Here is a 144,179-nt window from a genome sequence, read left to right as displayed (position 1 = left end):
GGACCCATGGGGCCATGGATGGGGGACACGGGGCTGAATGGGGGGCTGGATGGACCCATGGGGCCATGGATGGGGGACACGGGGCTGAATGGGGGGGCTGGATGGACCCATGGGGCCATGGATGGGGGACACGGGGCTGAATGGGGGGGCTGGATGGACCCATGGGGCCATGGATGGGGGACACGGGGCTGAATGGGGGGGCTGGATGGACCCATGGGGCCATGGATGGGGGACACGGGGCTGAATGGGGGGGCTGGATGGACCCATGGGGCCATGGATGGGGGACACGGGGCTGAATGGGGGGGCTGGATGGACCCATGGGGCCATGGATGGGGGACACGGGGCTGAATGGGGGGGCTGGATGGACCCATGGGGCCATGGATGGGGGACACGGGCTGAATGGGGGGGCTGGATGGACCCATGGGGCCATGGATGGGGGACACGGGGCTGAATGGGGGGGCTGGATGGACCCATGGGGCCATGGATGGGGGACACGGGGCTGAATGGGGGGGCTGGATGGACCCATGGGGCCATGGATGGGGGACACGGGGCTGAATGGGGGGGCTGGATGGACCCATGGGGCCATGGATGGGGGACACGGGGCTGAATGGGGGGGCTGGATGGACCCATGGGGCCATGGATGGGGGACACGGGGCTGAATGGGGGGGCTGGATGGACCCATGGGGCCATGGATGGGGGACACGGGGCTGAATGGGGGGGCTGGATGGACCCATGGGGCCATGGATGGGGGACACGGGGCTGAATGGGGGGGCTGGATGGACCCATGGGGCCATGGATGGGGGACACGGGGCTGAATGGGGGGCTGGATGGACCCATGGGGCCATGGATGGGGGACACGGGGCTGAATGGGGGGGCTGGATGGACCCATGGGGCCATGGATGGGGGACACGGGGCTGAATGGGGGGGCTGGATGGACCCATGGGGCCATGGATGGGGGACACGGGGCTGAATGGGGGGGCTGGATGGACCCATGGGGCCATGGATGGGGGACACGGGGCTGAATGGGGGGGCTGGATGGACCCATGGGGCCATGGATGGGGGACACGGGGCTGAATGGGGGGGCTGGATGGACCCATGGGGCCATGGATGGGGGACACGGGGCTGAATGGGGGGGCTGGATGGACCCATGGGGCCATGGATGGGGGACACGGGGCTGAATGGGGGGGCTGGATGGACCCATGGGGCCATGGATGGGGGACACGGGGCTGAATGGGGGGGCTGGATGGACCCATGGGGCCATGGATGGGGGACACGGGGGCTGAATGGGGGGCTGGATGGACCAATGGGCCATGGATGGGGGACACGGGGCTGAATGGGGGGGCTGGATGGACCCATGGGGCCATGGATAATGGGGACACGGGGCTGAATGGGGGGGCTGGATGGACCCATGGGGCATGGATGGGGGACACGGGGCTGAATGGGGGGGCTGGATGGACCCATGGGGCCATGGATGGGGGACACGGGGCTGAATGGGGGGTGGTAGGGCAGCATGGCCATGGATGGGGGACACGGGGCTGAATGGGGGGGCTGGATGGACCCTGGGGCCTGGATGGGGGACACGGGGCTGAATGGGGGGGCTGGATGGGACCCATGGGGGCCCATGGATGGGGGACACGGGGCTGAATGGGGGGGCTGGATGGACCCATGGGCCATGGATGGGGGACACGGGGCTGAATGGGGGGGCTGGATGGACCCATGGGGCCATGGATGGGGGACACGGGGCTGAATGGGGGGCTGGATGGACCCATGGGGCCATGGATGGGGGACACGGGGCTGAATGGGGGGGCTGGATGGACCCATGGGGCCATGGATGGGGGACACGGGCTGAATGGGGGGGCTGGATGGACCCATGGGGCCATGGATGGGGACACGGGGCTGAATGGGGGGGCTGGATGGACCCATGGGGCCATGGATGGGGGACACGGGGCTGAATGGGGGGGCTGGATGGACCCATGGGGCCATGGATGGGGACACGGGGCTGAATGGGGGGGCTGGATGGACCCATGGGGGGCCATGGATGGGGGACACGGGGCTGAATGGGGGGCTGGATGGACCCATGGGGCCATGGATGGGGGACACGGGGCTGAATGGGGGGGCTGGATGGACCCATGGGGCCATGGATGGGGGACACGGGCTGAATGGGGGGGCTGGATGGACCCATGGGGCCATGGATGGGGGACACGGGGCTGAATGGGGGGGCTGGATGGACCCATGGGGCCATGGATGGGGGACACGGGGCTGAATGGGGGGGCTGGATGGACCCATGGGGCCATGGATGGGGGACACGGGGCTGAATGGGGGGGCTGGATGGACCCATGGGGCCATGGATGGGGGACACGGGGCTGAATGGGGGGGCTGGATGGACCCATGGGGACCATGGATGGGGGACACGGGGCTGAATGGGGGGCTGGATGGACCCATGGGGCCATGGATGGGGGACACGGGGCTGAATGGGGGGGCTGGATGGACCCATGGGCCATGGATGGGGGACACGGGGCTGAATGGGGGGCTGGATGGACCCATGGGGCCATGGATGGGGGACACGGGGCTGAATGGGGGGGCTGGATGGACCCATGGGGCCATGGATGGGGGACACGGGGCTGAATGGGGGGGCTGGATGGACCCATGGGGCCATGGATGGGGGACACGGGGCTGAATGGGGGGCTGGATGGACCCATGGGGCCATGGATGGGGGACACGGGGCTGAATGGGGGGCTGGATGGACCCATGGGGCCATGGATGGGGGACACGGGGCTGAATGGGGGGGCTGGATGGACCCATGGGGCCATGGATGGGGGACACGGGGCTGAATGGGGGGGCTGGATGGACCCATGGGGCCATGGATGGGGGACACGGGGCTGAATGGGGGGGCTGGATGGACCCATGGGGCCATGGATGGGGGACACGGGGCTGAATGGGGGGGCTGGATGGACCCATGGGGCCATGGATGGGGGACACGGGGCTGAATGGGGGGGCTGGATGGACCCATGGGGACATGGATGGGGGACACGGGGCTGAATGGGGGGGCTGGATGGACCCATGGGGACATGGATGGGGGACACGGGGCTGAATGGGGGGCTGGATGGACCCATGGGGACATGGATGGGGGACACGGGGCTGAATGGGGGGCTGGATGGACCCATGGGGACATGGATGGGGGACACGGGGCTGAATGGGGGGGCTGGATGGACCCATGGGGCCATGGATGGGGGACACGGGGCTGAATGGGGGGGCTGGATGGACCCATGGGGCCATGGATGGGGGACACGGGGCTGAATGGGGGGGCTGGATGGACCCATGGGGCCATGGATGGGGGACACGGGGCTGAATGGGGGGGCTGGATGGACCCATGGGGCCATGGATGGGGGACACGGGGCTGAATGGGGGGGCTGGATGGACCCATGGGGCCATGGATGGGGGACACGGGGCTGAATGGGGGGGCTGGATGGACCCATGGGGACATGGATGGGGGACACGGGGCTGAATGGGGGGCTGGATGGACCCATGGGGCCATGGATGGGGGACACGGGGCTGAATGGGGGGGCTGGATGGACCCATGGGGCCATGGATGGGGGACACGGGGCTGAATGGGGGGCTGGATGGACCCATGGGGCCATGGATGGGGGACACGGGGCTGAATGGGGGGGCTGGATGGACCCATGGGGCCATGGATGGGGGACACGGGGCTGAATGGGGGGGCTGGATGGACCCATGGGGCCATGGATGGGGGACACGGGGCTGAATGGGGGGGCTGGATGGACCCATGGGGCCATGGATGGGGGACACGGGGCTGAATGGGGGGGCTGGATGGACCCATGGGGCCATGGATGGGGGACACGGGGCTGAATGGGGGGGCTGGATGGACCCATGGGGCCATGGATGGGGGACACGGGGCTGAATGGGGGGCTGGATGGACCCATGGGGCCATGGATGGGGGACACGGGGCTGAATGGGGGGGCTGGATGGACCCCATGGATGGGGGACACGGGCTGAATGGGGGGGCTGGATGGACCCATGGGGCCATGGATGGGGGACACGGGCTGAATGGGGGGGCTGGATGGACCCATGGGGCCATGGATGGGGGACACGGGGCTGAATGGGGGGGCTGGATGGACCCATGGGGCCATGGATGGGGACACGGGGCTGAATGGGGGGGCTGGATGGACCCATGGGGCCATGGATGGGGGACACGGGGCTGAATGGGGGGGCTGGATGGACCCATGGGGCCATGGATGGGGACACGGGGCTGAATGGGGGGGCTGGATGGACCCATGGGGCCATGGATGGGGGACACGGGGCTGAATGGGGGGGCTGGATGGACCCATGGGGCCATGGATGGGGGACACGGGGCTGAATGGGGGGGCTGGATGGACCCATGGGGCCATGGATGGGGGACACGGGGCTGAATGGGGGGGCTGGATGGACCCATGGGGCCATGGATGGGGGACACGGGGCTGAATGGGGGGGCTGGATGGACCCATGGGGCCATGGATGGGGGACACGGGGCTGAATGGGGGGGCTGGATGGACCCATGGGGCCATGGATGGGGGACACGGGGCTGAATGGGGGGGCTGGATGGACCCATGGGGCCATGGATGGGGGACACGGGGCTGAATGGGGGGGCTGGATGGACCCATGGGGCCATGGATGGGGGACACGGGGCTGAATGGGGGGCCTGGATGGACCCATGGGGCCATGGATGGGGGACACGGGGCTGAATGGGGGGGCTGGATGGACCCATGGGGACATGGATGGGGGACACGGGGCTGAATGGGGGGCTGGATGGACCCATGGGGACATGGATGGGGGACACGGGGCTGAATGGGGGGGCTGGATGGACCCATGGGGACATGGATGGGGGACACGGGGCTGAATGGGGGGGCTGGATGGACCCATGGGGACATGGATGGGGGACACGGGGCTGAATGGGGGGGCTGGATGGACCCATGGGGACATGGATGGGGGACACGGGGCTGAATGGGGGGGCTGGATGGACCCATGGGGACATGGATGGGGGACACGGGGCTGAATGGGGGGGCTGGATGGACCCATGGGGACATGGATGGGGGACACGGGGCTGAATGGGGGGGCTGGATGGACCCATGGGGACATGGATGGGGGACACGGGGCTGAATGGGGGGGCTGGATGGACCCATGGGGACATGGATGGGGGACACGGGGCTGAATGGGGGGCTGGATGGACCCATGGGGACATGGATGGGGGACACGGGGCTGAATGGGGGGGCTGGATGGACCCATGGGGACATGGATGGGGGACACGGGGCTGAATGGGGGGGCTGGATGGACCCATGGGGACATGGATGGGGGACACGGGGCTGAATGGGGGGGCTGGATGGACCCATGGGGACATGGATGGGGGACACGGGGCTGAATGGGGGGGCTGGATGGACCCATGGGGACATGGATGGGGGACACGGGGCTGAATGGGGGGGCTGGATGGACCCATGGGGACATGGATGGGGGACACGGGGCTGAATGGGGGGGCTGGATGGACCCATGGGGACATGGATGGGGGACACGGGGCTGAATGGGGGGGCTGGATGGACCCATGGGGACATGGATGGGGGACACGGGCTGAATGGGGGGGCTGGATGGACCCATGGGGACATGGATGGGGGACACGGGGCTGAATGGGGGGGCTGGATGGACCCATGGGGACATGGATGGGGGACACGGGGCTGAATGGGGGGGCTGGATGGACCCATGGGGACATGGATGGGGGACACGGGGCTGAATGGGGGGGCTGGATGGACCCATGGGGACATGGATGGGGGACACGGGGCTGAATGGGGGGGCTGGATGGACCCATGGGGACATGGATGGGGGACACGGGGCTGAATGGGGGGGCTGGATGGACCCATGGGGACATGGATGGGGGACACGGGGCTGAATGGGGGGGCTGGATGGACCCATGGGGACATGGATGGGGGACACGGGGCTGAATGGGGGGGCTGGATGGACCCATGGGGACATGGATGGGGGACACGGGGCTGAATGGGGGGGCTGGATGGACCCATGGGGACATGGATGGGGACACGGGGCTGAATGGGGGGGCTGGATGGACCCATGGGGACATGGATGGGGGACACGGGGCTGAATGGGGGGGCTGGATGGACCCATGGGGACATGGATGGGGGACACGGGGCTGAATGGGGGGGCTGGATGGACCCATGGGGACATGGATGGGGACACGGGGCTGAATGGGGGGCTGGATGGACCCATGGGGCATGGAGGTGACATGGGGCTGAAGGGGGGGCTGGATGGACCCATGGATGGACCCATGGGGCTGAAGGGGGGGGCTGGATGGACCCATGGGCTGAAGGGGGGGCTGGATGGACCCACATGGGGACATGGGATGGGGACATGGGGCTGAAGGGGGGGCTGGATGGACCCATGGATGGGGACATGGGGCTGAATGGGGGGCTGGATGGACCCAGGGGGATGGATGGGGGACATGGGGCTGAAGGGGGGGCTGGATGGACCCATGGGGACATGGATGGGGACTTGGGGCTGAATGGGGGGGCTGGATGGACCCATGGGACATGGATGGGACATGGGGCTGAAGGGGGGCTGGATGGACCCATGGATGGGGACATGGGGCTGAAGGGGGGGCTGGATGGACCCATGGATGGGGGACATGGGGCTGAAGGGGGGGCTGGATGGACCCATGGATGGGGACATGGGGCTGAAGGGGGGGCTGGATGGACCCATGGATGGGGACATGGGGCTGAAGGGGGGCTGGATGGACCCATGGATGGGGACATGGGGCTGAAGGGGGGGCTGGATGGACCCATGGATGGGGACATGGGGCTGAAGGGGGGGCTGGATGGACCCATGGGGCTGAAGGGGGGGCTGGATGGGGACATGGGGCTGGAAGGGGGGGCTGGATGGGGACATGGGGCTGAAGGGGGGGCTGGATGGACCCAATGGGACATGGGGCTGGATGGGGACATGGGGCTGGATGGGGACATGGGGCTGGATGGACCCATGGGGACATGGGGCTGGATGGACCCATGGGGCTGGATGGACCCATGGGGACATGGGGCTGGATGGACCCATGGGGCTGAAGGCGGGCTGGATGGACCCATGGGACATGGGGCTGAAGGGGGGGCTGGGTGGACCCATGGGGCTGAAGGGGGGCTGGGTGGACCCATGGGGCTGAAGGGGGGGGGCTGGGTGGACCCATGGGGACATGGGGCTGAATGGGGGGGCTGGCTGGACCCATGGGGACATGGGGCTGAAGGAGGGGCTGGCTGGACCCATGGGGACATGGATGGGGCTGATGGGGGGGCTGGCTGGACCCATGGGGACATGGAGGGGGACATGGGGCAGAAAGGGGGGCTTGCTGGACCCATGGGGACATGGAGGGGGACATGGGGCGAAAAGGGGGGCTGGATGGACCCATGGGGCTGAAGGGGGGGGGGGCTGGCTGGACCCATGGTGACATATGGATGGGGACATGGGGCTGAAGGGGGGGCTGGGTGGACGCATGGGGTGACATATGGATGGAGGCAGGGGGCTGAAGGGGGGCTGGTTGGACGCATGGGGAGACATGGATTGAGGCATGGGGCTGAAGGGGGGGCTGGCTGGACGCATGGGGAGACTTATGGATGGAGGCACGGGGCTGAAGGGGGGGGCTGGCTGGACGCATGATCGGACACATGGAGGTGAAGGTGGCCAAGTTGGGGACCTGGATGGACACATGGAGGTGAAGGGCGGCAAGCTGGACACATGGGGACCTGGATAGATATATGGGGCGGGGTGGGATGCATATATGAGGGGGACAGGATGGATATATGAAGGGGGGCGGGCTGGACACATGGAGGCCCGGATGGTTATATGGGAGGGGCAGGCTGGACACATGGAGACCAGAATGGATATATGGGGGGGGGGGGGGGCGGTCAGGTTGGATAGATGGGTGGCCACGCTGGACAAGGGACTTTATTACTGTTTAGGGGCCAGATTGAGGAACTTTATTAGTTTATGATGGCGAATGGGGAACATTATTACTTTAGAGTCCAATTAGGGACATTATTACTTCTGTAATATAATTTACTTTTTAGGAAACTGTTTTCCATAAGAGGGGACGAAAGGGGGGTCCTGTTACTGTGCAGGGCGCCACTATGTCGCTTTATTTCTTCAACTGGTGTAGTGTAGAATCCTGGGGAAAAGTGGGAATGTGCTCTAAAAGAGATCAGTTATTGATAACTGTGTGTTATTTTCTGCAGAGATGATTCCTGGCTGGAAGAAGTGATGGCGGACTGTGCCAGATGAAGAAAAGCGAAGATGAAGAACTTCACCTAGAGACATCACTGGTGAGTCAGTGTATTACTGTACACTTACACTATATAGTATATACTGAGCTCCTGTGTATGTCACTCGTGATAACTGTATTACCTGTACACTATATACAGAGCTCCTGTGTATAATGTCACCGGTGATCACTGTATTACCTGTACACTGACACTATATACAGAGCTCCTGTGTATAATGTCACTGGTGATCACTGTATTACCTGTACACTGACACTATATACAGAGCTCATATGTATAGTGACAGTGTTGTTAGTATTGTGGTTTGTATTCCTGATCAGTATTGTATTATTTGGTCACTATGTGGTGGTAATATGTGGTCTGGTCATGGTGTGGTGATATTTGTCCCTTTTGTATGTGGTATTATTGGTGTTGTTATAGTGGATTATGTTGTGTATGGCGGTTATTTGTTCTCGCTGAGATTAACTAGGAAAAGATTTTTTTCCATGAGGCCACGGCTTCACTATCAGTATTTGGTCAGTATTTTTTCTCAGTAGTGAGAGGCAAAAGCAGGAGTGGGTGATAAATCCACAATTGGTGACTTGTTTCTATTCTCCCTTTTCTCTGATTGTTCCTCACCTGGTTTTGGCTCCCACTCCTGAGAATAATCCTGACTGAATACTGATAGTGGGGCTGTGGCCTTAGAGATGAAATACTTGGAGCAGAGCGTCAGAGATGCACTTACAGGGGTTCTCCGGTGAAAACAAGTCATCACCTCTCCACAGGATCAGTGATAACTTATTGATTGGTGGGGTCTGACTGCTGGGACCTGCACCGATCGGCAGAATGTGGAGCTTTTCTCCCCATTAGACTGGAGCTCATGTGCGACTCGACCACTGATCCATTCATTCCCTCAGAGGCTGCGAGCGCTGCTCTTTTTTGGAAGCCCCCAAGAGAACGAATGAGGCTGTGGTCAGACGTCCCACCTGTCGCTGCATTGTAAAATGGGGATAAGTGTCCTGTCAGGGATAAAACTTCCCCATTCTTCCAATCGGTGCGGTTTCCAATCAATAAGTGATCACCTATCCTGTGCAGCCCATGAATCTGTGATCACTTGTTTTAACCAAAGAAGCTCTTTCATGCAAACTCCAGAAATTGTCCATCCCTGTTCTAGTCTGTGCACAGTAGATGTGAGGAGCCGCCGGTCACTGCTCCACTATAACAGGGAGAGCAGAGAAAAGAGATCTGCATATTGCTGGAGGTGGCCCCTAGAGTCAATGTCCCCTGTGGCCCCAGACACCCCAGTCCGACCCTGCTGACATCTGATTAAGTCCTAAGGCCCCGTTCACATGTCAGGTTTTAATCAGTGTTTTTTTCTCATTTTCATCTGATTTTGGTCAGTGTGGCAGTTTTTCTCCTCAGTGGGGCATATTTTTTATATGTAAAGTAAAAAGCTAAAGGTTTCCTAGCCTCGCTTGCCCGGCCTATAGACCCTGGAAAACAAGCAGTACAGGCAACATGGTTGGTTCTGGCCATTTTTCTGACAGACTCATTGACTTCAATAGATGATCTTTATCTACAAATCGGATGGAAATCGGACCGGTCTCAGTTCTGATTTACAGATCAATCGTCCACAAAAAATAGAGCTGTAAACCTGTCCCCGGTCTATAACGGAGCATATTCTACCTGTTGGAGAAATAACCAGACGTGAAAAGAGCCGTGTGCTATTCTTACAGGGAAGGGGCCACCATTTTATGTTTTGTATTAATAATTATGTAATCAATTATTTTTAATACAAAATTAAATGTCCCACTTTATTAGTTTTTTATTTATTTATTTTTACATTGGCCACTGGGGGCTGCCATTTTTATTTGGGGGGTGTGTAAGAAGCGCTCTTACACACCTCATTTACGGCAGCCCTGGCCATAAGAGACAGTAGTCTGTCACCGACCCTATCTCTAACATTAGAGGCCGCTCCTCCTGCCTCTAGCTGTGACCTGGGCACGCCCCCTTGGCTGTTCAGGTCGCAGCCGTGGGAGGAGATTGCAGCCATCTTTGTGGAGCCTGCAGTGTAAGCTGTACATTCTCCCTGTCGTCGCACGCACTGCTCAGTCAGAGCGTGCCATGACGGGAGCTGCCGGGGAGGAAATGCCTGGGAGTGGAGGCCCCGAGTGAGTATCTGCAGCGGCGCCGTGCGGTGATCTCAGCTTCTCTGCTGTTATCACTGCCGACATCCTCAGGCACCACAGACACAGCGCTGCGTGGGAACGTGGAAGGTGAGTAGAAGCGTTTATTGTTTTGTTTGTTTTTTCCCTTTGCATTGAATATATGGAGGCATATACCCACCAGGGCGGAGGGGGGGGGGCATATACCCACCAGGATGCATGGAAGGGGCATATACCCACCAGGATGTAGGGAGTGTGCATATACCCACCAATGAAGGGGAGCATTTACCCACCTGGATGGATGAAGGGGGCATATATCCACCAGGATGGAGGGGGGGGCATACACCCACAAGGATGGAGGGGGGGGCATACATCCACAAGGATGAAGGTGGGGCATATACCGACAAGGATGGAGGGGGGCATATACCCATCAGGATGGATGGAGGAGGGCATATACCCACCAGGATGGATGGAGGGGGGCATATACCCACCAGGATGGATGGAGGGGGGGCATATACCCACCAGGATGGATGGAGGGGGGGCATATACCCACCAGGATGGATGGAGGGGGGCATATACCCACCAGGATGGATGGAGGGGGGCATATACCCACCAGGATGGATAGAGGGGGGCATATACCCACCAGGATGGATGGATGGAGGGGAGGCATATACCCACCAGGATGGAGAGGTGGCATATACCCACCAGGATGGAGAGGTGGCATATACCCACCAGGATGGAGAGGTGGCATATACTCACCAGAATAGAGGGCATATACACCTACCCAGGATGGATGGAAGGGCATATACACCTTCCCAGGATGGATGGATGGAGGGGCATATACACCTACCCAGGATAGATGGATGGAGGGGCATATACACCTACCCAAGATGGATGGATGGAAGGGCATATACACCTACCCAGGATGGATGGATGGAGGGGCATATACACCTACCCAGGATGGATGGATGGAGGGGCATATACACCTACCCAGGATGGATGGATGGAGGGGCATATACACCTACCCAGGATGGATGGATGGAGGGGCATATACACCTACCCAGGATGGATGGAGGGACATATACACCTACCCAGGATGGATGGAGGGGCATATACACCTACCCAGGATGGATGGAGGGGCATATACACCTACCCAGGATAGATGGAGGGGCCGATAAACCTACCCAGGATGGATTTATGGATGGAGGGGCATCTACACCTACCTAGGATGGATGGATGGAGGGGCATATACACCTACCCAGGATGGATGGATGGAGATGCATATACACCTACCCAGGAGGGATGGATGGAGGGGCATATACGCCTACCCAGGAGGGATGGATGGAGGGGCATATACGCCTACCCAGGATGGATGGATGGAGGGGAATATACACCTACCCAGGATGGTTGGAGGGGAATATACACCTACGCAGGATGGATGGATGGAGGGGAATATACACAGACCCAGGATGGATGGATGGAGGGGCATCTACACCTACCCAGGGTGGATGGATGGAGGGGCATATACACCTACCCAGGATTGATGGATGGAGAGGCATATTCACCTACCTAGGATTGATGGATGGAGAGGCATATTCACCTACCCAGGATGGATGGATGGAGGGGCATATACACCTTCCCAGGATGGATGGAGGGGCATATACACCTACCCAGGATGGATGGATGGAGGCGCAAATAGACCTACCCAGGATGGATGGATGGAGGGGCATATAGACCTACCCAGGATGGATGGATGGAGGGGCATATACACCTACCCAGGATGGATGGATGGAGGCGCATATACACATACCCAGGATGGATGGATGGAGGGGCATATACACCTACCCAGGATGGATAGATGGAGGGGTATATACACCTACCCAGAATGGATGGATGGAGGGGCATATTCTCCTACCAAGGATGGATGGAGGGGCATATACTCCTACCCAGCATGGATGGAGGAAGGGACATATACTGCTACCCAGGATGGATGGAGGGGCATAAACACATACTAGAATAGACTACCCAGGATGGATGGATGGAGGGTCATCTACGCCTACCCAGAATGGATGGATGGAGGGTCATCTATGCCTACCCAGAATGGATGGATGGAGGGGCATATACACCTACCCATGATGGATGGATGGGCGGATACACCTACCCAGGATGGATTGATGGATGGAGGGGCATCTACAACTACCCAGAATTGATGGATGGAGAGGCATATACACCTACCCAGGATGAATGGATGGAGAGGCATATACACCTACCCAGGTTGGATGGATGGAGAGGCATATACTCCTACCCAGGATGGATGGAGGGGCATATACACCTACCCAGGATGGATGGAGGAAGGGACATATACTGCTACCCAGGATGGATGGATGGAGGGGCATATACACCTACCCAGGATGGATGGACTGGCAAATACACCTACCCAGGATGGATGGAGGTGCCGAAACACCTACCCAGGATGGATTGATGGATGGAGGAGCATCTACAACTACCCAGAATTGATGGATGGAGAGGCATATACACCTACCCAGGATTGATGGATGGAGAGGCATATTCACCTACCCAGGATGGATGGATGGAGGGGCATATACACCTACCCAGGATGGATAGATGGAGGGAGGGACATATACTGCTACCCAGGATGGATGGATGGATGCAGGGGCATTTACACCTACTCAGGAAGGATGGAAGGGTATATACACCAATCCAGGATGGATGGATGGAGGGCCATATACACCTACCCAGGATTGATGGATGAAGAGGTATATTCACCTACCCAGGATGGATGGATGGAGTGGCATATACACCTACCCAGGATGGATGGATGGAGGGGCATATACACCTACCCAGGATTGATGGATGGAGGGGCATATACACCTACCCAGGATTGATGGATGGAGGGGCATATACACCTACCCAGGATGGATGGAGGGGCATATACACCTACCCAGGATGGATGGAGGGGCATATTCCATATACCAGGATGGGGCATATAGAAGGATGAGGGGCATATACTGTAGGGCGTATATTGGGCCATTACGCTTTGGCTCTTTTGATACCTGTGATACGTCTGACCTCATAGTATGTCCCCCCCTTTTTACTCTTTTGAAGGAGGCTGTTTTACACTTGAAGCATATATGTGTTACAATCCATAACTAAATCGTGTATATTTTTTATTTTTCCTCTTTAGTGGTTAACTCCGGAATGAAGCACCGCTTTGTATTCATTTATATGAGATATTTTCATGTGCTGAGTGTCGGCTTATTTGTTACCCCCCCTCTTTTTCTCAGATATGATTGTAATTTGATTTATCATGAGACGATGGATTTTCGTTTTTTATACAGTTCTTCCCATTTTTGTATTGTTTTAGATAAACCTTGATAAAGGCTGAGGCCGAAGTGTTGGTCATACATCTGTCTCATGAACAATTTATTGTCTGAATAAATACCTTGATTTGCATCAATATCCATTGTGCCTAAAGGTTTATATATATATAAAATAAGTATTTTTCCATGTGAGTTTTCTTATAATGATTTTAAATAGAAGACCGTATTGCGATATCATTGAAATATAAATGTTTCTGTTGCGATCCTCAGCTCTACCTGAGAACACAATCTGCGTGGAACTGGGCCGAGTGGGGGGCATCTGGCCAACATATAGCGGCGGGCACTCTGCAGCAACTCAGCACTGTTGACTTTGGAGGTCCTCTTCATTCCCTGGTGGTCAGCGGCTGCATGCATCCCCTAGAACTGGATATGCTAAGATTGTTTGCTGTGGAGCCCCCTAGTTTCGATCAGATAAATGTGGAGGACAGCTCAACATATCTGTCATCATAGACAATCTGTGCCGAATCCGCACCCCTCACTGCTGAGCAGCTACCCTGTCTAGGTGGCAGCACACAGTGCTTTGTGTGTGTCCCATTGTGTTACTAGTGATATAGCAGTATACTAGGGATGCACCAACTCCACATTTTTATTAATATTACTCCAGATATGGACGAAACCCTCCAAGATGCAGGCTTTATTATACTACAGAATTTTGGTGCATCCATAATATATGCTCAAGCACTTTAACAGAAACCTGTTCTACCATGTCCATCCTTCACTGCGTTACTGGTATTTATTTGGAAACACAGGGCTATTCCAGGAAAGCGTGTTTTATGCTTAATAGAAATAAACTGATCACATTTTCAAAGAATTTCCATTGGTATTTATCTCCTTTTTTGTAATTTACCTGTCTGGTTAATTCACACTTTTCATGTTTTTTCTACAACCAGTTAATGGGGTGGTCTCAGTTTCTTAAAGGGAGTCTGTCACCCCAATACTCAAATCATTTATGGATTTGTATAGGAATCTTGGCCCCTATAAAAAAAATATACTTTAGGTACAGATATTTTTATGCAAAAACAGCATTTACACCCCACGCTTAATTACCATCCTCTGCCCCTCCCCTTACGATGATTGACCGCACTGCCTATATTGAATCCTCAGCCCTGCACACACTGACACTGCAGGAGCTGAAAACTCAGTGTCCGAGCTTGCGGGCATCCTCTGATCCCCTTGTCCAGTCTACAGTTGTCTCGTTCAGTGGGCAGAAAAAAGCTTTTACTTAAAAATTGTAAGTCTCGATTTGAGTTTGCCAAAAGACATGTGGGAGACTCCCAAAATATATGGAGGAATGTGCTGTGGTCAGATGAGACCAAAATTGAACTTTTTGGCCACCAAGGTAAATGCTATGTCTGGCACCAAACCAGCAGCTCATCACCCCAAGAACACCATCCCCACAGTGAAACATGGTGGTTGCAGTATCATGCTGTGGGTATGTTTTTCTGCAGCAGCCACCTCCATTATCTGAATGCAAGGAAGATTGTGAACTTGTGCTACTTGTGCAGTAACACTTTGTCATTTCTGCTCCATTCTGTCTTCAAGCACAGGGTTAACAATGCTCTGACTCCATATCCGGCTTCATGGCTTGATCATAGATGCTGGATCCTGATTCCCAAGAAAATCCCACCAACCCAAGATTGTGAAAGAAATGCACAAAACACTTTTAGTGAATGTTAAATAGACCAAATTTTATTACAAATCATATTATTTCATTCAGTGTCTGAAATTTAGAATCAGCCAATTGCTATGAAAAAGACACTGAAAATGGCAAACCTCCGACTCACGAAGAATCATCCGTCAGCACTCAGGAGAGGAAAACCCCCTGTGGAGGAAACCTCTAGGGAACCATGGCTGGAGGACTTGCCCATCCCTCGGGCTTAGAAGGATAGTGCCAACAAGTAACAGCAAATTGTACTAGAATTTGTACATTGTATCATATTTACAGTGAGACATAATATACATCCACTATAGATATGATAGCAGTGACATCACATAGTCACACAAGTTACACATTACATCATCAGAAAACAGACAGTAATGGAGAAGGTCAAAGTAGGTGCCCTGTGCGAGCACCATATGGAGAAGTCTAATGCGACATCTCCAGGCCGTACACATAAAGGTGAAGGCAACTAGTACCGGACGTGAGGGAGATCTGGCTGCAACATCTGTCACCCCATTGATCGCTAGGGTTAGTTTGATCTGGCTGGCTAGGCGGTATGGCTGATCTGGCTGGCTAGGCGGTATGGCTGATCTGGCTGGCTAGGCGGTATGGCTGATCTGGCTGGCTAGGCCGTATCCCCTTCCTCCCTTACAGGTTATGGAGTGATGAAGCTCCAGGTCTCCAGACACATCAAGTACGGTGCTTCATACGGCTGAATGACCTGTGGTTCCGGAATCATCTTCTATATCATAGATGTATGTGTTTATGACATCAGCACAGTTGCCGTAGTTACCACAGGTGTTCATTACTGGTGCTTCACTGGCTAGAAAGTCTCTCTCAGTGTTCCAGAGAATTAACCCTTGAATGACTGGCATTGTACATTTGTCCAGAATCCTGTAACATAATCTTGTCACTATGCAGGACCGTTATCAATATTATACTTTAAAATTGCCCTAAACAAAGTCTAATTAGTGAGCGCATCTACAGATTTGATGGGTAACAAGCACAATAATCCCCTTAAGCCCTACTAAATGCATAAATGTCCAATATGAGTACAGAGCAGTCCATACAGAATGGATGATATAGAGGGCAATACAGTTAGATAAAGAAGTAGAAAGCCAAACCAAGTAAATGTCTCCTGAGATCTCGGCTACTGAGGTCTCAATTGCGCATCTGCTGCCTCAGGCGGCCATTTGTGTAACACAAGCGATCGGAAGATCACAGCTTCTAGTCTGCTAAGGAGACTATTGAAGCATGTAAAAAGTAAAAAAAAAATATTTAAAAGTTCAAATCACCCCCCTTTTACCCCATTCAAAATAAAACAATCAAAAACACACGTTTGGTATCGCTGCATTTAGAATCGCCCGATCTATCAATATATAAAAAGAATGACTTCCATCAGTAAACCGTATAACGAGAAAAAAAACAAAACTCCAGAATTAAGTTGTTTTGGTCGCCGCAACATTGCATTAAAATGTAATAACAGGCGATCATAACATCATATCTACACCAAAACGGTATCAATAAAAATGTCAGCTCAGTGCGCAAAAAATAACCCCTGACCCGGCTCTAGATCACGAAAAATGGAGACGCTACGGGTCTCGGAAAAATGATTATTTTTTTTTACAAGCTTTGAATTTTGATTTCACCACTTAAATAAAATAGAAGCTCCACATGTTTGGTAACTACGAACTCGTAATGACCTGGAGAATCATAATGGCCGGTCAGTGTTAGCATTTACTGAACATGGTAAAAAAAACCTTTTGTGGAATTGCACTTTTTTTGCCATTTCACTGCACTTGGATATTTTTCCCATTTTCCAGTACACAATATGGTAAAATCAATGGTGGTGTTCAAAAGAATAACTCATCCCACAATAAAACAAGCCCTCACATGGCCATATTGACGGAAAAATAAAAAAGTTATGGCTCTAGGAAGAAGGGAGCAAAAAATGAAAACGGAAAAACCTGAGGTGATAAAGGGGTTAACTGGAATTTTCTGCCATGGACTCATTGGCAAATCTGAAATAGATATTTCTCGCTCCCTTATCAGTGTGGAAACATATATCTTTGGCCTCATTCAGACGTCTGTTTTTCATGTTTGTGTCCTCTCCATATTTGTTACGGATAGATCACATACACAATATAATCTGTGGAGTCGTCCACATGTCATTTTTTTTTGAAAACCGCGTAGTGTCCGTTTTTTATCCTAGTGGTTGATGAAAATTCTCCAGTCAGATCTATGGGTCCATGACATCGCTGACAGCTGGCATTGCCATCCATGTGCTGTCTGTGATAACACTGTCACCAGAGGAGAAGCTTCTCAATTTATGGATTTATTTTGCATACAAGAAAAGCTGATGAAACGCTGAAGATAAAACTGACCACTTTCAGACATTTTTTGCATATACGATAAGTCACTGACATCTGATTAAGGCCTAAGGCCCCGTTCACATGTCAGGTTTTAATCAGTGTTTTTTTCTCATTTTCATCTGATTTTGGTCAGTGTGGCAGTTTTTCTCCTCAGTGGGGCATATTTTTTATATCTAAAGTAAAAAGCTAAAGGTTTCCTCGCCTCGCTTGCCCGGCCTATAGACACTGGAGAACAAGCAGTACAGGCAACATGGTTGGTTCTGGCCATTTTTCTGACAGACTCATTGACTTCAATAGATGATCTTTATCTACAAATCGGATGGAAATCGGACCGGTCTCAGTTCTGATTTACAGATCAATCGTCCACAAAAAATAGAGCTGTAAACCTGTCCCCGGTCTATAACGGAGCATATTCTACCTGTTAGAGAAATAACCAGACGTGAAAAGAGCCATGTGCTATTCTTACAGGGAAGGGGCCACCATTTTATGTTTTGTATTAATAATTATGTAATCAATTATTTTTAATACAAAATTAAATGTCCCACTTTATTAGTTTTTTATTTATTTATTTTTACATTGGCCACTGGGGGCTGCCATTTTTATTTGGGGGGTGTGTAAGAAGCGCTCTTACACACCTAATTTACGGCAGCCCTGGCCATAAGAGACAGTAGTTTGTCACCGACTCTATCTCTAACATTACAGGCCGCTCCTCCTGCCTCTAGCTGTGACCTGGGCACGCCCCCTTGGCTGTTCAGGTCGCAGCCGTGGGAGGAGATTGCAGCCATCTTTGTGGAGCCTGCAGTGTAAGCTGTACATTCCCCCTGTCGTCACACGCACTGCTCAGTCAGAGCGTGCCATGACAGGAGCTGCCGGGGAGGAAATGCCTGGGAGTGGACGTCCCGAGTGAGTATCTGCGGCGGCGCCGTGCGGTGATCTCAGCTTCTCTGCTGTTATCACTGCCAACATCTTCAGGCAACACAGACACAGCGCTGCCTGGGAACATGGAAGGTGAGTAGAAGCGTTTATTGTTTTGTTTTTTTTTTTCCTTTGCATTGAATATATGGGGGCATAAACCCACCAGGATGGAGGAGGAGGCATAAACCCACCAGGATGGAGGAGGAGGCATAAACCCACCAGGATGGAGGAGGGGGCATATACCCACCGGGATGGATGGGGGGGGCATATACCCACTAGTATGGAGGGGGGGCATATACCCACCAGGATGGATGGAGGGGGGGCATATACCCACCATGATGGATGTAGGGGGGGGCATATACAAGCCAGGATGGAGGGGGGCATATACCCACCAGTATGGAGTGGGGGATATACCCACCAGGATGGATGGATGGAGGGGGGCATATACACCTAACCAGGATAGATGGAGGTACATATACACCTACTCAGGATGGATGGATGGAGGGGCATATACACTTGCCCAGGATGGATGGATGGAGGGGCATATACACCTACCCAGAATGGATGGATGGAGAGGCATATACACCTAACCAGGATGGATTGAGGGGCATATACACATACCCAGGATGGATGGATGGAGGGGCATTAACACCTACGCAGGATGGATGGATGCAGGGGCATTTACACCTACCCAGGAAGGATGGATGGAGGGGCATTTACACCTACCAAGGATGGATGGAGGGATGGAGGGGCATTTACACCTACACAGGATGGATGGATGGAGGGGCATATACACCTACCCAGGAAAGATGGAGGGGCAGATAATCCTACCCAGGATGGATGGAGGGGCATATACACCTATCCAGGATGGATGGAGGGGCATATACACCTACCCAGAATGGATGTATGGAGAGGCATATACACCTACCCAGGATAGATGGATGGAGGAGGGGCATGTACACCTACCCAGGATGGATGGAGGGGCATATACACCTACCCAGGATGGATGGATGGAGGGGCATATACACCTATCCAGGATGAATGGATGGAGGGGCATTTACACCTACCCAGGATGGATGGATGGAGGGGCATTTACACCTACCCAGGATGGATGGATGGATGGAGGGGCATTTACACCTACCATGGATGGATGTATGGATGGAGGGGCATGTACACCTACCCAGGATAGATGGATGGATGAAGGGGCATGTACACCTACCCAGGATGGATGGATGGATGGATGGAGGGGCATTTTACACCTACCCAGGATGGATGGATGGAGGGGCATTTACACCTACCCAGGAGGGATGGATGGATGGAGGGGCATTTACACCTACCCAGGAGGGATGGATGGATGGAGGGGCATTTACTCCTACCCAGGAGGGATGGATGGATGGAGGAGCATTTACACCTACCCAGGATGGATGGATGGATGGAGGGGCATTTACACCTACCCTGGATGGATGGATGGATGGATGGATGGATGGATGGAGGGGCATATACACCTACCCAGGATGAATGGATGGATGGAGGGGCATTCACACCTACCCTGGATGGATGGACGGGCATTTACACCTACCCAGGATGGATGGATGGAGGGGCATTTACACCTACCCAAGATGGATGGGTGGAGGGGCATTTACACCTACCATGGATGGATGGATGGATTTAGAGGCATGTACACCTACCCAGGATGGATGGATGGATGGATGGAGGGGCATTTACACCTACCCAGGATGGATGGATGGAGGGGCATTTACACCTACCCAGGATGGATGGATGGATGGAGGGACATTTACACCTACCCAGGATGGATGGATGGAGGGTCATTTACACCTACCCAGGATGGATGGATGGAGGGGCATTTACACCTACCCAGGATGGATGGAGGGGCATTTACACCTACCCAGGAGGGATGGATGGATGGAGGGGCATTTACTCCTACCCAGGATGGATGGATGGATGGATAGAGGGGCATTTACTCCTACCCAGGATGGATGGATGGATGAAGGGGCATATGCATTTATCCAGGATGGATGGATGGAGGGGCATATACACCTACCCAGGATGGATGGAGGGGCATCTACACCTGTCCAGGATGGATGGATGGAGGGGCATCTACGCCTACTCAGAATGGATGGATCGATGGAGGGACATATACGCCTACTCAGAATGGATGGATCGATGGAGGGGCATATACATCTACCCAGGATGGATGGATGGGGTGACATATAAACCTACCCAGCATGGATGGATGGAGGGGCATTTACACCTACCCAGGATTGATGGATGGATGAAGGGGCTTATACACCTACCCAGGATGAATGGATGGAGGCGCATCTACACCTAACCAGGATGGATGAATGGAGGGGCATCTACACCTAACCAGGATGGATGGAGGGGCATATACACCTATCCAGGATGGATGGATGGAGGGGCATTTACACCTACCCAGGATGGATGGATGGAGGGGCATTTACACCTACCCAGGATGGATGGATGGATGGAGGGGCATTTACACCTACCATGTATGGATGGAGGGGCATGTACACCTACCCAGGATAGATGGATGGATGGAGGGGCATGTACACCTACCCAGGATGGATGGATGGATGGAGGGGCATTTACACCTACCCAGGATGGATGGATGGAGGGGCATTTACACCTACCCAGGATGGATGGAGGGGCATATACACCTACCAGAATAGACTATCCAGGATGGATAGATGGATGGAGGGGCATCTACGCCTACCCAGAATGGATGAAGGGGCATATACACCTACCCAGGATGGATGGATGGCTGGAGGGGCATATACAGCTACCCAGGATGGATGGATGGAGGGGCCGATACACCTACCTAAGATGGATGGAGGGGCATATACACCTACCTAGGATGGATGGAGGGGCATATACACCTACCCAGGATGGATGGAGGGGCATATACACCTACCCAGGATGGATGGAGGGGCATTTACATCTACGCAGGATGGATGGAGGGGCACATACACCTACCCAGGATGGATGGAGGGGCACATACACCTACCTAGGATGGATGGAGGGGCACATACACCTACCTAGGATGGATGGAGGGGCATATACACCTACCCAGGATGGATGGAGGGGCATATACACCTACCCAGGATGGATGGAGGGGCATTTACATCTACGCAGGATGGATGGAGGGGCACATACACCTACGCAGGATGGATGGAGGGGCATATACTGCTACCCAGGATGGATGGAGGGGCATATACAGCTACCCAGGATCGGTGAATGAAGGGGCATATACAGTACAGACCAAAAGTTTGGACACACCTTCTCATTTAAAGATTTTTATGTATTTTCATGACTATGAAAATTGTATATTCACACTGAAGGCATCAAAACTATGAATTAACACATGTGGAATTATATACTTAACAAAAAAGTGTGAAACAACTGAAAATATGTCTTATATTCTAGGTCCTTCAAAGTAGCCACCTTTTGCTTTGATGACTGCTTTGCACACTTTTGGCATTCTCTTGATGAGCTTCAAGTGGTAGTCACCGGAAATGGTTTTCACTTCACAGGTGTGCCCTGTCAGGTTTAATAAGTGGGATTTCTTGCCTTATAAATGGGGTTGGGACCATCAGCTGTGTTGTGCAGAAGTCTGGTGGATACACAGCTGATAGTCCTACTGAAAAGACTGTTAGAATTTGTATTGTGGCAAGAAAAAAGGAGCTAAGTAAAGAAAAACGAGTGGCCATCATTACTTTAAGAAATGAAGGTCAGTCAGTCCAAAAAATTGGGAAAACTTTGAAAGTGTCCCCAAGTGCAGTTGCAAAAACCATCAAGAACTACAAAGAAACTGGCTCACATGAGGACCACCCCAGGAAAGGAAGACCAAGAGTCACCTCTGCTTCTGAGGATAAGTTTATCCGAGTCACCAGCCTCAGAAATCGCAGGTTAACAGCAGCTCAGATTAGAGACCAGGTCAATGCCACACAGAGTTCTAGCAGCAGACACATCTCTTCAACAAATGTTATGAGGAGACTTTGTGCAGCAGGCCTTCATGGTAAAATAACTGCTAGGAAACCACTGCTAAGGACAGGCAACAAGCAAAAGAGACTTGTTTGGGCTAAAGAACACAAGGAATGGATATTAGACCAGTGGAAATCTGTGCTTTGGTCTGATGAGTCCAAATTTGAGATCTTTGGTTCCAACCACTGTGTCTTTGAGCGATGCAGAAAAGGTGAACGGATGGACTCTGCATGCCTGGTTCCCACTGTGAAGCATGGAGGAGGAGGTGTGATGGTGTGGGGGTGCTTTGCTGGTGACACTGTTGGGGATTTATTCAAAATTGAAGGCATACTGTACCAGCATGGCTACCACAGCAGCGGCATGCTATTCCATCCGGTTTGCGTTTAGTTGGACCATCATTTATTTTTCAACAGGACAATGACCCCAAACACACCTCCAGACTGTGTAAGGGATATTTGACCAAGAAGGGGAGTGATGGGGTGCTACGCCAGATGACCTGGCCTCCACAGTCACCAGAACTGAACCCAATCGAGATGGTTTGGGGTGAGCTGGACCGCAGAGTGAAGGCAAAAGGGCCAACAAGTGCTAAGCATCTCTGGGAACTCCTTCAAGATTGTTGGAAGACCATTTCTGGTGATTACCTCTTGAAACTCACCAAGAGTGTGCAAAGCAGTCATCAAAGCAAAAGGTGGCTACTTTGAAGAACCTAGAATATAAGACATATGTTCAGTTGTTTCACACTTTTTTGTTAAGTATATAATTCCACATGTGTTAATTCATAGTTTTGATGCCTTCAGTGTGAATGTACAATTTTCATAGTCCTGAAAATACAGAAAAATCTTTAAATGAGAAGGTGTGTCCAAACTTTTGGTCTGTACTGTACACCTGCCCATTATGGATGAAGGGGCATATTCTCCTACCAAGGATGGATGGATGGAGGGGCATAAACACCTACCCAGGATGGATGGATGGAGGGGCATATACACCTACCCAGGATGGATGGAGGAGCATATACACCTACCCAGGATGGATGGATGGAGGGGGATATACACCTACCCAGGATGGATGGATGGAGGGGGATATACACCTACCCAGGATGGATGGATGGAGGGGGATATACACCTACCCAGGATGGATGGATGGAGGGGGATATACACCTACCCAGGATGCATGGATGGAAGGGTATATACACCTACCCAGGATGGATGGATGGAAGGGTATATACACCTGCCCAGGATGGATGGAGGGGCAAATACTGCTACCCAAGATGGATGGATGGATGGAGGGGCATATACACCTACCCATAATGGATGGAAGGATGGATGGAGGGGTATCCACATCCATCATGGATGGATGGAGGGGCATCTACACCGACTAAGGATGGATGAATGGAGGGGCATCTACACCTACCTAGAATGGATGGATGGAGAGGCATATACACCTACCCAGGATGGATGGATGGAGGGGCATATACACCTACCCAGGATGGATGGATGGAGGGGCATATACACCTACCCAGGATGGATGGATGGAGGGGCATTTACACCTACCCAGGATGGATGAATGGAGGGGCATCTACACCTACCTAGAATGGATGGATGGAGAGGCATATACACCTACCCAGGATGGATGGATGGAGGGGCATATACACCTACCCAGGATGGATGGATGGAGGGGCATTTACACCTACCCAGGATGGATGGATGGAGGGGCATATACACCTACTCAGGATGGAAGGATGGAGAGGCTTATACACCTACTCAAGATGGATGGATGGAGGGGCATATACACCTACTTAGGATGGATGGATGGAGGGGCATTTACAGCTACCCAGGATGGATGGAGGGGCATATACACCTACCCTGGATGGATGGGGGGGGTGTATACACCTACCCAGGATGGATGTAGGGGAATAAACACCTATCCAGGATGGATGGATGGAGGGGCATATACACCTACCCAGGATGGATGGATGGAGGGGCATATACACCTTCCCAGGATCGATGGATGGAGGGGCATATACACCTACCCAGGATGGATGGAAGGAGGGGCATATACACCTACCCAGGATGGATGAATGGAGGGGCATATTCTCCTACCAAGGATGGATAGAGGGGCATATACTCCTACCCTGCATGGATGGATGGAGGGGCATATACTCCTACCAAGCATAGATGTATGGAGGGTCATCTACACCTAACCAGGATGGATGGAGGGGCATAAACACATACTAGAATAAACTACCCAGGATGGATGGATGGAGGGTCATCTACGCCTACCCAGAAAGGATGGATGGAGGGGCATATACACCTACCCAGGATGGATGGAGGGGCATATACACCTACCCAGGATGGATGGAGGGGCCAATACATCTACCCAGGATGGATTGATGGATGGAGGGGTATCTACAACTACCCAGAATTGATGGATGGAGAGGCATATACACCTACCCAGGATGGATGGATGGAGAGGCATATACACCTACCCAGGATGGATGGATGGCGGGGCATATACACATACCCAGGATGGATGGTTGGGGCATATACACCTACCCAGGATGGATGGATAGAGGGGAATATACACCTACCGAGGATGGATGGATGGATGAATGGAAAAGAATATACATCTATCCAGGATGGATGGCTGGAGGGGCATTTACACCTAGCTAGGATGCATGGATGGATGGATGGAGGTGCATATACACCCACCCAAGATGGGGACCATATTCCATATACCAGGATGGGGCATATACAAGGATGAGGGGCATATACTGTAGGGCGTATATTGGGCCATTACGCTGTAATGCAATATATAGGGCCATTGCTCTGTGGCTCACCATATGGTGTCATTACGCTTTGGCTCTTTTGATACCTGTGATACGTCTGACCTCATAGTATGTCCCCCCCTTTTTACTCTTTTGAAGGAGGCTGTTTTACACTTGAAGCATATATGTGTTACAATCCATAACTAAATCGTGTATATTTTTTATTTTTCCTCTTTAGTGGTTAACTCTGGAATGAAGCACCGCTTTGTATTCATTTATATGAGATATTTTCATGTGCTGAGTGTCGGCTTATTTGTTATCCCCCCTCTTTTTCTCAGATATGATTGTAATTTGATTTATCATGAGACGATGGATTTTCGTTTTTTATACAGTTCTTCCCATTTTTGTATTGTTTTAGATAAACCTTGATAAAGGCTGAGGCTGAAGTGTTGGTCATACATCTGTATCATGAACAATTTATTGTCTGAATAAATACCTTGATTTGCATCAATATCCATTGTGCTTAAAGGTTTATATATATATATAAAATAAGTATTTTTGCTTGTGAGTTTTCTTATAATGTTTTTAAATAGAAGACCGTATTGCGATATCATTGAGATACAAATGTTTCTGTTGCGATCCTCAGCTCTACCTGAGAACACCATCTGCGTGGGACTGGGCCGAGTGGGGGGCATCTGGCCAACATATAGCGGCGGGCACTCTGCAGCAACTCAGCACTGTTGACTTTGGAGGTCCTCTTCATTCCCTGGTGATCAGCGGCTGCATGCATCCCCTAGAACTGGATATGCGAAGACTGTTTGCTGTGGAGCCCTCTAGTTTCGATCAGATAAATGTGGAGGACAGCTCAACATATCTGTCATCATAGACAATCTGTGCCGAATCCGCACCCCTCACTGCTGAGCAGCTACCCTGTCTAGTTGGCAGCACACAGTGCTTTGTGTGTGTCCCATTGTGTTACTAGTGATATAGCAGTATACTAGGGATGCACCAACTCCACATTTTTATTAATATTACTCCAGATATGGACGAAACCCTCCAAGATGCAGGCTTTATTATACTACAGAATTTTGGTGCATCCATAATATATGCTCAAGCACTTTAATAGAAACCTGTTCCACCATGTCCATCCTTCACTGCGTTACTGGTATTTATTTGGAAACACAGGGATATTCCAGGAAAACGTGTTTTATGCTTAATAAAAATAAACTGATCACATTTTCAAAAAATTTCCATTCGTGTTTATCTCCTTTTTTGTAATTTACCTGTCTGGTTAATTCACACCTTTCATGTTTTTTCTACAACCAGTTAATGGGGTGGTCTCAGTTTCTAAAAGGGAGTCTGTCACCCCCAATACTCAAATCATTTATGGATTTGTATAGGAATCTTGGCCCCTATAAAAAAAATTCTACTTTAGGTACAGATTATATTTTTATGCAAACAAACCATTTACACCCCTCCCTTACTTTCCATCCTCTGCCCCGCCCCTTATGGTGATTGACAGCACTGCCTATATTGAATCCTCAGCCCTGCACACACTGACACTACAGGAGCTGAAAACTCAGTGTCCGAGCTTGCGGGCATCCTCTGATCCCCTTGTCCAGTCTATAGTTGTCTCTTTCAGTGGGCAGAAAAAAAGCTTCTGCTTAAAAATTGTAAGGCTCGATTTGAGTTTGCCAAAAGACATGTTGGAGACTCCCAAAATATATGGAGGAATGTGCTGTGGTCAGATGAGACCAAAATTGAAGTTTTTGGCCACCAAGGTAAATGCTATGTCTGGCACCAAACCAACAGCTCATCACCCCAAGAACACCATCCCCACAGTGAAACGTGGTTGCAGTATCATGCTGTGGGTATGTTTTTCTGCAGCAGCCACCTCCATTATCTGAATGCAAGGAAGATTGTGAACTTGTGCTACTTGTGCAGTAACACTTTTTCATTTCTGCTCCATTCTGTCTTCAAGCAGAGGGTTAAAAATGCTCTGACTCCATATCCGGCTTCATGGCTTGATCATAGATGCTGGATCCTGATTCCCAAGAGAATCCCACCAACCCAAGATTGTGAAAGAAATGCACAAAACACTTTTAGTGAATGTTAAGTAGACCAAATTTTATTACAAATCATATTATTTCATTCAGTGTCTGAAATTTAGAATAAGCCAATTGCTATGAAAAAGACACTGAAAATGGCAAACCTCCGACTCACGAAGAATCATCCGTCAGCACTCAGGAGAGGAAAACCCCCTGTGGAGGAAACCTCTAGGGAACCATGGCTGGAGGACTTGCCCATCCCTCGGGCTTAGAAGGATAGTGCCAACAAGTAACAGCAAATTGTACTAGAATTTGTACATTGTATCATATTTACAGTGAGACATAATATACATCCACTATAGATATGATAGCAGTGACATCACATAGTCACACAAGTTACACATTACATCATCAGAAAACAGACAGTAATGGAGAAGGTCAAAGTAGGTGCCCTGTGCGAGCACCATATGGAGAAGTCTAATGCGACATCTCCAGGCCGTACACATAAAGGTGAAGGCAACTAGTACTGGACGTGAGGGAGATCTGGCTGCAACATCTGTCACCCCATTGATCGCTAGGGTTAGTTTGATCTGGCTGGCTAGGCGATATGGCTGATCTGGCTGGCTAGGCGATATGGCTGATCTGGCTGGCTAGGCGGTATGGCTGATCTGGCTGGCTAGGCGGTATGGCTGATCTGGCTGGCTAGGCGGTATGGTTGATCTGGCTGGCTAGGCCGTATCCCCTTCCTCCCTTACAGGTTATGGAGTGATGAAGCTCCAGGTCTCCAGACACATCAAGTATGGCGCTTCATACGGCTGAATGACCTGTGGTTCCGGAATCATCTTCTATATCATAGATGTATGTGTTTATGACATCAGCACAGTTGCCGTAGTTACCACAGGTGTTCATTACTGGTGCTTCACTGGCTAGAAAGTCTCTCTCAGTGTTCCAAAGAATTAACCCTTGAATGACTGGCATTGTACATTTGTCCAGAATCCTGTAACATAATCTTGTCACTGTGCAGGACCGTTATCAATATTATACTTTAAAATTGCCCTAAACAAAGTCTAATTAGTGAGCGCATCTACAGATTTGATGGGTAACAAGCACAATAATCCCCTTAAGCCCTACTAAATGCATAAATGTCCAATATGAGTACAGAGCAGTCCATACAGAATGGATGATATAGAGGGCAATACAGTTAGATAAAGAAGTAGAAAGACAAACCAAGTAAATGTCTCCTGAGATCTCGGCTACTGAGGTCTCAATTGCGCATCTGCTGCCTCAGGTGGCCATTTGTGTAACACAAGCGATCGGAAGATCACAGCTTCTAGTCTGCTAAGTAGACTATTGAAGCATGTAAAAAGTAAAAAAAAATATTTAAAAGTTCAAATCACCCCCCTTTTACCCCATTCAAAATAAAACAATCAAAAATACACGTTTGGTATCGCCGCATTTAGAATCGCCCGATCTATCAATATATAAAAAGAATGACTTCCATCAGTAAACTGTATAACGAGAAAGAAACAAAACTCCAAAATTAAGTTGTTTTGGTCGCCGCAACATTGCATTAAAATGTAATAACAGGCGATGATAACATCATATCTACACCAAAACGGTATCAATAAAAATGTCAGCTCAGTGCGCAAAAAATAACCCCTGACCCGGCTCTAGATCACGAAATATGGAGACGCTACGGGTCTCGGAAAAATGATTATTTTTTTTACAAGCTTTGAATTTTGATTTCACCACTTAAATAAAATAGAAGCTACACATTTTTGGTAACTACGCCATATTGACGGAAAAATAAAAAAGTTATGGCTCTGGGAAGAAGGGGAGCAAAAAATGAAAGCGCAAAAACGGAAAAACCTGAGGTGATAAAGGGGTTAACTGGAATTTTCTGCCATGGACTCATTGGCAAATCTGAAATAGATATTTCTCGCTCCCTTATCAGTGTGGAAACATATATCTTTGGCCTCATTCAGACGTCTGTTTTTCATGTTTGTGTCCTCTCCATATTTGTTACGGATAGATCACATACACAATATAATCTGTGGAGTCGTCCACAGGTCATTTTTTTTTGAAAACCGCGTAGTGTCCGTTTTTTATCCTAGTGGTTGATGAAAATTCTCCAGTCAGATCTATGGGTCCATGACATCGCTGACAGCTGGCATTGCCATCCATGTGCTGTCTGTGATAACACTGTGACCAGAGGAGAAGCTTCTCAATTTATGGATTTATTTTGCATACAAGAAAAGCTGATGAAACGCTGAAGATAAAAACTGACCACTTTCAGACATTTTTTGCATATACGATAAGTCACTGACATCTGATTAAGGCCTAAGGCCCCGTTCACATGTCAGGTTTTAATCAGTGTTTTTTTCTCATTTTCATCTGATTTTGGTCAGTGTGGCAGTTTTTCTCCTCAGTGGGGCATATTTTTTTATATGTAAAGTAAAAAGCTAAAGGTTTCCTCGCCTCGCTTGCCCGGCCTATAGACACTGGAAAACAATCAGTACAGGCAACATGGTTGGTTCTGGCCATTTTTCTGACAGACTCATTGACTTCAATAGATGATCTTTATCTACAAATCAGATGGAAATCGGACCGGTCTCAGTTCTGATTTACAGATCAATCGTCCACAAAAAATAGATCTGTAAACCTGTCCCCGGTCTATAACGGAGCATATTCTACCTGTTAGAGAAATAACCAGACGTGAAAAGAGCCATGTGCTATTCTTACAGGGAAGGGGCCACCATTTTATGTTTTGTATTAATAATTATGTAATCAATTATTTTTAATGCAAAATTAAATGTCCCACTTTATTAGTTTTTTATTTATTTATTTTTTCATTGGCCACTAGGGGCTGCCATTTTTATTTGGGGGGGGGGTGTAAGAAGCGCTCTTACACACCTCATTTACGGCAGCCCTGGCCATAAGAGACAGTAGTCTGTCACCAACCCTATCTCTAACATTAGAGGCAGCTCCTCCTGCCTCTAGCTGTGACCTGGGCACGCCCCCTTGGCTGTCCAGGTCGCAGCCATGGGAGGAGATTGCAGCCATCTTTGTGGAGCCTGCAGTGTAAGCTGTACATTCCCCCTGTCGTCGCACGCACTGCTCAGTCAGAGCGTGCCATGACAGGAGCTGCCGGGGAGGAAATGCCTGGGAGTGGACGCCCCGAGTGAGTATCTGTGGCGGCGCCGTGCGGTGATCTCAGCTTCTCTGCTGTTATCACTGCCGACATCTTCAGGCAACACAGACACAGCGCTGCGTGGGAACGTGGAAGGTGAGTAGAAGCGTTTATTGTTTTGTTTTTTTTTCCTTTGCATTGAATATATGGGGGCATAAACCCACCAGGATGGAGGAGGAGGCATAAACCCACCAGGATGGAGGAGGAGGCATAAACCCACCAGGATGGAGGAGGAGGCATAAACCCACCAGGATGGAGGAGGAGGCATAAACCCACCAGGATGGAGGAGGAGGCATAAACCCACCAGGATGGAGGAGGAGGCATATACCCACCAGGATGGAGGGTGCATATACCCACCAGGATGGATGGAGGGGGGGCATATACCCACCAGTATGGAAGGGGGGCATATACCCACCAGGATGGATGGAGGGGGGGCATATACCCACCAGTATGGAGGGGGGGATATACCCACCAGGATGGATGGATGGAGGGGGGCATATACTGACCGGGATGGATGGAGTGGCATATACACCTAACCAGGATGGATGAAGGTACATACGTTCCTCTCCCAGAACTCCAACTATTGGTCTCCTCATTACCCGGAGGTTTACTGACTGCTGTACAAAGAAGAGGAGATGCCACACAGTGGTAGACATGACCATGAGCTTATTTTGAGTTGTGTTGCTGCCGTCAATTTCTACATTAGGTAAGTTTTTCAAATGAAATGGAAAATGTCTGATGTTCACCCTCTGATCTGTGATCTATGTTCTGTTGTGAATAAAATGTGGCTATAAGAGATTTCCCAATCATTGCATTCTTGTTTTCTTTCCATTTTTACACACGGCCCCAACTTTTTGGGAATTGGGGCTGTAATTTATGGTCATGTTCACAATGTCCACAAAGATAAAACATGGATATATCCATTTTCCATCGGATTTGCAGATAAAACTCGCCCCTTCGAGTGAAAGTTTGTAAGGAAAATGCACAGCACTCGGATGCTATCCACGTCATTTGAGCGATGTTTGTCTTTTAGGGTTTAATGGGCAGGAGACGCTTGGAAATGCTAAAGGGACGTCACATAAATGTGTCACATACATTGACATGATGCAGATTTTAATTCTACATTGCAAACAATTTCTGCATGAAATCAGCAGAGACATTTATTTTCAGCGTGCAGATTACATTTTGTAAACTTCCATCCGCTTTCCTGGTGCTATAATACGCTGCAGCTTTTCCACAGAGAGAGGACCCTGGTCCACAACATTTTGCTTATTTTGTTGGGAATTGGGCCCTCCGGAGTATGGGAGCTGACACTGATATGGGAGGTTTTATGCTGTTTGTGCAGTATTTGGGACATTAATTTATCAATTATTCGGCCAGGGTATAACAGTATTTTTAGGTAATGATTTGTATTGTAGTAATATTTAAAACTTGAATACAATAAACTTTACGGTGTGATGTCAGGACTATGGCACAGTTATTTGGCCGGTGTATTTCAGTATTGTACAGCACTATTATTTGGGGACTTTCTGACTTGTATTTATGGACTGTGGGGTAGAATTATTTTGTGCACTGTATTGCACTATTTTCCATAGAACTGTGTGGCTATATTATTTGGCCAGCATATGGCAGTAGTTTTTGGCACTATGGATACTATTATTCTGAAACTTTGTGTCATCATTTTATGGACTGTACAATTCTGTTCATACTAATGTAATTGCTTCTATTTTTATAGTCTATGTAACATTTTGAACACCGTACGGTATTATTTTATGACAGAATTATTTGACCACTTTATGGAATTATTTTCTTATGGACTGTATGGCGCCATTATTTAGTTATTGTATCGTCGTTTTTAGTAATTATGTGTTACTATTCTTTAGAGTTTCATATGGTGGGTATTTAGGGATTGTTTGGTGGAATTAATTTGACCACTGTATGGCAGTATTATTGAGGCATTATAATAGGCCCACAAGGAGTCTCACATGTAGACCCAGGTGAAGTGTTTGACCTGAGAAAAATACCTCCACTAGCTTTGGGGGGGAGGGTGAGAGCAGTTCTGTCCATTCAGAGGGCTGATCCCAGTGAAGGAGAAAAGAAGCCACATGGTTAGAGTTGGTGGAATGTCGTTGAAGGGATAGTATCTAGTCTGAGGATCTGGACCATGGATGAATCGATGGCTTATGGCGTAGAGATCAGCTACCACCTGAGCTGAATAAATGTGCTACAGTTGTGGGATCCGGGATCCATTGTCTGGATTTGATACATTTTCTTAAAGGACTGTTGCTACTGGGCACCTTTGCTTCTATGGTTTTATGTGTCATATGGAGGATCGTGGACTGTGACTACAGACTATAGTTGCTGGAGATACGAAATATGTGGGCCAACCAAAAGTTGGGGGATAGTGAGTATCGCTTGGCACAAAGGCAGTGGAATTACCTCCCCGGGGAGGGGATCTTGTGGACTGAGACAATTGTATTTTGGACATTTACCTGGAATTGCTGTATTACCATGGATGTAAGGAATAAAATAGTGTTGCTTGTAGATGGTAAGCTTAGGAGCAGGGACCTCACTCCTCATGTAACAGTTTAAACTGTCTTACCTTGTATTGAACTTATTGTATGTACATGTCCCCGCTTAATTGTAAAGTGCTGCGGAATATGTTGGCGCTATATAAATAAAAATCATTATTATTATTAACCTGCCTAAGTAATTATTGAAATGCACCATCTCAGATCTTCACAGTATGGACCCCAAAATAGTAAGGATAAAAACTACAGCAAACACTGCAAATAAAAAAAATAAGAAAGTTGGAAAGCAAAGAGGAAGCAATAGGACTATGTGACCCAGGACCTGGTGCAGCCATCTACTAACGTGCAGGACACCCTGGGGACAATGTCTTCCCCATCCATTAGAACTACAAGGTCCAGCAGACAAGCAACAGAGCTCCTTCCCTCCATGTTCCGCTGCAAGTCCAGCGCCGACATTACCGCACATGGCCGCTAGATGGCGGGGCACCTCTGCTGTTGCAGCCAATACTAGCGTGCAGGTGAAGTCGCTGGCCACTAGGTGGAGGGGCATCTCTGCTGTTGCTTCCATTACAATTGCTGGGTGCAGTCGCTGGCCACTAGGTGGCGGCAGACTTTTCCAGGCTGGAATGTTGCTCTCCTCTGCTCTTGCAGTCTGATATAACGCTGGAGATTGTGGGCAGCAGAGATCACAGCCGCCTTGTCTCCTCCACACTCCGCGGAGAGATCCTGTCAGTGAGCCGCCCCTCCTGTCAGGGAGCCGGGGAGAGCCTGACCGCTGCCTCCATCCATCACCGGCCGCTGCTGCGGGCTCAGGTAAGTAGCAGCCCCGTGCCCGCAGCCCATGTCCCGGGCTGAGAAGCCTCCGGCTGCTGATTGCTGCTGGCAGAGGCGATGGCATCCGGGACTGGCAGCAGGTGATGGGTCCTGTGTGATGTGGGCACATACTGGTCAGATGGGGACGCAGCAGTGCCAGGGAAGCTGGCAGGAGGAGATGCCCATAGTGTGTGGTGTCTGGGGTGATGGGGTGAGACTGGCACCTGCCCTGGTAACGCTGCCAGTGCCCGGGAGACTTGTGCCGCTCACTGTGCCCTGGGAGACTCGATCACCTGCTGATCTGCCAGTATTCTACAGCTGGGATTGGCTGTAAGAAGCGGATTGTAACCAAGTCCTAGTGATTAGCTGCAGCGTCGCTATGTTCCATTGTGATCATTATATACCAGGGATTAGCTGCAGCATCGCTATGTGCCATTGTGATCGTTATATACCAGGGATTAGCTGCAGCGTCGCTATGTGCCATTGTGATCGTTATATACCAGGGATTAGCTGCAGTGTCGCTGTGTGCCATTGTGATGTTATATACCAGGGATTATCTGCAGCGTCGCTCTGTGCCATTGTGATCGTTATATACCAGGGATTAGCTGCAGTGTCGCTCTGTGCCATTGTGATAGTTATATACCAGGGATTAGCTGCAGCGTCGCTCTGTGCCATTGCGATCGTTATATACCAGGGATTAGCTGCAGCGTTGCTCTGTGCCATTGTGATCGTTATATACCAGGGATTAGCTGCAGTGTCGCTATGTGCCATTGTGATCGTTATATACCAGGGATTAGCTGCAGCGTCGCTCTATGCCATTGTGATCGTTATATACCAGGGATTAGCTGCAGCGTCGCTCTGTGCCATTGTGATCGTTATATACCAGGGATTAGCTGCAGCGTCGCTCTGTGCCATTGTGATCCTAATATTCCGGGTTACAATGTGACCCTATAAGATGTGAGTAGCCCCTGAGTAATAGACACGAGGAGGTGAAGGACCCTCCTGCTGTTCCTCCTGGCCCGGTGGCCGTGGCACATAAGGACGTCCACTCCAGTGATGGGTATCAATGTTATTATATTATTTTCTGATAACTGAATATTTTATCAACGGTATTTTCTGCCGTTAATGTTAGTGTTGGTGAGGTCCCAGTGTGCTATGAGATATTCCCCATCGCCTTCTCTCCTGCTGATCCCCCCCCTCCACAGTCCTCCGTGCTGCTGATCTCCCTCCCCTCAGTCCTCCGCCCTGCTGATATCCCCCTTCCATTCCTCCGTGCTGCTGATATCCCCCCCTCCATTCCTCCGTGCTGCTTCTATCCCCCCCCTCCATTCCTCCGTGCTGCTGCTATCCCCCCCTCCATTCCTCCGTGCTGCTGCTATCCCCCCCTCCATTCCTCCGTGCTGCTGCTATCCCCCCTCCATTCCTCCGTGCTGCTGCTATCCCCCCCTCCATTCCTCCTTGCTGCTGCTATCCCCCCTCCATTCCTCCGTGCTGCTGATACCCCCCCTCCATTCCTCCGTGCTGCTGCTATCCCCCCTTCCATTCCTCCGTGCTGCTGCTATCCCCCCTCTATTCCTTCGTGCTGCTGCTGATATCTCCCCCTCCATTCCTCCGTGCTGCTGCTGATATCCCCCCTCCATTCCTCCGTGCTGCTGCTGATATTCCCCCCTCCATTCCTCCGTGCTGCTGCTGATATCCCCCCTCCATTCCTCCGTGCTGCTGATATCCCCCCTCCATTCCTCCGTGCTGCTGATATCCCCCCTCCATTCCTCCGTGCTGCTGATACCCCCCCTCCATTCCTCCGTGCTGCTGCTGATATACCCCCTCCATTCCTCCGTGCTGCTGATATCCACCCCCCCTCCATTCCTCCGTCCTGCTGATCGGGTCCCCGCTACTTTCTTCTCTTCTTCCATTGTTGGCTCGTGCCTTTCCCATTCAAGTAGTGGTGGTAGCAGGTATGGCCACTGAATTGGCTGCAGCAGTCACATGCCAACAGTACTGGGAAAGGAGCCTGGTGGGACCCGACCAGCAGCATGGAGGACTAGGGGGGGATCAGCAGGGGCTGTTCAGTATTTCCATCCCACACTCAGCCCATACCTACATATAGAATGTGATGTCTGCAGCCGATCTATAGCTACTGATTGTCTGCAGCGTTCCTCGGTGCACTTCACTATTGAGGGCGCTGTCCGGGATCGTCCTCACCCACTGGGATTCTGGCAATAATGAGAAGCGATAAATGACGGGTGAGGAAAATCCTGGAGAAAAGCCGCAAAGAGAAACCTTCAGGGTGTTTCCTACTGATTCTATAGAAATCCTTTTCTCCGCCAGTAACATAGTCCATTAGCCCCCATAGTGACCGCCTGGTGGTCAGGGGGTCCGGGGTGTTGTGCCCTGGTGGTCAGGGTGTCCGGGGTGTTGTGGTCAGGGGGTCTGGTGTGTTGCACCTGTGGCCTCTGTACATTTATAAGGGTGGAGTCGCTGATATCAGCCACAATATAGTGAGACATAAAGATGGAGAAATGCTGGAGATCTCCGGATCCACTGTGATCTCCTAGAAGAGATCTGCCGGTGACGCCCCAGAAACGATGACTGTTCGGAGCTCCGCACCTTGGATACGAGTGGGGTCTCATTCACACCTCCGTGATCTTCACGTGTGCAAGAAAAATGCTCCCGTGGTCCTCATGTTCTGGATATAAGTATAAGGGTCTGTGCGCACCACGTCTTGTAGGTGGCGGCGACCCGCTCAGCTTTACTACAGGAAGAAGCTGCAGAAACCGAGACAGGGAGAACTCCGAGCAGAAACCGCCTGGAGAACGGAGCGGTCACTTCTAACCGTGTGGCCTCTTCATAAACGTGAAACGGTTAAAGGACTGACCATGTGCACAGCGAGGCGGATTACATTGCAGGGTATATGGTCATTCTATCTATTTATTGGGTGGTTGTTCTTCAGACGGGTTGTGGAGCGTACCGGCCTGATAAAGGCGCTGTGTGCACAGAGCCTAAACCTGCAGCGGGAATCATAGGGTCAGCCATGAATCTCTGCTCGTAGATCACATTGCAAATGCACAAGGGATTTATTAGTGTGAACTCCCGGTAACAATGCTCACACTCACTGGGTGGATGTGGACCAAGCCTGCTCATATTCACCACCTAACATGTATGGTGTTTCTTCATATCTGCGAAGGAAAGATCAGGCATATTGGATAGCAGCATGCCCAATCCTTTTCTTCTGAGAGAAGCTGTCATCAGTAAATATATTTCTAAAGGTGCTATTGCCATGAAATTCTCACCAGATGTCGATAACAGCCCATCCAATCCACATAGGCATAGAAATCACCATAGATGTCCATAAATGAAGTTTTGTGTAATGAGAAATGACAATTTCTCAGCTGGAGGACTACGAGGCATCGAGTGATATCATTGCTACTAATGGAGACAAGTGTAGAGAATTCTGCTACTTCTGGGCTTAGGACCATTACGTGCAAAAAGTGTATGGTGTGTGTTACCAAAATAGGAATACCTCTTTAAAGGGGTTGTCCGAGCCTTTATACTTTTCAATGTGTGTGTCTAAGTTGCAGAATGCTGCCCCCTTGTAATATACTCACTGTCAGCATTCTGCCCTGTTGCCTACATACTATACTTCAGCATGTGACCAGCCTCACTCCTGATTTTGGAGGACCTGGTCACATCCTGACTAGTCTTTTCGTGTTCTGTTCGGAGACTAGTCATGAAGTCACAACTAACACCACACCCAGTTTCTGCCAGACCCTCCTCCTTCAGCCTCCTGTGCCTGCACATAGTGCAAGGCGGCAGTGGCATGTCACAGCTGGTGGCACTAACCAGTCCAATCAGCTGTTAGCAGAGACATACGGGTGAACTGAATGGTGGAACAAGGAGCTGAAAGCTTCTTCCTCCACTGATCAATCTCAGGAAAGGCTGGAGGTCCTGTCACTGATGATGATGGTGAAACAGTGCTGCTGTAGGTGCAGCGCAAAATCACATTTTGCAAATGGTAAAGTAATCAGACCTAGGTATTTCTAATAGCTGCAGAGCAGGTGACATTACTTTGACCGATGTCTTAATAGACCTTCCTTCAGTCAAGGTCTAATAGGAGCAGTAAGATGTCAGTCATGGGGGTCACTGTTAGGACCCCAACTTCTATAGAAACTCATCTGCACCGTAATCGTATCTCCCTCTCCTTCTGTCCAAACCATCTAGATGCTGTGGTTGCTACTGACGGTGGGGTATAAGGGGTTAACCTGCCAGGATCAGGAATAGCTCCTCCAGCAGCGGGACTGTGTAATACAGCTGTACGACTGCTGCAGATCTCGTAGGTGCCCTGACGACACCTGCCTGATGAAAATGTGCACTATTGAGCGGGTGCTGGATCCTGACTGTGAAGTAGATTTTTGATGCTTCTCGGGAACCAGTTATTCTTAATTTTTCAGCAGGTTAAGGGTAGAGAGTCTGATTCCAGTGATGTGTCAATTACTGGGTGTGTTTTGCTGTTTTAATACAATCAGTATTTTATCAGCAGGACGTTATCACTACAAGACTAGGTGTCTCGTGTCTCCTAGTCCAACCACACCGCCATCACTGGTTAGCGGCTTTCTGTCAATATACAGTGTACATAGAAAGCTGCCAATCAATGGTGTGTTCAGGGTTATACAGGGCTCAACATCTGAGCTCTGCTACAGAGAAAAGTGTGATTCTATCACAATTGCTGCACCCAGTAAGTGGCACATCGCTGGAATCAGGGTCTCTGTCCCTACATCATGCTGCTGTCAGATTACATAGCAAAAACCTGCTGACAGATTCCCGTTAAGGCCCAGCTATAATATCACTGTAACACTATCATTAGATACCTGTATACCTGCTGCTGTGGTGCTGCACAAAAAGTTATTCACAAAACGAGTGTATACATGTATATCTATATCTCCTGAATGGTATTACTGCTAGATTTACTATAGATATACAGTACAGACCAAAATCTGAAGCTCATCAAGAGAATGCCAAGAGTGTGCAAAGCAGTCATCAAAGCAAAAGGTGGCTACTTTGAAGAACCTAGAATATAAGACATATTTTCAGTTGTTTCACACTTTTTTGTTAAGTATATAATTCCACATGTGTTAATTCATAGTTTTGATGCCTTCAGAGTGAATGTACAATTTTCATAGTCATGAAAATACAGAAAAATCTTTAAATGAGAAGGTGTGTCCAAACTTTTGGTCTGTACTTTATATGATTGTGAACTAAAAGTAAACGACACAAAGTGAATAACAATTGATCATACTTTCCATACACTAATGAAAGTGCTACAGTGCATATATGAACAATAAAAAATGTGTATATAATTTCTCTAAAACAATAATAAATATATAAGGATTGAGAGGAACCACTAATTTTAAAAACCTCTATATCAAAAAAGCTCTTGTATTAATATCCAGCAGCCTGTCACTGGTATTTATTCAGATAAGTATGATGAACATAACCTGGAATGTGAAGACCAATTCCTCGTTGGCGAAATATCATCAATTCAGATGCATTTTTATTGTGTAAAAGCGCCAAAACATAAAAAAACTATATAGATGTAGTATAGCAGTAAATGTACTGACCCGAAGAATAAAGCTGCCTTATCAATTTTACCACACGTGGAACAGCGTAAAAAAACAATTCCTGAATTGTTGATTTTTGTTTCTTCTGCCTCCCAAAAATAGGAGTAGAAAGCGATCAAAAAATGTCACGTGCCCGAAAATGATACCAATAACACCGTCAACTTGTCCCGCAAAAAACAAGCCCTTACATGACTCTCTCGGCCGAAATATGGAAAAATTATAGCTATCAAAATATGGGATGCAAAAACTAGTTTTTGCAAAAAAAGCGTCTTTTATGAATATGAATCTGGTATCGTTGTAATCGCACCAACCCGAAGAATAAAGTCGTCTAATCACTTATACCACACGAGGAACAGCGTAGAAAATAAGCTCTAGCATTAGAGTTACGGTTAGACCACGGCCTCATTATCAGTATTCGGTCAGTATTTTTTCTCAGGAGTGGGAACCAAAACCAGGAGTGGGTGATAAATGCAGAGTTGGTGACTTGTTTCTATTCTACCTTTTCTCTGATTGTTCCTCTCCTGGTTTTGTCTCCCACTCCTGAGAAACAATACTGACCCAATACTGATAATGGGGCCCTGGCCTTAGGGTTGTTTTAGGGTTAGGGTTGTGTTGAGGTTGGGATTTTTTCAAAAGTAAAGAAAAAAAAAATGATGACGATATGGTGACTAGTCTTGAGCGCAATTGCTCGCTACTTGAGTATGCATCGGGTGCCGGGTATGCACTGAGTATCGCAGGTGCTCAAGTGACATGCTCGAGTCTCTGCCCCATATGTTTCACGGCTGTTATACAGCCAAAAGAAAAAAACACATGGGGATTGCCTGCTATGCATCGGCAATCCCTGCATGTTTTTTTTTGTTGTTTTTTTGAGTGTCTAAAAACCGTGAAACATGCGAGGCGGGGACTCGAGCATGTCACTCGAGCCCCCGCGATACTTGTTTCATACCTGAGTACCTGATGCAAACTCAAGTAGCGAGCACTTGCGCTTAAGACTAATGACAACATATTCAATATGATAACATAATGTTATCAAACTGTGTGTTCTGTGTCGTACCTCTGGGTTCCAAATGTTCACTATACCCTGTGACAAAGTCACTGGCAAAGTACTGGAGGGAAGATGTGTAGCACTGAGATTAGGAGCTCCAGTAATTAAATATAGGAAAAAGGTTCCAGCACACGAAGGGGTTACTCAGCCATCTTTAGTTCAAAGGTGGTTAAACACCTGTAGAAAGGAAGGAGGTCAGAGGATAAAATCCCAGCCTTTTAGAGCATTTGTGTGTAGGGTGGGTTTGGAGGTAAAAGCTCTGAGCTGTTTTGTCATGTGAAGGAAAGACAAACCTTGAGTTGTTTGTTCCTGAAGCGGACGGTTACTCGTAGCAACAAGGACTGTGCCATACGTTATGTTTTGTTTTTCCTGATAGCATAAACAAACACGGCATTCCTGGCCTATCTGTGCTGTGGTTTATGCTGCATTCTTAATAAACCCAGCAGAAGATTTAAAGAGACAATGTTCCTGAGTACTGCTATATGCAACCAAGTGAGCCGATCTACAACAACCCCTTGATAAAATCCTTGGGGGGTCTAGTTTCCAAAATGGGGTCACTTGTGGGGGATGTCCACTGTTTAGGTGCATCAGGGGCACTCCAAATGCGACATGGTGTCCGCTCTCGATTCCAGCCAATTTTGCGTTCAAAAAGTCACACAGTGCTCCTTCCCTTCTGAACCCTGCCGTGCACGCAAACAGTGGTTTTTCCCCACATATCAGGTATCGGCGTACTCAGGAGAAATTGCACAATAAGTTTTGGGGTCCATTTTCTCCTCTTACCCTTGTGAAAATAAAAAATTTGGGGCTAAAAGATCATTTTTGTGAAAAATGTTAAATGTTCATTTTTTTCTTCCACATTCCAAAAATTCCTGTGAAGCACCTGAAGGGTTAATAAATTTCTTGAATGCTGTTTTTAGCACCTTGAGGGGTGCAGTTTTTAGAATGCTGTCACTGTTGGGTATTTCTGTCATATAGTCACTTCCACCTCCTATCCACGATCTGTCACAAACTCTCGCAACCCTTCTAACCTTATTCCCATCCACCCAGCCCCCGCCTCCCCAGTCCCACTAACAGGAGCTCTATGCAATGCTCGCTCCGTGTGCAACAAACTTTCCTACATCCATGATCTTTTCATTACTAACAAACTCTCCTTCATCGGCATCACCGATACCTGGCTCACCACCTCTGACACGCCGTCCCCAGCTGCACTTTCGTACGGTGGATTCCATCTTTCTCACACACCCCGCTCCAATTTCAAGCATGGTGGAGGAGTAGGTTTTCTCCTGTCAGGCAACTGCTCCTTCACCCATATCCCACTGCCACTCTCCATTACTCTCCCCTCCTTTGAAGTACACTGTGTGCTCATCTACTCCCCCCTCCAACTGGCTGTCTTGTACCGCTCCCCAGGATTAGCCACCACCTTCTTTGACCACTTCAACACCTGGCTGCTTAATTTCCTTTCCGATGACATCCCCACTATCATCATGGGTGACTTCAACATCCCCATTGACACTTCCCACTCATCTGTCTCGAAGCTTCTATTCCTCACTTCGTCCTTCAGCCTTGCTCAATGGTCTTCAGCCCCCACTCACAAAGATGGCCACACACTGGACCTCATCTTCACCCTCCTCTGTTCCCTATCTAACCTCTCAAGCTCACCTCTCCCTCTTTCTGACCACAACTTACATTCTCTTACCTCTCCTCTCCAGGTACACAAGCCACACTCCACAAACTTGCACACCCTCACAGAAATCTCAAACACCTTGACCTACACTCAATCTCTGAATCCGTTCTCCCTCTCACAGGAATAAGTTCATTACACAATGCCAATGCTGCTGCCACTTTATATAACACCTCAATAGCTGCAGCTCTCAAATCGGTCGCCCCCTCACACTTATCACAGCTCGCCCATTCAACCGGCAACCCTGGCACACCAACCTGACTAAAGAACTGCGAAGGGCCTCCAGGGTTGCTGAGTGGAAATGGAAAAGGTCACACTCCAACGAGCACTTCATTGCATTCTAACAGTCCCTCACTACCTTCAAGTCCACACTCACTGCAGCAAAACAAACATACTTCTCATCTCTCATATCCTCCCTGTCTCACAACCCTAAACAGCTATTCAAAACTTTCAATTCTCTCCTCCGTCCCCCAGCGCCTCCTTCATCTCCTCTCATCTCAGCCGAAGACTTTGCCACATTCTTCAAGCAGAAGGTTGACACTATCAGACAAATCTTTTGACTAAAGTCCCCACAGCCCCTCCTCACACCTACTCAACCATCCTCCTCCAAAACCAGCTTCTCCACCATTACAGACAATCAACTCTCCTCTTTACTCTCCAAGTCACACCTCACCACCTGCAAACTTGACCCAGTCCCGTCCCACCTCATCCCTAACCTTAACACTATTCTCATCCCAACCCTAACCCACCTTTTCAACCTGTCACTAACAACTGGTGTCTTCCCCTCATGCTTCAAACATGCCTCAATCACACCCATCCTCAAAAAGCCATCCCTTGACCCATCCTCTCTGTCTAGCTATCGCCGCATATCACTTCTCCCCTATGGCTCAAAACTACTGGAACAACACGTCCATTCTGAACTGTCCTCCCACCTCTCCTCTTTGACCGCCTCCAATCTGGCTTCCGACCGCACCACTCCACTGAAACTTCCCTGACTAAAGTCACCAATGACCTACTAACTGTCAAATCCAAGCAACACTACTCTGTCCTCCTCCTCCTGGACCTGTCATCTGCCTTTGACACAGTCGACCATTCCCTCTTACTACAGACTCTCATCTCTTGGCATCACGGACTTGGCCCTATCTTGGATCTCTTCATACCTAACTGACCGGACATTCAGTGTCTGCCACTCACACACCACCTCCTCATCTCGCCCCCTATCTGTCAGTGTCCCCCAAGGTTCAGTCCTAGGACCCCTGCTCTTCTCCGTCTACACCATCGGCCTGGGACAGCTCATAGGGTCCCATGGCTTTCAGTATCACCTCTATGCTGATGACACACAGATCTACCTCTCTGGATCCGATTTCTCCTCCCTACTAACCAAAATCCCACAATGTCTGTCCGCTATTTTATCCTTCTTCTCTGAAGTTTCTAAAACTTAACATAGACAAAACTGAATTCATCATTTTTCCACCGTCTCACTAACCCCCCCCCCCAACTGACCTATCCATTAAAGTCAATGGCTGCCCAATCTCCCTAGTCCCACAAGCCCGCTGCCTCAGGGTAACCCTGGACTCTAACCTCTCCTTTAAACCACATATCCAAGCGCTTTCCACTTCCTTCCGACTCCAACTCAAAAAATATCTCCCGGATCCGCACATTCCTCAACCACGAATCTGCAAAAACACTAGTGCATGCCCTCATCATCTCCTGCCTTGACTACTGCAACCTCTTGCTCTGTGGTCTCCCTTCTACCACTCGCACACCTCCAATCTATCCTAAACTCTGCTGCCCGACTAATCCACGTGTCCCCCGCCTCTCCTCTCTGTCAATCCCTTCACTGGCCCCCCATTGCCCAGAGACTCCAGTGTAGGGCCAGCAATGGCAGCCCTGGGAGCAGCAGTACAGTATATCACTATAACCATAGTGAGCATCCAGGAGATGTGTGGCTGGCATGGCCGTGCTGTTTCTGTGGCAGAAGCCACATGATATAAAGACAAAGTAGCACTTTGTAGTGCTAAAGCATGGAAACATGAAATACATGGAATTTGAATGTCATTACTGCTTTAGATAATAAGAAAAAATGGAGATGTTTAGCACATAATTTGGCCAATTCATGCAAACCCAGCAGCCAACGACAAGGCACTTTCCGTTTGCTGGGAACTGATCTAATGTGAATCCTCTGCTAGGCTAAAGCCTGCATTTATGGGTAGCTAGGATCCTGCTGCAATTAAATCCACCACAGGCTGGAGGGTGGAGCGCTCGATCAGAGAGACAATATACAAATAGCAAAAAACTGACTGTCACTTCCAAATCAGAAAACTGGTGTGTACAAGTCCCCTCTGGAGCAGAGCTGCGCCCACTAGTCGGGTTCTGCCCGGGAGTATGTATAATGCATATATCCCCGCCGTCCCCGGGTCAGAAACCAGCGACTCCGCACAGTGCACAGTCTCTGCGCTGGAGGGTTTATAAGTCTGCAGTTACACACTGACCCCACAACCCCTTACAGCAGCCAACCATTAGCTTTGTGTGTAATACCAGGGTGAACCCAAGGTTATGGAATGATTTGTACTCACAGAACTATAATAAAATAATATATTTGTCACTTAGTTGATTTCCTTATAGAATGATCAGACTCGCAGAATTGCAAGAAATCAGTTCTGCAGTTTTGGAGGAAAGACTTTGCCCATAAATCCAAAAGACTTTGCTAAACCATCTGAAAAGACTTCTGCCACCATCCCTTTCTTTTAGGAAGGATAATGGCCGTTCTCTTTCTTCCCTTTCAGAAGGCGTTTAATGTGTCCAGCGACTGCTCTGCACTTATACCGCTGGCAAACACCGCAATGAGGAGCGACGTCCAGGAAAGTCAGGCGCGCTGCTTACTACGTCTGGGGAGGCGCAAAGAAGCGCTGGAGAGCGCAGAACTGCTGGGAATGGAATTGGAGACATTATAGGAAACATTATTTCTCCAACTTGAGAAGAAAAAGTTGCTTTATTATGTTTAAAAGTAAAAATGGATGAAACTTACCTTTTTTTTTTTTAACTAGAGCATAATAGTATGGAAAAGTTGTCATATTTGCATTGGTCCAGGATCTCCTTCTGCCAGTGCCACCTATGTGAGAATGGAGCTGCCAACACCTGGGACCAGCGCTGATATAGTGTTGTGGGAAAACGCTGCAAAGTCAGAATGCTTTACAAAATAAGTGTTGTGTAGGGGGGCATGTCTGGCAGCCATTGGGTGCGTATGTTTCCAAGGGGGCTCCGAGCTACACAGAGGGCTCATCCCGGCATGGAGAGCCATCAGTGTGACTCCTCTTGGTTACAAGAAGCTTATGGGCCATTTTCAGATGAGTTTGGCTGTGCTCCATTAGCATGGCCTACGCGATGCTCAGAGTTGCGGCCTCACTTGAGCTGAGGTGGGAGACCAGAGGACCTTGTCTGCCATTGTCCTGTTACGAATGGGCCCCAGACTGTGAGACCCGACTCAGAAACACATGGCCCCTTAGCAGCGCTTCACTAATTGGTACTGTCCGTTACCACAAGATGGCGTAGTTGGCCCAGACCAAGGGTGCAGTTCTAGGTAGACATTGTTCCCCCTGATACCATCACCTATTTACCAGCGCTCAGAGGGAGAGCGAGAGGAGACTGAGGAACAGGGCACAGATACACCCTCACAGACATTATCGGGCGCGCGTACAGTCTGATGTCAGCCATACCAGTGCAAGTGGCAGTATCTTTCATTAGTCAGCACATGTAATATGCAGGTACTGTTATGTCTGACCTTATTCTGAGCATAGTACTCTGCTGCCCTCATGTGGTGAATGTGAAAACTGAAACATCTCTGCACATATAAATAAAAATGATTATTCTATCATAGCACCAACATATTCTGCAGCACTTTCCAATTAAGTAAGGACCTGTACAGACAATAAAAACAATACAATGTAAGACGTTTTATCCGTTACAGGAGGAGTGAGGGCCCTGCTCGCAAGCTTACAATTTATATACTGAACTCTCTCAGCATCTTAAAGAAGGAAGGGGGAGGAGCTAGCGGAAGGGGGAGGAGCTAGCGGAAGGCACAGACCTTCTGCTGCAAGTTCTCCTGAAACCACAGTTACTTCTCCATGGAAGATTGCAGCTGGTGTTTATACATAGAATCCTAGAACATTAGAATTGGAGGAACCTCCAGGGTCCTAGTGTCCAACCCCTGCTCAATGCAGGATTCACTAAACCATCTCAGACAAATGTCTGTCCAGCCTCTGTTTGAAGACTTCCATTGAAGGAGAATTCACCACCTCTCGTGGCAGCCTGTTCCATTGAAAAACGCACCAAATCTGCAGCGTGTGCACACAGCCTTGTTGTTCTTTTGGTCACAGGCAGGTCTTTGCACAGTCCTGAATGATAAGTACAGCACATACACGCTAAGGCTATGTGCCCACGTAGCAGATTTACATGCATTTTTTCTGCCAGAGAGAAGTGTTTTTTCAGCATTTTTTCAGCGTTTTTTCAAGCACTTTTCCAAGTGATTTTGAGCATCACTTGGGAAAGTGCTTGACAAGTTGGTCACACAATATAAATCCATGCAACCGGCAACCGGTATGGATTTATATTGTGTGGCCAACTTAGATGCTTTAAATGCTGCATCTATAGTAAAAAAAAAAAAAGAATTAAAAAGTTAAAAATAAAATAAACCCTGTATACTCACCTCTCCAGTCTCCTCCCGGCAGCGTTCTCTCTCTTCAGCGTCCCGCGGTATACTGGCTGGACCTGCGGTGATGTCATCTAGTCAGCTGATGGTCACGCGACCATCACCTGACCTCTGACGTCAGCGGTCAGGTGACCATCAGCTGACTAGATGACGTCACCGCAGGTCCTGCCAGTACACCACTGGACGCCGAGGAGAGAGGATCGCCGCCGGGAGCAGACCGGAGAGGGGAGTATACAGGTTTTTTTATTTTTAACTTATTTATTTCTTTTTTTCACCGCTTGGTAGCCGGGATGAAGAGGAGTTGTAGTCTCTTCTTCATCCTGGGTACCACACGCACCCCAATTACGCTGCAAATTCTCGGTCATTGAATTTAATTGAAACGCAGCAAATCCACATATACCTGCGGGTTTGCTGCTTTTCAATGGCCACGTAATCGCGGTAGAAATGGTCATGCTGCATGTTGCAACGCAATGCGGATTCGGCGCTCTAATTAGCGCATCATGTGCACAGCACATCCCAATTCACATTGCTTTGCATGGCAGACGGTTTTACATGGGCACATAGCCTAAGAGCGGGGAGCGGCTCTAGTGTCACCTGCTGGGATGGCACAATCACTGTCAGCAGGATACAGGGGACATTATCAGAAAGGAGGAGATGACGTCTCTTCCCTCTCGCCTATCAGAGAATAGATGGCTGTATACGGGGGCCTTATCCTCCTCTATTACACAGCACTCAGCTCCTAAAGGGAATGATTTGACCATAATACAATATATTTGAGTGGGACCAGTGCTCCAGTTTTACCTTCATAATGTTGAATGGAGATTGATCAGTTCCAGTGTGTCTGAACAGGGTCCGAGCCCACATCTCCTGAGCTCAGGCTTTACACTGAGCATCACTGTCACGGAGGTCAGATTAGAAGGGCATGGAGCACGATGTGGATGGTTGCCTCCGTATCCGCCATTACCTGGACTGCTAGCTTTACCTGGACACTCTGGATCAGCTCCTCCGTCTTGTCGAGACCTCTAAGGGCCTGTTCACACAAGCAGATAAAATACCATTCAGAGTTTCATCCAGAAAAGTGGGAGAATTCTTTCCTCACTTGTCGTCCATGTGCAGTCCAGATCTAATCTGGCTTTTTAACCATTTACAGTTTCCAGGGCTACAGGATTGCAATGTATCTGTAAAAAGCTGATTTTTTTTCTGTACCCATAGACTTGAATGGGTGAATCTTGTCTGACGGATGAAACGAGGACATGCTGCCATTTTCTTTCTTTATTTTTTGTTCACACACAGATTCGATCAGTGACAAAAAAGAAAAATGACTCCTCTGCACTTTCCCATTGAATCCCATTGGTCTGAGTGCCGTCCATTTGTTCCACAGACAACTTTCCTACTGAAAATACATTCGTGTGAACGAGTCCTAAGAAAGACCTTGTAATTGGTTATTAGATGTTGACTGAAGTTTGGCTCTGAAAATGCAGGGCTCTTAAAGACGTTCTCTAATACTTTAATGCAGATGATTTATGCATAAAATAGGTGGTCTATATCAGATCGTTGTAGGTCTGACTCTTGGCTCCCCACCAATAAGCTGTTTATAGCTCTGGCAACGGCCGGATGTAACTTGTGAACAGAGCGCACCCCAGTGGCCACTGCCTGGTGCTGCAGATCACCTCCGGTACTCCTCAATAGCTGGTCTGCACCCGGCAGCGGCCGCAGTGTACGGAGCGGTTTTGTTCCACTTTGAACATTGCCTGCATCTTGCCAGAGGTGATGACAGCTGATCATCGGGGGGCCGATGGTTGGACCCCCACCTATCTTATATTAATGACCTATCCAGTGGAGTATAAAAGTGTTTGATAACTCCTTTTAAAATCTTGTTTCCATCCCATTGTCTTATACAGCGTGTATCTGTGTTCTTTCTGTAACCAGATGGGCCTGACCTCTGATGGTTCTTCTAGGCTTCTATTACAGCTCTTACAGCCCCAGCATGCATCATTTGTGCTGGAGAGGAATATGAAGACGCAGGAGCAAATAGAAGAACAATTAGGAAAGCTTGGATTATTAGAAGAGCAAAAAATGCTCATAGTGGAGGTGAGACTATTATTTATTTTTATTTTTTTAACTTTCATTTTTACATTTTTTTATTTTTAGGACATTTATTTCCTCTCCTCAGAAAATAACAGTAGATAAGATTGATTAAAGCTTCTGGAAAGGTTTTCAATAACGTCTGATCAGGTGGCTGGTTTGTAATGGTTGTCCCATCTTACCAATCCCTCTCTTCTACCATGAATGTCACATTGCGGGATGAATATATATATATATATATGTATATGTGTATGTGTGAAAAGTTGTTTGCCCCTTCCTGATTTCTCATTCTTTTGCATGTTTGTCATACTTAAATATTTCAGATCTCAAAACAAATTTTAATATTAGACAAAGATAACACAAGTAACCACAAAATGCAGTTTTTAAATGAAGACCCTAATTATTAAGGGAAAAAGAAATCCAAACCTACAGGGCCCTGTGTGAAAAAGTGATTGCCCTCTAAACCTAATAACTGGTTGAAGCACCCTCAGCAACAACAACTACAATCAAGTGTTTGGGATAATTGGCAATGAGTCTTTTACAACACTCTGGAGGAATTTTTGCCCACTCATCTTTGCAAAATTGTTGTAATTTAGCCACATTGGAGGGTTTCCGAGCATGAACCGCTTTCTTAAGGTCAGGACTTTGACTAAGCCACTGCAAAGTCTTAATTTTGTTTTCCTTAAGCCAATCAGAGGTGGACTTAATAGTGTGTTTTGGATCATTGTCCTGCTGCATAACCCAAGTGCACTTCAGCTTGAGGTCATGAACAGATGGCCGGACATTCTCTTTCAGGATTTTTTGGTTAACCAGCAGAATTCATGGTTCCATTTACCACAGCAAGTCTTCCAGGTCCTGAAGCAGCATAACAGTCCCAGACCATCACGCTACCGCCACCATATTTTACTGTTGGTATGATGTTCCTTTTTTGAAATGCAGTGTTACTTCTACGCCAGATGTAATGGGACATACACCTTCCAAAAAGTTCAACTTTTGTCTTGTCAGTCCACAGAGTATTCTCCCAAAAGTCTTGGCGATCATCAAGATGTTTTCTGCCAAAACTGAGATGAGCCTTTGTTCTTATTGCTCAGCAGTGGTTTTTGTCTTGGAACTCTGCTATGCGTGTCATTTTTGCCCAGTCTCTTTCTTATGGTGGAGTCATGAACACTGTCCTTAACTGAGGCAAGTGAGACCTGCAGTTCTCTGGATGTTGTTGTGGGGTCTTTTGTGACCTCTTGGATGAGTCGTTGCTGCGCTCTTGGGGTAATTTTGATCAGCCGGCCACGCCTAGGAAAGTTCACCATTGTTCCATATTTTCGCCTATTGTGGATAATGACTCCCACTGTGGTTTGCTGGAGTCCCAAATCTTTAGAAATGGCTTTAGACCTTTTTCCAGACTGATAGATCTCAATTACTTTGTTTCTCATTTTGTCCTGAATTTCTTTGGATCGCAGCATGATGTCTAGCTTTAGAGGATCTTTTGTTCTAGGGTTAAGATAATTGTGTAAATTCGCGCTAATGGTAGTGGGTTTGGAGAAAGAAAACCAGAGGTGGATAACTTAATTTGCTTGAAGCTTTTATTAAGATATAAAATATAAAATATATGGGGGTGGGAAAAAAAAAAGTTTTAAAAGGGTGATATGTATCACCAGGATTAGTGTACAAATTTCTTTAAAAATGCACCAGGCTAATATGATAAAAACATAAAACATAGAAAGAAATCTGATGATTGAAATTAATCTTCCTTCTCAGGTGCGACGGGTAGGTTAGATCGGCTGGGCCTGTTATTGAGTACTTGTAGAATGTGGATAGGGACTCTCGTAGGAGAGGATTAGATACACAGCTCAGCAGACTGTATCACACAGGATAAGATTAGATACACAGCTCAGCAGACAGTATCACATAGGAAAGGATTAGATACACGGCTCAGCAGACTGTATCACACAGGATAAGATTAGATACACAGCTCAGCAGACAGTATCACATAGGAAAGGATTAGATACACGGCTCAGCAGACAGTATCAAAAAGGAGTGGATTAGATACACAGCTCAGCAGACAGTATCACACAGGAGAGGATTAGATACACAGTTCATCAGACAGTATCACATAGGAAAGGATTAGATACACGGCTCAGCAGACAGCATCACACAGCATAGGATTAGATACACAGCTCAGCAGACAGTATCACACAGCATAGGATTAGATACACAGCTCAGCAGACAGTAGAACACAGGAGAGGATTAGATACACAGTTCATCAGACAGTATCACATAGGAGAGGATTAGATACACGGCTCAGCAGACAGTATCACACAGCATAGGATTAGATACACAGCTCAGCAGACAGTATCACACAGCATAGGATTAGATACACAGCTCATCAGACAGTATCACACAGGATGGGATTAGATACACAGCTCAGCAGATGGTATCACACAGGATAGGATTAGATACACAGCTCAATAGACAGTATCACACAGGATAGTGTTATAGCAGAAGATGGAGTCCCTCAAGTTTAAAGGCCCAATCTATGCTATATAAGTCTGACAGTTATTTTAGGTGAAAACAACAGCTATGAATGTTCCTTCTTGTATCATTGTGAGAAGATAAAGTATACTCCCTGGCCAGATGTTTCTTCTTGTAGCAATAATGTGTTCTTGCAGAAAGATGAAATGACCTTGCTAACTAGATAAGTCTAATTAAATATTTTAAAGCATACAGAAACTAGCTTTTTTTCGCTTGTTCAGCTAAACTGTATAATCGAACCATATATGGCAAATCTGTTTCCTGCCTTTTAGGGTGTATATTAGCCCTGTGTTTTGTAATAAAGTTTTTAGAGTATGTTTAGACACAAACATCCTGTCCTGTGTCTTCATTCTCTCCGAGCTCGTAATCCAAAGGATAGAAGACCCAAAATTCAGTGACGACAATAGGATTAGATACACAGCTCAGCAGACAGTATCACACAGGAGAGGATTAGATACACAGCTCAGCAGACAGTATCACACAGGAGGAGATTAGATACACAGCTCAGGAGACAGTATCACACAGTATAAATTAGATACACTGCTCAGCAGACAGTATCACACAGGAGAGGATTAGATACACAGCTCAGCAGACAGTATCTCACAGGAGAGGATTAGATACACTGCTCAGCAGACGGTATCGCACAGGAGAGGATTAGATACATGGCTCCGCAGACAGTATCACACAGGGTAGGATTAGAGATACAACTCACCAGACAGTATCACACAGGAAAGGATTAGATACATAGCTCAGCAGACGGTATCACACAGGACAGGATTAGATGCATAGCTCAGCAGACAGTATCACACAGGATAGGATTAGATACACAGCTCAGCAGACAGTATCACACAGGAGAGGATTAGATACACGGCTCAGCAGACAGTATCACACAGGAGAGGATTAGATACACGGCTCAGCAGACAGTATCACACAGGAGAGGATTAGATACACAGCTCAGCAGACAGTATCACACAGGAGAGAATTAGATACATGGCTCATCAGAAAGTATCACACAGGAGAGGATTAGATACACAGCTCAGCACACCAGTATCACACAGGAGAGGATTAGATACACGGCTCAGCAGACAGTATCACACAGGAGAGGATTAGATACACAGCTCAGCAGACAGTATCACACAGGATAGAATTAGATACACTGCTCAGCAGATGGTATTACACTGGATAGGATTAGATACACAGCTCAGCAGACAGTATCACACAGGATAGGATTAGATACACGGCTCCGCAGACAGTATCACACAGGAGAGGATTAGATACATGGCTCAGCAGACATTATCACACAGGAGAGGATTAGATACACAGCATAGGATTAGATACATAGCTCAGCAGACAGTATCACACAGCATAGGGTTAGATACACGGCTCAGCGGACAGTATCACACAGCAGGGGATTAGAGACACTGCTCAGCAGACAATATCGCACAGGAGAGGATTAGATACATGGCTTAGCAGACAGTATCACACAGCATAGGGTTAGATACACGGCTCAGCAGACAGTATCACACAGGAGAGGATTAGATACACAGGAGAGGATTAGATACACAGCATAGGATTAGATACACAGCTCAGCAGACGGTATCACACATCATAGGATTAGATACATGACTCAGCAGACAGAATCACACAGGAGGGGATTGGAGACACAGCTCAGCTGACAGTATCACACAGGAGGGGATTAGATACACAGCTCAGCAGACAGTATCACACAGGAGAGGATTAGATACACTGCTCTGCAGACAGTATCACACAGGAGAGTATTAGATACACAGCTCAGCAGACAGTATCACACAGGAGAGGATTAGATACACAGCTCAACACACAGTATTACACAGGAGAGGATTAGATACACAGCTCAGCACACAGTATCACACAGGAGAGGATTAGATACACATCTCAGCAGACAGTATCACACAGGAGAGGATTAGATACACAGCTCAACTCACAGTATTACACAGGAGAGGATTAGATACACGGCTCAGCAGACAGTATCACACAGGAGAGGATTAGATACACAGCTCAGCTGACAGTATCACACAGGAGAGGATTAGATACATGGCTCAGCAGACAGTATCACACAGGAGAGGATTAGATAGACACCTCAGCAGACAGTATCACACAGGAGAGGATTAGATACACGGCTCAGCAGACAGTATCACACAGGGTAGGATTAGAGATACAGCTCAGCAGACAGTATCACACAGGAGAGGATGAGATACACGGCTCAGTAGACAGTATCACACAGGAGAGGATTAGATACACAGCTCAGCAGACAGTATCACACAGGGTAGTATTAGAGATACAGCTCAGCAGACAGTATCACACAGGGTAGGATTAGATACACGGCTCAGCAGACAGTATCACACAGGAGGGGATTAGATACACAGCTCAGCAGACAGTATCATACAGGAGGGGATTAGATACACAGCTCAGCAGACAGTATCACACAGGATAAGATTAGATACACAGCTCAGCAGACAGTATCACACAGGAGAGGATTAGATACACGACTCAGCAGACAGTATCACACAGGAGAGGATTAGCTACACAGCTCAGTAGACAGTATCACACAGGAGATGATTAGATACACTGCTCAGCAGACAGTATCACACAGGATAGGATTAGATGCACAGCTCAGCAGACAGTATCGCACAGGACAGGATTGGATTCACAGCTCAGCAGACAGTATCACACAGAAGAGGATTAGAGATACAGCTCAGCAGACAGTATCACACAGCATAGGATTAGATACACAGCTCAGCAGACAGTATCACACAGCATAGGATTAGATACACAGCTCATCAGACAGTATCACACAGGATGGGATTAGATACACAGCTCAGCAGATGGTATCACACAGGATAGGATTAGATACACAGCTCAATAGACAGTATCACACAGGATAGTGTTATAGCAGAAGATGGAGTCCCTCAAGTTTAAAGGCCCAATCTATGCTATATAAGTCTGACAGTTATTTTAGGTGAAAACAACAGCTATGAATGTTCCTTCTTGTATCATTGTGAGAAGATAAAGTATACTCCCTGGCCAGATGTTTCTTCTTGTAGCAATAATGTGTTCTTGCAGAAAGATGAAATGACCTTGCTAACTAGATAAGTCTAATTAAATATTTTAAAGCATACAGAAACTAGCTTTTTTTCGCTTGTTCAGCTAAACTGTATAATCGAACCATATATGGCAAATCTGTTTCCTGCCTTTTAGGGTGTATATTAGCCCTGTGTTTTGTAATAAAGTTTTTAGAGTATGTTTAGACACAAACATCCTGTCCTGTGTCTTCATTCTCTCCGAGCTCGTAATCCAAAGGATAGAAGACCCAAAATTCAGTGACGACAATAGGATTAGATACACAGCTCAGCAGACAGTATCACACAGGAGAGGATTAGATACACAGCTCAGCAGACAGTATCACACAGGAGGAGATTAGATACACAGCTCAGGAGACAGTATCACACAGTATAAGATTAGATACACTGCTCAGCAGACAGTATCACACAGGAGAGGATTAGATACACAGCTCAGCAGACAGTATCTCACAGGAGAGGATTAGATACACTGCTCAGCAGACGGTATCGCACAGGAGAGGATTAGATACATGGCTCCGCAGACAGTATCACACAGGGTAGGATTAGAGATACAACTCACCAGACAGTATCACACAGGAAAGGATTAGATACATAGCTCAGCAGACGGTATCACACAGGACAGGATTAGATGCATAGCTCAGCAGACAGTATCACACAGGATAGGATTAGATACACAGCTCAGCAGACAGTATCACACAGGAGAGGATTAGATACACGGCTCAGCAGACAGTATCACACAGGAGAGGATTAGATACACGGCTCAGCAGACAGTATCACACAGGAGAGGATTAGATACACAGCTCAGCAGACAGTATCACACAGGAGAGAATTAGATACATGGCTCATCAGAAAGTATCACACAGGAGAGGATTAGATACACAGCTCAGCACACCAGTATCACACAGGAGAGGATTAGATACACGGCTCAGCAGACAGTATCACACAGGAGAGGATTAGATACACAGCTCAGCAGACAGTATCACACAGGATAGAATTAGATACACTGCTCAGCAGATGGTATTACACTGGATAGGATTAGATACACAGCTCAGCAGACAGTATCACACAGGATAGGATTAGATACACGGCTCCGCAGACAGTATCACACAGGAGAGGATTAGATACATGGCTCAGCAGACATTATCACACAGGAGAGGATTAGATACACAGCATAGGATTAGATACATAGCTCAGCAGACAGTATCACACAGCATAGGGTTAGATACACGGCTCAGCGGACAGTATCACACAGCAGGGGATTAGAGACACTGCTCAGCAGACAATATCGCACAGGAGAGGATTAGATACATGGCTTAGCAGACAGTATCACACAGCATAGGGTTAGATACACGGCTCAGCAGACAGTATCACACAGGAGAGGATTAGATACACAGGAGAGGATTAGATACACAGCATAGGATTAGATACACAGCTCAGCAGACGGTATCACACATCATAGGATTAGATACATGACTCAGCAGACAGAATCACACAGGAGGGGATTGGAGACACAGCTCAGCTGACAGTATCACACAGGAGGGGATTAGATACACAGCTCAGCAGACAGTATCACACAGGAGAGGATTAGATACACTGCTCTGCAGACAGTATCACACAGGAGAGTATTAGATACACAGCTCAGCAGACAGTATCACACAGGAGAGGATTAGATACACAGCTCAACACACAGTATTACACAGGAGAGGATTAGATACACAGCTCAGCACACAGTATCACACAGGAGAGGATTAGATACACATCTCAGCAGACAGTATCACACAGGAGAGGATTAGATACACAGCTCAACTCACAGTATTACACAGGAGAGGATTAGATACACGGCTCAGCAGACAGTATCACACAGGAGAGGATTAGATACACAGCTCAGCTGACAGTATCACACAGGAGAGGATTAGATACATGGCTCAGCAGACAGTATCACACAGGAGAGGATTAGATAGACACCTCAGCAGACAGTATCACACAGGAGAGGATTAGATACACGGCTCAGCAGACAGTATCACACAGGGTAGGATTAGAGATACAGCTCAGCAGACAGTATCACACAGGAGAGGATGAGATACACGGCTCAGTAGACAGTATCACACAGGAGAGGATTAGATACACAGCTCAGCAGACAGTATCACACAGGGTAGTATTAGAGATACAGCTCAGCAGACAGTATCACACAGGGTAGGATTAGATACACGGCTCAGCAGACAGTATCACACAGGAGGGGATTAGATACACAGCTCAGCAGACAGTATCATACAGGAGGGGATTAGATACACAGCTCAGCAGACAGTATCACACAGGATAAGATTAGATACACAGCTCAGCAGACAGTATCACACAGGAGAGGATTAGATACACGGCTCAGCAGACAGTATCACACAGGAGAGGATTAGCTACACAGCTCAGTAGACAGTATCACACAGGAGATGATTAGATACACTGCTCAGCAGACAGTATCACACAGGATAGGATTAGATGCACAGCTCAGCAGACAGTATCGCACAGGACAGGATTGGATTCACAGCTCAGCAGACAGTATCACACAGAAGAGGATTAGAGATACAGCTCAGCAGACAGTATCGCACAGGGCGGGATTAGATACACGGCTCAGCAGACAGTATCACACAGGATAGGATTAGATACACAATTCACCATCACTCAGTCATAATAGCTCAGCGGTATGTGGTGAGGGACTACTACTCCCAGCAAGTGACAGCGCAGGCACCGATCATGTAACTAAACCATCACTGCGTCATAATAGCACTGCAGTATGTGGTGAGGGACTACAACTCCCAGCAAGTGACAGCACAGGCACCGATCATGTAACTAAACCATCACTGCATCATAATAGCACTGCAGTATGTGGTGAGGGACTACAACTCCCAGCAAGTGACAGCGCAGGCACCGATCATGTAACTAAACCATCACTGCATCATAATAGCCCTGCAGTGTGTGGTGAGGGACTACAACTCCCAGCAAGTGACAGCGCAGGCACCGATCATGTAAATAAACCATCACTGCGTCATAATAGCACTGCAGTATGTGGTGAGGGACTACAACTCCCAGCAAGTGACAGCGCAGGTACCGGTCATGTAACTAAACCATAACTTCGTCATAATAGCACTGCAGTATGTGGTGAGGGACTACAACTCCCAGTAAGTGACAGCGCAGGCACCGATCATGTAACTAAACCATCACTGCGTCATAATAGCACTGCAGTATGTGGTGAGGGACTACAACTCCCAGCAAGTGACAGCGCAGGCACCGATCATGTAACTAAACCATCACTGCATCATAATAGCACTGCAGTATGTGGTGAGGGACTACAACTCCCAGCAAGTGACAGCACAGGCACCGATCATGTAACTAAATCATCACTGCATCATAATAGCATTGCAGTTTGTGGTGAGGGACTACAACTCCCAGCAAGTGACAGCGCAGGCACCGATCATGTAACTAAACCATCACTGCATCATAATAGCACTGCAGTATGTGGTGAGGGACTACAACTCCCAGCAAGTGACAGTGCAGGCACCGATCATGTAACTAAACCATCACTGCATCATATAGCACTGCAGTATGTGGTGAGGGACTACAACTCCCAGCAAGTGACAGAACAGGCACCGGTCATGTAACTAAACCATCACTGCATCATAATAGCACTGCAGTATGTGGTGAGGGACTACAACTCCCAGCAAGTGACAGCGCAGGCACCGATCATGTAACTAAACCATCACTGCATCATAATAGCCCTGCAGTATGTGGTGAGGGACTACAACTCCCAGCAAGTGACAGCGCAGGCACCGATCATGTAACTAAACCATCACTGCATCATAATAGCACTGCAGTATGTGGTGAGGGACTACAACTCCCAGCAAGTGACAGCGCAGGCTCCGATCATGTAACTAAACCATCACTGCATCATAATAGCACTGCAGTATGTGGTGAGGGACTACAACTCCCAGCAAGTGACAGCACAGGCACCGATCATGTAACTAAACCATCACTGCGTCATAATAGCACTGCAGTATGTGGTGAGGGACTACAACTCCCAGCAAGTGACAGCGCAGGCACCGGTCATGTAACTAAACCATCACTGCGTCATGATAACACTGCAGTATGTGGTGAGGGACTACAACTCCCAGCAAGTGACAGCGCAGGCACCACTCGTGTAACTAAACCATCTCTGCGTCATAATAGCACTGCAGTATGTGGTAAGGGACTACAACTCCCAGCAAGTGACAGCGCAGGCACCGGTCATGTAACTAAACCATCACTGCGTCATGATAACACTGCAGTATGTGGTGAGGGACTACAACTCCCAGCAAGTTTATTTCTTTTTATTTTACACGCTGCTGTTTTCCACAGTGAATTACCAGAAAGATCTGCACCAAAATCATGAAGTGCAAATTTGCTGTTGTGGATTTTCTTGTGGATTTTTGCTAATTTGCTCTGATTTTCTATGGAAATCCTCCAGGAACAATCTGCCACATTTGAACAGATCTTCAGGCCTCATTCAGACATCTGTAGTTTTCTGGTACATTAAAAAAAAAGCAAAAAAAAACAAAACTGATTTTCATCAAAGGGATCGATCCGAATTGTATCAATGTTTGTTACTATATGCAAATAAAAATATATATATATATATGGATATGTGAACTGCCCCATAGATGATAAAGGTGCGTATTATGTCTGTCAATAACATGGATGTAAAAAAACAGACGTCTGAATGAGACGTTCACCCACAAGATCATCCAGCAATAGTGCAGCTCTGACCTGACACATAGCATTCACAGAAAGGCTCCTGATCAGCACATATGATGTCTGTGATCTATAAAGAGTCCTCCACATTGTACCCACTACATATACATTCACAATAAAGCTGCCCCCGTAACATCAACTGCCCCACACCTACCACATATAGCCAGGTCCCCGCTCCCCCACACACAGTATACAGCCAGGTCCCCGCTCCCCCACACAAAGTATATAGCCAGGTCCCCGCTCCCCCACACAAAGTATATAGCCAAGATCCCCGCTCCCCCACACAAAGTATATAGACAAGATCCCCTCCTCCATGTATAGCATATTTATCCAGGTCCCCGCTCCCCTACACAAAGTATATAGACAAGGTCCCCGCTCCCCTACACAAAGTATAAAGCCAGGTCCCCGCTCCCCCACACACAGTATATAGCCAGGTCCCCGCTCCCCCACACAGCATACGGTATATAGACAAGTCCCCCACACACAGCATACGGTATATAGACAAGACCCCCACACACAGCATACAGTATATAGACAAGACCCCCACACACAGCATACGGTATATAGACAAGACCCCCACACACAGCATACGGTATATAGACAAGTCCCCCCCACACAGCATACGGTATATAGACAAGTCCCCCCCACACAGCATACGGTATATAGACAAGTCCCCCACACACAGCATACGGTATATAGACAAGTCCCCCACACACAGCATACAGTATATAGACAAGTCCCCCACACACAGCATACGGTATATTGACAAGTCCCCCACACACAGCATACGGTATATAGACAAGTCCCCCATACACAGCACACAGTATATAGACAAGTCCCCCACACACAGCATACGGTATATAGACAAGTCCCCCACACACAGCATACGGTATATAGACAAGTCCCCCACACACAGCATACGGTATATAGACAAGTCCCCCACACACAGCATACGGTATATAGACAAGACCCCCACACACAGCATACGGTATATAGACAAGTCCCCCCCACACAGCATACGGTATATAGACAAGTCCCCCCCACACAGCATACGGTATATAGACAAGTCCCCCACACACAGCATACGGTATATAGACAAGTCCCCCACACACAGCATACAGTATATAGACAAGTCCCCCACACACAGCATACGGTATATAGACAAGTCCCCCATACACAGCATACAGTATATAAACAAGTCCCCCATACACAGCATACGGTATATAGACAAGTCCCCCATACACAGCATACAGTATATAGACAAGTCCCCCACACACAGCATACAGTATATAGACAAGTCCCCCACACACAGCATACGGTATATAGACAAGACCCCCACACACAGCATACAGTATAAAGACAAGTCCCCCATACACAGCATACAGTATATAGACAAGTCCCCCACACACAGCATACAGTATATAGACAAGTCCCCCACACACAGCATACAGTATATAGACAAGTCCCCCACCACACAGCATACGGTATATAGACAAGTACCCCACACAGCATACGGTATATAGACAAGACCCCCCCACACAGCATACGGTATATAGACAAGTCCCCCACACACAGCATACGGTATATAGACAAGTCCCCCACACACATCATACGGTATATAGACAAGACCCCCACACACAGCATACAGTATAAAGACAAGACCCCCACACACAGCATACAGTATATAGACAAGTCCCCCACACACAGCATACAGTATATAGACAAGTCCCCCACACACAGCATACAGTATATAGACAAGTCCCCCACACACAGCATACAGTATATAGACAAGTCCCCACACACAGCATACAGTATATAGACAAGTCCAGCATACAGTATATAGACAAGTCCCCCACACACAGCATACGGTATATAGACAAGACCCCCACACACAGCATACGGTATATAGACAAGTCCCCCCCACACAGCATACGGTATATAGACAAGTACCCTACACACAGCATACGGTATATAGACAAGTACCCCACACACAGCATACGGTATATAGACAAGTCCCCCACACACAGCATACGGTATATAGACAAGTCCCCCACACACAGCATACGGTATATAGACAAGTCCCCCACACACAGCATACGGTATATAGACAAGTCCCCCACACACAGCATACGGTATATAGACAAGTCCCCCACACACAGCATACGGTATATAGACAAGTCCCCCACACAGCATACGGTATATAGACAAGTCCCCCAGACACAGCATACAGTATATAGACAATACCCCACACAGCATACGGTATATAGACAAGTCCCCCACACAGCATACGGTATATAGACAAGTCCCTCCCACACAGCATACGGTATATAGACAAGTCCCCCCCACACACAGCATACGGTAAATAGACAAGTCCCCCATACACAGCATACAGTATATAGACAAGTCCCCCACACACAGCATACAGTATATAGACAAGTCCCCCACACACAGCATACAGTATATAGACAAGACCCCCACACAGCATACGGTATATAGACAAGTCCTCTACACATACAGTATATAGACAAGTCCCCCACACACAGTATACGGTATATAGACAACTCCCCCACACACACAGCATATGGTATATAGACAAGTCCCCCACACACAGCATACAGTATATAGACAAGTCCCCCCCACACAGCATACAGTATATAGACAAGTCACCCACACACAGCATACAGTATATAGACAAGTCCCCCACACACAGCATACGGTATATAGACAAGTCCCCCATACACAGCATACAGTATATAGACAAGTCCCCCACACACAGCATACGGTATATAGACAAGTCCCCCCCACACACAGCATACGGTATATAGACAAGTCCCCCCCACACAGCATACAGTATATAGACAAGTCACCCACACACAGCATACAGTATATAGACAAGTCACCCACACACAGCATACAGTATATAGACAAGTTCCCCACACACAGCATACAGTATATAGACAAGTCCCCCTCACAGCATACGGTATATAGACAAGCCCCCACACACAGCATACGGTATATAGACAAGTCCCCCACACACAGCATACAGTATATAGACAAGACCCACACACAGTATATAGACAAGTCCCCCACACACAGCATACGGTATATAGACAAGTCCCCCACACACAGCATACAGTATATAGACAAGTCTCCCACCACACAGCATACGGTATATAGACAAGTACCCCACACAGCATACGGTATATAGACAAGTCCCCCCCACACAGCATACGGTATATAGACAAGTCCCCCACACACAGCATACAGTATATAGACAAGTCCCCCCCACACAGCATACAGTATATAGACAAGACCCCCACACACATCATACGGTATATAGACAAGACCCCCACACACAGCATACAGTATAAAGACAAGACCCCCACACACAGCATACAGTATATAGACAAGTCCCCCACACACAGCATACAGTATATAGACAAGTCCCCCACACACAGCATACAGTATATAGACAAGTCCCCCACACACAGCATACAGTATATAGACAAGTCCCCCATACACAGCATACAGTATATAGACAAGTCCCCCACACACAGCATACGGTATATAGACAAGACCCCCACACACAGCATACGGTATATAGACAAGTCCCCCCCACACAGCATACGGTATATAGACAAGTACCCTACACACAGCATACGGTATATAGACAAGTACCCCACACACAGCATACGGTATATAGACAAGTACCCCACACACACCATACAGTATATAGACAAGTCCCCCACACACAGCATACAGTATATAGACAAGTCCCCCACACACAGCATACAGTATATAGACAAGTTCCCCACACAGAGCATACAGTATATAGACAAGTCCCCCACACACAGCATACAGTATATAGACAAGTTCCCCACACAGAGCATACGGTATATAGACAAGTCCCCCACACACAGCATACAGTATATAGACAAGTCCCCCACACACAGCATACAGTATATAGACAAGTCCCCCATACACAGCATACAGTATATAGACAAGTCCCCCATACACAGCATACAGTATATAGATAAGTCCCCCATACACAGCATACGGTATATAGACAAGTCCCCCACACACAGCATACGGTATATAGACAAGTCCCCCACACACAGCATACAGTATATAGACAAGACCCCCACATAGCATACAGTATATAGACAAGTCCCCCACACACAGCATACAGTATATAGACAAGTCCCCCATGCACAGCATACAGTATATAGACAAGTCCCCCACACACAGCATACGGTATATAGACAAGTCCCCTACACACAGCATACGGTATATAGACAAGTCCCCCACACACAGCATACGGTATATAGACAAGTCCCCCACACAGCATACGATATATAGACAAGTCCCCCACACACAGCATACGGTATATAGACAAGTCCCCCACACACAGCATACGGTATATAGACAAGTTCCCCACACACAGCATACAGTATATAGACAAGTCCCCCACACAGCATACAGTATATAGACAAGTCCCCCACACACAGCATACAGTATATAGACAAGTCCCCCATACACAGCATACAGTATATAGACAAGTTCCCCACACACAGCATACGGTATATAGACAAGTCCCGCACACACAGCATACGGTATATAGACAAGTTCCCCACACAGAGCATACAGTATATAGACAAGTCCCCCACACAGCATACAGTATATAGACAAGTTCCCCACACACAGCATACGGTATATAGACAAGTCCCCCATACACAGCATACAGTATATAGACAAGTCCCCCATACAAAGCATACGGTATATAGACAAGTCCCCCATACAAAGCATACGGTATATAGACAAGTCCCCCACACAGCATACAGTATATAGACAAGTCCCCCAAACAGCATACAGTATATAGACAAGTCCCCCACACAGCATACAGTATATAGACAAGTCCCCCACACACAGCATACAGTATATAGACAAGTTCCCCACACAGAGCATACAGTATATAGACAAGTCTCCCACACACAGCATACAGTATATAGACAAGTTCCCCACACACAGCATACAGTATATAGACAAGTCCCCCTCACAGCAAACGGTATATAGACAAGTCCCCCATACACAGCATACGGTATATAGACAAGTCCCCCACACACAGCATACGGTATATAGACAAGTCCCCCACACACAGCATACAGTATATAGACAAGTCCCCCACACACAGCATACAGTATATAGACAAGTCCCCCACACACAGCATACAGTATATAGACAAGTTCCCCACACAGAGCATACAGTATATAGACAAGTCCCCCACACACAGCATACGGTATATAGACAAGTCCCCCACACACAGCATACAGTATATAGACAAGTCCCCCACACACAGCATACAGTATATAGACAAGTCCCCCACACACAGCATACAGTATATAGACAAGTCCCGCACACACAGCATACAGTATATAGACAAGTTCCCCACACAGAGCATACGGTATATAGACAAGTCCCCCACACACAGCATACAGTATATAGACAAGTCCCCCACACACAGCATACAGTATATAGACAAGTTCCCCACACAGAGCATACAGTATATAGACAAGTCCCCCACACACAGCATACGGTATATAGACAAGTCCCCCACACACAGCATACAGTATATAGACAAGTCCCCCACACACAGCATACAGTATATAGACAAGTTCCCCACACAGAGCATACAGTATATAGACAAGTCCCCCACACACAGCATACAGTATATAGACAAGTCCCCCACACACAGCATACAGTATATAGACAAGTTCCCCACACAGAGCATACGGTATATAGACAAGTCCCCCACACACAGCATACAGTATATAGACAAGTCCCCCACACACAGCATACAGTATATAGACAAGTCCCCCATACACAGCATACAGTATATAGACAAGTCCCCCATATACAGCATACAGTATATAGATAAGTCCCCCATACACAGCATACGGTATATAGACAAGTCCCCCACACACAGCATACGGTATATAGACAAGTCCCCCACACACAGCATACAGTATATAGACAAGACCCCCACATAGCATACAGTATATAGACAAGTCCCCCACACACAGCATACAGTATATAGACAAGTCCCCCATGCACAGCATACAGTATATAGACAAGTCCCCCACACACAGCATACGGTATATAGACAAGTCCCCCACACACAGCATACAGTATATAGACAAGACCCCCACACAGCATACAGTATATAGACAAGTCCCCCCCACACAGCATACGGTATATAGACAAGTCCCCCACACACAGCATACGGTATATAGACAAGTCCCCCACACACAGCATACGATATATAGACAAGTCCCCCACACACAGCATACGGTATATAGACAAGTCCCCCACACACAGCATACGGTATATAGACAAGTCCCCCATACACAGCATACGGTATATAGACAAGTCCCCCACACACAGCATACAGTATATAGACAAGTTCCCCACACACAGCATACAGTATATAGACAAGTCCCCCACCCCCTCCCCCTCCACACACAGCATACGGTATATAGACAAGTCCCCCACACAGCATACAGTATACAGACAAGTTCCCCACACACAGCATAAGGTATATAGACAAGTCCCCCACACAGCATACGGTATATAGACAAGTCCCCCACCCCCTCCCCCCCCACACACAGCATACAGTATATAGACAAGTCCCCCACACACAGCATACAGTATATAGACAAGTCCCCCACACAGCATACGGTATATAGACAAGTCCCCCATACACAGCATACAGTATATAGACAAGTCCTCCACACACAGCATACGGTATATAGACAAGTCCCCACCACACAGCGAACAGTATATAGACAAGTCCCCCCCACACAGCATACGGTATATAGACAAGTCCCCCACACACAGCATACAGTACATAGACAAGTCCCCCACACACAGCATACAGTATATAGACAAGTCGCCCACACACAGCATACAGTATATAGACAAGTCCCCCACACAGCATACGGTATATAGACAAGTCCCCACCACACAGCAAACAGTATATAGACAAGTCCCCCCCCCACAGCATACAGTATATAGACAAGTCCCCCACACACAGCATACAGTACATAGACAAGTCCCCCACACACAGCATACAGTATATAGACAAGTCGCCCACACACAGCATACAGTATATAGACAAGTCCCCCACACAGCATACGGTATATAGACAAGTTCCCCACACAGAGCATACAGTATATAGACAAGTCCCCCACACACAGCATACGGTATATAGACAAGTCCCCCACACACAGCATACGGTATATAGACAAGTCCCCCACACACAGCATACAGTACATAGACAAGTCCCCCACACACAGCATACAGTATATAGACAAGTCGCCCACACACAGCATACAGTATATAGACAAGTCCCCCACACAGCATACAGTATATAGACAAGTCGCCCACACACAGCATACAGTATATAGACAAGTCCCCCACACAGCATACAGTATATAGACAAGTCCCCCACACACAGCATACAGTATATAGACAAGTTCCCCACACAGAGCATACAGTATATAGACAAGTCCCCCACACACAGCATACGGTATATAGACAAGTCCCCCCACACACAGCATACAGTATATAGACAAGTCCCCCACACACAGCATACAGTATATAGACAAGTCCCCCACACAGTATACAGTATATAGACAAGTCCCCCACACACAGCATACGGTATATAGACAAGTCCCCCACCTCCCACACACGGTATACAGACAAGTCCCCCCCACACACAGCATACGGTATATAGACAAGTCCCCCACCTCCCACACACGGTATACAGACAAGTCCCCCCCACACACAGCATACAGTATACAGACAAGTCCCCCCCACACACACACAGCATACAGTATATAGACAAGTCAAACCACACACCCCCACACACACAGCATACGGTATATGGACAAGTGCATAGCTGTGCTAGGGTAGGAGTGGGAGGAGCCTTCCTTCTCTTGTCAGTGCTGGCCCTGCAGTGGGGCCCACCAGGGAATTCCCCAGCAGGCCAGTCCGTGCCTGGTCACATGCTGACTAGAGTCTCAGACACCTCTCTGAGTAGCCCACTGATAGAAGTGGATGAGAATCTAGTCGGCATTTGACCTCAACTATTACATCATAACACCGGCTTTATCTTTTTAAAGCTTTGTAACCTTTACTCACTTTATGAATCAGCCACAGATAAAACTCAATAAGGATGGGTTGCTACTGTGTGCAATTTGCCAGCCAGCCCAGAACAGCGGTGACCTGAGCCGACAGCAGCGACTTGAGTAGACTGTGGCCACCTGAGCCAACAGCAGCATTTAAATTGAGCTATCGCCAGGAAATGGATGACAATGGCAGTCAGGGGAATGGTGAAGGCCTGCATGGCGGCCATCTTGGTACTCCTGTGAAGTTCATCCACAGTCTGGACTTAATCTTATAAACTGTATACTGCATTACTAGAGGATTACTGTATATAGAATAAGCAGTCAAGAGATTGCAGGTTCAAGTGCCCTAAGGGGACATAAAAAAATAAAGTAAAAATGGAAAAAAAAGAAAAAAGTTTTACAAAGGAAAAAAAATAAACAAAAATGTTAAATCACCCCTATTTTCCAAGGTAACAAAAAAAGAAATTAAAAAAGAAACATTTTATATTGTCATGTCTGTAAAAGTCCGACCTATCAAAGCCCAAATTATTTAAACCGCACGTTAAATAGCGGAAAAATAAATTAAGAAGCCAGAATTGCCGTATTATGGTGTCACCAAACAGTAATAAATAACCCGGTATTGTGTCACCATTTTGTGGGACCCGGCATTTGTTCCATGCTTCTGCTGATGAATCTGGGCGAGGTTCGCTTTCTGCTCGCCGACCTGCGGGGGTTATTGATGCCATTCTCTGCTGTCTACAAACTTTTCATCTCTTTTTGATGCATTTTTTGGGAGGTAAAATTACCCAAAAAGAAAAAAAAATTGGGTGTTTAGATTATCTTTGCTGTTGGGCATTTGCTGTAGGGGTTAATATATTTATGATTTGATAGATCGGACTTTTTGTCAGTGTGTCAATACTAAATAAATAAATATATATATATATAATCGTTTAGTCTTGCTTTGTATTGACAAATGGAGGTAGGAAATTTAAAAGGATTTTTTTTATATATATAAATTTCAATTTTAATACTTTTCTATCACATTATTTTTTGGTCCCGTTGGGCAACTTGAACCAAAAATCCACAACTCATTGGAATTGCGACACTTAAATTCTGTGGATGTCGGGAAGGGGATAAAGAGAATAAAGTAACTTTGCAGAATGCTTCCGTTTTGTGTACACAGCTCCTGTGCTGACTTAATGTTCTCTTTGGTTACACCACACACCCATTCTGTGTCCGGCCCCCACAGATCGCCATCTCCATATATATGGGGGGATTTCCTCATGTGACGACCCCTCTGCCGATGTATACAGATCACATGTGGCTTCACCTTCAGCTTTGATCTCCGCAGTCTTCAGTTCCGGATCCTCCAGGATGAGGGATAAATCTTTCTTGCTCTTCATTCCCCTCCGTGGCTGATACAGCAGCTCCACCGCGCCGACGTTCCCCTCATAGGGAGGAATCGCTCCGCAAAGACTGTTCTCAGCCACAGGACGATCCGCCGGATACAGGAGGAAAGTTCTCATCTCTGCAATGAAGGATTATTCCACTTTTCTGCCATTTGTAAGATCTCTGCTTGTTGTCTGAGAATATAATCATTCTTGTTAATATCCAGAACCGGAAAAAAATCTAATCCTGACAGCAGCGGAGCATTTATTACAATGGTATTCAGTCTAGACGATCCCCCTCCTGTCCTGACCGTTTGCTACAATGTATCAGTGCAGGGAAAATCTATCAGTTTGGACTTGGTTTCCCTTACAGAGGATTGTCCAGGCCAGACACCATTGTACCCAGTGGCGTCCCGCCAATGGCGGCAGGCCACGCGACTGCTATGGGGCCCGTGAGCTGGGGGGGCCCCATAGCAGTCGCCTGCACTGTGTACCCCCGCATCGGGTCCCCCTCCTGCACCCAGGCAAGCGGCGGGGCCCTGAGCAGGCGGGGGGCTTACTCGCCATCGGGCATCCCAGCGTACTATGGGCCCCCCGCCTGCTCAGGGCCCCGGCCGGCACAATACTTACCTCTTCCGGTGCCCTAGACGCTAGAATGTATGGGATCCTTCCAGGTATGATGTCATTTCCGGGGGCGTGTTCTAGTTCAGCACCAGACTCCGGAGTCTCATGCAGAGACAGAGCTGCCGGTGAAGCTGCAGGAGGAGGTCAGTATCCTAAGCTGAGAAACAGGAGATTGTTCTATTAATTGCTGGTCTGATGTCTTTTCTTCTTGTTGTTTTTGGGGTGAGGGGGCTTGATACTTGCGAGTGAGGGATTTGGGGGGGTTAATGCTGGAGGGCAGTCTGGTGGGGTTAATTAATGCTTGTGGAGATCTTAGGGGGCTCTGGGGAATAATGCAGGGATAATGTGTGCTTGTGGGGGCCCTAAGGGGATGCTGTGGGCTTGTGAGGGCTCTGGGGGGGATGCTGCGGGCTTGTGGGGGCCCTAAGGGGGATTTTGCGGTCTTGTGGGGGCTCTGGGGGGGATGCTGCGAGCTTGTGGGGCCCTGGGGGAGATGCTGCGGGCTTGTGGGGCCTTGGGGGGGATGCTGTGGGCTTGTGGGTGCTCTGGGGGGGATGCTGCGGGCTTGTGGGGCCCTGAAGGGGTGCTGTGGGCTTGTGGGGGCCCTGGGGGGATGCTGTGGGCTTCTGGGGCCCTGGGGGGGATGCTGTGGGTTTGTGGGGGCCCTTGGGGGGATACTGTGGGCTTGTGGGTGCTCTGTGGGGGATGCTGCTTGCTTGTGGGGCCCTGGGCGGGGATGCTGTGGGCTTGTGGGTGCTCTCGGGGGGATGCTGCAGGCTTGTGGGTGCTCTGGGGGGGATGCTGTGGGCTTGTGGGGGTTCTGGGGGTATGCTGCAGGCTTCTGGGTCCTCTGCGGGGGGGGTGCTGCAGGCTTGTGGGGGCCCCGGGGGGAAGCAGAAGGCTTGTGGGGGCCCCGGGTGGGATGCAGCGGGCTTGTGGGGCCTCTGTATGGGGTCCAGCCTGCATATGGCATTACATGGGGACCAGGCAGTATTTTCTACGGTGAATTATATGGGATCCAGTATTTTGTATGGAGCATTATATAGGGCTCATAATACTGTATGGAGGACTATGTGGTGCCATAACACTGTATGGAGGACTATACTGTACGGTCTGCACTGTGCGCTGTGAGGATTCACCGGTTTCTGAGCTATTGTAGAACTTACAAAAGATATCACTCATGAAATGTAAGAAGTCAGTGAAATGTTTGGCATTGTACTATGTCTATATCTATAATTTCTCTGCTGTATCTGTGCATCATGAATGGTTGGATGTGTTAAAGGGGCCACTGAGACTCTTTCGCCCGGGGCCCACGAAAACCTGGAGGAGGGAGCATCATGTGACACTCACTCTCCCATCATTCCTCCTCTGCGTCTGACGCAGCATCATGATGACGCGCCACGCTGTGTCAGACAGTGGAGCTGGCAGCTGCTGAGGTGATCAGCTGCAGAGACTGAAGCAGCGGGGAACGAGGAGCGGTAAGTATGTATTTATTTTTTAAATCATTGTGTACTGATAATACTGGAGGACTGGAGCTGCATTTTACCCTACGGGTGGGGGGGGGCTGCATTTTACCCTATGGGGGGCTGCATTATACTGCGTACAGGACCATGGGGGAATGCATTATACTGAGTGGAGAACCATGGCGAGTGTCTTAAGGCCCCGTCACACTAAGCGATGCAGCAGCGATCCCGACAACGATACGACCTGTCAGGGATCGTTGCTGCATCGCTAATACATCGCTGGTGAGCTGTCAAACAGGCAGGCTCACCAGCGATCAGGGGAGCAGCGATATCGTGGAAAGAATCGTTCCACGATGTCCTGCTCCTGTTACCAGCCTGCTGCTTAAGCAGGAGCAGGCTGGTAACCATGGTAAACATCGGGTTACTAAGTGCGCGTGTGCCCCTAGTAACCCGCTGTTTATCATGGATACCACTCTGCTAAGGTGAACGGTGGCCTCCGCGCACCGTAGCAGAGTGGTATCCATGGTAAACAGCGGGTTACTAAGTGCGCGCGTGCCCCTAGTAACCCGCTGTTTATCATGGATATCACTCTGCTAAGGTGAACGGTAGCCTCCGCGCACCGTAGCAGAGTGGTATCCATGGTAAACAGCGGGTTACTAAGTGCGCGCGTGCCCCTAGTAACCCGATGTTTACCATGGTTACCAGCCAGATCGTTGGTCCCGCTGGTCACACACAGCGATGTGTGCTGGCCAGCGGGAGGCCAACGACCAAAAAATGGTCCAGGACACTTTGCAGCGATCAGCGACCTCACAGCAGGGGCCTGATCGTTGCAAAGTGTCACACATAGCGACATCTCTGGTGAGGTCGCTGGTGAGTCACCAAAACCGTGACACAGCAGCGATCTCGCTAGCGATATCGCTATGTGAGACGGGGGCTTTATACTGTGTGGAGGACCATGGGGGAGTACATTGTACAGTGTGGAGGACCATGGGGGAGTGCATTGTACTGTGTGGAGGACCATGGGGGAGTGCATTATACTGTGTGGAGGACCATGGGGGAGTGCATGGTACTGTGTGGAGGACCATGGGGGAGTGCATTATACTGTGTGGAGGACCACGGGGAGTGCATTGTACTGTGTGGAGGACCACGAGGGAGTGCATTATACTGCGTGGAGGACCACGTGGGAGTGCATAATACTGCGTGGAGGACCACGAGGGAGTGCATTATACTGCGTGGAGGACCATGGCGAGTGCCTTATACTGTGTGGAGAACCATGGCGAGAGTCTTATACTGAGTGCATTATACTCTATGGAGTGTGGAGAGGTGTGGGGCAGTTGGGGGATCATACTTTACCCTGGGAGTTGAGGTCGGGTACAGTAGGGTCATTATACTGCGCATATGGAGGAATTCACCATGGGGGTATCATACCGTGTTTGGGGGGCACTTTTGTTGGCACCACACTTTATGGGCAATGAAAAAGGGATCTAGGACTTCAGCAGGAGGAAAATTACTATGTAAAGGCTGGAAGGTTGTGAGATCTGATCTTCTGCGACCCCCGACAATTATTTACATTTTTGTTGCTGGGGGGGGGGGCCCAATTAGAACTTCTGCGTCCTATGTACGCCCCTGATTATACCAAATCCTCAGCTGTGCTGGTACTAAGGATATGGACACTCAGACATTTTGGGCTAAATATATACATACAAATATTTTTTCAATAACGTTTCATAAACAATTTGGCTTTTTTATTTCCTTTGCATTGCTAGTTGCAGATTGAGCTCACTGAGAATTTATCAGTGAGCTCATTCTGACCTTCTCTGTGCTGATTATGTTCACAGACCAGCATGAAAGTTGGGCTGATCTCTGATGCAGTCATAAATCATCGCAGAAATAAAAGAGCTGGAAACTCCACATCATAAGGAGCTCACTGACTGAATCTCAAGTTAACTCATTCTGCAGCCATCAATGTGCTGCTGGGAAACTAAAGGCTGGTAAAGGCCGAACAGAGCAAATATTACATGAAGAGAAATAGTAAAAAGTATTTTTAGACCAATATACATGTATTTAAAGGGATTGTCCGGTGTGAAGCTGAAGGCTGCAGTCATCTGTGTGACTCTCTGTGACTGCAGACTTGTAATCCTCACATCATGTAGACTGCGCGCTGCCAGCATTATTCTCAGCCCAGAGATGGCAGAAGCCCCTGTATCATGTGTACAGGAATTGTGCCCCCTCTCCCCGAGGAGCAGCAGTGCCTCGTCCTCCAGATACATGAGGGTCCCATCGGGGAGATCCGCATGTACCGGCCATGATGTCATCTCCATGGATACGGCATCAGTGTGCAGAGCAGAAGACCCCTGTAAGGGAGAGCTCAGACGTGGGGGGATTGATGTGGATGTGAGGAGCAGATCCCCCCCATATTCACAGATTATCGCACAATACATGTGGCCTTGCACAGGAAAAACTGTGAGGAAAGAAGAAATCAGATTTCTTACAATATAGAATAATGTCCTCCTGCCCTCGCTCATGTCCAGTATTATTTATCCCCTGACCTTTAGGGTGGGGAACCCCTCCTGAGCCCCCTACATTATATAGCAGCCATATATCTGCTCCATTACTGGCAGAAGGTAAGGAGCCAATCACACTGCACGGCTTCTACTTCCTGCTCTAAGCCCCGCCCACCTGCCTTCCCTTGAGATCTCCATGACAACCCTTGTGTGACTACAGTGACAGGCCACGCCCCCAAGGATTCTGATCAGTGCGGATGTCTCCATATTGCTGAGGACTGTGAGCGGCTGATGGGCGGAGCCAGCAGCGATGTGAGGGGCGGAGCCAGCAGCGATATGAGGGGCGGAGCCAGCAGCGATATGAGGGGCGCTCACAGCACTGACAGGAGCAGGTGTGTGTGCAGCCAGTTCCTCTGCTGTGGGTGTTGTGGTGTGTGAGCTTCGCCGTGTATATATTATACACATATATATATATATACACAGGTGAAATCAGAAGTTTCCATACACTGTATAAATAGACACATCTGCAGGTTTTTCTCAATATCTGACATGAAATCAGAATAAACCTTTCCCTTTTTAGGTCAATTAGGATTACCATCATTTTTAATATTTGCCAAATGCCAGAATAATGAGAGAGAGAGAATGTTTTAGGACATTTTTATTACTTACTGCTAAGTCAATAGTTTACCTCTTTCCCTCATTCATTGGGAGTGGGGCGCGGAGGATGCTGGGTGGGACGCTCGGGGTAACCCCCGCCCACAGCCCAGCATCCACCGCGGGGTCCGCGACACTAATGTCACCCCTCATTTGACGTGACATCAGCGGAAGAAAGAGCCGGCTGCAGCCGGGGGGTCACGTGATGCCTGTGAGGGGCGCTATCGCCAGTCCCTCCTACAGGAAATCAACCCCACATGATGCTGCCACCCCCATGTTTCACAGTTGGGATGGTGTTCTTAGGCTTCCAAGCTTCTCCTTTTTTCTTCCAAAAGTAACGATGGTCACTATGCCCAAAAAGTAAAATTTTAGTTTCATCAGACCACGGGACATGTCTCCAAAAATTAAGGTCTTTGTTCCTGTGTGCATTTGCAAACATTAATCTGGCTTTTTTATCTTTCTTTTGGAGTAATGGCTTCTTCCTGGCACAGTGGCCTTTCAGCCTATATTGATACAGTACTCATTTCACTGTGGATATTGACACAATCTTATCAGCTTCCCCTATCATCTTCACAAGACCTTTTGCTTTTGTCCTTGATATGCACATATCGGACCAAAGCACGTTCATGTCTGGGACACAGAACCCGTCTCCTTCCTGAGCGGTGTGATGGCTGGACAGTCCCATCTTGTTTGTACTTGCATATAATTGTTTGTACAGATTAACGAGACACCTTCAGGTATCTTGAAATAGTACCCAAGGATGCGCCAGACTTGTGCAAGTCCACAATTCTCTTCCTGATATCTTGGTTGATTTCTTTAGACTTTCCCATGATGCTACACAAAGAAGCAGTGTGTTTCAGGTGTGCATTAAAATACATCCACAGGTGTGTCTCTAATTAACTGAGATGTTGCCAAAAAACCGATCAGAAGTTTCCAAACACATGACATCATCATATGGGCAGTCCAGAATTTTTTAAAGGTATAGCAATATTAGTGTATGTAAACTTATGACTTTGCAGTAAGTAATAAAAATGCTTTAAAACATTCTCTCTCTCTCTTATTATTCTGGCATTTGGCAAATCTTAAAAATTATGGTAATACTAATTGACCTAAAACGTGAAGGTTTATTCTGATTTCATGTCAGATATTTAGAAAAACATGCAGATGTGTCTTTTTATTGTTATGATCTGCAACAAGTACTAAGGAAAGAAAGGAGAAAGCTATCCCTACAGTAAGACTAAGCTGAATCCCTACGATGTAGCGGGCTGCCTGTTCCTAGCGAACAGACCCGCCTTAGTCCTCGGCTAGTCTGAACGAAGACCTATAGCATAAAGGAGAGGGGTCCCTAAAAGAACTAAGGACTGGAACAAAAATGGGACATCTCCTAAACAGAGAAGTTGTTACAGAACACAAAAAGATAAACTGACAAAAAGGTACTAGAGGTCACAGAAGGACCAAGCGAACTGACAGAGAAAAGCACAGAAGCACCTGGCTAGCAAAGCAGTCAAACAACACTGAAGTCCAACACAGCCAAAAGGGCGGAGCTGGAATATAAAGGCAGATGGTCTTGTGACCGCAAAACACAAGATGGAAAAAACAAACAGGAGGGTTCTAACATTTATATAGTGTATGTAAATTTCTGGTTTCAACTGTGTATACAGGTGACAGGAGCAGGTGTGTGTGCAGCCAGGTCCGCTCTTTTTGTGGCGCCGCAGCGGAGCGTGTTGTGGTGTGTGAGCTCTGTCGTGTATATAGTACAGAGGAGTATATATATATGTGTGTATATACACGGGGCATGCAGGAGTTTTTAGTTTACCAGTTTGGGTCCATGCGGAGCAGCTATAGGATTCACTGGTAACATTTTGGGGAACAGACAAAGTTTTTATAATTTTTATTCCATTTTTCTTTTGCGTGAGATTAATAAAAAAACAATTCTGCTGATGTTTTTTTATTTTTTCCAGCATTCAATGGCAAAACCCCAGGAATGGTTCTTATATTTTTTCTTTCCAGCGTTTATCGTGCAGTATAGAGACAAAATGAACAAAAGCTACAATTTTGCCATTAATTCTTACTATTTTATTCTTATGCTGTTTTTTGTGCTGGATAAATCATGTGATCGTTGTACAGTTTGGATTGTTGTTCTCTGCGATGTTAATCAGGTTTAGTTTTTTTGTTCTTGTTTTTTGGGGGTTTATTTTAATAAAATCTAGTTTTAATGTAAGAAAAAAAATTATATTTGAGTTTTTACTTTGTATATTTCCAAATATTTTATTGAAACGGAGTAAAGGAAAGAAGGATGAACTAGTGGGAGAGCAACTGTAAAGGACCCCTGCCAGTCCCTAAAACTAAAGGGGCCTGTGACGACACAGCATTTAATCGTAATTATCCAGATGTAAATTCCATAGGCCCAGAATGATAGACTATTGCCTGAATTATTAACTATTGAATTTATGTGTTTCTTTCTTCGGTTGGTTAACGCACATGATCTTTTGTCATGAGTCTGAATGTTGACTCATCTTGTAGGTTGAGGTGATATTTGTTAATTGATAAATGGTTATTTACCTCTTATATCAACTCTTCTGGTTTATTGTACTGTTATCTTTGCAATACAGGGACGCAGGCTCTTTGAACAATGGATGTTTGCTAAATATGTTGATTACCATTTTATAAGTCCATGCAATTTGTTGACTTGCATTGTTTCGGAATTTATAGTTTATCCTTCAATGTTTGCAATGTTTGCAAGTCAACATTGGGGGATGAACTGTGGATGCTCCAGTAATGAGAATTAGTAACACCACCCCTTTCTCTTGACCTATGGATGAAGTCTTGAAGAAGGACAGTTGTGAACTACATAAAGGAGTCTTTTTACAAAACCACTGCCAGGAACACTCTATGGGACAGCTCCACAGAACACCATGAATCCATTAAGAGGGACACAGATTTGGTTTCTACAGGATGCCAGCTTAAGGGACCACAGTCCTGGCTGGAGGAATACAGATCTGCTCCATTGACTACTATAGAACCCATGGATACATCTGGGAAAACCAGGTTGGGACCACCAGTCGCCTGGTCCCATGGAGATGTTTGGAGTAGCCAGGTTGGGACACTCCGGCCACCTGGAACTCGTGAATATGCTCGGAAAAAGCCAAGTCGGGACCTTCCGGTCACCTAGTTCCATGGATATGTTCGGAGAAGCCAGGTTGGAACTTTCTGGTCTCCTGGCCACGTACCTCAATGGACTGTCAGCTTTCTAAGCTTGTTGTTACCTCCTCTTTGTGGGTGCTCTTTGGTGGGGGTGCCATTGGTGGGGGTAGTCAGCCCCAGAAGCCCCTCGGATTGGCAGCTGCTTTAATCCCAGCGAGTGAGCGGGAGGGTGAGACTCTGTAATTTGCACCATATTAGGTATTTGCTGGGACTGTTCGATATGTTTATTGTGTGTTTGGTGGCTCAATAAAATATTACCTCACTGTTTTACAATCATCCTGTGTTGTTGTTTATGTATCTTCTATCAGTGATGGATTATAATGAGTGTGATCTGCTCCACCATGAGGGGCCCGATCCTCCCGGGGGCCCACGTTCAAAGATCCCAGCACGGCTCAGGACGGATTCTTGTAGTGCTGATGTTTGATAAATAGGATAATAGAGCGCTCATAGAAAATAAATGTCTGACCTCTTCTTTCTGATGGGCATTTTAGAGCGAGGAGCTGCGCTCTGGACTCACCGCTGCACTCCCCATGCCATTGCGGTGGCCATCTTAATATCGATCTGTGCGGAGGAGACTGTGGGAGTCAGACGGAGGTGTCAAATGTACGGACCCTTTTAATCACAGGATGGAGGGTCACTGTAAATATTAATTCATGAACCACTGTGCATAGTGACTCGCCCCCAGGGCCGTGGGGCACTCGGCAGCCGGGCCTCTGGTTGCCGGGTGGCTGGCCCAGTCCGTGGCCCAGGACGGTCACTCAAAGGGGGGGGGAATGCTTATAGGGGAAATTGTTGTGACGCCACCTGTGGATTCTGGTAAGAGGTTACCAGCGCTGCGACAGTCCACTGAGGCTGATGTTAGGGGCAGCTATGGTGGGACGGCTCCCCACAGGTAGAGCAGGCCTCAGGGCAGTGTAGAGGTGTAGAAAGATGGTGGAAGCAGGAGGGAGACGGCAGGACGATTCCAGAGGAAGTACAGGCACACACACAAGGGTAAACTTCAATACCTTTACTGGTGGTGATGCAGGTACGGTCCAGGGCTTGTGGGGGCCCCGGGGGGATGCTGCGGGCTTGTGGGGGCCCTAAGGGGATGCTGCGGGCTTGTGGGGCCCTGGGGGGGATTCTGCGGGCTTGTGGGGCCCTGGAGGGGATGCTGTGGGCTTGTGGGTGCTCTGGGGGGGATGCTGCAGGCTTGTGGGGTCTATGGGGGGGATGCTGCAGGCATGTGGGGGCACTGGGGGGGGTGATGCAGGCTTGAGGGGGGCCCTGGGGGGATGCAGCCGGCTTGTGGGGGCCCCGGGGAGGATGCAGCGGGCTTGTGGGGCCTCTGTATGGGGTCCAGCCTGCATATGGCATTACATGGGGACCAGGCAGTATTCTCTATGGTGAATTATATGGGATCCAGTATTTTGTATGGAGCATTATATAGGGCTCATAATACTGTATGGAGGACTATGTGGTGCCCATAATATTGTATGGAGGACTTAGTGGTGCCATAACACTGTATGGAGGACTATACTGTCCGGTCTGCACTGTGCGCTGTGAGGATTCACCGGTTTCTGAGCTATTGTAGAATTTACAAAAGATATCACTCATGAAATGTAAGAAGTCAGTGAAATTTTTGGCATTGTACTATATCTATAATTTCTCTGCTGTATCTGTGCATCATGAATGGTTGGATGTGTTAAAGGGGCCACTGAGACTCTTTCGCCCGGGGCCCACGAAAACCTGGAGGAGGGAGCATCATGTGACACTCCCTCTCCCATCATTCCTCCTCTGCGTCTGACGCAGCATCATGATGACGCGCCACGCTGTGTCAGACAGTGGAGCTGGCAGCTGCTGAGGTGATCAGCTGCAGAGACTGAAGCAGAGGGGAACGAGGAGCGGTAAGTATGTATTTATTTTTTAAATCATTGTGTACTGATAATACTGGAGGACTGGGGCTGCATTTTACCCTACGGGTGGGGGGGGCTGCATTTTACCCTATGGGGGGCTGCATTATACTGCGTACAGGACCATGGGGGAATGCATTATACTGAGTGGAGAACCATGGCGAGTGTCTTAAGGCCCCGTCACACTAAGCGATGCAGCAGCGATCCCGACAACGATACGACCTGTCAGGGATCGTTGCTGCATCGCTAATACATCGCTGGGGAGCTGTCAAACAGGCAGGCTCACCAGCGATCAGGGGAGCAGCGATATCGTGGAAAGAATCGTTCCACGATGTCCTGCTCCTGTTACCAGCCTACTGCTTAAGCACGAGCAGGCTGGTAACCATGGTAAACATCGGGTTACTAAGTGCGCGTGTGCCCCTAGTAACCCGCTGTTTATCATGGATACCACTCTGCTAAGGTGAACGGTAGCCTCCGCGCACCGTAGCAGAGTGGTATCCATGGTAAACAGCGGGTTACTAAGTGCGCGCATGCCCCTAGTAACCCGATGTTTACCATGGTTACCAGCCAGATCGTTGGTCCTGCTGGTCACACACAGCGATGTGTGCTGACCAGCGGGAGGCCAACGAACAAAAAATGGTCCAGGACACTTTGCAGCGATCAGCGACCTCACAGCAGGGGCCTGATCGTTGCAAAGTGTCACACATAGCGACATCTCTGGTGAGGTCGCTGGTGAGTCACCAAAACCGTGACTCAGCAGCGATCTCGCTAGCGATATCGCTATGTGAGACGGGGGCTTTATACTGTGTGGAGGACCATGGGGGAGTACATTGTACTGTGTGGAGGACCATGGGGGAGTGCATTGTACTGTGTGGAGGACCATGGGGGAGTGCATTATACTGTGTGGAGGACCATGGGGGAGTGCATGGTACTGTGTGGAGGACCATGGGGGAGTGCATTATACTGTGTGGAGGACCACGGGGAGTGCATTGTACTGTGTGGAGGACCACGAGGGAGTGCATTATACTGCGTGGAGGACCACGTGGGAGTGCATTATACTGCGTGGAGGACCACGAGGGAGTGCATTATACTGCGTGGAGGACCATGGCGAGTGCCTTATACTGTGTGGAGAACCATGGCGAGAGTCTTATACTGAGTGCATTATACTCTATGGAGTGTGGAGAGGTGTGGGGCAGTTGGGGGATCATACTTTACCCTGGGAGTTGAGGTCGGGTACAGTAGGGTCATTATACTGCGCATATGGAGGAATTCACCATGGGGGTATCATACCGTGTTTGGGGGGCACTTTTGTTGGCACCACACTTTATGGGCAATGAAAAAGGGATCTAGGACTTCAGCAGGAGGAAAATTACTATGTAAAGGCTGGAAGGTTGTGAGATCTGATCTTCTGCGACCCCCGACAATTATTTACATTTTTGTTGCTGGGGGGGGGCCCAATTAGAACTTCTGCGTCCTATGTACGCCCCTGATTATACCAAATCCTCAGCTGTGCTGGTACTAAGGATATGGACACTCAGACATTTTGGGCTAAATATATACATACAAATATTTTTTCAATAACGTTTCATAAACAATTTGGCTTTTTTATTTCCTTTGCATTGCTAGTTGCAGAATGAGCTCACTGAGAATTTATCAGTGAGCTCATTCTGACCTTCTCTGTGCTGATTATGTTCACAGACCAGCATGAAAGTTGGGCTGATCTCTGATGCAGTCATAAATCATCGCAGAAATAAAAGAGCTGGAAACTCCACATCATAAGGAGCTCACTGACTGAATCTCAAGTTAACTCATTCTGCAGCCATCAATGTGCTGCTGGGAAACTAAAGGCTGGTAAAGGCCGAACAGAGCAAATGTTACATGAAGAGAAATAGTAAAAAGTATTTTTAGAGAAATATACATGTATTTAAAGGGATTGTCCGGTGTGAAGCTGAAGGCTGCAGTCATCTGTGTGACTCTCTGTGACTGCAGACTTGTAATCCTCACATCATGTAGACTGCGCGCTGCCAGCATTATTCTCAGCCCAGAGATGGCAGAAGCCCCTGTATCATGTGTACAGGAATTGTGCCCCCTCTCCCCGAGGAGCAGCAGCGCCTCGTCCTCCAGATACATGAGGGTCCCATCGGGGAGATCCGCATGTACCGGCCATGATGTCATCTCCATGGATACGGCATCAATGTGCAGAGCAGAAGACCCCTGTAAGGGAGAGCTCAGACGTGGGGGGATTGATGTGGATGTGAGGAGCAGATCCCCCCATATTCACAGATTATCGCACAATACATGTGGCCTTGCACAGGAAAAACTGTGAGGAAAGAAGAAATCAGATTTCTTACAATATAGAATAATGTCCTCCTGCCCTCGTTCATGTCCAGTATTATTTATCCCCTGACCTTTTGGGTGGGGAACCCCTCCTGAGCCCCCTCCAGTATATAGGAGCCATATATCTGCTCCATTACTGGCAGAAGGTAAGGAGCCAATCACACTGCACGGCTTCTACTTCCTGCTCTAAGCCCCGCCCACCTGCCTTCCCTTGAGATCTCCATGACAACCCTTGTGTGACTACAGTGACAGGCCACGCCCCCGAGGATTCTGATCAGTGCGGATGTCTCCATATTGCTGAGGACTGTGAGCGGCTGATGGGCGGAGCCAGCAGCGATGTGAGGGGCGGAGCCAGCAGCGATATGAGGGGCGGAGCCAGCAGCGACATGAGGGGCGGAGCCAGCAGCGATATGAGGAGCGCTCTCAGCACTGACAGGAGCAGGTGTGTGTGCAGCCAGTTCCTCTGCTGTGGGTGTTGTGTTGTGTGAGCTTCGCCGTGTATATAATATACATACACATATATATATATATATATACAGAGTTGAAATCAGAAGTTTCCATACACTGTATAAATAGACACATCTGCAGGTTTTTCTCAATATCTGACATGAAATCAGAATAAACCTTTCCCATTTTAGGTCAATTAGGATTACCATCATTTTTAATATTTGCCAAATGCCAGAATAATGAGAGAGAGAGAATGTTTTAGGACATTTTTATTACTTACTGCTAAGTCAATAGTTTACCTCTTTCCCTCTCCTCATTCATTGGGAGTGGGGCGCGGAGGATGCTGGGTGGGACGCGCGGGGTAACCCCCGCCCACAGCCCAGCATCCACCGCGGGGTCCGCGACACTAATGTCACCCCTCATTTGACGTGACATCAGCGGAAGAAAGAGCCGGCTGCAGCCGGGGGGTCACGTGATGCCTGTGAGTGGCGCTATCGCCAGTCCCTCCTACAGGAAATCAACCCCACATGATGCTGCCACCCCCATGTTTCACAGTTGGGATGGTGTTCTTAGGCTTCCAAGCTTCTCCTTTTTTCTTCCAAAAGTAACGATGGTCACTATGACCAAAAAGTAAAATTTTAGTTTCATCAGACCACGGGACATGTCTCCAAAAATTAAGGTCTTTGTTCCTGTGTGCATTTGCAAACATTAATCTGGCTTTTTTATCTTTCTTTTGGAGTAATGGCTTCTTCCTGGCACAGTGGCCTTTCAGCCTATATTGATACAGTACTCATTTCACTGTGGATATTGACACAATCTTATCAGCTTTCCCTATCATCTTCACAAGATCTTTTGCTTTTGTCCTTGATATGCACATATCGGACCAAAGCACGTTCATCTCTGGGACACAGAACCCGTCTCCTTCCTGAGCGGTATGATGGCTGGACATTCCCATCTTGTTTGTACTTGCATATAATTGTTTGTACAGATTAACGAGACACCTTCAGGTATCTTGAAATTGTACCCAAGGATGAGCCAGACTTGTGCAAGTCCACAATTCTCTTCCTGATATCTTGGTTGATTTCTTTAGACTTTCCCATGATGCTACACAAAGAAGCAGTGTGTTTCAGGTGTGCATTAAAATACATCCACAGGTGTGTCTCTAATTAACTGAGATGTTGCCAAAAAAGCTATCAGAAGTTTCCAAACACATGACATCATCATATGGGCAGTCCAGAATTTTTTAAAGGTATAGCAATATTAGTGTATGTAAACTTATGACTTTGCAGTAAGTAATAAAAATGCTTTAAAACATTCTCTCTCTCTTATTATTCTGGCATTTGGCAAATCTTAAAAATTATGGTAATCCTAATTGACCTAAAACGTGAAGGTTTATTCTGATTTCATGTCAGATATTTAGAAAAACATGCAGATGTGTCTTTTTATTGTTATGATCTGCAACAAGTACTAAGGAAAGAAAGGAGAAAGCTATCCCTACAGTAAGACTAAGCTGAATCCCTACGATGTAGCGGGCTGCCTGTTCCTAGCGAACAGACCCGCCTTAGTCCTCGGCTAGTCTGAACGAAGACCTATAGCATAAAGGAGAGGGGTCCCTAAAAGAACTAAGGACTGGAACAAAAATGGGACATCTCCTAAACAGAGAAGTTGTTACAGAACACAAAAAGATAAACTGACAAAAAGGTACTAGAGGTCCCAGAAGGACCAAGCGAACTGACAGAGAATGGCACAGAAGCACCTGGCTAGCAAAGCAGTCAAACAACACTGAAGTCCAACACAGCCAAAAGGGCGGAGCTGGAATATAAAGGCAGATGGTCTTGTGACCGCAAAACACAAGATGGAAAAAACAAACAGGAGGGTTCTAACATTTATATAGTGTATGTAAATTTCTGGTTTCAACTGTGTATACAGGTGACAGGAGCAGGTGTGTGTGCAGCCAGGTCCGCTCTTTTTGTGGCGCCGCAGCGGAGCGTGTTGTGGTGTGTGAGCTCTGCCGTGCATATAGTACAGAGGAGTATATATATATGTGTATGTATATATATATACATACACACACACGGGGCATGCAGGAGTTTTTAGTTTACCAGTTTGGGTCCATGCGGAGCAGCTATAGGATTCACTGGTAACATTTTGGGGAACAGACAACGTTTTTATAATTTTTATTCCATTTTTCTTTTGCGTGAGATTAATAAAAAAAACAATTCTGCTGATGTTTTTTTATTTTTTCCAGCATTCAATGGCAAAACCCCAGGAATGGTTCTTATATTTTTTCTTTCCAGCGTTTATCGTGCAGTATAGAGACAAAATGAACAAAAGCTACAATTTTGCCATTAATTATTACTATTTTATTCTTGATGCTGTTTTTCGTGCCGGATAAATCATGTGATCGTTGTACAGTTTGGATTGTTGTTCTCTGCGATGTTAATCAGGTTTAGTTTTTTTGTTCTTGTTTTTTGGGGGTTTATTTTAATAAAATCAAATTTTAATGTAAGAAAAAAAATTATATTTGAGTTTTTACTTTGTATATTTCCAAATATTTTATTGAAACGGAGTAAAGGAAAGAAGGATGAACTAGTGGGAGAGCAACTGTAAAGGACCCCTGCCAGTCCCTAAAACTAAAGGGGCCTGTGACGACACAGCATTTAATCGTAATTATCCAGATGTAAATTCCATAGGCCCAGAATGATAGACTATTGCCTGAATTATTAACTATTGAATTTATGTGTTTCTTTCTTCGGTTGGTCAACGCACATGATCTTTTGTCATGAGTCTGAATGTTGACTCATCTTGTAGGTTGAGGTGATATTTGTTCATTGATAAATGGTTATTTACCTCTTATATCAACTCTTCTGGTTTATTGTACTGTTATCTTTGCAATACAGGGACGCAGGCTCTTTGAACAATGGATGTTTGCTAAATATGTTGATTACCATTTTATAAGTCCATGCAATTTGTTGACTTGCATTGTTTCGGAATTTATAGTTTATCCTTCAATGTTTGCAATGTTTGCAAGTCAACATTTGGGGGATGAACTGTGGATGCTCCAGGGGCGGAACTACCGCCCGTGCAGCCCGTTCATTGAACGGGGGCCCCGAGGGAGAGGGGGCCCCTCCAGGCTCCAGCAGGGCCGCCATCAGGGCATGTCTGCCCTGACTCCAGTGTGGGGCCCAGCCGGTAGGGGCCCCCTTGGAGCCCCGTTGGGGGCCCCCTCTTGTGAGTCTCTCTCCTCATGGGGCCCCCGGCCCCATGCTAAGCGCCGGTCCGGGACATCTCAGCGCTGCGCCTTCATGATTCCCCTGACTTCCGGTCATGTGACGGTGCCATCACATGGCCGGAAGTCAGGAGAACCTGGTGTCAGCGATTTGGACGAGTGCCAGGATTCTGCAGGGATCGCATGGGGGTAAGTATAACAAGTTTTGTTTTTTTCAAAATACAATTTACTAGGAGTGGGGGGAATGGGAGGTGTGTGTGTGTGTGTGTGAGATAAGAGATGCACATGGGGGGGGGGGGAGATGATAAAAGATGCACATGGGGTGGGGGGGATGAGAGAGGTGCACATGTGGGGGGAGGGGGATGAGAGAGGTGCACATGTGGGGGGAGGGGGATGAGAGAGGTGCACGTGGGGGGAGGGGGATGAGAGAGGTGCACGTGGGGGGGGAGATGATAAAAGATGCACATGGGGTGGGGGGGATGAGAGAGGTGCACATGTGGGGGGGGATAAGAGATGCACATGGGGGGGAGATAAGAGATGCACATGGGGGGGTAGATAAGAGATGCACATGTGGGGGGGATAAGAGATGCACATGGGGGGGAGATAAGAGATGCACATGGGGGAGGGGGATAAGAGATGCACATGGGGGAGGGGGATAAGAGATGCACATGGGGGAGGGGGATAAGAGATGCACATGGGGAGGGGGATAAGAGATGCACATGGGGGGAGGGGGATAAGAGATGCACATGGGGGAGGGGGATAAGAGATGCACATGGGGGAGGGGGATAAGAGATGCACATGGGGGAGAGATAAGAGATGCACATGGGGGAGGGGGATAAGAGATGCACATGGGGGAGAGATAAGAGATGCACATGGGGAGGGGGATAAGAGATGCACATGGGGGGGAGATAAGAGATGCATGTGGGGGAGGGGGATGAGAGATGTGCACATGTGGGGGGGATGAGAGATGCACATGGGGGGGATGAGAGAGGGGCACATGTGGGGGAGGGGGATGAGAGAGGGGCACATGTGGGGGAGGGGGATGAGGATGAGAGAGGGGCACATGTGGGGGAGGGGGATGAGAGATGTGCACATGGGGGGTGGTGAGAGCTGCTCATGGGGGGGTGAGAGCTGCACATGGGGGAATTGGGAGAAAATGAGCTGCACATCGGGCAATTAGGAGTAGGGGGATAATGAGCTGCACATAATGAATGTGGGGTGGGGGAGAGTAAATGATAAATGACGATGGGGTGGGGAGAGCACGGACATGATATAATGAATTGGGGCAGGGGGTGCATGTAAATAATGAATGCGGGGAGCAGGAAGTATAGAGTAGAAGTTCTAATTAAATTATATATTAAGTGCCTATTTACAGTTAATGGGGGCACCGTGGTGGATTACAATTTATATTTGGAATGGTAGGTTGCATAATAACTAACCATATATTGATGGTGGATGCACGTCTGTATTCAGCTGCGTAATGTAGAAGTTGGGGAATGTGCTCTAGATAACTGTGTTATTTTATGCAGAGACGAGTCCTGGCTGGAAGACGTGATGGCGGTCTGTGCTGGATGAAGGAGAAAAGCGTAGCTGAAGGACTTCACCTAGAGACGTCACCAGTGAGTCAGTGCATTACATGTACACTTACACTATATACTATGTACTGGGCTCCTGTGTATAATGTCACTGGTGATCACTGTATTACCTGTACACTATATACAGAGCTCCTGTGTATAATGTCACTGGTGATCACTGTATTACCTGTACACTGACACTATATACAGAGCTCCTGTGTATAATGTCACTGGTGATCACTAGATTACCTGGACACTTACATTATACATACCATGTATAGAGCTCCCGTGTATAATGACACTTATGGTAATATTAGTAATGTGGGGGTAATATTAGTAATGTGGTGGTAATATGTGGTCTGGTCATGGTGTGGCAGTTTTTCTCCCTTCTGTGTGGTATTATTCGGTCACTATGTTGTGGTAATATGTGGTCTGGTGATGGTGTGGCGGTATTCCCTGTATGTGGTATTATTGGTCATTTTAAAAAAAAATGTATATGACACATTCCCTTAAAGAAAACTAAATAAAAATATATCTAAAAAGAGTATTGGATATTTTAAGAAAATTTTAATAGGTTAGAGTAGGGCCCGGCCAGAAGAGTCTACCTTATCGTGGTGGCGGCTTTAAAAATCTTTTGGCCAAAACAAAAGCTGTTGGCTATGTATGTGGCACCGTCACATGGCCGAACGTCAGGAGAACCTGGTGGCAGCGACATGGACGAGTGCCAGGATTCTGCAGGGATCGCATGGGGGTAAGTATAACAAGTTTTATTTTTCTTAAATACAATTAATTAACTAGGAGTGGGGGGGGATGAGAGATGCACATGGGGGGATGAGAGATGCACATGGGGGGGATGAGAGATGCACATGGGGGGGATGAGAGATGCACATGGGGGGGGATGAGAGATGCACATGGGGGGGATGAGAGATGCACATGGGGGGGATGAGAGATGCACATGGGGGGGATGAGAGATGCACATGGGGGGGGATGAGAGATGCACATGGGGGGGGATGAGAGATGCACATGGGGGGGGATGAGAGATGCACATGGGGGGGGTGAGAGATGCACATGGGGGGGATGAGAGATGCACATGGGGGGGATGAGAGATGCACATGGGGGGGATGAGAGATGCACATGGGGGGATGAGAGATGCACGTGGGGGGATGAGAGATGCACATGGGGGGGTGAGAGATGCACATGGGGGGGGGTGAGAGATGCACATGGGGGGGTGAGAGATGCACATGGGGGGGTGAGAGATGCACATGGGGGGGATGAGAGATGCACGGGGGGGATGAGAGATGCATGGGGGGGGTGAGCTGCACATGGGGGGGGTGAGAGCTGCACATGGGGGGGTTATGTTTACATAACTTTGTTGCCTTATGAAGCGCAGGGGGGGGCCCCCAAAAAATTTCTTGCACAGGGGCCCACTACAGTCTGTGTCCGCCCCTGGGATGCTCCAGTAATGGGAATTAGTAACACCACCCCTTTCTCTTGACCTGTGAATGAAGTCTTGAAGAAGGACAGTTGTGAACTACATAAAGGAGTCTTTTTACAAAACCACTGCCAGGAACACTCTATGGGACAGCTCCACAGAACACCATGAATCCATTAAGAGGGACACAGATTTGGTTTCTACAGGATGCCAGCTTAAGGGACCACAGCCCTGGCTGGAGGAATACAGATCTGCTCCATTGACTACTATAGAACCCATGGATACATCTCGGAAAACCAGGTTGGGACCACCAGTCACCTGGTCCCATGGAGATGTTTGGAGTAGCCAGGTTGGGACACTCCGGCCACCTGGAACTCGTGAATATGCTCGGAAAAAGCCAAGTCGGGACCTTCCGGTCACCTAGTTCCATGGATATGTTCGGAGAAGCCAGGTTGGAACTTTCTGGTCTCCTGGCCACGTACCTCAATGGACTGTCAGCTTTCTAAGCTTGTTGTTACCTCCTCTTTGTGGGTGCTCTTTGGTGGGGGTGCCATTGGTGGGGGTAGTCAGCCCCAGAAGCCCCTCGGATTGGCAGCTGCTTTAATCCCAGCGAGTCAGCGGAAGGGTGAGACTCTGTAATTTGCACCATATTAGGTATTTGCTGGGACTGTTCGATATGTTTATTGTGTGTTTGGTGGCTCAATAAAATATTACCTCACTGTTTTACAATCATCCTGTGTTGTTGTTTATGTATCTTCTATCAGTGATGGATTATAATGAGTGTGATCTGCTCCACCATGAGGGGCCCGATCCTCCCGGGGGCCCACGTTCAAAGATCCCAGCACGGCTCAGGACGGATTCTTGTAGTGCTGATGTTTGATAAATAGGATAATAGAGCGCTCATAGAAAATAAATGACTGACCTCTTCTTTCTGATGGGCATTTTAGAGCGAGGAGCTGCGCTCTGGACTCACCGCTGCACTCCCCATGCCATTGCGGTGGCCATCTTAATATCGATCTGTGCGGAGGAGACTGTGGGAGTCAGACGGAGGTGTCAAATGTACGGACCCTTTTAATCACAGGATGGAGGGTCACTGTGAATATTAATTCATGAACCACTGTTCATAGTGACTCGCCCCCAGGGCCGTGGGGCACTCGGCAGCCGGGCCTCTGGTTGCCGGGGGATATCACGGTGGCTGGCCCGGTCCGTGGCTCAGGGCGGTCACTCAAAAGGGGGGGAATGCTTATAGGGGAATTTGTCGTGACGCCACCTGTGGATTCTGGTAAGAGGTTACCAGCGCTGCGACAGTCCACTGAGGCTGATGTTAGGGGCAGCTATGATAGGACGGCTCCCCACAGGTGGAGCAGGCCTCAGGGCAGTGTAGAGGTGTAGAAAGATGGTGGAAGCAGGAGGGAGACGGCAGGACGGTCCCAGAGGAAGTACAGGCACACACACAAGGGTAAACTTCAATACATTTACTGGAGGTGATGCAGGTACGGTCCAGGGCTTCTGGGGGCCCCGGGGAGATGCTGCAGGATTTTGGGGGCCCTAAGGGGATGCTGCGGGCTTGTTGGGCCCTGGGGGGGATTCTGCGGGCTTGTGGGTGCTCTAGGGGGGAATGCTGCGGGCTTGTGGGTGCTCTGGGGGGGATGCTGCAGGCTTGTGGGGTCTCTGGGGGGGATGCTGCAGGCTTGTGGGGGCTCTGGGGGGGGTGCTGCAGGCTTGTGGGGGCCCCGGGGGTATGCAGCCGGCTTGTGGGGGCCCCGGAGAGGATGCAGCGGGCTTGTGGGGCCTCTGTATGTGGTCCAGCCTGCATATGGCATTACATGGGGACCAGGCAGTATTCTCTATGGTGAATTATATGGGATCCAGTATTTTGTATGGAGCATTATATGGGGCTCATAATACTGTATGGAGGACTATGTGGTGCCCATAATACTGTATGGAGGACTTAGTGGTGCCATAACACTGTATGGAGGACTATACTGTCCGGTCTGCACTGTGCGCTGTGAGGATTCACCGGTTTCTGAGCTATTGTAGAATTTACAGTAGATATCACTCATGAAATGTAAGAAGTCAGTGAAATGTTTGGCATTGTACTATATCTATATCTATAATTTCTCTGCTGTATCTGTGTATCATGAATGGTTGGATGTGTTAAAGGGGCCACTGAGACTCTTTCGCCCGGGGCCCACGAAAACCTGGAGGAGGGAGCATCATGTGACACTCCCTCTCCCATCATTCCTCCTCTTCGTCTGACGCAGCGGCATGATGACGCGCCACGCTGTGTCAGACAGTGGAGCTGGCAGCTGCTGAGGTGATCAGCTGCAGAGACTGAAGCAGCAGGGAACGAGGAGCGGTAAGTATGTATTTATTTATAAATCAGTGTATACTGATAATACTGGAGGACTGGGGCTGCATTTTACCCTACGGGGGGGGGGGGGGGCTGCATTTTACCCTACGGGTGGGGGGGGGCTGCATTTTACCCTATGGGGGACTGCATTGTACTGCGTACAGGACCATGGAGGAGTGCATTATACTGTGTGGAGGACCATGGGGGAGTGCATTGTACTGTGTGGAGGACCATGGGGGAGTGCATTGTACTGTGTGGAGGACCACGTGAGAGTGCATTATACTGCGTGGAGGACCACGAGGGAGTGCATTTTACTGCGTGGAGGACCACGAGGGAGTGCATTATACTGCGTGGAGAACCATGGCGAGAGTCTTATACTGTGTGGAGGACCATGGCGAATGCATTATACTCTATGGAGTGTGGAGAGGTGTGGGGCAGTTGGGGGATCATACTTTACCCTGGGAGTTGAGGTGGGGTACAGTAGGGTCATTATACTGTGCATATGGAGGAATTCACCATGGGGGTATCATACCGTGTTTGGGGGGCACTTTTGTTGGCACCACACTTTATGGGCAATGAAAAAGGGATCTAGGACTTCAGCAGGAGGAAAATTACTATGTAAAGGTTGGAAGGTTGTGAGATCTGCTCTTCTGTGACTCCGACAATTATTTACATTTTTAAAAAAAATTTTTGGGGGGGGGGGGCCCAATTAGAACTTCTGCTATGGGGCCCCATGATTCCTATGTACGCCCCTGATTGTACCAAATCCTCAGCTGTGCTGGTACTAAGGATATGGACACTCAGACATTTTGGGCTAAATATATACATACAAATATTTTTTCAATAACGTTTCATAAACAATTTGGCTTTTTTATTTCCTTTGCATTGCTAGTTGCAGAATGAGCTCACTGAGAATTTATCAGTGAGCTCATTCTGACCTTCTCTGTGCTGATTATGTTCACAGACCAGCATGAAAGTTGGGCTGATCTCTGATTCAGTCATAAATCATGGCAGAAATAAAAGAGCTGGAAACTCCACATCATAAGGAGCTCACTGACTGAATCTCAAGTTAACTCATTCTGCAGCCATCAATGTGCTGCTGGGAAACAAAAAGCTGGTAAAGGCCGAACAGAGCAAATATTACATGAAGCAAAATAGTAAAAAGTCTTTTTAGACCAATATACATGTATTTAAAGGGATTGTCCGGTGTGAAGCTGAAGGCCTGCAGTCATCTGTGTGACTCTCTGTGACTGCAGACTTGTAATCCTCACATCATGTAGACTGCGCGCTGCCAGCATTATTCTCAGCCCAGAGATGGCAGAAGCCCCTGTATCATGTGTACAGGAATTGTGCCCCCTCTCCCCGAGGAGCAGCAGTGCCTCGTCCTCCAGATACATGAGGGTCCCATCGGGGAGATCCGCATGTACCGGCCATGATGTCATCTCCATGGATACGGCATCAGTGTGCAGAGCAGAAGACCCCTGTAAGGGAGTGCTCAGACATGGGGGGATTGATGTGGATGTGAGGAGCAGATCCCCCCATATTCACAGATTATCGCACAATACATGTGGCCTTGCACAGGAAAAACTGTGAGGAAAGAAGAAATCAGATTTCTTACAATATAGAATAATGTCCTCCTGCCCTCGCTCATGTCCAGTATTATTTATCCCCTGACCTTTTGGGTGGGGAACCCCTCCTGAGCCCCCTCCATTATATAGGAGCCATATATCTGCTCCATTACTGGCAGAAGGTAAGGAGCCAATCACACTGCACGGCTTCTACTTCCTGCTCTAAGCCCCGCCCTCCTGCCTTCCCTTGAGATCTCCATGACAACCCTTGTGTGACTACAGTGACAGGCCACGCCCCCGAGGATTCTGATCAGTGCGGATGTCTCCATATTGCTGAGGACTGTGAGCGGCTGATGGGCGGAGCCAGCAGCGATGTGAGGGGCGGAGCCAGCAGCGATATGAGGGGCGGAGCCAGCAGCGATGTGAGGGGCGGAGCCAGCAGCGATATGAGGGGCTGAGCCAGCAGCGATATAAGAGGCGGGGCCAGCAGCGACATGAGGGGCGGAGCCAGCAGCGATATGAGGGGCGGGGCCAGCAGCGACATGAGGGGCGGATCCAGCAGCAATGTGAGGGGCGGAGCCAGCAGCGACATGAGGGGCGGAGCCATCAGCGACATGAGGGGCGGAGCCAGCAGCGATATGAGGGGCGGAGCCAACAGCGACGTGAGGGGCGGAGCCAGCAGCGATATGAGAGGCGGAGCCAGCAGCGATGTGAGGGGCAGAGCCAGCAGCGATATGAGGGGCTGAGCCAACAGCGACACGAGGGGCGGAGCCAGCAGCGATGTGAGGGGCAGAGCCAGCAGCGACATGAGGGGCGGAGCCAGCAGCGATATGAGGGGCGGAGCCAGCAGCGACATGAGGGGCGGAGCCAGCAGCGATATGAGGGGCAGAGCCAGCAGCGATATGAGGGGCGGAGCCAGCAGCGATATGAGGGGCAGAGCCAGCAGCGATATGAGAGGCAGAGCCAGCAGCGATATGAGGGGCGGAGCCAGCAGCGAAATGAGGAGCGCTCTCAGCACTGACAGGAGCAGGTGTGTGTGCAGCCCGTTCCTCTGCTGTGGGTGTTGTGGTGTGTGAGCTTCGCCGTGTATATATTATATATATATATATATATATATATACAGTTGAAATCAGAAGTTTCCATACACTGTATAAATAGACACATCTGCATGTTTTTCTCAACATCTGACATGAAATCAGAATAAACCTTTCCCATTTTAGGTCAATTAGGATTACCATAATTTTTAATATTTGCCAAATGCCAGAATAATGAGCGTCTCTTGTAAGGGGCATTAAAAGCGTCTTGCTATACCACTCTGACCTCCGCGTCTCTTCTGAGGGCCATTAAAAGAGTCTTGTTATACCACTCTGACCTCCACGTCTCTTGTAAGGGGCATTAAAACCGTCTTGTTATACCACTCTGACCTCCACGTGTCTTGTAAGGGGCATTAAAACCATCTTGTTATACCACTCTGACCTCCACGTCTCTTCTGAGGGGCATTAAAACCATCTTGTTATACCACTCTGACCTCCACGTCTCTTGTAAGGGGCATTAAAACCGTCTTGTTATACCACTCTGACCTCCACGTCTCTTCTGAGGGGCATTAAAAGCGTCTTGTTATACCACTCTGACCTCCAGTTGTCTTGTAAGGGGCATTAAAAGCGTCTTGTTATACCACTCTGACCTCCACGTGTCTTGTAAGGGGCATTAAAAGCGTCTTGTTATACCACTCTGTCATCCACATCTCTTCTGAGGGGCATTAAAAGCATCTTGTTAAGCTACTGGGACCTCCACGACTCTTCGAACGGGCATTGCATTTCCTCATAATTTTTGGAAGCTTTTGCTTGGAAGGCATAAGCAAATACTATGGGAGACCCACTCCCCAATAATGGGAATAATGTTTTTAAGATGCTGTACTGTATGGCTCTTGTAAGGGGCATTAAAACCATCTTGTTAAGCTACTGTGACCTCCACGTCTCTTCAAAGGGGCATTAAAAGCGTCTTCTTAAGCCACTCTGAACTCCACAGCTCTTCCAAGGGGCATTGAAATGTTGTTTTTAATTACCTTACCTCTAATCTCCACGACTCTTCCAACGGGCATTGCATTTCCTCCTAATTTTAGTCAGCTTTTGCTTTTCAATGCAAAGGTGAAAACTAAGGGAAACACACTCCCCAATAATGGGTAGAAGGTTTTTAGTACGCTGTAATCCACGTCTGTTTCAAGGGGCATTGCAGTTCCTCATAATTTTTGGAAAGCCTTCCATTCACTGCTTAGGCCAACAGTGTACAGGAGACCCAGTTGCTATAAATGGAAAAACGGTTTAGTTTAGGCCCTCTGATCTCCATGTCATTTCCAAGGGGCATTGCAGTTCCTCATAATTTTGGAAAGCCTTCCATTCACTGCTTAGGCCAACAGTGCACAGGAGACCCAGTTGCTATAAATGGAAAAAAAGGTTTAGTTAAGGCCATCTGACTTCCATGTCATTTCCAAGGGGCATTGGAGTGCCTCAAAAGTTTTGGTAGGCATTGCACTCACTGTATGCCCTATAACTGTGTAGCCGAACCGCTCTTTTTATTACAGAAACATATCGTACAAGACATATGTGGTTGACTGGCCTGATATTGATGTGAATGGTCCCTGTTCCCCCTGCTCTTTCTCCTTTGCCACTACCTCATCCATCATTTATCACTTGAAGCTTTGTTTTAACGAGAGTCATAGAACTTGGATAGTAGCAGGAAAACATCCAGCAATCCTCAGAGGAAGTAGGATATGCACCAAAACGCTAACCACCTCAGGCCTAGCCACTACTACATACATGCGCTTGCATTCCTTGAAAACAAAGCAGATGCTAACTTCTATCATCCTCATCATGCTCCTCACCTTGGCACTCTCAACTCCCCTGATAGAGAAGCCGGGGCCCACCGGAGAAGTCGGGTTCTCTGGTGGGCTCGTCCAATGCTGCCCTAAAGCAGGCCAGTCTAAGAAAAGTGTGTGGGGATGTTCCGCGGTGAAATCGGGGCGGCTGGGGACCGTTTATGGACACCTGGCCGCGGGGCGGCTGGGGACCGAGTGTGGACACCCGGCCGCCCCCTGGCGACTGGGGACCGTGCGTGGACACCCAGCCGCCGGGCGGCTGGGGACTGAGTATGGATACCTCGCTGCCGCAGCAGCCATGAGGTAGTGGCCAGCTTCGGCCTCCACATGCCTAAAAGGCCCAATTTCAAGTGCACGCAAGCTAGCAGTATGGTATTGCAGCCTGGGGGTGTGTTGGTGGCAGGTTGCACACTTATGCTTGCATTCCAACAAAACAATGCAGATGCTAACTTCTATCATCATCATGCTCCTCACCTTGACACTCTCACCTCCCCTGATGGAGTCGGGTTCTCTAGTGGGCTCGTCCAATGCTGCCCTAAAGCAGGCCAGTCTAAGAAAAGTGTGTGGGGATGTTCCGCGGAGAAAATCGGGGTGGCTGGGGACTGTCTATGGACACCCCGCTGCCCCGGGGCGGCTGGGGACCGAGTGTGGACACCCGGCTGCCGGGCGGCTGGGGACTGAGTATGGATACCTCGCTGCCGAAGCAGCCATGAGGTAGAGGCCAGCTTCGGCCTCCTCAAAACTAAAAGGCCCCATTTCAAGTGCAAGCTAGCAGTATGGTATTGCAGCCTGGGGGTGGGTGGTTGGCTGCATATTTGCGCTTGCATTGCAAGGAATGGGGGAGGTACAATTGAACACTGCCCTGGGACAAGGACTTGCACGGGGATAGTTGCAAGTCTGCATCTTCTGATGCGGCAAGGATCACATCTGATGGGCACACTTTTAGGCAGTGACCTGGGAGTCAGAGATGCTTCCCCATGCTGTTCCCATGTCTTTTCAGCACTGTATGCATGTGTCACACAGCACATGGCCAGATAAGGTTGTAAAATGTTAAAATGACATTTCCCAGTGAATGCATTTGTCACAGTTGAAAGCAATACAAAAGTGCAAAAACGCATAAAAATGCTACTTGTGAACATAGCCCAAGGTGTGGAGGAGTATTTTTGTTTTTGGTTATTTATTTTACCTTATACACAAGTCTTTACCCTGGAAAGGATGTTCCTTAACATATTTCACAGGAAAAAAGTTTCACTTTCGTTTTTGAACGTTTTCTTATGAGCCTGTAAAAGTGGCTTAATACCTCTGAACACATAGTTGACAACAGTGACCTGGGGGTCATAAATGCTTCCTGGGGCGATCCCCATGCTGTCCCCATGTCATCTGAGCACTGTCACTATCATTTTGGGCACTTTTTAGGCTTTCTACAGACTGCCGGGGGTGCCGCCGCAAAAATGCTCGGGTCTCCCATAGACTAACATGGGCTCGTTGCTCAGGTCGAGCACCCGAGTATCACGGCGAGCTCGGGCCGAGCTTCGAGCACCCGAGCATTTTAGTGCTCGATCAACACTATTTATAACGGGGGCACAAGCTAGTGACTGATTTATATTCTCAGTGGAGCAGGATTCATTGTGGTGAATGATATACTCATGGGCACAGTGTGGCACATATTTGCATTTGGTGGCACAGTGGGTGGCATTATTTATTTAAGTCGCTTATATTTGTAACATTTTTGTTTTTCAGGAGTGCGGTGATCTGCTGAAAAGTGCGGAGCAGCCGAAACCTGGACAGCAAACTGCAAAGACGAATCATGGCGGGAAGTCGTCACGAAAGACTGGACTAGGTAAAGAAGAGAAGAAAGAGAGCAACGGCAGTGTATAAACTGGAGGGTTAGGTGGGGCCCATTATATTATAATAAATCTATGTGGGGCCCATTATATTATAATAAATCTATGTGGGGTCTATAATATTAAAGGGACGGATATGTGGGGCCCATTATATAATAATAAAATCTATGTGGTGCCCATTATATTAAAGGGAAAGCTATGTGGGGCCAATTATATTAAGGGGAAAGCTATGTGGGGCCCAATATATTAAAGATAAAGCTATGTGGGGCCCATTATATTAAAGGGAAAGCTATGTGGGGCCCATTATATTAAAGAGAAAGCTATGTGGGGCCCATTATATTAAAGAGAAAGCTATGTGGGGCCCATTATATTAAAGGGAAAGCTATGTGGGGCCCATTATGTTAAAGAGAAAGCTATGTGGGGCCCATTATATTAAAGAGAAAGCTATGTGGGGCCCATTATATTAAAGAGAAAGCTATGTGGGGCCCATTATATTAAAGAGAAAGCTATGTGGGGCCCATTATATTAAAGGGATAGCTATGTGGGGCCCATTATATTAAAGAGAAAGCTATGTGGGGCCCATTATATTAAAGGGAAAGCTATGTGGGGCCCATTATATTAAAGGGATAGCTATGTGGGGCCCATTATATTAAAGAGAAAGCTATGTGGGGCCCATTATATTAAAGAGAAAGCTGTGTGGGGCCCATTATATTAAAGTAAAAGCTATGTGGGGCCCATTATATTAAAGGGATAGCTATGTGGGGCCCATTATATTAAAGGGATAGCTATGTGGGGCCCATTATATTAAAGGGAAAGCTATGTGCGGCCCATTATATTAAAGAGAAAGCTATGTGGGGCCCATTATATTAAAGGGAAAGCTATGTGGGGCCCATTATATAATAATAAAATCTATGTGGTGCCCATTATATTAAAGGGAAAGCTATGTGGGGCCCATTATATTAAAGAGAAAGCTATGTGGGGCCCATTATATTAAAGGGAAAGCTATGTGGGGCCCATTATATTAAAGAGAAAGCTATGTGGGGCCAATTATATTAAAGGGAAAGCTATGTGGGGCCCATTATATTAAAGAGAAAGCTATGTGGGCCCATTATATTAAAGGGAAAGCTATGTGGGGCCCATTATATTAAAGAGAAATCTATGTGGGGCCTATTATATTAAAGGGAAAGCTATGTGGGGCCCATTATATTAAAGGGAAAGCTATGTGGGGCCCGTTATCTTAAAGGGACATCTACGTAGGGCCCATTATATTAAATGGATGGCTATGTGGGGCCCATTATATTAAAGAGAGAGCTACGTATGGCCCATTATAATAAATGTATGACTATATGGGGCCCATTATATTAAATGGATGACTATGTGTGTTCCATTATATTTAATGGAAGGCTATGCGGGGCCCATTTAATTATGATAAATTCTATGTGGGGCACATGATATTAAATGGAAGGCTATGTGGAGCCCATTATATTTAATAGAGGGCTATGTGGGGACCAATACATTAAAAAGAAAGCTATATTGGGGCCCACTATGTTATCTGGAAGGTTTTGTGGGGCCCTCTGTATTAAATTGAGGGCTATGTGAGGCCTATTAAATTAAATGGAAAGCGTTGCGGGGCCCATAATATTATATGGAGGGCTATGTGAGGCACATTTATCAAATAAAGGGCTATGTAGCGCCAATTATATTAAATGGAAGCCTATGTTTTGTCCATTATATTAAATAGAGATGTATCTTGCCTCCATTATAATAAATGGAAGGCAATGTGGGGACCATTATATTAAATGGAGGGTTATGTGGGGCCCATTATATTAAATGGAAGCCTATATGGAGCCCAGTAAATTAAATGTAAAGCTATGTGGGGCCCAATATTTTAAATGGAAGGTTAAGTGGGGCCAATTGTATTAAATAGAGGGCTATGTGGTGCCCAATATAAAACATGGAAGGCTTTTTGGTGCCCATTATATTAAATAGAGGGATATTTTGGCCCCATTTTATTAAATGGAAGGCTATGTCAGGTCCAATATATTAAATGGAGTCCAGTGCGGCCTATTATATTAAATTGAAGGTTATATGGGGTTCAATAAATTAAATGAAAAGCTATGTGGAGCCCAATAAATTAAATTATAGTACATGGAAGGCAATATGCGGCTCATTATACTATATAGAGGGCTATGTGGGGGCCATTATACTTTATAGAATTCTATGTGGGGGTCCATTATACTTTTGCCAATGGCAAATTGTGTGTTCCGGTGGCACTCCAAAGGTAAAGGGTGTGCTCCGGTGGCACTCCAACGTCATAGGGTGTGCTCTGGTGGCACACCAATGGCAAAAAGGCCAAAGAGTAGACCCTGGTGGCAGACTGAGCAGCCCTAGAATGCGCCCCAGTGGTAAGCAATAAGGCCAAAAAGTGCACTCCGGTAGCAGGCTAAAAAAGCCTAAGAGTGCCCCGGTGGTAAGCAAAAGGGTCAGAGTGTACCGCGGTCGCAGTTAAAAAGCCCAAGATGGGTGCCCCGGTGGTAAGCTAAAAGGCCAAAGAGTGCACCCCGGTGGAAGCTAAAAAGCTCAAGATGGGTGCCCCAGTGGTAAGCAAAAAAGGTCACATATTGGGCCCCTCTGGTAGGCCTACGGGAAATAGAGTTCTCCGATGGCACGCCAACGGTAAAGGGTGTGCCCGATGGTACTCCAATGGTAAAGGGTGTGCTTCAGTGGCATGCCAGTGGCAAAAAGTGTACTCCGGTGGCATGCTAATGTTGAAAGGTATGCTCTGTTGGCACCCCAACTGTAAAGAGTGTGTTCCAGTGGCACCCCAGCAGCCAATGGTGTACTTCGGTGGCAGACCATCGGGAAATGGTGTGATATGTAAGGCTCATGATAACAAAAGGGAGGGCTATGTGGGACCCATTATTTTATATGGAAAGCAAGGTGGGGCCCATTATATTAATTAGGGGCTTATGTGGGGCTCTTTATATTAAATAAAAACATATGTGGGCCCCATTAAATTAAATGGAAGGCTATGTGGACCCCATTAAATTAAATGGAAGGCTATGTGGACCCCATTAAATTAAATGGAAGGCTATGTGGGGCCCATTATATTAAATGGAAGGCTATGTGGGGCCCATTATATTAAATGGAAGCCTATATGGGGCCCAATAAATTAAATGAAAAGCTACAGTATGTACAGCAATAATAAAAATGGTAATAATACAGGGTGGGCTATTTATATGGATACACCTAAATTAAATGGGAATGGTTGGTGATGTCAACTTCCTGTTTATGACACATTAGTATATGGGAGGGGGAAACTTTTCCAGATGGGTGGTGACTATGGCGGCCATTTTGAAGTCGGCCATTTTGGATCTAACTTTATTTTTTTCAATGGGAAGAGGGTCATGTGACACATCAAACTCATTGAGAATTTCATAAGAAAATACAATGGTGTGCTTGGTTTTAACATAACTTTATTCTTTCATGAATTTTTTACAAGTTTATGACCACTTATAAAATGTGTTCAAAGTACTGCGCATTGTGTTGGATTGTCAATGCAACCCTCTTCTCCCACTCTTGACACACTGATAGCAACACCGCAGAAGAAATGCTAGCACAGGCTTTCAGTATCCGTTGTTTCAGATGCTGAAAGGTTATATGGGGCCTATTAAAATAAATGGAAGACTATGCAGGACCTCTTGTAATAACTAGAAGGCAATTTGTGGCCCATTATATTAAACTAGATGGTGGCCCGATTCTAACTCATCGGTTATTCTAGAATATGTATGCGGCCGGCCGCGACCAATCAGCGAACCGTGTTAGTGAGGACCGGAGAGCATGTTTAAATTTGGCGCCAAAACCGGTGATTGGTCACGGACGGCGGCCGCGACCAATCAACGAATCGTATTAATGAGAACCGGGGAGCGGGTACTTCCACTGTGAGCAGCCGGGAGATGACCGGCTGCTCGCAGCAGAAGTATCCCAACCGGCGGCGCCGCTCCCCGGTCCTCCCTTTACACTTGCCGTCGGGAGATAAGCGGCCCTAGCCACTGATCTAGCGACGGTAGCCGCATGGAGGTCAGCGGCGCCGCCGGTCGGGGTACTTCTGCTGCGAGCAGCTGGGAGATGACCGGCTGCATCGCCACTGACCTCTGTGCAGAGCGGTGTTTAAATTAGGAGCCAATATCGCTGATTGGTCGCGGCCGCCGAATCGTATTAGTGAGGACAGGGGAGCGGCGCTGCCTGTGCGGGTACTTCCGCTGCGAGCAGCCGGGAGATGACCGGCTGCTCGCAGCAGAAGTATCCCGACCGGTGGCGCCGCTCCCCGATCCTCCCTTCACACTTGCCGTCGGAAGATCAGCAGCCCTAACCGCTGATTTCCCGATGGTAGCCGCATGGAGGTCAGCGGCGCCGCCGGTCGGGGTACTTCTGCTGCGAGCCGGAAGTTGACCGCTAGCGCCGGTCATCTCCCGGCTGCATCGCCGCTGACCTCCGTGCGGCAGATGAGCCGCTAATGGCCGCCATCTTTTTCTGAAATCCCACGTCGCGGATTGACCACGGTCAATCATTTTATTAAATGGATGATGGTGTGCTCCGGTGGCAAGCCAGCGGGAAAGTGGCGTGCTCCGGTGGCAAGCCAACGGGAGAGTGGCGTGCTCCAGTGGCAAGCCAACGGGAAAGTGGCGTGCTCCGGTGGCAAGCCAACGGGAAAGTGGCGTGCTCCGGTGGCAAGCCAATGGGAAAGTGGCGTGCTCCGGTGGCAAGCCAACGGGAAAGTGGCGTGCTGCGGTGGCAAGCCAACGGGAAAGTGGCGTGCTGCGGTGGCAAGCCAACGGGAAACTGGCGTGCTGCGGTGGCAAGCCAACGGGAAAGTGGCGTGCTGCGGTGGCAAGCCAACGGGAAAGTGGCGTGCTGCGGTGGCAAGCCAACGGGAAAGTGGCGTGCTCCGGTGGCAAGAAAACGGGAAAGTGGCATGCTCCGGTGGCAAGCCAACGGGAAAGTGGCGTGCTCCGGTGGCAAGCCAACGGGAAAGTGGCGTGCTCCGGTGGCAAGCCAACGGGAAAGTGGCGTGCTCCGGTGGCAAGCCAACGGGACTGTGGCGTGCTCCGGTGGCAAGCCAACGGGAAAGTGGCGTGCTCCGGTGGCAAGCCAACGGGAAAGTGGCGTGCTCCGGTGGCAAGCCAACGGGACTGTGGAGTTCTCCGGTGGCAAGCCAACGGGACTGTGGCGTGCTCCGGTGGCAAGCCAACGGGACTGTGGCGTGCTCTGGTGGCAAGCCAACGGGAAAGTGGCGTGCTCCGGTGGCAAGCCAACGGGAAAGTGGCGTGCTCCGGTGGCAAGCCAACGGGAGAGTGGCGTGCACCGGTGGCAAGCCAACGGGAAAGTGGCGTGCTCCGGTGGCAAGCCAACGGGAAAGTGGCGTGCTCCGGTGGCAAGCCAACGGGAAAGTGGCGTGCTCCGGTGGCAAGCCAACGGGAAAGTGGCGTGCTCCGGTGGCAAGCCAACGGGAAAGTGGCGTGCTCCGGTGGCAAGCCAACGGGAAAGTGGCGTGCTCCGGTGGCAAGCCAACGGGACTGTGGCGTGCTCCGGTGGCAAGCCAATGGGGAAGTGGCGTGCTCCGGTGGCAAGCCAACGGGGAAGTGGCGTGCTCCGGTGGCAAGCCAACGGGGAAGTGGCGTGCTCCGGTGGCAAGCCAACGGGGAAGTGGCGTGCTCCGGTGGCAAGCCAACGGGGAAGTGGCGTGCTCTGGTGGCAAGCCAACGGGAAAGTGGCGTGCTCCGGTGGCAAGCCAACGGGAAAGTGGCGTGCTCCGGTGGCAAGCCAACGGGAAAGTGGCGTGCTCCGGTGGCAAGCCAACGGGAAAGTGGCGTGCTCCGGTGGCAAGCCAACGGGAAAGTGGCGTGCTCCGGTGGCAAGCCAACGGGACTGTGGCGTGCTCCGGTGGCAAGCCAACGGGACTGTGGCGTGCTCCGGTGGCAAGCCAACGGGACTGTGGCGTGCTCCGGTGGCAAGCCAACGGGACTGTGGCGTGCTCCGGTGGCAAGACAACGGGAAAGTGGCGTGCTCCGGTGGCAAGCCAACGGTAAAGTGGCGTGCTCCGGTGGCAAGCCAACGGGAGAGTGGCGTGCTCCGGTGGCAAGCCAACGGGAGAGTGGCGTGCTCCGGTGGCAAGCCAACGGGAAAGTGGCGTGCTCCGGTGGCAAGCCAACGGGAAAGTGGCGTGCTCCGGTGGCAAGCCAACGGGAAAGTGGCGTGCTCCGGTGGCAAGCCAACGGGAAAGAGGCGTGCTCCGGTGGCAAGCCAACGGGAAAGTGGCGTGCTGCGGTGGCAAGCCAACGGGAAAGTGGCGTGCTGCGGTGGCAAGCCAACGGGAAAGTGGCGTGCTCCGGTGGCAAGCCAACGGGACTGTGGCGTGCTCCGGTGGCAAGCCAACGGGACTGTGGCGTGCTCCGGTGGCAAGCCAACGGGACTGTGGCGTGCTCCTGTGGCAAGCCAACGGGACTGTGGCGTGCTCCGGTGGCAAGCCAACGGGAGAGTGGCGTGCTCCGGTGGCAAGCCAACGGGAGAGTGGCGTGCTCCGGTGGCAAGCCAACGGGAGAGTGGCGTGCTCCGGTGGCAAGCCAACGGGAGAGTGGCGTGCTCCGGTGGCAAGCCAACGGGAAAGTGGCGTGCTCCGGTGGCAAGCCAACGGGAAAGTGGCGTGCTCCGGTGGCAAGCCAACGGGAAAGTGGCGTGCTCCGGTGGCAAGCCAACGGGAAAGTGGCGTGCTGCGGTGGCAAGCCAACGGGAAAGTGGCGTGCTGCGGTGGCAAGCCAACGGGAAAGTGGCGTGCTGCGGTGGCAAGCCAACGGGAAAGTGGCGTGCTGCGGTGGCAAGCCAACGGGAAAGTGGCGTGCTCCGGTGGCAAGCCAACGGGAAAGAGGCGTGCTCCGGTGGCAAGCCAACGGGAAAGTGGCGTGCTCCGGTGGCAAGCCAACGGGACTGTGGCGTGCTCCGGTGGCAAGCCAACGGGAAAGTGGCGTGCTCCGGTGGCAAGCCAACGGGAAAGTGGCGTGCTCCGGTGGCAAGCCAAGGGGAAAGTGGCGTGCTCCGGTGGCAAGCCAACGGGACTGTGGAGTGCTCCGGTGGCAAGCCAACGGGACTGTGGCGTGCTCCGGTGGCAAGCCAACGGGACTGTGGCGTGCTCCGGTGGCAAGCCAACGGGAAAGTGGCGTGCTCCGGTGGCAAGCCAACGGGAAAGTGGCGTGCTCCGGTGGCAAGCCAACGGGAGAGTGGCGTGCTCCAGTGGCAAGCCAACGGGAAAGTGGCGTGCTCCGGTGGCAAGCCAACGGGAAAGTGGCGTGCTCCGGTGGCAAGCCAACGGGAAAGTGGCGTGCTCCGGTGGCAAGCCAACGGGACTGTGGCGTGCTCCGGTGGCAAGCCAACGGGAAAGTGGCGTGCTCCGGTGGCAAGCCAACGGGAAAGTGGCGTGCTCCGGTGGCAAGCCAACGGGAAAGTGGCGTGCTCCGGTGGCAAGCCAACGGGAAAGTGGCGTGCTCCGGTGTCAAGCCAACGGGGAAGTGCCGTGCTCCGGTGGCAAGCCAACGGGGAAGTGGCGTGCTCCGGTGGCAAGCCAAAGGGGAAGTGGCGTGCTCCGGTGGCAAGCCAACGGGAAAGTGGCGTGCTCCGGTGGCAAGCCAACGGGAAAGTGGCGTGCTCCGGTGGCAAGCCAACGGGAAAGTGGCGTGCTCCGGTGGCAAGCCAACGGGAAAGTGGCGTGCTCCGGTGGCAAGCCAACGGGACTGTGGCGTGCTCCGGTGGCAAGCCAACGGGACTGTGGCGTGCTCCGGTGGCAAGCCAACGGGACTGTGGCGTGCTCCGGTGGCAAGCCAACGGGAGAGTGGCGTGCTCCGGTGGCAAGCCAACGGGAGAGTGGCGTGCTCCGGTGGCAAGCCAACGGGAGAGTGGCGTGCTCCGGTGGCAAGCCAACGGGAGAGTGGCGTGCTCCGGTGGCAAGCCAACGGGAAAGTGGCGTGCTCCGGTGGCAAGCCAACGGGAAAGTGGCGTGCTCCGGTGGCAAGCCAACGGGAAAGTGGCGTGCTCCGGTGGCAAGCCAACGGGAAAGTGGCGTGCTGCGGTGGCAAGCCAACGGGAAAGTGGCTTGCTGCGGTGGCAAGCTAACGGGTAAGTGGCGTGCTGCGGTGGCAAGCCAACGGGAAAGTGGCGTGCTGCGGTGGCAAGCCAACGGGAAAGTGGCGTGCTCCGGTGGCAAGCCAACGGGAAAGTGGCGTGCTCCGGTGGCAAGCCAACGGGAAAGTGGCATGCTCCGGTGGCAAGCCAACAGGAAAGTGGCGTGCTCCGGTGGCAAGCCAACGGGAAAGTGGCGTGCTCCGGTGGCAAGCCAACGGGACTGTGGAGTGCTCCGGTGGCAAGCCAACGGGACTGTGGCGTGCTCCGGTGGCAAGCCAACGGGACTGTGGCGTGCTCCGGTGGCAAGCCAACGGGAAAGTGGCGTGCTCCGGTGGCAAGCCAACGGGAAAGTGGCGTGCTCCGGTGGCAAGCCAACGGGAGAGTGGCGTGCTCCGGTGGCAAGCCAACGGGAAAGTGGCGTGCTCCGGTGGCAAGCCAACGGGAAAGTGGCGTGCTCCGGTGGCAAGCCAACGGGAAAGTGGCGTGCTCCGGTGGCAAGCCAACGGGACTGTGGCGTGCTCCGGTGGCAAGCCAACGGGAAAGTGGCGTGCTCCGGTGGCAAGCCAACGGGAAAGTGGCGTGCTCCGGTGGCAAGCCAACGGGAGAGTGGCGTGCTCCGGTGGCAAGCCAACGGGAAAGTGGCGTGCTCCGGTGGCAAGCCAACGGGAAAGTGGCGTGCTCCGGTGGCAAGCCAACGGGAAAGTGGCGTGCTCCGGTGGCAAGCCAACGGGAAAGTGGCGTGCTCCGGTGGCAAGCCAACGGGAAAGTGGCGTGCTCCGGTGGCAAGCCAACGGGAAAGTGGCGTGCTCCGGTGGCAAGCCAACGGGGAAGTGGCGTACTCCGGTGGCAAGCCAACGGGGAAGTGGCGTGCTCCGGTGGCAAGCCAACGGGGAAGTGGCGTGCTCCGGTGGCAAGCCAACGGGGAAGTGGCGTGCTCCGGTGGCAAGCCAACGGGAAAGTGGCGTGCTCCGGTGGCAAGCCAACGGGAAAGTGGCGTGCTCCGGTGGCAAGCCAACGGGAAAGTGGCGTGCTGCGGTGGCAAGCCAACGGGAAAGTGGCGTGCTGCGGTGGCAAGCCAACGGGAAAGTGGCGTGCTGCGGTGGCAAGCCAACGGGAAAGTGGCGTGCTGCGGTGGCAAGCCAACGGGAAAGTGGCGTGCTCCGGTGGCAAGCCAACGGGAAAGTGGCGTGCTCCGGTGGCAAGCCAACGGGAAAGTGGCGTGCTCCGGTGGCAAGCCAACGGGAAAGAGGGGTGCTCCGGTGGCAAGCCAACGGGAAAGTGGCGTGCTCCGGTGGCAAGCCAACGGGACTGTGGCGTGCTCCGGTGGCAAGCCAACGGGAAAGTGGCGTGCTCCGGTGGCAAGCCAACGGGAAAGTGGCGTGCTCCGGTGGCAAGCCAACGGGAAAGTGGCGTGCTCCGGTGGCAAGCCAACGGGACTGTGGAGTGCTCCGGTGGCAAGCCAACGGGACTGTGGCGTGCTCCGGTGGCAAGCCAACGGGAAAGTGGCGTGCTCCGGTGGCAAGCCAACGGGAAAGTGGCGTGCTCCGGTGGCAAGCCAACGGGAAAGTGGCGTGCTCCGGTGGCAAGCCAACGGGAGAGTGGCGTGCTCCGGTGGCAAGCCAACGGGAAAGTGGCGTGCTCCGGTGGCAAGCCAACGGGAAAGTGGCGTGCTCCGGTGGCAAGCCAACGGGAAAGTGGCGTGCTCCGGTGGCAAGCCAACGGGACTGTGGCGTGCTCCGGTGGCAAGCCAACGGGAAAGTGGCGTGCTCCGGTGGCAAGCCAACGGGAAAGTGGCGTGCTCCGGTGGCAAGCCAACGGGAAAGTGGCGTGCTCCGGTGTCAAGCCAACGGGGAAGTGCCGTGCTCCGGTGGCAAGCCAACGGGGAAGTGGCGTGCTCCGGTGGCAAGCCAAAGGGGAAGTGGCGTGCTCCGGTGGCAAGCCAACGGGAAAGTGGCGTGCTCCGGTGGCAAGCCAACGGGAAAGTGGCGTGCTCCGGTGGCAAGCCAACGGGAAAGTGGCGTGCTCCGGTGGCAAGCCAACGGGAAAGTGGCGTGCTCCGGTGGCAAGCCAACGGGAAAGTGGCGTGCTCCGGTGGCAAGCCAACGGGACTGTGGCGTGCTCCGGTGGCAAGCCAACGGGACTGTGGCGTGCTCCGGTGGCAAGCCAACGGGACTGTGGCGTGCTCCGGTGGCAAGCCAACGGGAAAGTGGCGTGCTCCGGTGGCAATCCAACGGGAGAGTGGCGTGCTCCGGTGGCAAGCCAACGGGAGAGTGGCGTGCTCCGGTGGCAAACCAACGGGAGAGTGGCGTGCTCCGGTGGCAAGCCAACGGGAAAGTGGCGTGCTCCGGTGGCAAGCCAACGGGAAAGTGGCGTGCTCCGGTGGCAAGCCAACGGGAAAGTGGCGTGCTGCGGTGGCAAGCCAACGGGAAAGTGGCGTGCTGCGGTGGCAAGCTAACGGGAAAGTGGCGTGCTGCGGTGGCAAGCCAACGGGAAAGTGGCGTGCTGCGGTGGCAAGCCAACGGGAAAGTGGCGTGCTCCGGTGGCAAGCCAACGGGAAAGTGGCGTGCTCCGGTGGCAAGCCAACGGGAAAGTGGCGTGCTCCGGTGGCAAGCCAACGGGAAAGTGGCGTGCTCCGGTGGCAAGCCAACGGGACTGTGGCGTGCTCCGGTGGCAAGCCAACGGGAAAGTGGCGTGCTCCGGTGGCAAGCCAACGGGAAAGTGGCGTGCTCCGGTGGCAAGCCAACGGGAAAGTGGCGTGCTCCGGTGGCAAGCCAACGGGACTGTGGAGTGCTCCGGTGGCAAGCCAACGGGACTGTGGCGTGCTCCGGTGGCAAGCCAACGGGAAAGTGGCGTGCTCCGGTGGCAAGCCAACGGGAGAGTGGCGTGCTCCGGTGGCAAGCCAACGGGAAAGTGGCGTGCTCCGGTGGCAAGCCAACGGGAAAGTGGCGTGCTCCGGTGGCAAGCCAACGGGAAAGTGGCGTGCTCCGGTGGCAAGCCAACGGGAAAGTGGCGTGCTCCGGTGGCAAGCCAACGGGAAAGTGGCGTGCTCCGGTGGCAAGCCAACGGGAAAGTGGCGTGCTCCGGTGGCAAGCCAACGGGACTGTGGCGTGCTCCGGTGGCAAGCCAACGGGAAAGTGGCGTGCTCCGGTGGCAAGCCAACGGGAAAGTGGCGTGCTCCGGTGGCAAGCCAACGGGGAAGTGGCGTGCTCCGGTGGCAAGCCAACGGGGAAGTGGCGTGCTCCGGTGGCAAGCCAACGGGGAAGTGGCGTGCTCCGGTGGCAAGCCAACGGGAAAGTGGCGTGCTCTGGTGGCAAGCCAACGGGAAAGTGGCGTGCTCCGGTGGCAAGCCAACGGGAAAGTGGCGTGCTCCGGTGGCAAGCCAACGGGAAAGTGGCGTGCTCCGGTGGCAAGCCAACGGGAAAGTGGCGTGCTCCGGTGGCAAGCCAACGGGACTGTGGCGTGCTCCGGTGGCAAGCCAACGGGACTGTGGCGTGCTCCGGTGGCAAGCCAACGGGACTGTGGCGTGCTCCGGTGGCAAGCCAACGGGACTGTGGCGTGCTCCGGTGGCAAGCCAACGGGAAAGTGGCGTGCTCCGGTGGCAAGCCAACGGTAAAGTGGCGTGCTCCGGTGGCAAGCCAACGGGAGAGTGGCGTGCTCCGGTGGCAAGCCAACGGGAGAGTGGCGTGCTCCGGTGGCAAGCCAACGGGAAAGTGGCGTGCTCCGGTGGCAAGCCAACGGGAAAGTGGCATGCTCCGGTGGCAAGCCAACGGGAAAGTGGCGTGCTCCGGTGGCAAGCCAACGGGAAAGTGGCGTGCTCCGGTGGCAAGCCAACGGGAAAGTGGCGTGCTGCGGTGGCAAGCCAACGGGAAAGTGGCGTGCTGCGGTGGCAAGCCAACGGGAAAGTGGCGTGCTCCGGTGGCAAGCCAACGGGACTGTGGCGTGCTCCGGTGGCAAGCCAACGGGACTGTGGCGTGCTCCGGTGGCAAGCCAACGGGACTGTGGCGTGCTCCTGTGGCAAGCCAACGGGACTGTGGCGTGCTCCGGTGGCAAGCCAACGGTAGAGTGGCGTGCTCCGGTGGCAAGCCAACGGGAGAGTGGCGTGCTCCGGTGGCAAGCCAACGGGAGAGTGGCGTGCTCCGGTGGCAAGCCAACGGGAGAGTGGCGTGCTCCGGTGGCAAGCCAACGGGAAAGTGGCGTGCTCCGGTGGCAAGCCAACGGGAAAGTGGCGTGCTCCGGTGGCAAGCCAACGGGAAAGTGGCGTGCTGCGGTGGCAAGCCAACGGGAAAGTGGCGTGCTGCGGTGGCAAGCCAACGGGAAAGTGGCGTGCTGCGGTGGCAAGCCAACGGGAAAGTGGCGTGCTGCGGTGGCAAGCCAACGGGAAAGTGGCGTGCTGCGGTGGCAAGCCAACGGGAAAGTGGCGTGCTCCGGTGGCAAGCCAACGGGAAAGTGGCGTGCTCCGGTGGCAAGCCAACGGGAAAGAGGCGTGCTCCAGTGGCAAGCCAACGGGAAAGTGGCGTGCTCCGGTGGCAAGCCAACGGGACTGTGGCGTGCTCCGGTGGCAAGCCAACGGGAAAGTGGCGTGCTCCGGTGGCAAGCCAACGGGAAAGTGGCGTGCTCCGGTGGCAAGCCAACGGGAAAGTGGCGTGCTCCGGTGGCAAGCCAACGGGAAAGTGGCGTGCTCCGGTGGCAAGCCAACGGGACTGTGGCGTGCTCCGGTGGCAAGCCAACGGGAAAGTGGCGTGCTCCGGTGGCAAGCCAACGGGAAAGTGGCGTGCTCCGGTGGCAAGCCAACGGGAAAGTGGCGTGCTCCGGTGGCAAGCCAACGGGACTGTGGAGTGCTCCGGTGGCAAGCCAACGGGACTGTGGCGTGCTCCGGTGGCAAGCCAACGGGAAAGTGGCGTGCTCCGGTGGCAAGCCAACGGGAGAGTGGCGTGCTCCGGTGGCAAGCCAACGGGAAAGTGGCGTGCTCCGGTGGCAAGGCAACGGGAAAGTGGCGTGCTCCGGTGGCAAGCCAACGGGAAAGTGGCGTGCTCCGGTGGCAAGCCAACGGGAAAGTGGCGTGCTCCGGTGGCAAGCCAACGGGAAAGTGGCGTGCTCCGGTGGCAAGCCAACGGGAAAGTGGCGTGCTCCGGTGGCAAGCCAACGGGACTGTGGCGTGCTCCGGTGGCAAGCCAACGGGAAAGTGGCGTGCTCCGGTGGCAAGCCAACGGGAAAGTGGCGTGCTCCGGTGGCAAGCCAACGGGGAAGTGGCGTGCTCCGGTGGCAAGCCAACGGGGAAGTGGCGTGCTCCGGTGGCAAGCCAACGGGGAAGTGGCGTGCTCCGGTGGCAAGCCAACGGGAAAGTGGCGTGCTCTGGTGGCAAGCCAACGGGAAAGTGGCGTGCTCCGGTGGCAAGCCAACGGGAAAGTGGCGTGCTCCGGTGGCAAGCCAACAGGAAAGTGGCGTGCTCCGGTGGCAAGCCAACGGGAAAGTGGCGTGCTCCGGTGGCAAGCCAACGGGAAAGTGGCGTGCTCCGGTGGCAAGCCAACGGGAAAGTGGCGTGCTGCGGTGGCAAGCCAACGGGAAAGTGGCGTGCTGCGGTGGCAAGCCAACGGGAAAGTGGCGTGCTCCGGTGGCAAGCCAACGGGACTGTGGCGTGCTCCGGTGGCAAGCCAACGGGACTGTGGCGTGCTCCGGTGGCAAGCCAACGGGACTGTGGCGTGCTCCTGTGGCAAGCCAACGGGACTGTGGCGTGCTCCGGTGGCAAGCCAACGGTAGAGTGGCGTGCTCCGGTGGCAAGCCAACGGGAGAGTGGCGTGCTCCGGTGGCAAGCCAACGGGAGAGTGGCGTGCTCCGGTGGCAAGCCAACGGGAGAGTGGCGTGCTCCGGTGGCAAGCCAACGGGAAAGTGGCGTGCTCCGGTGGCAAGCCAACGGGAAAGTGGCGTGCTCCGGTGGCAAGCCAACGGGAAAGTGGCGTGCTCCGGTGGCAAGCCAACGGGAAAGTGGCGTGCTGCGGTGGCAAGCCAACGGGAAAGTGGCGTGCTGCGGTGGCAAGCCAACGGGAAAGTGGCGTGCTGCGGTGGCAAGCCAACGGGAAAGTGGCGTGCTGCGGTGGCAAGCCAACGGGAAAGTGGCGTGCTCCGGTGGCAAGCCAACGGGAAATTGGCGTGCTCCGGTGGCAAGCCAACGGGAAAGTGGCGTGCTCCGGTGGCAAGCCAACGGGAAAGAGGCGTGCTCCGGTGGCAAGCCAACGGGAAAGTGGCGTGCTCCGGTGGCAAGCCAACGGGACTGTGGCGTGCTCCGGTGGCAAGCCAACGGGAAAGTGGCGTGCTCCGGTGGCAAGCCAACGGGAAAGTGGCGTGCTCCGGTGGCAAGCCAACGGGAAAGTGGCGTGCTCCGGTGGCAAGCCAACGGGAAAGTGGCGTGCTCCGGTGGCAAGCCAACGGGACTGTGGCGTGCTCCGGTGGCAAGCCAACGGGAAAGTGGCGTGCTCCGGTGGCAAGCCAACGGGAAAGTGGCGTGCTCCGGTGGCAAGCCAACGGGAAAGTGGCGTGCTCCGGTGGCAAGCCAACGGGACTGTGGAGTGCTCCGGTGGCAAGCCAACGGGACTGTGGCGTGCTCCGGTGGCAAGCCAACGGGAAAGTGGCGTGCTCCGGTGGCAAGCCAACGGGAGAGTGGCGTGCTCCGGTGGCAAGCCAACGGGAAAGTGGCGTGCTCCGGTGGCAAGGCAACGGGAAAGTGGCGTGCTCCGGTGGCAAGCCAACGGGAAAGTGGCGTGCTCCGGTGGCAAGCCAACGGGAAAGTGGCGTGCTCCGGTGGCAAGCCAACGGGAAAGTGGCGTGCTCCGGTGGCAAGCCAACGGGAAAGTGGCGTGCTCCGGTGGCAAGCCAACGGGACTGTGGCGTGCTCCGGTGGCAAGCCAACGGGAAAGTGGCGTGCTCCGGTGGCAAGCCAACGGGAAAGTGGCGTGCTCCGGTGGCAAGCCAACGGGGAAGTGGCGTGCTCCGGTGGCAAGCCAACGGGGAAGTGGCGTTCTCCGGTGGCAAGCCAACGGGGAAGTGGCGTGCTCCGGTGGCAAGCCAACGGGAAAGTGGCGTGCTCTGGTGGCAAGCCAACGGGAAAGTGGCGTGCTCCGGTGGCAAGCCAACGGGAAAGTGGCGTGCTCCGGTGGCAAGCCAACAGGAAAGTGGCGTGCTCCGGTGGCAAGCCAACGGGAAAGTGGCGTGCTCCGGTGGCAAGCCAACGGGACTGTGGCGTGCTCCGGTGGCAAGCCAACAGGACTGTGGCGTGCTCCGGTGGCAAGCCAACGGGACTGTGGCGTGCTCCGGTGGCAAGCCAACGGGACTGTGGCGTGCTCCGGTGGCAAGCCAACGGGAAAGTGGCGTGCTCCGGTGGCAAGCCAACGGGAAAGTGGCGTGCTCCGGTGGCAAGCCAACGGGAAAGTGGCGTGCTCCGGTGGCAAGCCAACGGGACTGTGGAGTGCTCCGGTGGCAAGCCAACGGGACTGTGGCGTGCTCCGGTGGCAAGCCAACGGGACTGTGGCGTGCTCCGGTGGCAAGCCAACGGGAAAGTGGCGTGCTCCGGTGGCAAGCCAACGGGAAAGTGGCGTGCTCCGGTGGCAAGCCAACGGGAAAGTGGCGTGCTCCGGTGGCAAGCCAACGGGAAAGTGGCGTGCTCCGGTGGCAAGCCAACGGGAAAGTGGCGTGCTCCGGTGGCAAGCCAACGGGAAAGTGGCGTGCTCCGGTGGCAAGCCAACGGGAAAGTGGCGTGCTCCGGTGGCAAGCCAACGGGAAAGTGGCGTGCTCCGGTGGCAAGCCAACGGGACTGTGGCGTGCTCCGGTGGCAAGCCAACGGGAAAGTGGCGTGCTCCGGTGGCAAGCCAACGGGAAAGTGGCGTGCTCCGGTGGCAAGCCAACGGGGAAGTGGCGTGCTCCGGTGGCAAGCCAACGGGGAAGTGGCGTGCTCCGGTGGCAAGCCAACGGGGAAGTGGCGTGCTCCGGTGGCAAGCCAACGGGAAAGTGGCGTGCTCCGGTGGCAAGCCAACGGGAAAGTGGCGTGCTCCGGTGGCAAGCCAACGGGAAAGTGGCGTGCTCCGGTGGCAAGCCAACGGGAAAGTGGCGTGCTCCGGTGGCAAGCCAACGGGACTGTGGCGTGCTCCGGTGGCAAGCCAACGGGACTGTGGCGTCCTCCGGTGGCAAGCCAACGGGACTGTGGCGTGCTCCGGTGGCAAGCCAACGGGACTGTGGCGTGCTCCGGTGGCAAGCCAACGGGACAGTGGCGTGCTCCGGTGGCAAGCCAACGGGACAGTGGCGTGCTCCGGTGGCAAGCCAACGGTAAAGTGGCGTGCTCCGGTGGCAAGCCAACGGGAGAGTGGCGTGCTCCGGTGGCAAGCCAACGGGAGAGTGGCGTGCTCCGGTGGCAAGCCAACGGGAAAGTGGCGTGCTCCGGTGGCAAGCCAACGGGAAAGAGGCGTGCTCCGGTGGCAAGCCAACGGGAAAGTGGCGTGCTCCGGTGGCAAGCCAACGGGAAAGTGGCGTGCTGCGGTGGCAAGCCAACGGGAAAGTGGCGTGCTGCGGTGGCAAGCCAACGGGAAAGTGGCGTGCTGCGGTGGCAAGCCAACGGGAAAGTGGCGTGCTCCGGTGGCAAGCCAACGGGAAAGTGGCGTGCTCCGGTGGCAAGCCAACGGGAAAGTGGCGTGCTCCGGTGGCAAGCCAACGGGACTGTGGAGTGCTCCGGTGGCAAGCCAACGGGACTGTGGCGTGCTCCAGTGGCAAGCCAACGGGAAAGTGGCGTGTTCCGGTGGCAAGCCAACGGGAAAGTGGCGTGCTCCGGTGGCAAGCCAACGGGAGAGTGGCGTGCTCCGGTGGCAAGCCAACGGGAAAGTGGCGTGCTCCGGTGGCAAGCCAACGGGAAAGTGGCGTGCTCCGGTGGCAAGCCAACGGGAAAGTGGCGTGCTCCGGTGGCAAGCCAACGGGAAAGTGGTGTGCTCCGGTGGCAAGCCAACGGGAAAGTGGCGTGCTCCGGTGGCAAGCCAACGGGAAAGTGGCGTGCTCCGGTGGCAAGCCAACGGGACTGTGGCGTGCTCCGGTGGCAAGCCAACGGGAAAGTGGCGTGCTCCGGTGGCAAGCCAACGGGAAAGTGGCGTGCTCCGGTGGCAAGCCAACGGGGAAGTGGCGTGCTCCGGTGGCAAGCCAACGGGGAAGTGGCGTGCTCCGGTGGCAAGCCAACGGGGAAGTGGCGTGCTCCGGTGGCAAGCCAACGGGGAAGTGGCGTGCTCCGGTGGCAAGCCAACGGGAAAGTGGCGTGCTCCGGTGGCAAGCCAACGGGAAAGTGGCGTGCTCCGGTGGCAAGCCAACGGGAAAGTGGCGTGCTCCGGTGGCAAGCCAACGGGAAAGTGGCGTGCTCCGGTGGCAAGCCAACGGGACTGTGGCGTGCTCCGGTGGCAAGCCAACGGGACTGTGGCGTGCTCCGGTGGCAAGCCAACGGGACTGTGGCGTGCTCCGGTGGCAAGCCAACGGGACTGTGGCGTGCTCCGGTGGCAAGCCAACGGGACTGTGGCGTGCTCCGGTGGCAAGCCAACGGGAAAGTGGCGTGCTCCGGTGGCAAGCCAACGGGAAAGTGGCGTGCTCCGGAGGCAAGCCAACGGGAAAGTGGCGTGCTCCGGTGGCAAGCCAACGGGACTGTGGCGTGCTCCGGTGGCAAGCCAACGGGACTGTGGCGTGCTCCGGTGGCAAGCCAACGGGACTGTGGCGTGCTCCGGTGGCAAGCCAACGGGACTGTGGCGTGCTCCGGTGGCAAGCCAACGGGAAAGTGGCGTGCTCCGGTGGCAAGCCAACGGTAAAGTGGCGTGCTCCGGTGGCAAGCCAACGGGAGAGTGGCGTGCTCCGGTGGCAAGCCAACGGGAGAGTGGCGTGCTCCGGTGGCAAGCCAACGGGAAAGTGGCGTGCTCCGGTGGCAAGCCAACGGGAAAGTGGCGTGCTCCGGTGGCAAGCCAACGGGAAAGTGGCGTGCTCCGGTGGCAAGCCAATGGGAAAGTGGCGTGCTCCGGTGGCAAGCCAACGGGAAAGTGGCGTGCTGCGGTGGCAAGCCAACGGGAAAGTGGCGTGCTGCGGTGGCAAGCCAACGGGAAAGTGGCGTGCTGCGGTGGCAACCCAACGGGAAAGTGGCGTGCTGCGGTGGCAAGCCAACGGGAAAGTGGCGTGCTCCGGTGGCAAGCCAACGGGAAAGTGGCGTGCTCCGGTGGCAAGCCAACGGGAAAGTGGCGTGCTCCGGTGGCAAGCCAACGGGACTGTGGCGTGCTCCGGTGGCAAGCCAACGGGAAAGTGGCGTGCTCCGGTGGCAAGCCAACGGGAAAGTGGCGTGCTCCGGTGGCAAGCCAACGGGACTGTGGCGTGCTCCGGTGGCAAGCCAACGGGAAAGTGGCGTGCTCCGGTGGCAAGCCAACGGGAAAGTGGTGTGCTCCGGTGGCCAGCCAACGGGAAAGTGGCGTGCTCCGGTGGCAAGCCAACGGGAAAGTGGCGTGCTGCGGTGGCAAGCCAACGGGAAAGTGGCGTGCTGCGGTGGCAAGCCAACGGGAAAGTGGCGTGCTCCGGTGGCAAGCCAACGGGAAAGTGGCGTGCTCCGGTGGCAAGCCAACGGGAAAGTGGCGTGCTCCGGTGGCAAGCCAACGGGAAAGTGGCGTGCTCCGGTGGCAAGCCAACGGGAAAGAGGCGTGCTCCGGTGGCAAACCAACGGGAAAGTGGCGTGCTCCGGTGGCAAGCCAACGGGAAAGTGGCGTGCTCCGGTGGCAAGCCAACGGGAAAGTGGCGTACTCCGGTGGCAAGCCAACGGGAAAGTGGCGTGCTCCGGTGGCCAGCCAACGGGAAAGTGGCGTGCTCCGGTGGCAAGCCAACGGGAAAGTGGCGTGCTGCGGTGGCAAGCCAACGGGAAAGTGGCGTGCTGCGGTGGCAAGCCAACGGGAAAGTGGCGTGCTCCGGTGGCAAGCCAACGGGAAAGTGGCGTGCTGCGGTGGCAAGCCAACGGGAAAGTGGCGTGCTGCGGTGGCAAGCCAACGGGAAAGTGGCGTGCTGCGGTGGCAAGCCAACGGGAAAGTGGCGTGCTCCGGTGGCAAGCCAACGGGAAAGTGGCGTGCTCCGGTGGCAAGCCAACGGGAAAGTGGCGTGCTCCTGTGGCAAGCCAACGGGACTGTGGAGTGCTCCGGTGGCAAGCCAACGGGACTGTGGCGTGCTCCGGTGGCAAGCCAACGGGAAAGTGGCGTGCTCCGGTGGCAAGCCAACGGGAAAGTGGCGTGCTCCGGTGGCAAGCCAACGGGAGAGTGGCGTGCTCCGGTGGCAAGCCAACGGGAAAGTGGCGTGCTCCGGTGGCAAGCCAACGGGAAAGTGGCGTGCTCCGGTGGCAAGCCAACGGGAAAGTGGCGTGCTCCGGTGGCAAGCCAACGGGAAAGTGGCGTGCTCCGGTGGCAAGCCAACGGGAAAGTGGCATGCTCCGGTGGCAAGCCAACGGGAAAGTGGCGTGCTCCGGTGGCAAGCCAACGGGACTGTGGCGTGCTCCGGTGGCAAGCCAACGGGAAAGTGGCGTGCTCCGGTGGCAAGCCAACGGGAAAGTGGTGTGCTCCGGTGGCAAGCCAACGGGGAAGTGGCGTGCTCCGGTGGCAAGCCAACGGGGAAGTGGCGTGCTCCGGTGGCAAGCCAACGGGGAAGTGGCGTGCTCCGGTGGCAAGCCAACGGGGAAGTGGCGTGCTCCGGTGGCAAGCCAACGGGGAAGTGGCGTGCTCCGGTGGCAAGCCAACGGGAAAGTGGCGTGCTCCGGTGGCAAGCCAACGGGAAAGTGGCGTGCTCCGGTGGCAAGCCAACGGGAAAGTGGCGTGCTCCGGTGGCAAGCCAACGGGAAAGTGGCGTGCTCCGGTGGCAAGCCAACGGGACTGTGGCGTACTCCGGTGGCAAGCCAACGGGACTGTGGCGTGCTCCGGTGGCAAGCCAACGGGACTGTGGCGTGCTCCGGTGGCAAACCAACGGGACTGTGGCGTGCTCCGGTGGCAAGCCAACGGTAAAGTGGCGTGCTCCGGTGGCAAGCCAACGGGAAAGTGGCGTGCTCCGGTGGCAAGCCAACGGGAAAGTGGCGTGCTCCGGAGGCAAGCCAACGGGAAAGTGGCGTGCTCCGGTGGCAAGCCAACGGGACTGTGGCGTGCTCCGGTGGCAAGCCAACGGGACTGTGGCGTGCTCCGATGGCAAGCCAACGGGACTGTGGCGTGCTCCGGTGGCAAGCCAACGGGACTGTGGCGTGCTCCGGTGGCAAGCCAATGGGAAAGTGGCGTGCTCCGGTGGCAAGCCAACGGTAAAGTGGCGTGCTCCGGTGGCAAGCCAACGGGAGAGTGGCGTGCTCCGGTGGCAAGCCAACGGGAGAGTGGCGTGCTCCGGTGGCAAGCCAACGGGAAAGTGGCGTGCTCCGGTGGCAAGCCAACGGGAAAGTGGCGTGCTCCGGTGGCAAGCCAACGGGAAAGTGGCGTGCTCCGGTGGCAAGCCAACGGGAAAGTGGCGTGCTGCGGTGGCAAGCCAACGGGAAAGTGGCGTGCTGCGGTGGCAAGCCAACGGGAAAGTGGCGTGCTGCGGTGGCAAGCCAACGGGAAAGTGGCGTGCTGCGGTGGCAAGCCAACGGGAAAGTGGCGTGCTGCGGTGGCAAGCCAACGGGAAAGTGGCGTGCTCCGGTGGCAAGCCAACGGGAAAGTGGCGTGCTCCGGTGGCAAGCCAACGGGAAAGTGGCGTGCTCCGGTGGCAAGCCAACGGGACTGTGGCGTGCTCCGGTGGCAAGCCAACGGGAAAGTGGCGTGCTCCGGTGGCAAGCCAACGGGAAAGTGGCGTGCTCCGGTGGCAAGCCAACGGGACTGTGGCGTGCTCCGGTGGCAAGCCAACGGGAAAGTGGCGTGCTCCGGTGGCAAGCCAACGGGAAAGTGGCGTGCTCCGGTGGCAAGCCAACGGGAAAGTGGCGTGCTCCGGTGGCAAGCCAACGGGAAAGTGGCGTGCTCCGGTGGCAAGCCAACGGGAAAGTGGTGTGCTCCGGTGGCCAGCCAACGGGAAAGTGGCGTGCTCCGGTGGCAAGCCAACGGGAAAGTGGCGTGCTGCGGTGGCAAGCCAACGGGAAAGTGGCGTGCTGCGGTGGCAAGCCAACGGGAAAGTGGCGTGCTGCGGTGGCAAGCCAACGGGAAAGTGGCGTGCTCCGGTGGCAAGCCAACGGGAAAGTGGCGTGCTCCGGTGGCAAGCCAACGGGAAAGTGGCGTGCTCCGGTGGCAAGCCAACGGGAAAGAGGCGTGCTCCGGTGGCAAACCAACGGGAAAGTGGCGTGCTCCGGTGGCAAGCCAACGGGAAAGTGGCGTGCTCCGGTGGCAAGCCAACGGGAAAGTGGCGTGCTCCGGTGGCAAGCCAACGGGAAAGTGGCGTGCTCCGGTGGCCAGCCAACGGGAAAGTGGCGTGCTCCGGTGGCAAGCCAACGGGAAAGTGGCGTGCTGCGGTGGCAAGCCAACGGGAAAGTGGCGTGCTGCGGTGGCAAGCCAACGGGAAAGTGGCGTGCTCCGGTGGCAAGCCAACGGGAAAGTGGCGTGCTCCGGCGGCAAGCCAACGGTAAAGTGGCGTGCTCCGGTGGCAAGCCAACGGGAAAGTGGCGTGCTCCGGTGGCAAGTTCCTTTCCAGGGTAAAGACTTGTGTATAAGGTAAAATAAATAACAAAAAAAAAAAAATACTCCTCCACACCTTGGGCTATGTTCACAAGTAGCATTTTTAATGTGTTTTTGCACTTTTGTATTGCTTCAACCGTGACAAATGCATTCACCGGGAAATGTCATTTTAACATTTTACAACCTTATCTGGCCATGTGCTGTGTGACACATGCATACAGTGCTGAAAAGACATGGGGACAGCATAGGGAAGACCCCTGGAAGCATCTCTGACTCCCCGGTCACTGCCTAAAAGTGTGCCCATCAGAAGTCATCCTTGCCGCATCAGAAGATGCAGACTTGCAACTATCCCCGTGCAAGTTCTTGTCCCAGGGCAGGGTTCAATTGTACCTCCCCCATTCCTTGCAATGCAAGCGCAAATATGCAGCCAACCACCCACCCACCCCCAGGCTGCAATACCATACTGCTTGCTTGCACTTGAAATTGGGCCTTTTAGGCATGTGGAGGCGGAATCTGGCCACCATGTCATGGCAGTGTTGGCGGCCTGGTATCCATACTCAGTCCCCAGCCGCCCGGCGGTGGGGTGTCCACACTCGGTCCCCAACCGCCAGGGGGCGGCCGGGTGTCCATGTTCGGTCGCCAGCCGCCTGGGGGCAGCCGGGTGTCCATAAACGGTCCCCAGCCGCCCCTATTTCTCCTTGGAACATCCCCCCCACACACTTTTCTTAGCCTGGCCTGCTTTAGGGCAGCATTGGACGAGCCCACCAGAGAACCAGACTCCTCCGGTGGGCCCTGGCTTCTCCATCAGGGGAGTTGAGAGTGCCAAGGTGAGGACCATGATGATGATACAAGTTAGCATCTGCTTTGTTTTGTTGGAATGCAAGCGCATGTATGTAGTAGCGGCAAGGCCTGAGGTGGTCAGCGTTTTGGCGCATATCCTACCTCCTCTGAGGATTGCTGGATGTTTTCCTGCTACTATCCCAGTTCTATGACTCCCATTAAAACAAAGCTTCAGGTGATGAATGATGGATGAGGTGGTGGCAAAGGAGAAAGAGCAGGAGGAACAGGGATCATTCACATCAATATGAGGCCAGTCAACCACATATGTCTTGTAGGATATGTTTCTGTAACAAAAGGAGCGGTTTGGCTACACAGTTATAGGGCATACAGTGAGTGCAATGCCTACCAAAAATTTCGAGGCACTCCAATGTACCTTGGAAATGACATGGAGGTCAGAGGGCCTTAACTAAACAGTTTTTTCCATTTATAGCAACTGGGTCTCCTGTACACTGTTGGCCTAAACAGTGAATGGAAGGCTTTCCAAAAATTATGAGGAACTGCAATGCCCCTTGAAACAGACGTGGATTACAGCGTACTAAAAACCTTCTACCCACTATTGGGGAGTGGGTCTCCCTTAGTATTCGCCTTTGCATTGAAAAGCAAAAGCTGACTAAAATTAGGAGGAAATGCAATGTCCGTTGGAAGAGTTGTGAAGGTTAGAGGTAATTAAAAACAACATTTCAATGCCCCTAGGAAGAGCTGTGGAGTTCAGAGTGGCTTAAGAAGACTGTTTTAATGTCCCTTTGAAGAGACATGGAGGTCACAGTAGCTTAACAAGATGGTTTCAATGCCCCTCGGAAAAGACGTGGAGGTCCCAGTAGCTTAACCAGACGGTTTGAATGCCCCTCGGAAGAGGGGCTTTTAATGCCCCTTCCAAGAGCCATACAGTACAGCATAGTACAAACATTATTCCCATTATTGGGGAGTGTGTATCCCATAGTCATTGCTTATGCCTTCCAAGCAAAAGCTGCCAAAAATTGGGACGGAGGAACTTGCAATGCCCCTTACAAGAGCCATGCAGTACAGCATATTCCAAACATTATTCCCATTATTGGGGAGTGGGTCTCCCATAGTCTTTGCTTATGCCTTCCAAGCAAAAGCTGCCAAAAATTAGGACGAAGGAGCTTGCAATGCCCCTTACAAGAGCCATGCAGTACAGCATATTACAAACATTATTCCCATTATTGGGGAGTGGGTCTCCCATAGTATTTGCTTATGCCTTCCAAGAAAAAGCTGCCAAAAATTAAGAGGAACTGCAATGCCCGTTCGAAGAGTCGTGGAGGTTAGAGTTAATTAAAAACAACATATCAATGCCCCTTGGAAGAGCTGTGGAGTTCAGAGTGGTTTAACAAGACGCTATTAATGCCCCTCAAAAGAGATGTGGAGGTCCCAGTAGCTTAACAAGACGGTTTTAATACCCCTTGGAAAAGTGGTGGAGGTCCCAGTAGCTTAACAAGACGGTTTTAATACCCCTCGGAAAAGTGGTGGAGGTCACAGTAGCTTAAGAAGACGCTTTTAATGCCCCTCAGAAGAAACGTGGAGATCCCAGTAGCTTAACAAGATGGTTTTAATGCCCCTTGGAAAAGTGGTGGAGGTCGCAGTAGCTTAACAAGACGCTATTAATGCCCCTCAGAAGAGACGTGGAGGTCCCAGCAGCTTAACAAGACGGTTTGAATGCCCCTTGGAAGAGACGTGGAGGTCACAGTAGCTTAACAAGACGCTATTAATGCCCCTCAGAAGAGACGTGGAGGTTCCAGCAGCTTAACATGACGGATTTAATGCTCCTCAGAAAAGTGGTGGAGGTCCCAGTAGCTTAACAAGATGGTTTTAATGCCCCTCAGAAACGTAGTGGAGGTCCCAGTAGCTTAACAAGACTGTTTGAATGCCCCTTGGAAGAGACGTGGAGGTCCCAGTAGCTTAACTGGCCGGTTTAAATGCCCCTTGGAAAAGTGGTGGAGGTCACAGTAGCTTAACAAAACGCTATTAATGCCCCTCAGAAGAGACGTGGAGGTCTTAGTAGCTTAACAAGACGGTTTTAATGCTCCTCAGAAAAGTGGTGGAGGTCCCAGTAGCTTAACAAGACGGTTTTAATGCCCCTTGGAAAAGTGGTGGAGGTCGCAGTAGCTTAACAAGACGGTTTGAATGCCCCTTGGAAGAGACGTGGAGGTCCCAGTAGCTTAACAAGACGGTTTTAATGCTCCTCAGAAAAGTGGTGGAGGTCCCAGTAGCTTAACAAGACGGTTTTAATACCCCTTGGAAAAGTGGTGGAGGTCGCAGTAGCTTAACAAGACGGTTTGAATGCCCCTTGGAAGAGACATGGAGGTCCCAGTAGCTTAACAAGACGGTTTGAATGCCCCTTGGAAGAGACGTGGAGGTCCCAGTAGCTTAACAAGATGCTTTTAATGCCCCTCGGAAAAGTGGTGGAGGTCACAGTAGCTTAACAAGACGCTTTTAATGCCCCTCGGAAGAGACGTGGAGGTCCAAGTAGCTTAACAAGACGGTTTGAATGCCCCTTGGAAGAGACGTGGAGGTCCCAGTAGCTTAACAAGACGGTTTGAATGCCCCTTGGAAGAGACGTGGAGGTCCCAGTAGCTTAACAAGACAGTTTTAATGCCCCTCGGAAAAGTTGTGGAGGTCACAGTAGCTTAACAAGATGCTTTTAATGCCTCTTAGAAGAGACGTGGAGGTCCCAGTAGCTTAACAAGATGGTTTGAATGCCCCTTGGAAGAGAAGTGGAGGTCCCAGTAGCTTAACAAGACGGTTTTAATGCTTCTCGGAAAAGTGGTGGAGGTCCCAGTAGCTTAAAAAGACGCTTTTACTGCCCCTTGAAAAAGTAGTGGAGGTCGCAGTAGCTTAACAAGACGGTTTGAATGCCCCTTGGTAGAGACGTGGAGGTCCCAGTAGCTTAACAAGACAGTTTGAATGCCCCTTGGAAGAGACGTGGACGTCCCAGTAGCTTAACAAGACGGTTTTAATGCCCCTCGGAAAAGTGGTGGAGGTCACAGTAGCTTAACAAGTCGCTTTTAATGCCCCTCAGAAGAGAAGTGGAGATCCCAGTAGCTTAACAAGACGGTTTGAATGCCCCTTGGAAGAGACGTGGAGGTCACAGTAGCTTAACAAGACGGTTAGAATGCCCCTTGGAAGAGACGTGGAGGTCCCAGTAGCTTAACAAGATGGTTTTAATGCTCCTCGGAAAAGTGGTGGAGGTCCCAGTAGCTTAACAAGATGCTTTTAATGCCCCTCGGAAAAGTGGTGGAGGTCCCAGTAGCTTAACAAGACGCTTTGAATGCCCCTTGGAAGAGACGTGGAGGTCACAGTAGCTTAACAAGATGGTTTTAATGCTCCTCGGAAAAGTGGTGGAGGTCCCAGTAGCTTAACAAGATGCTTTTAATACCCCTCGGAAAAGTGGAGGTCCCAGTAGCTTAACAAGACGGTTTTAATGCCCCTTGGAAAAGTGGTGGAGGTCGTAGTAGCTTAACAAGACTGTTTGAATGCCCCTGGGAAAAGTGGTGCAGGTCCCAGTAGCTTAACAAGATGGTTTGAATGCCCCTTGGAAGAGACGTGGAGGTACCAGTAGCTTAAAAAGACGGTTTTAATGCCCCTCGGAAAAGTGGTGGAGGTCCCACTAGCTTAACAAGACGGTTTTAATGCCCCTCGGAAAAGTGGTGGAGGTCCCAGTAGCTTAACAATACGCTTTTAATGCCTCTCAGAAGAGACGTGGAGGTCCCAGTAGCTTAACAAGACGGTTTGAATGCCCCTTGGAAGAGACGTGGAGGTCCCAGTAGCTTAAGAAGACGGTTTGAATGCCCCTTGGAAGAGACGTGGAGGTCCCAGTAGCTTAACAAGACGGTTTTAATGCTTCTCGGAAAAGTGGTGGAGATCCCAGTAGCTTAATAAGACGCTTTTAATGCCCCTCGAAAAAGTGGTGGAGGTCGCAGTAGCTTACCAAGACGGTTTGAATGCCCCTTGGAAGAGATGTGGAGGTCCCAGTAGCTTAGCAAGACAGTTTGAATGCCCCTTGGAAGAGACGTGGAGGTCCCACTAGCTTAACAAGACGTTTTTAATGTCCCTCGGAAAAGTGGTGGACGTACCAGTAGCTTAATAAGACGCTTTTAATGCCCCTCAGAAAAGTGGTGGAGGACCCAGTAGCTTAACAAGACGGTTTGAATGCCCCTTGGAAGAGATGTGGAAGTCCCAGTAGATTAACAAGACGGTTTTAATGCTCATCGGAAAAGTGGTGGAGGTCGCAGTAGCTTAACAAGACGCTTTTAATGCCCCTTACAAGAGCCATACAGTACAGCATTTTAAAAATATTATTCCCATTATTGGGGAGTGGGTCTCCCACAGTCTTTGCTTATGCCTTCCAAGCAAAAGCTGACAAAAATAAGGACGGAGGAACTTTCAATAATGGCAACACGGACCACGGTCACCCTGGTGGTATGAGAAGTCTGGCCCAATCCAGCTACTGTTCATTTTGATAAGGGTCAGCTTGTCAGCATTGTCAGTTGACAGGCGAGTGCGCTTATCAGTTATAATTACCCCAGCAGCACTAAAAACACGCACCGATAACACGCTAGCGGCAGGGCAGGCCAGGACCTCCAAGGCGTACAGAGCGATTTCATTCCAAGTGTCCAGCTTGGATACCCAATAATTAAAAGGCACAGAGGAATCACGGAGGACGCTGGTACGGTCGGCAAGGTACTCCCTCACCATCTTTTGAAACTTTCCACTGCTTGTGAGAGTACCCCGCGCCTCAGGGCCTGTAAGCTGGGCAGGTCTCAGAAAACTGTCCCAGAATGTTGACAGTGTTCCCCTGCCTCTGCTGGATTGGAGTTGCCTCTCTCTCGCTTGTACGCCTTGGTTGGTCAACGAACTGTGACCTCTGCCGCTAGCGTGTTCAGATGGGAATTTTTTTTAACAGTTCTGCAGCAAGGGCCTTCTGGTACTGCCCCATTTTCGTAGACCTCTCCACCTCAGGAATAAGAGAGTGAAAGTTCTCCTTGTAGCGGGGGTCTAAAAGTGTCACCAACCAGTAATGACTGTCACCCAACATTTTGACAACGCGAGGGTCACGGTTAAGGCAGAGTAACATAAAGTCAGCCATGCGTGCCAGACTGGTAACGGGCAAGACTTCCGTGTCCTCACCAAGATGACGACTGACCATGCTCTCCTCCTCCTCCCCCCCCCCCCTGTCCTCAGGCCACCCACGCTGAACTGACAGTATGACAGTTGTACAGGTACTACCGTCTACAGCGCATGATACAAGCTCCTGTTCTTCCTCCTCCTCCTCTCCCTCATTGTCCCCCAATGCACGTTGGGATGAGATGAGGCTGGGCTGTGTGTAATCGACCGCTACGGCTTCTTGATCCATTTCATCATACTCTGGCTGCAATGCCTCCTCTTTAATTCTCTGCAGAGAGCATTGCAAAAGACAGACAAGTGGAATGCTGACGCTAATGATGGCGTCATCGCCACTCACCATCTTGGTGGACTCCTCAAAGTTTGTCAAGATGGTACATACAGTACAGACCAAAAGTTTGGACACACCTTCTCATTTAAAGATTTTTCTGTATTTTCATGACTATGAAAATTGTACATTCACACTGAAGGCATCAAAACTATGAATTAACACATGTGGAATTATATACTTAACAAAAAAGTGTGAAACAACTGAAAATATGTCTTATATTCTAGGTTCTTCAAAGTAGCCACCTTTTGCTTTGATGACTGCTTTGCACACTCTTGAGAGACTGCCATAAAGACTGAGAGGAGGGGGCATCTTTGCATGCAGTATGGACAGGGGATTGCCATGCACACACAACAGGTGACACCCGCTGACACTGGTCATGGACCCTGGGGTTCGCCCCACAAAGTCGGGTGCTTTGCTGCCATGTGCGTGATCATGCTGGTGGTGGTCAGGCTGGTAGTTTTGTCACCCCTGCTGATGCTGGCATGGCAGGTGGTACAAATGGCCTTTTTGGGGATATCAGCAGAGTCTTTAAAAAAATTCCAGACTCTGGAAGACCTACAGGTTGTACTGGCAACGTCCCTCGTGTTGGTGTTACGGGGAACTGTTGCCGGCCTTCTGTGTGCGGCCACCACACTGCTTTTTTCTGCCTGTTGGGGTACTCTGCCTCCCTCACCCTGTCTGCTGCTGGCCTCGCTCTGCATGTCCTCCTGCCACATTGGGTCAGTTACTAGATCATCCAACACCTCCTCCTCTTCCACTTGCGCACCACGATCCTCCTCCTCACTTCCTGGCAATTGTGTCTCGTCATCGTCAACCTCTTGTGACAAATTGCCAGCGTTGACTTCCTCTGGCCGTGGCTGTTCAAATATTTGGGCATCTCTACATGGGATCTCCTCTTCCACCACTTCAAGCGGAGCAGGCGAGGGGCACAAATCTGGAAATGGACCAGTGAACAGCTCTTCAGAGTGTCCAAGTGTGGGATCAGTTGCTGTCTGACGACACTCGGCATGATGGGAGGGAGGAGCATCAGGGTGAGGAGGAGTATGCGGTCGAGACTCATGGCTACTAAGAGTTGACCGTGTGGAAGACAGACCGGAGGTGGTGGTGCCCAGGTAACTGGAAGTATTATCTGCTATCCAATTAATAACCTGTTCACACTGATCTGGTGTTGTTCTGTGCTTCCCTAGTAATTCGGTCAAGAAGTGGGAGTGAGAAGATATGGCTGTTGGTTGTGGCACATTTTCACCTTGGCCACGGCCCCGTCCTCTGCATGCACCATCACCAGAACGTCCACTTCCATGTCCCTTGCCACGCGCCTTGCCCATTGTAAAGTAAGTAAAATAGCTTACACTCGCACCATCAATGGAAAAAGGGTAATAAAGTAGATTAGAACCGTGGAAGAGGAAAACCACAGTTCTATTTCTCTGGCCTACACCCGACTCTTTTAAACAATCTGAACAATCAGGGAGAAACTATTACTGTTTTTCTTTACGGAAAAAATACCAAAAGGTGAATAATAGAGATTTTTTACCGTGGAATAGCAAAACCACAGTTATTGTTTACTGGGGTATACCAGAAAATTTTAAATAGATATATTTGTGTCTGAACAATCAGGAGACAGTACTGTTTTTCTTTACAGCAAAAAATGCAAAAAAGCAGGATAATACAGAGATTTGACCCGTGGAACTGCAAAACCACACTTGTATTTCTCGGGCCTACACCAGACTATTTTCAACAGATATATTTGTGTCTGAACAATGAGGAGACACTACTACTGTTTTTCTTTGCGGCAAAAAATGCCAAAAGCAGGATAATAGAGATTTTTTACCGTGGAACAGCAAAACCACAGTTATAATTTACTGGTGTATATCAGACTATTTTCAACAGATATATTTGTGTCTGAACAATCAGGAGACACTATTAGTTGTTTTTTTTTACGGTGACACATATTACGATAACTTGCACCCATAGTGCAAAAAAAACAAAAACCCTAAAAAAACACAATGGGTTCAACCGTACTCAAATTGTTAACTAGGAGCAATGATTAGTGTGAATAATATAATATTTTGATTGGAGATGATCCAACCTCTGGTTCCACCACTGATCCTGAGAATGAAGGAATGGGGAACCTATCAGCTTTTTTTTTAACTGCACAGCTGTGCTCCCAACCACCCACAGTGCAAAAAAAAAACCCTAAAAAAACAATAGGTATAACCGTACTCAAATTGATAATTGGGAGCAACGATTAGTGTGAGGGATATAATATTGTGATTGGCGATGTTCCATCCACTGATTCTGAGAAAGAAGGAATGGGGAACCTATCAGCTTTTTTTCCTGCACAGCTGTGCTCCCACCCATTGCGCAAAAATACCCTAAAAAAATGCACGTACTCAAATTGTTAATTGGGAGCAATGATGAGTGTGAAGGGATATAATATCTTGATTGGCGATGGTCCGACCTGTGGTTCCGCCACCGATTCCAAGAATGAAGGAATTGAGAACCTGTAAGCTTTTTTTTTCCTGCACAGCTGTGCTCCCAACAACCCACCCATAGTGCAAAAAATAAAAAAAACAATAGATCCAACTGTACTCAAATTGTTAAATTGGGAGCGTGAAAAAAATAATGCATCCACTTCTTTCTAAATTAGGCTGTCAGACCCCCAAGAATGACATCCTAGTAATATGCCATGACTTATACCTCTTTAAATGTATGCAAAGGATAAACCTGGATATCCAGGTATACGTTCTATTGATTGATTTCTATAAGGGCCTATTTCCACACGTAAATGTGTATCTGCTACGGACATGAATGATCGGCTGCAGCCCTTCCACGTGGCCAGTCAATGGATCCGCAAATCACAACAAGTAATTCAAGGAAATGGAAAAGTAAAAAAAAAATTCTAGTAACATTGCATAGCGTACCGGTGATTGCGCTATTTAACTTGCCATCAGTGATTGACAGCATATAAATGGTTAAACAGCAGTGATTGACGCTCCGCTCTGGCCGCTGCTGTTACAGCAAGATGTCAGCTGTGTAGGATGGGGGCTCTGCTCCTGAGCCCACCCGAAACAGCAATCCAATGGACGGTTTCACACACCACATTATCCAGTGGTGTTTAATTTGCTTTTCTATTTAGGAAACAAAACCGTTTTAATAACGTTTTCCTTCTCTGGTATCTAGGAGCCATTTCAGCTATTTGTAAAGGGAATCTGTCAGCAGGTTTTTCTTGGCTATTCTGAGAGCAGCATGATGGGGTGAGCGCCGCACTAGGAGTAGGACCACCGAGCCCAGAGCTATTGCAAGACGTGCAGACAATATATACCAGGTATGAATGAATCCAATACAACATTATTGTTACTTAGGAATTAACCTACTTGGATATAATACATCCCTTGATATGTATATACCAAAAGGTCATTATCTTGGGAATGCCTATATTGGCTTTTATTATTTGGGATTATATCCTTTTACTATGTGACCTAGGATATACTATCAGTATGCATTAGCACAATTGGAGCTACTACTATTTAGCCCTGGTGTCTCTGCAATTCAAATATTTACATTATACCTCCTCACTATTATATGGTATTACTATATATATGTGTGTGTGCTCTTTTCTTTCCCGCCATGTACCCAAATTATTATAATAAAGGTCTTTTTTAACACATTGACCCCTTGTCGGATGTACTATATATTGGTTGTTGTTGAGAGCAGCATGATGTAGAGACAAAGACCCCTTACAGGTCTTTTATTAGCAGAAGATTATCACTAGAGGACTAGTAAACCTGCTGCCAGGTAGTCCAACCACGCCCCCCACCACTGATTGGCAGTTTAAATACAGTGTACACAGAAAGCTGCCAATCAGAGGTGTGGGTGGGGTTATTATACAGAGCTCAGCATTCAGAGATCTGCATGAGAAAAAAAAACCTGCAATTTTATCAAAATAACACCAAGCAGCCCAGTAAGTGATACATCGTTGGAATCAGGGCCTCGGATTATGCTGCTCTCAAATGGGATAGCAAAAACCTGCTGACATATTCCATTTAAAGGGGCAGCTGCTACTAAATCCAGACATGGTGCAAAATTTAAATTCTGCTGCAGATTTACTGCTGTAGATTTTTAATTCCTAAAAATCCCTGTAGATTCAGAGGATCTCAACCTTTTCAATGCAAATTATTTTCAAGACTTATTCACAGATATTATGAAATATTACAGTAGAAATAAAAAAAAAAAAAGCACAATACCTAAACCCCCTCCTTGGGAAAAATATACGGCAAGTATAAGAAAGACAAAAATTTATTCTGGAGTCATATTGAAGTGTAAATAGAATTGTAACCATACAATGCAAACAGCAGCGAATGTAAGTAGGATCCACTGGATCTATATAAGAGGAACACTTTCCAAAGCTGATCTTCTGAGCCCACCGCTATGCTGGCTGCACCGGCATTGTGATCGTCAGCACCTGGAATATACGTCACGTTTTACTGCAGCTCATAGAACCAAATGATAAGATGCAGAGCAGTGCGAGGCTTGTGACTCGCTATACACAAAATATACGACATGTTTGATGAATGGCAGAAAGGAAAGCCGATGCATTCAGATGTCTCTGGGCAACTATATGTTGTGATAGATAAGTTCCTGTCAGGGTGAGGGGCAGCATCCTATCTGCTCACTCATCATGACAGGTTTACAACATGTTGACTCATGGACGTGATCAGTCAGTCAATCGATGACATAGATGCACGTTCTTGATTCTGACAGGTAGGTCAGAGATGTCCGTCTCAATCAGTTTACCTTCACCCATCTAGGATGGATGGCTGCTGACATCGTTGGCCATTATGTCCATATGCAATTATTATCCCCTAATTGTGATGTACAGTACAAATTTATATTGTGGTACCGTGTTAGCCAGAAAATTTGATGGAAATAATTTTATGCCCAAAAATGGCAAAAGTATTCTCGGAGTGATACCTTTATTGGCTAACCAGAAAAAATATATATATATGCAAACTTACAGAGCATACAGGCTCCTTCTTCAGGCAGGATTACAAATGTTAAGAATTCATTTGTAATATTGCCTGAAGAAGGAGCCTCTGTGCTCTGAAAGCTTGCATATATATTTTTTTTTTCTGGTTAGCCAATAAAGGTATCACTCCAAGAATACTTTTGCCATTTTTGGGCATAAAAGTATTCACATAGAATTATTCACTAATTAAAACAATTTATTTTTGCTAAATAAATGTATACATTTTTTAAAATTTTATTTTATACATTTTCTCAGAGAACCTCTTTAAGAAGGAGATTTCAGAATAGGCTATAAGACATGTCCAGCTTTGCTTAATTGTCTCACCTTACTGTCCTTGTTGAACTGAGCTCCACTTTGTTCTTGGATGATATTGTAAGGAATGAAGACGTCTAGATGATACAAATCGGGACGTCTGACTATTCTGTCTTCACCCAAGTCCAACACAAGAGATCTAGCAGAAGACTGTAAAGAGAAGACCAGCGTGGTAACAACGCTTATGTCGCTGAATGCTTCTGTACGGGAAAGAAAGTTGTAACCAACAAGTGCACAAAAATCTAAACTTTTATCTTGATACGTGGCCAACTAGAAGTTACTGTGTAGCTCCAGACGTCTCATACATTAAATCTGACACGTGGAGGAACTGCTCACAGAAAATGCTGAAAAATATTTTTTAGGATTCACACTGCATTAAAAGGGGTTGTCCACCACTTTAATACTAATGGAATATCCTTAGGATAAGTCATCAATATTAAAGTGCCAGACAACCCCTTTAAGTGAGGCATAATGAATGGTACCAGAATTTCACATAATGTAGCCTTCATTAGGCAGAAGGCCCACTCGGTTATATGAAGAAATCTGGGGTCCCCAAAAGCAAACCCCGTAATCACCAGATTCCCGTGTGGTGACTACTTAATCTGCTTTTTGGGAAGACCAGAACTGACCCCTATATTTAACCAAGTGGGTCCCCTTAAGATACATTATCCTGTCTGATGAAGGCTACATTAGCTGAAACATTCTTAATCTTCATTATGCCTCATTTAACGCAATGTGAATCATGGACATGAGAAAAATCAAATTAAAAAATAAATACATTTAAAGCATTTTCTGTGCGATTCCTCCAAATGTCGCATTAATATAGAAAAAATAAAGAGCGGCGGGTTCTACACTATTGCAACAAGCCTCTTTCATCATTTATATCATCATTATAACATCATTTATATGCACCAGCACCATGGAATCAATGGCACTATATAATTAAATAATAATAATAATATATACATCTTCCCAACAGCTTGTTTTCCCTCTATCTCCTCTCTGGATCTATGAAGCCAGAACTGTCAAAGAAGAGGTGATGGTGGAGATGGAGGGGAAACAAGCAGGGGGGAAGGCTTATATAAATGACTGGTCCCGCCGTGAAGCACTGGGCGTCTGTGCTTGGTTTGAACAGTCGTTCTCTGCTGACAGAGTCGTTTACAGAGATCTTCTTTCCCATTCCAACAGCTTGCAAACAACCCACCATGGTATGAAAAAAAAATTATATCATCATCATCCAGCAAATGTGTCACAGCTGCCAGCAATTGGCTACTGTGGACACATCAAAGCTGTGATGATAAAAGTTGGCAGAGGAGGACCGGTAGCACGAGGTTGGCACAGACTTTTAATAAGGGAAGACTATTGGAAATCACATGAAATGCAAAAAGGTCACAATCCTAAACCACATCTGAGGGTCTCACCACTTTAGGTAAAGAGATTTCAGCCACCAGAAAACTTGGGTGTCCTACAGGAGGTTCCGCCACAATCATGTAATCTGGTTTCACGGGTGAACTGATAAAAAAAGGAAGGAAGCAGTATACTGCAAGGGTACACCATCAATTTATGATCTGTTGGGGTCGATCTCTAATATAATAAAGGGGCACTGATGCTGGTAATGAGGAACAGCCCCTTTCACAGTCATTCCCTGCACATCGGCATCATGGCCTCCACTGTGCAGCGGAACGACAGCATAGATCCAGCAAAGTGAATGGGCTTAGCTGCAGTTCTCCTGCACAGTGAAAATCCGGGTAGCTGACCCACACCAGCATATTCTTTAAAAAGGGCAGCGGGGTTACTTCCAGGCTGCAGCCCCCTTATTCTTGGAGTCCAAGAAGTTGGATATCCTATATCTTTTGTAAGATGGGATTCTAAAAAAAGTAAATGCATGCATTAAACCTCAAAGAAACCCAAACCTTTCAACTTCTGAGATTAGGGACTTGCTTGGAGTTAGCTGGGAGGGTCTGTAGGAAAAAAATAAAGAACATAAAGGCATAATAGTTAAAACAAAAAAAAAAAAAACAATGTCCACATTGTTCTTGCACCATAACAAGCCATTCTGCAACTTCCCCCATCTGTTGGGTTTAACCCATCACCACGAGGAGTGGGGCTCCCCCATCTGTTGGGTATAACCCATCACCACGAGGAGTGGCGCTCCCCCATCTGTTGGGTATAACCCATCACCTCAAGGAGTGAAGCTCCCCCATCTGTTGGGTGTAACCCATCACCACAAGGAGTGGAGCTCCCCCATCTGTTGGGTGCAGCCCATCACCACGAGAAGTGGCGCTCCCCCATCTGTTGGGTATAACCCATCACCACGAGGAGTGGCGCTCCCCCATCTGTTGGGTATAACCTATCACCTCAAGGAGTGGCGCTCCCCCATCTCTTGGGTATAACCCATCACCAAGAGGAGTGGAGCTCCCCCATCTGTTGGGTGTAACCCATCACCACGAGGAGTGGCGCTCCCCCATCTGTTGGGTGTAACCCATCACCACGAGGAGTGGCGCTGCCCCATCTGTTGGGTATAACCTATCACCAGGAGGAGTGGCGCTCGTCATACTTTGTGTCCCTAGGGGAAATGTGGTATTATAAGATATCCAATCAATTGAATGGCCGACTATGTACTGCATGGATGAGCGAGGAACATCAGAGAAGAAGCCGTCGATGCTCAACAGCACCCTACTCTGTCGTCTTTTACAGACTGTATGCCATAGACTTGTACCTTAGAGTTGGGACTTACCCCTATTATGAATCATCGGTTTTGATTTGGTTCTGATATTCTGTTCAAAAATGGATCCCAGGAACTTCCGATTTTTCAGCATTTTCCACTCTGAAGGGAAACCATAGATGATTAACAGGGTCGGACTGGAACTGAAACTCAGCCCTGGCATGTGAGAGGACGCAGGCCCGCCCGACGCGCGTTGAATGTGAAATATTTTCATGAATGATTTGGGTATATGTCACAATAAAAATTGCTGCAAACTGCACTTTATCATCGATAAACAAAAACTGACATAATGTAAAATATAAACTTCCCTCCAGGAAAATGTTAATTTCTTTCAACTGGAGGGACGGACATATTTGTAATATAGAGCTCCAAGTTCCCAAAAACGCTATGCTTGATAGTACCAGGAAAAGCAGGAAAAGTGAATCCTTGCAGATTTGAAGCAGTTTCATGTCTATTCTTTCAGTATTTTTGCAGCGTTTCTAAAGAAAGGGAAAAAAAAATCTCAAAAAACGCAACATCAACGGGATTTTCCTGCCGAGCGACACGTTTTTTGTGCAGAAATGTTCTTTCCTTTCTTTTTTGTTTATATTTTGTGTTATACACTAGTGGCCAAAATTGAGGCAACACTTTCAGTTTTTCACCATCACCAATATTTAATGGAGGCTTTCACTGACCTACTTACTTGTACACACGCCCTCTTCTGCCATATGTATTCTATGTTGGTTTATAGTGACCTGGGTGTGATTTAAGACAGATATTGTGCGATTAAAATGCGGTTTTTATATTTTAAAGCCAGTTTGTCATCAGAAGGTAAGCAATTACATGTTTTCGTTCTCAAAGTGTGTGAGCGGTTTCAAGAGACTGGTTCGATAAAGAATAAACCAGGTAGAGAAAGGAAGAAGGCTACAACTCCTCAGACTGATAGAAGAATTGTTAGAATCGCCCTAAATAACAGGAAATAAATGGCTGTTAACATCAACAAGGAGCTTGTCAACACCGGAGTGACAGTGTCTGATCGGACGGTTCGACGACGATTGGCAAATGCAGGGTTAAGAGCCAGAATACCAGGTAAAAAGCCATTTCTGAATGCCTCACAGCGTCAGAAACGTCTGCAGGGGCCAAAGAACATTGTAAATGGACCATTGAACAATGGAGAAATGTTATATGGAGCGATGAGACACGCATATCCATCTTTGGCAGCGACGGTGTCTGCTACGTTCGACGACGACCTGGAGAGGACTGGTTGCCAGAGGGTACAATACCCACCATGAAGCCTCCTCTGAGTGTTATGGTAGGGGGCTGCGTGTCCAGAGATGCAGGTGGTCGGCTGCAGGTAATTGAAGAAACAGTTAATGCTGAAAAGTACATCAAGGAAGTCCTTCAGCCTAAACTCATTCCTTCGGCACGTGATGTATTTGGTGAAGGGACACCGTTTATTTTAAGATGGAGCCCCATGCCATACAGCTAAAAAATGTCTCTCTTGGTTCAAGGACAAAAATGTCCAGCTATTGAATTGGCCAGGAAACAGCCCAGATCTCAATCCTATTGAGAATCTCTGGGCTCGGCTCAAAAGAGCGGTGTCAAAACAGCGGGCTTCACACAAGCAGGAACTCACTGCAGCCATCATCAAATCATGGCTTCATATCATCACACCATCTGATTTACACAAACTGGTAGATAGCATGCCAAGTAGATGCCAGGCAGTCATCAAGGCAGAGGGCTGTCCAACTGAGTATTAACATTTAGTGTTAGATATGAAAACAGGACAAATCAATGGCTTTTCTCCCACAGTCATCTGAGTGACAATAGTCTCCAATTTGTTGACAAATGAACAAATTTCCTGCTAATATTGTGTTTCTATATGAGATTTTATTTCTACTTAAAAACTTTACTGTGAAATCAAAAACATTCATGAAATTTGTATTTGTATTGGCAAAATGCTAAAAATTCATAAATCTTGGGGTTGTTGCCTCAATTTTGGCCACTAGTGTATAGAGTTCCTCAGTATATTTATATGTTATCCCCCATCACCTTTTTCATCTCTCCTTACAAGTATGCCTTGTATCTTAGCTAAAACATGGTAGTAAGTAGCATATTAAACCCTTTTATAATGGGTAGTGTAGAATCGCTGCATATTTCAGGGTTATGCGCACCTGAGGACTCATTAGTGCTGCCCTCCTCAGGCGAAACCTGGTTGTGACCTTGTATAATATGGGGCTAGCCGGTCTCACCTACCAGTTTGGGTCACAAACCCTTTTTCGTTTGCTTTGATGTTTTACTCATTGTTTATTACGTTTACACCCCAAATCTCTCCTAATCCTGGAGATCAAACCTATGAAAGCAATTTATGAATGATCGTAACACCTCTATGAAGGGTAATTATCATCTCCTTCATAAATATACATTTATATGTATAAATACATATGTAGTCAATGCATAGTACTGGCACATGACTTATCACTTTCCAGGACCTTACAAAGCACCAGGAACATTCATAACAAGCGGAGGTGAGGCGATTCTGGCAACTTAATAGGAAAGGATTCTTTACAGTTAGAGCAGTCAGACTGTGGAATGCCAACCACAAGATATAGTAATGGCAGATAGTATAACAGCATTTATAGAAGGGCTGGATACTTTTTTAACAAAACATGACATTGTGGGTTATAAATAATCTAGTAATAGAAAATGTATAACTTTGGAGATAGACCAAGGACATTAAAGTTAAAACTTTTTCAACCTATGTAACTATGCAAGTATGCAGAATGCACATTAGGAAAATGCTTGAAATGCAATTCCCTATAATATTATTTTCCAAGTAATTTCCTCTTAATTTTACGCTTTGTAAAGTGCTAGTTATAAGCCCAATCTATGGATCTAAAAAGTGCAAAACACTCCTGAAACACTTGTACGTATGTTCTATAATCTTTATTTCTTATGGTGCCTAAGGGAAGCCATAATGATAAGACTCCTGCTTGGTAACAAGTGCAGTTATTTGCCTCCATAATGAAAGTGAATTACCAATGATGAAAGGGTTAATACTTGGACCCTGCATCAGTAATAGCCCTTGTAGTAACCATGACAACTATTGTGAGGGCATAAACAAGTGTCATAAAGAAGATTCCATAAAAGAATGCCGCGCTGCCATGATCAGCGCCATTACTGATGATGCGCCTGAGGACCTTGAGCTTGACCACCCCACGTAATGTGCCAATGTTGGTGTAATTTGGAGGTTCTAGCAGGGAAAGGGGTTGTCTTCTTAGACACCCCGGGGGGAAGGGAAGGTAACAGAGGGGGGGTCCCCAAAACAGGATCCCCTTCTGTTACTATGTACAAAGAGCTGCTCTTCTTTGGGAGTTCATAGATGGATCCTTGACTTTAATGGGTGATAAATTGGGAGGGGGAGGGGATACTCATCCTATTAGGGGTTATCCATAATGAGCAACCCCTGTAACCAATTACCCAACATCTTGAGAGACGGAGCTGGATCTGTAAGGGAGAAGTGGTAGATCCACCTGGGAAATCAGATCAACTAAATTCGTTCCAGCAATAAATGTGGTGACAGATATCGCAGCCAGATCTCTCCCACATCCAGTTTATCACATTAATAGTCTATATTTGTTATGTCGTTCTCTGTAAATATGTAGAAATTCTAAAACTCCGTCATATATCGGCACTAACTCTCTAAGCCCAAGGGAAGGGCAGCCCTCCAGCCATGGTTCCCTAGAGGTTTCCTCCACAGGGGGTTTTCCTCTCCTGAGAGCTGGAGGGTGACTCTTCGTGAGTCGAGGGTTGTGCCATTTTCGGTGTCATGTAAATTTAAATAAAGTTGAGAACGTTTGACACCTAATTGCAATGATTTGTGTATTTATTTTGTATGTGTCTGATTCATTTTGTTTGGGAGTCGGGGTCCATCACACATCACTGAGTCATACGTCTGGACATCTGCCGCCAGAAGTTTTGCTCCAGGGGTTGCCCCTGCTCTGGGGAGTTTGATGGAGCAGAGAAGACAAGAATTACAGAACTCATCCTCAGAATAAGGACTTCTATTACAGTACTACAAGCAGCTTCCTCGTCTCATTCACACAGTGAGTATTTTGGGCACTAATTTACATCAGTATTTGTAAGCTGAAAACCAGAGGGGAACAAACACAGTGAAAAATAGTAACTGAAACACTTTCACCTCTTCTGTTTTGGATCCACTCCTGGCGTCTGCTAACAAATACTGATGCAAAATATCGCCATGGAAGTTCCCTAAATTCTTACTGACTGATTTGACTGTTTGAGTAGCAGTCAAGCAACAGAGGTTGCAAGCGTTAAAGCAGCTTTCTGGTATCAAAAACCCCTGTCCCCCTTGCCATTTTTCTCTATCCTGAACCTGTGCTTCCTGCCCTGATCTCGGACTGTCTGACCTAGTCCTTGTCTTCGCTCTCCTGAGTCTGGTACCCTGGTACCTCCGGAATGCTGCTGCAGTCCCGGGAACTGCACTGAAGTGGTACCTGGTGTCTACCGGAGGCCCAGTCTATCCTCACCACCAGAGGTTCTAGTGGAGACCCAGTAGACACCTAGTCACAACCCTCCCGTGGGGCAGTGGGTCCATATCCACCAGGGTTACACCCACATAGCAAATGTGGTACCAATATTCAAGAAGGGGATAACATCTGAGCCTGGAATTTATAGGTCGGTAAGTTTAACTTGTACTGTGGGCAACAACTTTGAGGGTTTTCTAAGAGATACTAACCTGGAGCACCTCAATAAGAATAACCTAAACATATGATTATGAGGGATCTGTCCTGCAAACTAATCTGAAAAGATTCTATGGGGAGGTAAGTTCAGGTTGGACCAGGGAAACTTAGTAGATGTTGTCTATCTGGACTTTTCAAAGGCATTTGATATGGTGCCATACAACAGGTTGTTACATAAAAATGTTCAATATATTATATGGTAAACTTGCTCCACGAAAGAACAAGTCCTTGTGTGGTCGATGGAAAAATCAAGGAAAAGATCAGTGATGCGGTCGTTACCTCTTGACAGCTCCATTTCGTACTTGTTCTCTAGTCCCTCCATGGCCACGGTGATAAAAAATTCCCTGAAAAGCTCATTATTCTAATAAAAAAAATACAAAGTAAGGAGCTGACACAAAGGAGAGCAGACAGCTCGTATGTCGGAATAAGCAATTGCAGTTACCGTAATTTTCTCAAAGAAGGTGCCATTAATCACTATGTCGTACGCCGAGCAGCCGCCTCTACCTGTAGGACAAAGTGCACCAGGACTTAGATACTTTGCGGTGCCGACTCAATCCATTGACCTTAGTAGGGCTGCTATGAATAAGTGGTATAAGTTCTTAAAGGGGAATCCAAGTAGTGGACAATCCCTCTAAGTCCCAAATCTAAACCAAAAAAGTTCAAAAGTCAACAACAAGATGTCAAACTTTATTCCGCAGACTGGAAGTGGACCTACCAGAACCTGTGGAGATGGCACCTTTGACCATTGAGGATTAGTAAGTTGTAATACTTGCTATTTTAACCCCTTTAAGGATATCTCTGGACTATCCCTTTAAAAAGAGAAGCGCTGTATTAAAAAAAAACGTACTATTATCAACTTCAACGTGGGGCTCTCCAAGGCTCATGGGGACTCGATAGCCGGAGGGATCATCAGATTCCAGGATGCTGACTAACTCCTGCTCCGTCAGGTCCGGGGCCGCTGGGATCTGGTTCGACTTGCAGATGTTAATAAAGATTTTGGTATTTTTGGATGTGCGAGTTTTAATGCAGAAACCTAACACAGAAATAAAAACAAAAAGTGAACAAAAACACAATAAAATCGGCAAAAGCCAAGCAGCATTTACATGTAATCAACTGCATAAGAAATTATGTGACCCCCCACGTTGGTTGCATCATGTGACCGTTGCAGTCAATAAGACCCCACTGCCCCACTGTGGTATCTGTCACATAATATGCACAAAGTAATATGGATAATAATCAGAGGACGCCCATCTCACCCGGCTGGGGTCTGATCTCTCTGCTTTCTGGTAAGTTCGGTATTCTGCTCTCCATCTCCTGTTTGGCCTGAAATGAGGCAACAAGTGAGAATCAGTGAGTAACATGAACAGGATGGTTCTGCAAACTGATTTTTCCTGCACCAAAATAGTACAACTGTGAGGGGTCTAAAGCCAACAATACACATTAGGTAAATGTTGGAGACTGCCGCGCCCCCGGCGGCTGACGGAGGAGACATTCACCCGGTGATTGCTGGCCTCTCCAATTCATCTTTTGTACCTTCATCAGCATCTGTTCATACAGCGCTTCCTCCATGTTTGTGTTCATTTCTGCAGACAGCAGCGACTTGTCAGACGCCATTTTTTCGGTCAAAGACAGAAGCTCAGAGATCTTGTTTTATAAGAGAAAACCTGAAAAATGAAAATATGTATTAATCTTCTCCACAGACAACGACAAGGGGAGAGTGCGGGAGCCTGACAGCCGACGACATGAGGGGGTGCGGGAGCCTGACAGCCCTCGACACGAGGGGGTGCGGGAGCCTGGCAGCCCACGACAAGAGGTGGTGCGGGAACCTGGCAGCCCACGACAAGATGGGGTGCGGGAGCCTGACAGCCCACGACACGAGGGGGTGCGGGAGCCTGACAGCCCACGACACGAGGGGGTGCGGGAGCCTGACAGCCCACGACACGAGGGGGTGCGGGAGCCTGACAGCCCATGACACGACGGGGGGCGGGAGCCTGACAGCCCTCGACGCGAGGGGGTGCGGGAGCCTGGCAGCCCACGACACGAGGGGGTGCGGGAGCCTGGCAGCCCACGACAAGAGGGGGTGTGGGAGCCTGACAGCCCTCGACACGAGGGGGTGCGGGAGCCTGGCAGCCCACGACAAGAGGGGGTGCGGGAGCCTGGCAGCCCACGACAAGATGGGGTGCGGGAGCCTGACAGCCCACGACACGAGGGGGTGCGGGAGCCTGACAGCCCACGACACGAGGGGGTGCGGGAGCCTGACAGCCCATGACACGACGGGGGGCGGGAGCCTGACAGCCCTCGACGCGAGGGGGTGCGGGAGCCTGGCAGCCCACGACACGAGGGGGTGCGGGAGCCTGGCAGCCCACGACACGAGGGGGTGCGGGAGCCTGGCAGCCCACGACACGAGGGGGTGCGGGAGCCTGACAGCCCACGACACGAGGGGGTGCGGGAGCCTGACAGCCCACGACACGAGGGGGTGCGGGAGCCTGGCAGCCCATGACACGAGGGGGTGCGGGAGCCCCGACAGCCCACGACACGAGGGGGTGCGGGAGCCTGACAGCCCACGACACGAGGGGGTGCGGGAGCCTGACAGCCCACGACACGAGGGGGTGCGGGAGCCTGACAGCCCACGACACGAGGGGGTGCGGGAGCCTGACAGCCCACGACACGAGGGGGTGCGGGAGCCTGACAGCCCACGACACGAGGGGGTGCGGGAGCCTGGCAGCCCATGACACGAGGGGGTGCGGGAGCCCCGACAGCCCACGACACGAGGGGGTGCGGGAGCCTGACAGCCCACGACACGAGGGGGTGCGGGAGCCTGACAGCCCACGACATGAGGGGGTGCGGGAGCCTGACAGCCCACGACACGACGGGGTGCGGGAGCCTGACAGCCCACGACACCAGGGGGTGCGGGAGCCCGACAGCCCACGACAAGAGGGGGTGCGGGAGCCTGGCAGCCCACAGCACGAGGGGGTGCGGGAGCCTGACAGCCCACAGCACGAGGGGGTGCGGGAGCCTGACAGCCCACGACATGAGGGGGTGCGGGAGCCTGGCAGCCCAAGACAAGAGGGGGTGCGGGAGCCTGACAGCCCACGACACGAGGGGGTGCGAGACCCTGACAATATTGGGAGTGGGATTCTGCACACCTACAGCTAGCTACTTATTGTCCTGAATGTAGTAATCACCTTGGCACATTCCCATCTTCTTACCTGTAGTACAGACGCCAAACACCACTACTCTGACTGCAATCACCCAGCTACAGCGTCACCACGCCTCATCAACAGGGGAGTGTCTAGATTGGAGTTGATTTCTTGAGGGGGAGGAGTGATTTCATGGAATCATGATGTCACCGGAAGGGGCGGGGCCTTCTCAGTCCAGTGGACACTATTCCACCTGCAGCTGCAGCAGTGCGCACATTGTGCCGGGACAGGAGGATGGTGATGAGGAGCTCGTGTTCTGCGTTGTGCTGTGAGGACTGAGGCGGGGAGAACACAATATTAATTATAATAATTTTTTTTTAGGCTGTGTGCCCACTATGCGTTTTTTAAGCGTTTCCGCGGTGGCAATTCCGCTGCAGAAACGCTTAAAAACGCTTGGTAGAAGGTCGGCCATGTTCCCCAATGATAATCCGCATGTGCTGTGCACATGCTGTGTAAATTTCCGCTGCGAATTATCATTGCGGAAAAATCCGCTGCACTACCAATTATTTTGCGGAAGCACGGCGCTTTCGCCGCCATTGACTTGCATTAGAACACAAGGAATCCGCATCACTGCATCTGTACATGCAGAATCCATGAGCTTCAATGTGCGGATGGTACCCGGGTTTGGAGAAGAGGAGACTGTCCTCCGGACCCGGGTACCATAGAACCTGTAAAAAAAGAATAAAATAAAAAATAAATATTATACTTACCTTCTGATGGCCCCCGGTGTCTTTATCCGATGCGTCCTGGCTTGCCAGCAGCTCGCGATGGTCTGAAAAGGACCTGCCGTGACGTCATTTAGTCATGTGACGGGTCACGCGACCGCTGACGTCGGCAGGCCATCAGAAGGTAATTATATATTTATTTTTTACCATTCTTTTATGGTCACACTATATAAATCCATGCCGGTTGCATGGATTTATATAGTGTGACCAAGTTGTCAAGCACTTTCCAAGTGATGCTAAAATCGCTTGGAAAGCGCTTGTCAACCCGCATGCGGAAATGCAAGTGAAGAACGCTTCACATCAGAAAGTCCCAGGCAGGAAAAAAGCATGTACAATCCGCATGTACAATCCACATGCGTTTTTTCTGCCAGGGAGATGCGGAAACGCTCAAAAAAAATCCGGAGCATTTCTGCATCGTGGGCACATAGCCTTACATTAATTGTATGACTCAATATTGAGCACACGTAACCATCTATACACAGCTGGAGGCCGCACGTAGCCATCTATACACAGCAGGAGGCCGCACGAAGCCATCTATACACAGCAGGAGGCCGCACGAAGCCATCTATACACAGCGGGAGGCCGCACGTAGCCATCTATACACACCGAGAGGCCGCACGCAGCCATCTATACACAGCGGGAGGCCGCACGTAGCCATCTATACACAGCAGGAGGCCGCACGTAGCCATCTATACACAGCGGGAGGCCGCACGTAGCCATCTATACACAGCTGGAGGCCGCACGTAGCCATCTATACACAGCAGGAGGCCGCACGTAGCCATCTATACACAGCGGGAGGCCGCACGTAGCCATCTATACACAACGGGAGGCCGCACGTAGCCATCTATACACAGCGGGAGGCCGCACTAAGCCATCTATACACAGCGAGAGGCCGCACGTAGCCATCTATACACAGCGGGAGGCCGCACGTAGCCATCTATACACAGCGGGAGGCTGCACGTAGCCATGTATACACAGCGGGAGGCCGCACGGCGCCATCTATACACAGCGGGAGGCCACACGGCGCCACCTATACACAGCGGGAGGCCCACAGCGCCCCCCCCAGAGAGAGCAGGAGGCCGCACGGCGCAATCTATACACAGCAGGAGGCCGCACAGCGCCCCCCTCACAGAGACAGCAGGAGGCCGCACGGCGCCATCTATACTCAGCAGGAGGCCGCACGGCGCACCCGACCCCAAAGACAGCAGGAGGCCGCACGGCGCCATCTATACTCAGCAGGAGGCCGCACGGCGTCACCTATACACAGCGGGAGGCCGCACGGCGCCACCTATACACAGCGGGAGGCCACACGGCGCCACCTATACACAGCGGGAGGCCCACAGCGCCCCCCCCAGAGAGAGCAGGAGGCCGCACGGCGCAATCTATACACAGCAGGAGGCCGCACAGCGCCCCCCTCACAGAGACAGCAGGAGGCCGCACGGCGCCATCTATACTCAGCAGGAGGCCGCACGGCGCACCCGACCCCAAAGACAGCAGGAGGCCGCACGGCGCCATCTATACTCAGCAGGAGGCCGCACGGCGTCACCTATACACAGCGGGAGGCCGCACGGCGCCACCTATACACAGCGGGAGGCCGCACGGCGCCACCTATACACAGCGGGAGGCAGCACGGCGCCACCTATACACAGCGGGAGGCCGCACGGCGCCACCTATACACAGCGGGAGGCGCCACCTATACACAGCGGGAGGCCTCACGGCGCCACCTATGCACAGCGGGCGGCGCCACCTATGCACAGCGGGAGGCCGCACAGCGCCACCTATACACAGCGGGAGGCCCCACGGCGCCACCTATAAACAGCGGAAGGCCGCACGATGCCATCTATACACAGGGGGCCGCACAATGCCATCTATACACAGCGGGAGGCCGCACGGCGCAATCTATACACAGCGGGAGGCTGCACGGCGCCATATATACACAGCGGGAGGCTACACGGCGCCCCCCCCCAAGAGACAGCAGTAGGCCGCACGGCGCCATCTATACACAGCGGGAGGCCGCACGGCGCCCCCCCCCAGAGACAG

The sequence above is a fragment of the Phyllobates terribilis genome, unplaced genomic scaffold, assembly GCF_046119375.1.
Source record: "Phyllobates terribilis strain yellow unplaced genomic scaffold, ASM4611937v1 Scaffold_243__1_contigs__length_2969482, whole genome shotgun sequence".
NCBI lineage: Eukaryota > Metazoa > Chordata > Amphibia > Anura > Dendrobatidae > Phyllobates > Phyllobates terribilis.
The sequence above is the reverse complement of the archived record's forward strand: the minus strand, read 5'-3'. Positions refer to the sequence as shown.